We start from the raw sequence: 144179 nt of genomic DNA on the forward strand, positions 1-144179 counted from the left end.
CCTACCCACCCTCCCTCCCTTCCTTCCTTCCTTGCTTCCTTCCTTCCTTGCTTCCTTCGTATTGTATTTTGTTTGGATTGTTTATGTACATTTTCTATGTGACAGGTCTCAAAGTCAACCTAGGGAATTGTTCATTGCAATTCAGTATATAAGTTGTTACAGGATCAGATTTAGTCAAGCAACATGTAACAAAGGAGCACAGCTGAGTTAATTGAGGCAGCTGTGGAACAACCAATTTGATTGGTTTACCCAAGAATAAAACTAGCCAAGCTTACAGAGACAAACTGTTGGGTAGTTTGGGAGTTTGGGTAGTGGTTGGAGTGTTGTGTTGCTGGTGATCTTGTTGCTGAGAACTGTATTTACTGCATCGTTGGATGAAGACTTGCTGTACTGCAAGGAGAAGGTCCTGGAAGAAGGCTATCTCTGTGGTGAGAGGAGAAGACTTCGTGGATGCTGGACTATTTATATTGGTAACAATCTTTGGTTACTGAAACTGTAAATTTACCATTGCTAACTGAAGAACTACTGTGAATGACCAGGACTGTATAAAGACCAAGAGAAGCTGTATTTATCCCTGTATATATGGACTTTAATGTAAATAATATTTTCAACACTACAACAGTGTCTGTTTGGTTTCATCTCTGGGCAGTTCACTTCACCATTACGCCCCCTGGCGTAGTCTGGTAACGCAGCACCTCTGTCAATTGGTTATGGGCCCAGACAGCGCACCAGACTGCATCCAGGTATAAATTTAAGAAGTTATTGAAGAAAACTGCTGAACAGAGAGAGCCAGAATAGTGGGCTACAGTCTGTGGTAAAAATGGCCAACGAAATGTCAATGGCTGGACTGTGCATAAAAAAGTTGAATGGGGAGAATTATGCAACTTGGCAGCAGAAGGTTCAGTTGCTATTGCAAAAGGAAGCATTATGGGACATAGTAGAAAATCCCCCAGCAGTCCTAGATGAAGAAAAAAGAGTACTAAATTTTAAAGCTCTGGCTATTATTGGGTTAACTCTAGAAGACCGTCTTCTTATCCACCTGAGAGGCCAAAACTCAGCAAAGCAGGCATGGGAGGATTTAAGGAGACTCTTCGTAAGAGATAACGTTGGAAGCCAGATTCAAATTGCTAGAAAATTTTTCCGAATGAGACTGAAAGCTGAAGGGTGTATGCTTCAACATTTGGAGGTATTGAAGTCAATGTTGATGGACTTACGAGAAAAGAACATCACATTTACAGAAATACAAGAAGCATTTATTATCCTGTCTTCATTAGATGAGTCATATGATCAGCTGGTGACCAATTTAGAAATTCTTCCTCAAGCAGAGCTAACAGTAATTAATATAACTAGCAAACTGTTGGAAGAAGAACAAAAGAGAAAAGATAACAAACAGCTCCGAGACTCCAAACTCACTAATCACCGTGATAAGCTGAAAGAAAGTGAGGAGGAGGGGGACACAGCTGCAAGCATTCATTCTGGAAAACGCTGTTTTTCCTGTGGCTCAAGAAAACATCTGATGAAAGACTGTAAATTTAAGAAAAGAAAAGAAAAACAAACCAGACGCAAGAGAGAAACACTAAGCCTGACTGAGGAAATTTATAACTCTGAACAGGGAGAAGAGTGGATTGTCGACTCTGGAGCAACTGCCAGCATGTGTAAGAGTAAACAGCTAATATTTAACTACCAACCTGTATCCAACCAACAAGTATGCTTAGCAAATGGTGTTAGTGCTAAGGTACTGGGAAAAGGTAAAGTGAAATTGCCTTATATTGCTAGACCAATAGATGTTTTACATGTTCCAAATTTGAAGCATAATTTACTTTCTGTGAGTTCATTAGCAAAGAATGGGTTTGTTAGCACTTTCTATGAGGAGAAATGTGTAATAACTAGCAAGAACAATGAAAAAGTGAATTGCTATGCTAGAAACAATTTATATAGACTAAACTGTACTAGGGCTAACAATGTCTATGAAAACAAATGTATACACAAAGATTGTATTCATTTATGGCATCAAAGGCTAGGACATGCAAACTACAAAACACTTAGAAAAACAATTGAAAACTCAGTAGGAGTTAATTTAAAGCAATGCAATGAATATGTGAATTGTCAAGCTTGCCAATTAGCCAAGAGTAAGAAAGCTCCTATAATGAAACATAGTGATGTACAAGTGAAAAATATATTAGATTTGGTGTCAGTTGATGTAATTGGACCAAAAAGTGCATCATTAGGAGGAGCTAGATACATTCTTTCTATCCAAGACCAAAAGTCCAGGTTTGGATACTGTTATCTCATGAAAGATAAAAGTGCTGTACATGTAGAGTTTGAGAAATGGCTCAAATTTGTAGAGCGCAAAACAGGGAAAAAGGTTAAGGTGGTGCAAACTGACAATGGAACAGAGTTTACCAATGCCAAATTTCAAGCAATATTAAAGAAAAATGGTATTACTCACAGGAGAGCCGCTCCCTATACACCTACTCAGAATGCCTTTATTGAAAGAAGGGGCCAAACTCTGCAGAATATGGCTGAGGCAATGATTAGGGGGAGTAATCTATCAGAGAAATATTGGGGTGAAGCTACACTTTGTGCGAATTTTTATATTAATATTCTTTGGCACAGTGGGATAAACAACATACCCTACACAGTTTGGACTGGGAGAAAACCAAATTTAAAATTTTTACATGTATTTGGATCTCCTGCTTGGGTTCACATCCCAAAAGAAATAAGGAGAAAAGGAGAGAAGAAAGCCAGGTTGATGTATTTCCTTGGATACCAACAAAATAGGAGAGCATTTAGGTTTGGGTTGCCAAATACCAACAAACTTGTAATAAGTAGCAGTGCTTCTTTTAATGAGCACAGTAACTGGGACAAAATATGTAAACCCCCAGAAACAATAATTAAAATGCCTGAAAGGAATGAGAGTAGTGAAGATAGTGCAGATGAAAGTGACTCTCAACCAGAGCAAGAAATTAAAAGAGAGGTAGAACCTGAGGAAATGCAAACTGATAAAGAAATTCCATCCAACTCAGAAAGGAGGGAAACTCTCGAGGAGGACAGAGAATTACCTAGGAGGTCTAGCAGAGAGAGAAAAACTCCTGACAGGTACAAGCCTGAGACCTATTATTGTCTCAATGTGGCTGAACCAGAGACATATGATGACATATGTAATATGCCTGAGAAAGAACAAATAAAATGGAAAGAGGCAATGGATAAGGAGTTAAATTCATTAAAACAACTGAAAGTTTATGAGGAGGTAAAACTGCCTGAAAAATCAAAAGTAATTGGTTCCAGATGGGTATTTAAAAGAAAGGTGGATGCCGATGGTAATGTGAGGTATAGAGCAAGGTTAGTGGCAAAAGGGTATGCACAAACTTCAAACGACTATGATCAAGTTTTTGCACCGGCTCTAAGACCAGAGACATTGAGATTTGCTTTAACTTATGCAGCCAAGCATAATCTCATGACCAGGCATGTTGATATAGAAACAGCTTATTTATATGCTGACCTGAAACACATGATTTATATGGAAATACCACCAGGAATAGAAAGTGAAGGTAAATGTTGGATATTAAAAAAAAGTCTATATGGTCTCAGACAAAGTGGCCATGAATGGAACCAACATTTAACCAAAACTTTAAAGGATAATGGTTTTGTGCAAGGAAAGGCTGACCCTTGTTTATTTATAAATGAGAGAACACAAGCTATAATATTAGTATTTGTGGATGATTTAGCCATATTCACTAAAGATAAGAAAGAGGCTGAAGTAACAATCCAAATGTTAAAGAAACATTACAAATTGAGAGATTTGGGAGAAATAAGTAACTACTTGGGAGTAGAAATAGAAAGAAGTAAGAAAGGATTTAAAATAGCCCAAAAGAGCAAAATATTAAAACTCCTAAAACAATATAAGATGGAGGATTGTAAAGGTGCAGCAACTCCTATGAACATAGAGTTCGAGAAAGAAGATATGAATGGCCCGGAATGTGATATTGACGTATATAGATCACTGATAGGCAGCTTACTATATTTGAGTAGATGGTCAAGGCCAGACATCTCTATAGCTGTAAATCTGCTATCTAGGAATGTAAGCAAGCCGAATGAAAGGCACATGCAATCAGCAAAAAGAGTACTTAGGTATTTAAAGGAGGCACAAAATAAAAAGCTAAATTTAGAACCAGTGGGAGAACTGGCTATTACTGCTTATGCCGATGCTAATTATGGTAATGATTTAACAACCCGACGATCAACATCAGGCATGACTGTACATTTGGGAGAAAGTTTGATAAGCTGGAAGACAGCAAGACAGAAATTTATATCATTGTCTTCTGCCGAATCTGAGTATGCAGCATTATCTGAATTGTGTACAGATCTAGTATTCTATAAACAATTAGCACAAGATCTGGGATTGAATATAAAATCTCAAATAAAAGTTTTTGAAGATAATCAAGCTGCCATACAGATGGCAAACTCACCAAATGTAAGAAGCAGATCTAAACACACAGATATCAGATACCAAAATGTAAAGCAAAGCATAGAGAATGGGTTAATTGAACTGATATACTGTGGAACAGAAAATAATAAAGCTGATTGTTTAACAAAAGTATTGGGGCCAACCAAACATAACAAAGCATGTGAAATGTTGGGAATGATATAATGTATATGTGAATGTAAAAAAAGAACTCTGTATATGTTCAAAGCAATGTACAATGTATGTAACAGAATTGCTATAAACAATTGGAGGAGATTGACAGGTCTCAAAGTCAACCTAGGGAATTGTTCATTGCAATTCAGTATATAAGTTGTTACAGGATCAGATTTAGTCAAGCAACATGTAACAAAGGAGCACAGCTGAGTTAATTGAGGCAGCTGTGGAACAACCAATTTGATTGGTTTACCCAAGAATAAAACTAGCCAAGCTTACAGAGACAAACTGTTGGGTAGTTTGGGAGTTTGGGTAGTGGTTGGAGTGTTGTGTTGCTGGTGATCTTGTTGCTGAGAACTGTATTTACTGCATCGTTGGATGAAGACTTGCTGTACTGCAAGGAGAAGGTCCTGGAAGAAGGCTATCTCTGTGGTGAGAGGAGAAGACTTCGTGGATGCTGGACTATTTATATTGGTAACAATCTTTGGTTACTGAAACTGTAAATTTACCATTGCTAACTGAAGAACTACTGTGAATGACCAGGACTGTATAAAGACCAAGAGAAGCTGTATTTATCCCTGTATATATGGACTTTAATGTAAATAATATTTTCAACACTACAACAGTGTCTGTTTGGTTTCATCTCTGGGCAGTTCACTTCACCATTACGCCCCCTGGCGTAGTCTGGTAACGCAGCACCTCTGTCACTATGTTTTATTGTATATCTGTTCACTGAAAGCCGCCCAGAGTGGTCGAATAGACCAGATGGGCAGGATATAAATCAAACAGACAAACAAACAAACAGATGTACTAATGCAGCAGATACGAATATCAGATAAAATTAAAGGTCTCAAATTATGAGGAGAAATATTCAAGGTTCAGGCCTCTCCAGAAGCTCTAATGGTCGGATTAAAAGAATTTGGTGAAATGGCAGGGTTAAAAATAAACCACAAGAAAACAAAAATTATGACCAAAAACATTCAAAAACAGAAGATTGATGAACTATTACAAATTGCAAACTTCCAGGAAGGAAGGAAAGTAAAATACTCCAGCATATTTTTTACAAAGAAAACAAGTACTCTCTTGAAAGATAATTATTTGAAACTGATAGAGGAAATTAGGAAAGACCTTTCTAGCTGGACACATTTACAATTGTCAATGATGGGCAGAATTGCTACTGTCAAAATGAATATTCTACCAAAACTCATATTCCTTTTTTAAACAATTCCGATTGTTTTAAAACAAACAATATTCAAGGAGATTGAAAAATGCATTTCTAAATTCATCTGGCAGGGGAAAAACCCCAGAATTAAAATTGACCACTTACAAGACCTAAAAATAAGAGGAGGAACGGGGCTCCTGAATTGGCTTCTCTACTATAAGGCATCTATCTGCATTGGTATGGATTAAGGAGTGGACAACACTGGAAAAATATGAGGCTCTTGAAATTAGAAGGATATAATTTGAAATGGGGCTGGCATGCATTCTTATGGTATAACAGGACTGAGGATTTTAAACAATTTAACAATTTAGCCGCCTAGAGTGGTCCTGAGTTGACTAGATAGGCGGGATATAAATAAATAAATAAATAAATAAATAAATAAATCAACCAACCAACCAACCAACCAACCAACCAACCAACCAACCAACCAACCATGTACTAAGGAAGGCACTTCTGTCGATGTGGAATAAAGTGAAAAACCAAAAGTATATCAAAATACCACACTGGATGATGCCAATTGAAGCATTCGCTCTACCATATCTGAGAGAAAACAAGAAAATAGTAAGATATAGTGAGGTTTTAAATCTTGATGGTTCTATCAAAACTCAACAAGAGTTAGTAGATCAAGGCATAGAAATGGATTGATGGGTGCGATGACAATTATTTTCAAGGTTTGCTAAAGATAATCAACAAGGCTTTTATTTAGAAAATACCCCCTTTGATAGAATTCTTCTAGAATTAGAGGGAAAATGTATTAAGTTATTATATAATTTTCTGTTAGATTTCAAAACACAAAATGAAGTGGTAAAGGCATATATGATTAAATGATCACAGAATGTAGGACATAATATTGAACTGGATCAATCGGAACGAATTTGGAAAACAAACATAAAATTAACTAAATCTGTTGTAGTTAAAGAGAATATATGCAAAATGCACTGGTTCTTAACCTTGGGTTACTCAGGAATTTTGGACTGCAACTCCCAGAAGTCTTCACCACCAGCTGTCCTGACTGGGGTTTCTGGGAGTTGCAGTTCAAAAGCATCCGAGTAACAAAGGTTAAGAACCACTGCAAAATGTTCTACAGATGGTACATGACCTCCAGAACACTAGCTAAAATAAGTACCTAGATTTCAGATATATGTTGGAAATGTAAACAGAAAGAAGGAACATTTTATCACATGTGGTGGATGTGCAAAGATGCCCAAAGATACTGGAGTAAAGTGAATCAGATGCTACAAGAGATATTAGAAACTTCAATACCGATGGTACCAGAACTATTCCTATTAAATATCTTACCAGATATACTAGACTCTGAAAAATAATATTTAACTATTCATATTATAACAGCAGCAAGAATGGTTTTTGCAAAATACTGGAAGGAACCTAGAACACCGCAAACAGATGAAGTGATAGATAAAATCCTTGAAACCACAGAAATGGACATACTATCAGATTGGCTACATGCAAAAAAGAAAAAAGACCATTGGAAAATTTGGTCACAATTATATACATGGTTACAAGGTACACAGAATACTTGACTAATGCATAGTTATCTGTATGGCTACAGAAGAGACAGAATAAATGATGGATACAGATTATCAGCAACATAATCAATAATAAGAATAACAATATATTTGGTTGTTGTGGGTTTTTCGGGCTCTTGGCTGTGTTCTGAAGGTTGTTCTTCCTAACGTTTCGCTAGTCAAGAGATAAAAGGAACAACAGGAAAGTTTGGCCTGGGAGTTCAAAATGAAGCAGAGCAACGGCTAATAGAGTTTTGTCAAGAGAACAAGCTGGTCATCACAAACACTCTTTTCCAACAACACAAGAGGAGACTCTATACATGGAAATCACCAGATGGGCAATACCGAAATCAGATTGATTATATTCTCTGCAGCCAAAGATGGAGAAGTTCGATACAGTCAGTAAAAACAAGACCTGGAGCTGATTGTGGCTCTGATCATCAGCTTCTCATAGCAAAATCCAAGCTTAAACTGAAGAGAGTAGGAAAAACCACTGGCTAGTCAGGTATAATCTAAACCACATCCCTTATGAATACACAGTGGAAGTGAAGAACAGATTTAAGGAACTAGATTTGGTGGACAAAGTGCCTGAAGAACTTTGGATAGGGGCTCATTACATAGTACAGGAGGCAGCAACAAAAGCCATCCCAAAGAAAAGGAAATGCAAGAAAGCAAAATGGCTGTCCAACGAGGCCTTCGAAATAGCAGAGAACAGAAGGGAAACAAAATGCAAGGGAGATAGGGAAAGTTACAGAAAACTGAATGCAGACTTCCAAAGAATAGCAAGGAGAGACAAGAGGGCCTTCTTAAATGAACAATGCAAAGAAATAGAGGAAAAGAATAGAAAAGGAAAAACCAGAGATCTGTTCAGGAAAATTGGAGATATTAGAGGAACAATTTGTGCAAAGATGGACATGATAAAGGACAAAAATGGTAGGAACCTAACAGAAGCAGAAGACATCAAGAAGAGGTGGCAAGAATACACAGAGGAATTATACCAGAAAGATTTGGATATCCCGGACAACCCAGACAATGTAGTTGCTGACCTAGAGCCAGACATCCTGGAGAGTGAAGTCAAGTGGGCCTTAGAAAGCTTAGCTAACAACAAGGCCAGTGGAGGTGATGGCATTCCAGTTGAACTATTTAAAATCTTGAAAGATGATGCTGTTAAGGTGCTACATTCAATATGCCAGCAAGTTTGGAAAACTCAGCAGTGGCCAGAGGACTGGAAAAGATCAGTTTACATCTCAATCCCTAAGAAGGGCAGTGCCAAAGAATGCTCCAACTACCGTACAATTGCACTCATTTCACACGCTAGCAAGGTTATGCTCAAAATCCTGCAAGGTAGGCTTCAGCAGTATGTGGACCGAGAACTCCCAGAAGTACAAGCTGGATTCCGAAGGGGCAGAGGAATCAGAGAACAAATTGCTAACATGCACTGGATTATAGAGAAAGTCAGAGAGTTCTATAAAATCATCTACTTCTGCTTCATTGAGTATGCAAAAGCCTTTGACTGTGTCGACCACAACAAACTATGGCAAGTCCTTAAAGAAATGGGAGTGCCTGACCACCTTATCTATCTCCTGAGAAACCTATACGTGGGACAGCAAGCAACAGTTAGAACTGGATATGGTAGAACTGACTGGTTCAAAATTGGGAAAGGAGTACGACAAGGCTGTATATTGTCTCCCTGCTTATTTAACTTATATGCAGAATACATCATGCGAAAGGTTGGACTGGAGGAATCCCAAGCCGGAATTAAGATTGCCGGAAGAAATATCAACAATCTCCGATATGCAGATGATACCACTCTGATGGCAGAAAGTGAGGAGGAATTAAGGGACCTTGTAATGAGGGTGAAAGAGGAGAGTGCAAAAAATGGTCTGAAGCTCAACATCAAGAAAACTAAATCATGGCTACTGTTCCTATCAATTCCTGTCAAATAGAAGGGGAAGATATGAAGCCAGTGACAGATTTTAACTTCTTGGGCTCCATGATCACTGTAGATGGAGACAGCAGCCACAAAATTAAAAAACACCTGCTTCTTGGGAGGAAAGCGATGACAAACCTCAACAGCATCTTAAAAAGCAGAGACATCACCTTGCCGACAAAGGTCCGCATAGTCAAAGCTATGGTTTTTCCTGTAATGACGTATGGAAGTGAGAGCTGGACCATAAAGAAAGCTGACCACCAAAGAATTGATGCTTTTGAATTGTGTTGCTGGAGGAGGCTCTTGAGAGTCCACTGGACTGCAAGGAGAACAAACCTATCCATTTTGAAGGAAATCAACCCTGAGTGTTCACTGGAAGGACAGATCCTGAAGCTGAGGCTTCAATACTTTGGCCATCTCATGAGAAGACAAGACTCCCTGGAAAAGATCCTGATGTTAGGAAAGCGTGAAAGAAAGAGGAGAAGGGGACGACAGAGGACGAGATGGCTGGACAGTGTCACCGAAGCAACCAACATGAATTTGACCTAACTCCGGTAGGCAGTGGAAGACAGGAGGGCCTGGCGTGCGCTGGTCCATGGGGTCACGAAGAGTCGGACACGACTTAATGACTAGACGACGATGAGTAGCAACTTGATGCTTGCATTCCGCGTGGTTGTTTCTTTTCAGCGAATGCATTTGCACTATAAACAAGACGCCTATGCTCCGTACTAAATCTTGTAACAGAGTATTTCGGCTGCAGGAGAGAACTCCGGGCACACACAAACACGCTCCTCTCGCACCTCTTCCGTCTCCTGAAACGAAGCGACAGCTGGAGCGCCAACGAAGTGCCCAGCTTTGCCTAAGCCAGGAGAGGCGCTGGCGCAGGGACTCGCTGGGAAATGCAGTCTCTCTTTAACGTTTCTCTCCGATTGGTCGAAGAGGTTCGTTCCTCAGCCCGGCTCCCAGAGGATTGGGACACCTCTCAGCCAATCGGCGAACGAGCTGGGCCGGCGAGCGTCCATGGATTGGCTGGCTATGAATCCCTTCCCCTCGTCGTCGTCGGAGGAGGGAGAGGGGCGGGGCGGCGGCCCGTCTTCCGTGCAGGTGCGCTCCCGACCAAGGCGTCACCCTCCCCCACCTGGAGGGGCTTCTGCTCTGGCCCTCGGCGGAGATGCGGCTGCGCTCGGGCGTCTTCGCCTCTTCGTGCCTCCTGGTGCAGGCGCTCGGGGTCGGGCTCTTCCTCCGAGGGTTCTTCCCGGTGCCCGTGAGGTCGCTGTCTCGGCACGGGGCTTTCGCCGACCCGCCCCCGGAGCCGCCTCCCGCAGGTACCCGCTTCCTTGCCTGGGCTTGGAGAGAAAGCCCGAGAGGGCCCTTTCTTCTCTCCCCCCCCCCCTCCGCGTCTTCCGCTCGCCCAGACTGGAGGGGTTGGGGAGGGTGGTGGCTGGCAGGCCCCTGCTTTAAAGGTTAGGCGGAATCGTGCTTCCTGTCCCTCTTTGGAGCGAAGGTGATCCCAGCCCCATCCTCTTACTCCTCGCCCCCACTCCTGGGGGCCCCATTACTCCCTATGCCTCCAGATGTTCTTGGACTTCCAACTCCCAGAAATCCTGGCCAACAGAGGTGGTGGTGGTGGAGGAGGCTTCTGGGAGTTGTAGTCCAAGAACATCTGGAGGCCCCGAGGTTGGGGACCACTGCCCTATGACATGGGAGGGAGACTGAGAGGTAACTGGCAGGGTGCACTTTGTCTGAACATTATGCAGGGAGAATCGGGCCCCATGGCCCAGAGAGAGAGAGATCTAACGGTCACCACCACCTACTTATTTGACTTCTTTCTCTTTGGGCAATGGAGGATTGGACCCCCTGGTCCCAGTCTTCCAAACCCATAGCAGGGTGTGTGTGCAGTGAAAGGCAATAAATAGAGCTTTTTGCTTTTATTTAAATTAGACCTGATATCCTGCTTCCTCAAGCTTGGTTTCTGGGAGCCACAGCCCAAGTTGTCCCCGCAAAATGAGTCGATAGTATTCGCCATCTCTGTTTCCGCAACATGTCAGGGAAGGCTGGCAAGGGATGGTTCTGTTGTCAGCAGGTTCCTTTCCTCTTCCCTCTGGAAGGCTGGGGCTAGTTTGTTTGTGCTCTCTTTTGGGGCAGTTGTGGGACCCATGGGATAGTGGAGCCTCCTGAAGCAGTGGTTAAACTGCAGTACTGCAGTTAGGACTCTGGTCACAGGCTGAGTTCAATGCTTGAGGGGCTCAGGCCACTGGCTCAAGACTGACTCAGCCGTTTATCCTTCCAATGCTGGTAAACTGGGTACCCAGTTCAGTCGTGGGACAGTGTGTACCCTGCATAATTGCTAAAACCGCCCAGAGAGAGAGCTTTAAACACACTGAGGCAGTATATAAGCAGCTTTGTTTTTTCTTTCTTTAAAGCAGTGGTTCTTAACCTTGGGTTACTCAGGTATTTTTGGACTACAACTCCCAGTAGCCTTCACCACCAGCTGTGCTGGCTCAGGTTTCTGGGAGTTGCAGTTCAAAAGCACCTGAGTAACCCAAGGTTAAGAACCACTGCTTTAAAGTGAGCAAGGGGAGGGTGGTCTCTGGGCCCCATTTCCATAGTTCTGCCAGATAGAGGGGATGAAGTAGTTCCCTTTGCACAAGCAGTGACTTCTGTGTGATGGTTCTCTCCATTTGGAACCTGGGCAGTATGGATGCTCAACGTTGTGTGCTGCACGGGATGAGCTCAGTCTGTTGTGCTGCCCAGAGAGAGAGCGGCTGCCTCTGCCCAGGTAGTAGCTGTACCTGTCTTGTATGCTTTGGGCTTCCCTCCTGGCCCCAGTTCCATTTGGAGGCAGGTGGAGCAACCTTCTCTTCTTTTGTACCTGCTCACTCTTCCTCTGGGTGGTAAGACACACCTGTTCCTGCATCATTTGTTTGCTTGCCTGTTTTCGTGGTGATACACACGTGCTGCTTTGCAATGTTGAAGAATTCAGGCACTTCCTTTTTATTTCAGCTTTGCAACACTCAATCAGAACTTAGTCCTGTATTGATATCACATTAAGCAAGTCAAGTGTATAACACTTTAGAGAAACAAAATGTCCTCATCTCAGAAAGCTTAATACATATTGGATTTGTTGTTGAGTAACTACAGTCTTCAGTTTTTGAATAATTAAATCACATCCCTAGTTCTGTACATGTTTACTCCTAATTAATTCCTACTATGTGAAGTGAGAAATATTTCTAAATAAGTTTGTGTACAGCTTGTACACTCTTCTTCACTGTCATAGGATCCATAATTGAGCTGTGCTTAGTAGTCAGTTCCTATTTCATGTAGTCTTTGAAATTGTGATAGAAGTGCCTCTGGGTATGTAGTACCTCCCCCCTGCCCCAGCTATACTGTACACATAAATAAGGGAAGAGTTTTGCCAAACAAATGATATGGCTTTTTCATGAATAATCTATTAGTGATGAAATACCACTCCAAAAACATTACCAGTGTACTGTGTGCAAAAATAAAATGTAAGCTTTTCTTCTCATCCCCCAGCCCTACTCTGCTGATAGTGTGGCTTAAAATTCTAACACAACCAACACAAAACTCTACCATCATTGCTGACTGCCAGTATTAAATTGAGGGTTAGTTGTATTACTCTGCTTGTTGATCCTTGTCAGAGACACTATCATAGGCTAGTATGTTGACTAAACCTCAGTCATCAGCTTGGATCATCACCTCATGTTTCTTGTGTTTTTTAGGATTGTCCTCCAACTGGACCAAGATTCCATCCCCTCTCTTCAAAAAGGCCGTCATAGTGTTAATTGATGCCTTGAGGGATGACTTTGTTTTCAGTTCAAAAGGCAAGCAGTTTATGCCCTATACAACACAGCTGGTGGAAAGAGGAACATCTCATAGTTTTATAGCAGAAGCAAAGCCACCTACAGTCACTATGCCTCGTATAAAAGTAAGTGCTGACATTGAGTGTATGATAATAGTGCTTGTTTGATTTCTCTTTATCACTTAAAAATGTTTTAGAGTGAGTATTTCATTGAGATGACATTCTGCTTTGGATGTTAGGCCAGAAAGAATTTTGTTCACTTGTCTTCTCCTCAGAAATTCCTACTTTTGAATAAGCTTGACTTTTTTTTAGCAGCAGTAACTGCTTAGAAGAAAACTAGCAAATATTTTCATGTTTACTTGGCCTTGTCTTATTCATTGATGTTCATCTATAGGATCCTTGCTGTGGTGTAATGATTAATTGGTGGTGCAATGATTTTGTGCACATCTGTTTTGTTGTACTGTAAACTGAATGCTTTATAGTGTCTTCTGCAAAAGAGAGGAAAGTTGATCAGAACTACTGAAACTTCTGCTGAATATAAGCAAGTACTATTTATGCAAGCTAAGCCATAACTTTATTTAGCAGCACCTTTGTTTTTAGAAATTATACTGACTCACACGCTTAGAGACATATTTTAGTAACTATGCAGACAAATGTGCACTTAAGACATGCACAGAGGCTCCTGAATTTCTCACTGTGCTGCATCATGTGACTTCTCTAGACACTGCCTTTCTCTGTTTCTGTGCTGTTGCATTTTTAAGGTACTGCATGTTTAACAGGTACTACGAAAATGATTTCTTTTACCCATATGTTGCAGGGAATATGATGGTGGCTCTCCTTCTACACTTGAACTAATTGCATGCGAAAAGAATGACGCCAAAAATTGGCTTAATCTTAATGAGAAAAAGCTACTCATAATGGATTAAAATGTATATCAGATCAGATATTGCATGTGTGTTCATTAAGGTCTGGTGATTGATGAAAGCCGTTGACTAAGATTTCTGGGTGTACTCTTATAAACAGAAGGAGTTTGTGAGATTTAGCCGCTGTGGATTTCAAAAGATAAACTAATGTCCAAAATAAGGCATTAAAAGATGGGCTCCCACTCATGTTATGAGCATGGCCATGTGGACTGTTTTAGCTGAGTGATGTTGTACACAGCATGAAAGAGACACAAAGCTATTCAAATAATTCTTATTCATACACACTGCCTGTGCTATTTTAAAATGTGTTTCTGATTCCAAAATGCTTTGGGGGCAATGTGGGCGTTCTGTGGGAGTGTGGAAGGAGAAGAATGAAGTGTCTGTTGTTGGTTATCTTCTGCTTCTTTTCCCTGCCTCTGATTTGGCAAATCAGTCCTGGAAGAGCTGGTAATCTTGCACCATCTGTTCACTGATGGCATGTGCATTGGATACACCCACAAGCTGCTGGGTGTCCGTATGTGTTTTCATTCTCCCTTCCCTACTTGCCTGCAGTCATTCAGAACTATTCAGGTTTAGATGTGAGATCATTATCAGTGCCTAAATTTAGAAGAGCAATGTTGTGGAGCAATGTCATCTATAGCCTTCCCTGACTTAGTGCCCCTTGTTTCTTTGGACTGTAGCTCCTATCTGCTCCAGCTAGCATCACCACTGGCAGGATTTAAGAAGTAATGTTAAGCAGAACAAAAGCATCACAAGCATGTTTGAAACTCAAGAAAGGAGCTTATCTAATCTTCCTAGTGCTCTATGGTTTAATGTTGTTTGTGCTGTTACAGACAAGACCCTGTCCCATGTTGCTGAACAGGCTGCCTTGATGGTGGAGTATGCTTGAGGATCTCTGGAACAGATTGTCAACTCCAGATGTGGGGGTCTGTCCCCAAACCAGGCCTAAATTCAAAGCAAAAATAACAATGTGGAAACCTTGTTTTCAGGTTCCAGGATTTTAGTTGTACCAATTTCCTGTTTTAATTGTTGTATTACTTTAGTTGGATTTTGTTGTTAAAAGCTATCGCATCAGCAGTGAGCGTAGTGGAAGGGCGGGTTACAATTCTCCCCCTCCCCAGAAAAGTAGTAAAGAAATAAATACACACTACGCATATGAAATTTAGCTCCTAACAGAGGTCAGCATTCCAGCGCAAATGGAATGATATGCTGCCTACTCAGCTTGGATTCAGTTTCGCTGGACGATGATTAAAAACAGCTGATCAGTGGTTTGCAAAATGGCTCCCTGCTGTTTTCCAGACCGATTGTTTGCAAGACAGCGATTGAAAATGGCTTTCCGTATGGAGGATCTTCACTGGATTATGATCCCCCATTGGAACGCATTAACCGGTTTTCAGTGCATTCCAGTGGGTTTTTTTTTTCACTTGATGATGATTTCGCTTAGCAGCTATTTTCCTGGAACAAATTACAGTGGTGCCTCACACAACGATGTTAATTGGTTCCAAAAAAATCAACGTTGTGTGAAACATCGTTCTGTGAAACACCATTTCACATAGGAATGCATTGAAAACCGGTTAATCCGTTCCAATTGGAACAGATTGCCATCGCTGAGTGAAAATCCCCATAGGAAACATCGTTGAGTGAAACAATGTTTCCTATATTGGAATGTATTGAAGCCGACTCAATACATTTCAATGCCTTTGCGAAGTCCTTTTTCGCTCCTGTAAAAGTGTCTTACAATGTTTGGAAGCTGTTTTAAATGATTGCAATGGTTAGTCCACCTCCTGAAACCTATGCAAACTGATTTTGGTGTTGTTCTGACACTTTGTTAATTTATGATGATTTTTTGTTTTTTCCATTGGAAACCATTAGACAGACCATCCAATGGTTTCCTATGGAGAAAAAACAAAAAATCATCATAAATTAACGAAGTGTCAGAACAACACCAAAATCAGTTTGCATAGGTTTCAGGAGGTGGACTAACCATTGCAATCATTTAAAACAGCGTCCAAACATTCTAAGACACTTTTACAGGCGCGAAAAGGGAGATCGTTGTGTGAAAATCCCCCATAGGAAACATCGCCATGTGAGGCAGCAAATTTAACAGAAAAAGGCATCGTTGTGTGAATTCATCGTTGTGTGAGGCACTCGTTGTGCGAGGCACCACTGTATCGTCGTCAAGCGGGGCACTACTGTATTGTGAGCTGTGCTCCAAAATAGACTAATTTTTATTAGTTTCAAAAAGAACTGATTGCAATGACAACTTAAGTTCTTACCTTTTTAATTTTGCTGAAAGAATTACTTGTTTTCGGGCCAAGTGGGCAGAATATACCATATATTGATGATATTCTGTTTTTAAGTGACAATTACAGCAGATGATCCGAAAAGGCTACACAGTAAAACCCATAACATTAGTGATGAAAATAGACTAAAATGTTAATAAGTTCACAGTGATGAGTAAAAAGCAAGTAGCTGAAAATATGGAGTTAGATGATGTTGGTAAATAAGTATTTGGCTGAGTAAACAGTGGGATCATGGCTGCACAGTGAAAGTCAGAGCAGAGTAGAGACAGCCTGGAGCAGCTTTTTAGAGATGAAGAATGTAATGTGCAACAGAAAGTCCTTGAAAATGCAGAATCTATAGAATGCTATGTATTCTTGATTGTATTGCATGGTATGAAACGGTGAGCTTTAACATACACAAACACTGTAAAAAAAGAGATAAAAGTACTTGAAATATGATGGTATGAGTCTAAGTACTTCTTGGATCCAGAAGATGACCAATGTAGAAGTAGTAAAATGAATGAATAAATGCTCAGAAATCCAGAAACACTTAAAATGCAGACATTTGTACAGTTACATAGTATAAATAAAAAGAAAATGCAGATTATTAGCGGCTGATTGTCGAAGGTAAAATAAATGGGCAGATTAGTACAGGAAGGAAAATAGGTTATTGGATGAATAACCTGGAGGGAGCATTGAATGCTGCCATGTTTGACATCAGAATTCTCAAAGTCCTGTCCGTCCTCCGGTGGGAGAGAAACAACAAGGGCATGTTTTTGAGACAGTGGTTGAATTTTGAGATAGTGACCGAGATTAGCAGAGTAATTTGCAGATATAACAGACTCATTTGAACCAACTGTACTTATCCCCATGGATGAGGGAGTCAATGGAACTTCCCCACCACCACCAATTCAGTGGATCTACACTAGTGTGAATTACTACACTAAGCAATAGGATTTCAGCCAGTGTCTTGGGTGATGTCACAAAATGGCAACTACAACTTGCTACAACTGTGCATTTTTTACTGCAGGGCGCACTAGTGGGAATGAAAGACAAATACATTGCCCCAGAACCTGAATAGTTGGCTGAAATGAGTCCCCATGCACAAGCCCATTCCTCTGAAGCACCAATATGTTGCTTTCTCTGTTATATTCAGACTCTTACTACTGCTATTTAAGGTTTTTCTATCCTACCTTTCTATCCCCAAGGGGACCCAAGGCAGCTTACATAATTAAAACAGCATTTAAAACCTAAAAATAATAAGTGTGCAAATATTTAAAAAAGAATTAAGCAAGTATTATATTAAAATGGCAACTAAGATCAATATTAAAACATTCAAAGCAACAGAGCACAACGGTCCATTTAAAAAACCCTCTCAGACCACCAGTCATTAAGGGAAAGCCCGCCTGCAGAGAAAGGTTGTTGCCTGCCTGTGGAAGGGCGGCAAAGATGGGGCCAGCCTGGCTTCCCGTGGAAGGGAGTTCCACAGTCTGGGAGTAGCAACAAAGCCCTCTCCCATGACCCCACCAAGTGCACCTGTGAGGGTGGTGGAACCGAGAGAAAGGCCTCCTCCCGGTGGTCCCAAGCCGTTTAGGGCTTTATAGGTTAAAGCCAGCACTTTGAATTGTGCCCACAAGCAGATCAGCAGCCGGTGGAGCTGTTGTAACATAGTGGGTCATGTGATCACTGTAACCAGCCTGAGTTAACAATCAGGCTGCGGTATTTCGGACCCTTTGGAGTTTCTGAATACTTTCCAAAGGCAGCCCCACGTAGAGCACGTTACAGTAATCCAGCCAGGATGTGACTTGGGCATGTGTCGCCGTGGCCCGATCAGAGACCTCTCAAGAAGCTACGTACTGCATGTGCCCACACTCTTTTCATTCATTTCTTCTTCTCGTGTCCTACCAGTTCTGCCCAGATCAGAATGCCAACCTTGTCACCTTGCTATACTTCACAGTCTGCTCACCTGACAGGTGGGAAGCTGCAGCATAGTTTCTTTCTCTTCCCTCCTGCAGACACCATTTTTGTAGTTGATGTCACTTGACATGCAGGGTGCCCGGCCTGTACCTATTTGCCCCCTTTCATGTCCTAGGAATATCTCCGGGCCCAATGATGTTTTGGGGAAATGTGACAAAGATGGGAGCCGGCTGCAGGTGAACTTCTCCACTTTTCAGTTGCCCGAAATAAGTTATTAAATGATTAGGGCTCAGAGGACCTTGACAGGCATGAGAGGGAAATGTTGATGAGTGCGGTGGTGCCCTTGTGAAACTTGTGCTGAAATCTGTTAAATTTGTGTTGAAAAGGCTTTATGGTCTTAATGTCTTTTGAAAGCTTGCATTGCTTTTGCAGTTTACTTTCCAAGTTGCATGTCTGGCACCTAAAGCAGATCCACAACTAATAATGTATCTATTAAGACCAACCTGAATGCTGCAGAAATGAATCCTCCAGAACTCTTCATCGGCTGTAGGTGGTGGAAAAATGGGAGGATGAGGGGAAGAAGCAGAAATAGCTAAGAAATTGCACAGACGCTGTGGCCAGGAAGTTCAGAAGTGGGACTCACCGAGGCCAGTAGTTGGGGATGATAGGGATTTTAGTCCAATGATATCTGGAGAGCTGGCGGTTCCCCTACATCATCTTAGTAAAGCTTGGAGAGAGATGTGTGGGCAGAACCTGTTCAGCTGTGTCTTTATGAATCTGCTGCCTGTTCTTACCTTTATAGGCTAGATTCATCAGCCATGAGCAAGTACGTGCATGTATCTGTCGACATGCCTCCTACTCCAAAAGCAGGTTTCTCTCTTTTTCACATCTAGTCGTTCATCTCCTTTTCCCCCCTGGTTAACAGGCATTGACAACTGGCAGCATCCCAGGTTTCATTGATGTCATCATGAACCTCAATTCTCCCGCCTTGCTAGAGGACAACTTGATCTGGCGGGCCAAAGCCGCTGGGAAACGGATCATCTTCTATGGCGACGACACTTGGGTGAGGCTCTTCCCAAAGCAGTTTGTGGAGTATGATGGAACGACGTCCTTTTTTGTCTCGGACTACACGGAGGTGAGAAGCTGCTGAAGTGGAAGAAAGTACTTAATTGAACCAGGGTGTGAATAATTGCTTAGATGAAAACCTGATTTCATATGCCTGTCTTGAAAAATGGTGTGTGGTCTCCAGATTGAAAACAGGACCGATCACTTGCGTCCAAAACCAACAATCATGACTTTTTCTCTCATCAGAGTTGTTTTTCTGGGGGCTGGGGGCTTTTGTTTTATTTTGCTTGCTATTATGTAACTGGCAGCCTGTGTCTCCCCATCTGTATGCCATTTTTTTTCAAAATCTTAGGACAGCCTAGGCAGAATTTTTAGGGCTTTGACATGACTGTAGTAAGTACCTGTGGTCCATCTTCTGAGACTGGCAGAAGGTCTCAAGGGATTTGGACTGGAGTCTTTTTCAGCCGTTACTTCTCTTATTTTTAGATCACCATTCTGTCAAATAAGATCTGTGTGGTGCAGAGCACTCTTTCCCATTGCTGTGTTACCAACAGAACCTAATTGAGGTAGCTCCTCTTCCATATTATTCCACAGGGACTAAGTGAAAAGGTTATTTTGGTCATAAGTTATCATATTGCTTCTGATGTAGTGTCACCCTGTGAAGTAATGACCTCTGAAATATCTGATCAATAGCAGCCCTGCTCAGGTCTTGTGAACATAAGGTTCATGGCTTCCTTTATTGAGTTAGTCCATTGCATGTTTGGTTTTTCCTCTTTTTGTACTGCCTTCACGGTTTCCTAGCATTGTTGTCCTTTCCAGTGAGATTAAGAGATTACTAGAGGGAGTACTTCTGGGATGGGTGGAACAAAATGGCACTTGATCCTAGCTGAGCCAATGCAGAGGGCGTGTTTTTTTGGATTCATTCATTCATTCATTCTTTCATTCTTTCTTTCTTTCGTTCTTTCGTTCGTTCGTTCTTTCTTTCTTTCGTTCGTTCGTTCTTTCTTTCGTTCGTTCGTTCTTTCTTTCTTTCTTTCTTTCTTTCTTTCTTTCTTTCTTTCTTTCTTTCTTTCTTTCTTTCTTTCTTTCTTTCTTTCTTTCTTTCTTTCTTTCTTTCTTTCTTTCTTTCTTTCTACTTATATCCCGCCTATCTGGTCTTGCAACCACTCTAGGTAGCTTACAGACATATAAAATAACAAGTAAATCTAACACCTGCACATCTCAGGGTCCTTTTAACTGGAGATGTCAGGGTTTACACCTTTTGATTATCATACAATGTGTGTAATTGATTCTTTCATTATATTTTATATTTCCATGCATCGCGACCCAAAGCAGCCAACAAGATGAAATGCAACACGGAAATATAAAACATAAAATACAGAACTGTGTTTAAAATAAGCAGATGAAAGAGAGATTTTAAAAATAGCTAATTAAAACAATACTAGCGGAAAACATGAGACCCATGCCCCTCTTTGACTTTAGCTCTCGACTGCCCCTGAGCTGATGGTAGTGGTGGTCGTTCCTGTTTTCCTCTTTCACTAGGCCCACCCCAACAGCAGTCCCCTGTAAACAGCTTCTGGGGCAAATCCCAGACTCCAGGCAGACAGCCCCCCATTGCTTTCTGAAGAGCCAAGACGTATCCTGATCAAAGCAGGGCTCAGCAACATGCATCCCCTGCCTATTTCCCCCCCCAGAGTGTCTTGTACTTCCAGGTTCCATTTGATCCTCCAGATTTGCTGCTGTGATGTTGTCAGGGACAAAACTAGCAGTTCTTCCTGTTTAAAAAAAAAAAGAGAGAAAAAGTGCATCTCTCTTTTATATTCCCAGCTCCGTTTGTAAGTAAATTGTAAGACAAAGAGTCTCTCACACACACCCCCCCCCTCAACTTGAGGAATGCTAACTGTACTCTTCACAAACACCACCTCAGAAGGAATGGTCGGGCCATAGCCAGTGGTGTCTGTCCCTTCCCCAGTTGATGGACTAGACTTTTAACAATGCTGAAATATTCTTTGTATAATATATTTTCCAGTAATATTTTGTGGTTTAAAATTCTTAGTTCTGTTATGCTATGCATACCCTGATTCATCAAACTATGTCTAGACTCATATGACCCTCAAATTCTTAACATACTGGCTCCCCACCCTCAACATTGTGCGGTGTATACTTTCCGTCAGAGGTTTTACTGAGAAAAGCATTTCTCTTTGATTCTGCTGATGGCATAAATTGGAAGTATAAATGGTACTCCTTAGAGTGAACGTAGGTTTCAACTCACCTTGCCTTTTTTCATTCCCTTCTAGGTTGATGACAATGTCACTAGACACCTTGATAATGTGCTGAAAAGGGAAGACTGGGATCTACTCATCCTTCACTATTTGGGGCTGGACCATATTGGTCACTTGAGTGGACCCCACAGCCCTTTGGTAGGGCCAAAGCTTTCTGAAATGGATAATGTCATCAAGAAGATTCATACTTCTCTCCTCTCCAAGGTGACAGGTTCATTTTTGGAATGTGGATCCAATCCAATTGTGTGAATAGGAAGTGTGTGTGGAGCCTTGGACTTGGATGCCAACTTGATCCAGTTCATGTTTACTTGAAAGAATGTCCTGTTTCATTCAAAGGCTTATTTCCAGATGAATATGCATAAGAGTTGCAGATTTAAGTCTGCAGATTTGATAGGCATTAGTATTGCCTTGAGTATTTTGGCAGGTTGAGTGACATTCCTCAATATATTATGGCCAATATAATATGAAGATGAGTAATAGATGATGCTGTTAATAAACATAACGTATCAGGGCAGAGGAACATTGAGGGTTGCTTCTCACAGATGCATTCAAGAGGGAGCAGCATATACTTGGAGCTCTATGACAAGTGGGGCCATATGTGAGACAAATGTTTGCTGTGCATAGGCTTCACTTTTTTTAAAAAATTGTATAATGAGTGATTCGTACTGCTAAGCAAAAAAAAAAAAGACAATAAATCACCACCTCAAAGGGAGTGCGGTGGAATCTTTCAGTGGGAGAAGGGACAGGAGGCAAGATCAACAAGGATCAAGTATGACGGATGTATGTTTTGGTCCCTAGAAAAAATGCTAAATCTGTAACAAGTTAGCATGTTAGAGAGAAGTTCAGACTAAGCATTTTTTTTGGCAGTATGCTTCACAAAGCCTAGGTCATGTTGTATGTAAAAGCAGTTGAGGAATGCAGCTGCTCTTGTGCATCTGAGGAAAGTGTGTGGCAACCATTCCTGAAACTATATAATTTATATTTTATAATGCCAGATTTTGATTGAATATCAGGAAAGACTTCCTGTTAGAGCAGTAAGACAGTGGAGCCAATTACAGTACCTCGAAAGGTGGTGAATGCTCCAACACTGGAGGCATTCAAGAGAAACTTGTACAACCACCTGGCAGTTACCTTTTGATTTGTATTTCTGCAGCAAGCAGGGGGCTGGACTTGATGGCCTTATGGGCCCCTTCCAACTTCACTACTCTATGATTATGCCCTGGAATCTGTGAGGCAAGGAATAAGAATGGCTGGTAGTATATGCCAATGTAGCCTCCTAAGATCTTGGATTTTTCATTCCATTCAGGAGGAGGGAGAAGGGGCTTTGCCATGTTTACTGGTTGTGTGTGGTGACCACGGAATGTCTGAAACAGGAAGTCATGGTGGTTCCTCAGATGGTGAAGTGCACACACCCCTGCTTTTGATCAGCTCCGGGTTTGACAAGATAAGTGGTAAGAACTTGCCAGTACTGTACATTTCATAATGAGATTATGTTGCTCTGTTAAAAATTCTACAGTAGATGTCTGGGCCTGGGTTGTGCTAGTGAAAATTGCAAGTATGGTCTTGTATGTCTGTATACTGACCTGTTGTGAAAGAAAAAGAAGTTCTCTCCATATAGAACTCTAGATTTCAGATGGAAGGCTCAAATAGCACACTTCTTACAACATAGTTTTGCACAGATATTTTTAAAATAGTGACACATTCCACTGGGTGAATAGCTGCTTATATTCTGAAGTGGTATAGCCCAGCTGGAGGTTTATAGCTGCAGGGCAAAGTCGGCCTTGGGAACCCTTTGATTTAGAAAAGTCACTGTTAGGTAGCTACATTTGATACAGCTGGCACTTACCTACAAAACCCTTCTCCGTTAGCCTTTTTATGTGTCATGCATGATGTGTGTGCATGATGTTGCAACACCTAAAGCAGCTCTGCCTCAGGAATGCAGATTGCTTTGGGCTTCTTTAAGGAGATGTAGGCAAGGAATACAAACTAGGACCTTAAAAGCAAGAGCTTCACAAGCAAGGGGCCTTGTGTTTCCCTTACGAAAGGTTTCTCTTTCCATGGAGAGCCAGTGTGGTGGTCAGTGTGTTGGAAGCAACCTGGGGAAATCAAGGTCAAATCTCAAGTTGGCCCTGCAACCCATTTGGTGGCCTTGGGCCTCTTGATGTCTCTCAGCCTGAGATAAATGGGGAGAAGACCAATACTGTATGTCTTTAATCTCATGTTCTAACTACGGAAGGAGTTGAAATAGATGCTTTGCAATCAAATGTAATCAAACAAATGTAATCTGCCACTTGGGCTGCTACGATCTCTTTGTAGGAAAAGTGAGACAATAAAGACTACAACTGTAACCAGCATATAAAAACAAAATAGCTCAATGCAGCATGTGGCTTTTGCAACTAATACAGTTCTTGACTACAGTTCTGTGCAGGTTATGGTAGGGGTGGGAGAGGGCATCTTTCATCCAAAGAAAGTTGAACATTTCAGAGGCTTAGAGGATTTTGGCAAAGTCATAGATGGAGAACAGCTGCAGGACTTTGCTAACTGTACCAAACAAGCAGGGAACAAGCTCACTCTAAACTGCAGGATCTAAAGAGCGAAAATCGTGGGCCATTTCTCTTCAGCATATAGTTTGGGGATGATGATTGAATACAATCATAACTCGCATTTTTCTCTTTTTTTCTCAGGTTCTGCCAAACCTCCAGAACGTGTTCAGCAAACTGATTTAGCTGTCACCCTGGCAATTGGGCTTGGCTTGCCAATTTCAAGGAACAGTGTTGGGAAGCTGTTACTCCCTGTTGTGCAGCGAAAGACAATGCGGGAACAGCTACGATACTTGCATTTAAATGGCTTCCAGCTCAGCAGACTTCTCCAAGAGAATATGCCCACATATGAAAAAGGCAAGTAAGTTGGTTATTGTGCTGGTTGCTAGCATAGGTTCTTCACACTTAGAAAATCCACTTCTGAGGGGAAAAGGAACAATGTAAGATTCTGACCACTGGGGAATAGATATAGGGTTTGCAAAGCAAATTTAAGGGATAGAAAACTCAAAGTAACTATTAGCTTTATAGTAGATTCAGATGCAGATGTCTAGCCAGAATAAAACTGCGAACATTAGTTATTGCTTCTAGAGTAATGGACGTTGAAGGTACAAAAGAAGCTCAGCTGATTGAGGAGGATGTGCTTGCTTCTGATAGTTTGCAAGTGTTGGCTTCTGGGCCAGTGTTCATGTAATTCTGGCACCTTGCATATTTTCATGTTTGGGGTGAGCTCCCCTTCCTTCCAGTGTCAAAATTAGCCATGGTTTAGAGCCAACATTGCACAAATACTTTCACATCTTTATAAACAGAGTATTCCATTCTGGTGGGAGCCCATGTATACAAAGGGAATGATTGCCATTAGTCACAGCGAGATGAATCCTTTCAGTAGAGGCCTTGGATAACTTTCTGATTTGCATTAATGTCTCTTATTACTAGATCCTGGATTTGAACAGTTTAAGATGGCAGAAAAATCTCATGGAAATTGGATCAAGCTTTATTTGGAGGGGAATACTTCAGAAATTCTCATGAATCTTGGCAAAAAAGTCCTTAAGCAATATTTGGAGGCTCTCAAGATCCTGAGCTCTTCTTTAAGCGAGCAAGTGGCACAGTATGACATGTATTCAATGATAGTGGGAACAGTGATTGTTTTGGAGGTATGAACTGGTATATTAAGGTAATTGAGTATCTTAAAAGGTTCCCCTTGACAATTTTTGTCCAGTCATGTTCGACTCTAGGGGGCGGTGCTCATCCCCATTTCCAAGCCATAGAGCCAGCGTTTTTCCGAAGACAATCTTCCGTGGTCACATGGCTAGTGCGACTTAGACACGGAACGCTGTTACCTTCCCACCAAAGTGGTCCCTATTGATCTACGTGCATTTGCATGCTTTCGAACCGCTAGGTTGGCGGGAGCTGGGACAAGCGACGGGAGCTCACTCCGTTGCATGGATTTGATCTTACGACTGCTTGGTCTTCTGACCCTGCAGCACAGCCTTCTGCAGTTTAGCCCGCAGCGCCACCACGTCCCTTAATTGAGTATCTTAGTCCAGTTTAATTTGGCATGACCTGGTCCTTGTCAGCTGGCTTGCAAGGCATTATTTGAACCTACACAGCACCAGAGTGTCTGGATGTCTTTTCAATTTCAAGTGTTCTTGGTTTTAGGAAAACATAGGAAGCTATCTTACACAGAGTAGGTCCATCTTGCTCACTTTTTTTCTTGACTGAAATTAGGGCTTATCCTAGAGATCCTCACTATTACTTTTCACTTTGTTCCTGGAAATCAACTGTGGTGTTGTGGTAGGAGTATTGGACTGCAACATAGGAGACCTGAGTTTAAATCTTTGCTCACCCATGAAACTCACTTGAGTGATGCTGGGCCAGGCATACTTTACTTACCTGACCTACCTCACAAGGTTTTTGGGAGGGTAAAATTTAAGGAAGAGAACCATATGCAATGCCTTCTCACAGAAGGGAAAGGTTGGATATAAATGCAACACATAAATTTTAAAAATCTACCTAGTGGTCTCTCCTCTAAGTACTATGTAGGCCCAATGCTTATTAATTTTTAAGATCAGTTGAGATTTGTGTGTTCAGGGTTATATGGTGAGCAGGACAGGTTTTCTACTGGTATAAAGTGCCTGTCTTCCTGACACAAAAAATTGCATTTGTGATGCTAGATCCAATTTCTAGGAAGAAATTTGCTAGAAAATGTCAAGGTACAGAGTTGGATGACAGTTCAATAACAGGAAGGACTCAGTTGCAGAAGGGATACTGGAAAGATGTGAATGCACAGAAGGAATATGTGGAACAGGGAGGCTGCTGGAGATGTAAGAGTTTTGCTCAGAAGACCTTTATTTTTAACCTTCAGGTTAAAATGTCTGTCTCTGTATTTGGGTTTTTGCGTCTTGAACATGTACGTTGTGTTGACTACTAAAAAGGATAGTGGAACTTTCCTTGTGTAGTAATTATAGTGAGCCCAGTGTGACTTTTTGGAGGCGAAGCTGTGCTCATCAGAAAAAGGGGAAGAAATACTAGGAAAATAATGCTGGGGCCATTGAAAATAGTGTGGTCTCTTAAATGCAGAGGCACTGTAAAAGAATATTGTTCTTTGTGGTGGAGGGGGTTCCTGCTGATAGTAATAAGAATACCAAAGTAGAAGTAATTCCAACAACCTGAATTCTCTAAGTAGAAGTGATAGTTTGAGTTTTCATCCTAGCTGGACTATTCCTTCAAGCTGAAATTGTTTGTGTAAAACCCATTTTACTCTGGGCCTGTTGGAAGCACAGGGAACTGTCCAGGGTACTGATCAGTGGAAGCATTGACTATTCTCACAACATAAGTTGTGTGATGCAAGAATGTATTTGTGTTTTAATGCAAACTGTGATTTTTAAGACTGAAAATAGCAAGATTCAAATATGCAATGTGAATCTGTTGATCTGCAGAACTTAGAAGGTCCCATCTTTCATGGAAGGTAATATGGAGGTCAATACACTGCTGTTCCTGCTCCCAACATCAAGACCGTTCCTTGGCCCTTTCCATCTACATTGACATATAGAACTTGGATATTTTGGGAAGAGAACTTGGTGCACATAGAGCTCTGTACAGTCTGTATGTTTACAATAGGACTCCTTAAGATTTTAGAGCAATGGACTCCCACTCTTCACACCTCCACTTATCATCTGTAACAGTTGGAAGTCTGGCTGAGGATGTGTACAATATGCGTGAGCCCAGCTGCATGGCTGTGTTTCTGTTTAATTGCATTGGGTTGCCCTTATTCAGGTAGCTTATGGAGGGGGCTAAAGCAGCATGAGGAGGAGCAGGAATTGATCTCTGGGAAGCTTCGCTGAATGTTTTGCAGACTTGTTAGTATGTAACATTTTGCTGGCTTTATTTGCTGCTTTGTTCTGAGTAGCAGAAGCTTAACATATCTGATTTGGCTTAGAACCAAGCTACTCTAGATGGATTTAAAAGGCTTGGATTTGCACTGTAAGGTACTTGGTCCTTCTTGTCTCTCTCCCTTTTCCCAAACAACATACCCCTAGGTTGCATTGGAAAGACCACACTTTCAAGGGTGGTTCACCCTGTGGTTAGGGGAGGAGGCTGTTGTTTGAGAAATATTGGCCAGGAACTCTTAGAGTTAGGTGGCACATGTTGCACTTGTCTTTCAGTTCTTGGCTGTTTCAGACAGAATCTGCAATTAGAAGCAATATAGTACTATAAAGCAGTGGTTCTTAACCTTGGGATACTCAGGTGTTTTTGAACTGCAACTCTCAGAAACCCCAGCCAGCACAGCTGGTGGTGAAGGCTTCTGGGAGTTGCAGTCCAAAAACACCTGAGTAACCCAAGGTTAAGAACCACTGCTATAAAGAATGATAAGCAGTCCCAAAGCGTGCACAATAATAATGTGCAGGAGCGGCAGCTATAGAGTGTCACTGTGAGCCACTATCAGTTCTGACAGCTCTTTTAGGCCAATAATTGAAACTTGTACCAGATGTTCTTGGCCCAGGGCTTCTGGAAGTTATAGCTCAAGAATATGTGAGTCTCCAAGTTTGGGAATCACTGTGCTAGGTATACCGAACATACTGAAAACTAGATTTATCTGGCCTGTAATTACTGAGATCCTGTTGGTTAGTGTAATAGAGTGAGAGAATGTAAGTCAAAAGCTGTTTCCTCCTTGCTTGGCTTTGATTGCTGGACCCTCCATTTAAAACCCTTTCTCCCTGCTCCCCCCACAGGTGCTGCTTTTACTCCTCCTGAGCATCCCAAAAGCCCTGAGCAGCCGGGCAGAACTTGAACTGCCTCTTTCGCCGTTGTGTTCTCTGCTCTTCTATTTGATGTGCCTGCTGCTCTGCGCAGTTCATGTGGTTGTGTGCACCTCAACAGAGAGCTTGTGTTATTTCTGCAGCATCTCGTGGCTAACAGCCATTGGAGTGATTGTGCTGATGTCTGGCCTTCTGTGTGTCCTCCTTTCTGCTGTGGAAAAGGTGTTTGGGAATCCTAGACACTCCACCAAGGTAAGATGTTGTAGGGATCTAATTTGACCCCGTTTTGCCTGTTGCTCTGTACTCCCCCATCGTTGAAAGAGAAGGCCCCATATGTTAGTCCTTCTTCCCCCATACAGAAGCCCTTCTCATTTTGAAAACCGCCATGCCTGCCCCACATTGTTTTCATGGGAAAGGGTTGAGAACCTCTTTCATTCCACTACAGCAAGGGGGACCAATATGTGGCCCTCCAGTATTGTCCGCCTGCAGCACTAGCCAGTGCAGCCAGTACTGAGGAATGCTGGGAGTTGTAGTCCAGCAACATCTAGTCAGCTACAGATTACCTACCCTTCTCCTGTAAGGATCAAAATAGCTGGGATTTGAAGAAAAAATGGGAAAGAGAAGAGTCATTGCTTTCTCTCTGCATTGTTCTCCTGTTTCAAATGGAAGCTCTGTCAATTTGCTTTGGATGCAGGTGTACGTTAAAGCCAAGAAAAAAAGTGTTGCGAAATTTCACAGTGCAGGTCCCCCTGAATTTACCAAAATAGCAACAGAAGAGGTTATTTAACCAGCCGTGATAAATTGATTGTAGATCCAGTTTGCTAGTGTCACAGTCCGGATCAGAGAAGCACTTTTAAAAAAATTGTATATCATATTTGTATTCGGTATTCTTCTGAGGTGTTTGTGGTACCTAACATTGGAGCTGTTCTTATTTATCAACAGGCTTTGTCACTTTGAATTCTGTACATCATATATGAAGTAGTCGTTTTGTTTTATCCAGGAGTGTTTCCCATCTGTTTCCTTGAATCACCAGAATCTCTGAACACGAGTATTTAATACCTCTGACAGATAATAGGGTTATGTGAAGTATTTTCATTCTCATTTTTCTGCAGTAGGTACTCGACTAGAGTAAGCATGATAGCAATCATAGGATGGTCAATGAATGTGGAAAGTCACAGAGTTCTGCCATCTCTCTCTGTAATGTGAAGCTGGAAATGTGTGTATGTCCAGATGTTATTAAGATCTTAACTTCCACATATTTGTTAGCCTTGGCTGCACTGGTTGGGGCAGATGTGTCCTGCTCTAATGTGTACTTAAGGAAACATGAGACTGTTGTGATCTTGAGAATTTTCTTGCCCCAACTTTGTGGGCATTTCATGAAATCATCTCCTTCGTTAATTACATGTACAGTACATATTTGGTGGCAGCAGCTCTGGGACGCTCTCATGTCTAGTCCCAGTTATGAGGATGTGCCAGCTCTAAGATAGTTTACAGTGTTCTAGTACAGTGGTTCCCAGCCTTGGCTCCCCAGAACATAGTAGGTACTTTTTGATTGCTACCTGTTTCATCTACAACAGTGAGAACTGGAACTGGGATTCCTAAGCCAGTTACAGTGCATGATCCTCGGATCCTTGAGTCTTAAGTCCTGTCCAGCTTTGGGTTCCTAGATGTTCTTGGACTACAACTCCCAGAAATCCTGGCTAGCAGAGGTAGCAGTGAAGGCTTCTGGGAATTTCAGTCCAAGAACATCTGGAGACCCAAGGTTGGGAACAACTGTTCTAGAAGGTTGCGAGTAGGATTCTTCTCTACTTGATGGCCTCACCCACCCTTGGCGATTTTTGAATATCAGGAGAATACCTCCTTTGTTTGCTTGTATCCATCAAAAAGCATGAGTAAGCCCACAACGATGGCTTGGGGTGGTCTGGCAGTTAGATACAGTTGGAATTGATGTGAGCATATCAGATTGTGAAGACATTTTTTTAAAAGTTGTGGATATTGCAGCCTAAAAGGTGATATGTGCTCAGTTCCAATATCTAAATTATTGCAGTTTGACAGCATCATTCAGGGAGATTAGTGCCAGAGAGCATCTGGCTAGACTGTTCCACAGTGCTTCGATAGGCGTCTGTTAGTCTTTTGAAAATCACTGCATGGAAGCAGCTTTGCCCTCCCCAATCTGTATTATCTGATTTTATAATGGAGCAATAATAAAAGTCTGGTTTGAAGTGGCATTTTCAGATTCATAATCATTGGAAAAAAAATATGCTGCTTTAGCTGGAGGCTCATTGCAAACTGCATTTGAGAATGATCACATGCAAGAACGGCATAAAATTTTACTTTTAAAAAAGTGGAATAGAATAAATGGATACTGAGTAAAGGAAATCAAGTTCTCAGCTTTAACTTGAACTTGACCACCAGTCTCAGATTTTTAGTTGTGCAGGCAGAAGTGCGCATACTAGCTAGCTGCCACTGTTGATTGGTACTGTAGGTGAATTAAAGAGAGCAAAAAAAAAGGGGGGGCTACAGATTCAAAGCAAACTGTTGTTAAAGACAGATCTGATTCTGGTGCATCTCTGCATTAAAGAATAAAAAAACTCCATACACTAAATATGATATTTTTCTTCTAGAAGTGAAAGCCTTCACTGCCATGTCATATACAGTATTGAGATTTTGGTGGTATGAAAAGTTAAATGGCTGCTCAGTATTCATTGTTTGCTTTATCCTAAAGACAGTCTGAAAGATCACGTTTCAGACTTCTCTGGAAATGGCAACCAAGGAAACCAAAACATCTCATTTTTTCCTTATCCACCACTTATAAGTCTCCTGCATCGTGACTGTGAAGGATGTGCTCTTGTGTTCATGAAATGGGATGTTTATGAGCCTTGAAGTGGAAGGCATGAATCTTTTGTGATTTTCTGTTGCCCCTTTACAAGAACAGTGAAATGAATTGATTTGTCTATCTGTTTGTGTGCTGATGATTAGATTTCTAATAATAACACAGGCTACAGCACTAGGCAGGCCTTCGGTTTGATCTAACAGTGCTGCTGTTATGTTTCTGAGGATCAGTTTGCAGAAGCGTGTGCTGAAAACATTGGAGTAGATTTTACCACAAGGAGTGAAACGGTGTGTTAAAGGAAACAGTTCACATGAAATTTTATATAACTGGTGTGCAGGTTTAGCTCTAGATGCCTTCGTGTTGAGCAGTGCCATATTCAGCTCAGTTGAGGTATATTTATAATGGTAAAATCTGCAAGTTGAGCTTCATCAAAATATTATACAGTGGTGCCCCGCTTGACGACGATAATGCATTCCAGGAAAATCACTGTCCAGTGAAATAGTCGTCAAGCGAAAAAAAACCCATTGAAATGCATTGAAAACGGGTCAATGCGTTCCAATGGGGGAAATACCTGCTCATCCAGCAAAGATCCTCCATAGGGGAAGCCATTTTGCATCGCTGTCTTCTGGAAATAGGTCAGGAAAACAATGGGGAGCCATTGTGAAAACCCGATGATCAGCTGTTTTTAATCGTTGCGAAGCGAAAATTCGGTTCCCGAAGTAGGGAACTGATCGTCGTAAAATGAAAAAAAAACCCATTGGAATCAGCCCCCCCCAAACTCATCATCAAGCAATTTCATCGTCTAACGGGGTAATCGTCAAGTGGGACACCACTGTACTTATAGTATATCAGTATTTGTAATTCTTATTCTTTTACGCTCTGAGATCTTACATTTACTGGTTTGCCTTCATTTTCTGGATCGCACTCACAGCAAAACCTCAGTAAAAAGAATGTAACAATTGAGAGGAAATTGTGAGAGTCAGTTCTTTACGTTGATTATATATGGGAAATTATTTGTACCTCTTTTTATATTTCAGAGTTCCAACAGAAAGTGCTGAATACTATTGTAGTTCATGTAAAATACATATAACTTGCCATTGCTTAATAAGTGTTGGGATGTGTTAAACGTTGCTAGTGGATCTTCTGTAGCTACTTGGTTCTCCATGTTGTATGACATTATTATTGTTGATGCTATCCTTTTGCCTTTCTTGATGGTATTTTTGGTGTATGGTCATGTTTTATATACATTCAGCTGAGCTCCAGTTTACTGAAATTTGTGTACCATGGCTATTTTTTAGGACTTAATTTTCCTTAAATCAGTAGGTTATTAACATACTAAGTGTCTCTTTCTAAGGTAATCTTGCATGGCAATTTCGTACGGAATAAATAGTTTTAGAACATGCAATATCAATACCAGAATATCAATATTCTAGTTATAGCAGCTGTTAAATTACATGAATGAATATACCTTTTCTCCCTCTGCACTGCAACATCCTGGGAAGTGGGAAGATTGAGATGAAAAAATGACTCCCTCCTTACCTCTTTTTGAATGTTCTGATTGCTGAAAGATTTCTATTTTTAGTTCCACATAAGCCACTTCCTATTCTGTTGCAAAACTCATAACAGAATGAACTTTAAATGTTACACTGGTTATTCAAAGGGAAGCTATGTGCGGTTCTTGAAGGAGAACGAGCCACCATTTCAATGGCACAATTAGCTTAATGTTGACAGCAATTCTGAATTACACTGAAATTAACCTTGTTTCAGACAAGGAGTATAGAAGAATTACATAAAATATAACAAAAATACAGTTGTCATTGAAGAACCAACTGTAAGCAATTTTGCATGCCGACAATTCTAATGATATGTTGGATTCTTCCAAATTATGTCGTCAACACATTTTTGTCTTCACAGAATCCAGCTGCCTCTGCTTCCAGCTGGTCTGAGTTGGATGTACTCATCCTGGCGGGCACTATTGGCCACGTGTCAAGTCTGAGCGCTAGTAGCTTTATTGAAGAAGAGCACCAAACGTGGTACTTCCTCATCAACACCCTTTGCCTTGCCCTGTGTCAGGAGATCTGCAGGCACTATTTCTTGGCAAAAGAATGTGATTTTCAGCTTCCCTCTGCAGCCAGACCGATTTCAGAAGAAGGGAAGGGAACATCTTCCCAGCATCGGAACGACGTAAGCCTATTGCAGGATGATTTGAAAACGGGCAAGGCCACCTCCCCGGAAAACATAAGCAGCTCAGAGAAGTGGATGGCATTGGTCACTCCGTGGATCATTCTTGTTTGCTGCCGGTTGCTTCGCTCCTTAAATCAGACTGGCGTTCAGTGGGCTCATAGGCCAGACTTTGGACACTGGTTGACAAGGTATGCATTTGATTTGTTCTGTAATTGGAAGACGTAAGACTTGTAAATAGCCGATTGTCTCTTGTGAAGGGTGGTCCCTCTTCAAGGCAACTAGGGAGGGAAGCATGATAAAATATGTTCCTGTAGGGTAGGAGTAGGTAACTGTGACCCAATTTGTATTCTTAGATTGTAATTCCCATATGCCATGACTTTACACAGCCAATGGTGAGCGGTTGTAGCTGTTGCTGTGCAGCAACATCTAGAGGGCCAGAGTTGCTAACCCTTCCTCTTAAATTTATAAATACAGTCAGGAAGGCCAGAAATTATGTTTGTATTTATTTGCATGTATTTGTAATATTGAGGCTAAAATCTTATTGTCATTTTCTCCACTTGTAATGGCAATTCAAAGAAGAGTTTTTAAATGTGATCTGGTTGCTCAGTTGATGGCACAACTACGAAAGACTGGTCAACCAACAGACAGCCTAGGAAATAAATTTGATCGATTGCCTTTGCATAGCCATACAGAGTAACAGGATTCTAGCCTTAGTGAGCTTTAATGTTTATGTGGTGCTTTGGAATATTCCTTCTTGCTGTTGTGTTTTCAATAACCCTCCAAACAATGTAACACAGAATACTTCGGTCATGTTTACAGTGGTGCCCTGCTTGACGACGATAATCCGTTCCAGCAAAATCGCTGTAGAATGAAATCAAGGGAAAGGAAAAAGCCCATTAGAATGCATTAGAAACCGGTTAATGCGTTCTAATGGGTGAAATACCTGATTGTCCAGCGAAGATCCTCCATAGGGCAGCCATTTTCTGGTGCCTGTAAAGCGAAAAAGCAGTCCTGAAAACAGCGGGGAGCCATTTTGCACAGCAGGCAGCCATTTTGAAACCCAACGATCAGCTGTTTTTAGATCGTCGTAAAGCGAAAAATCGGTTCCCGAAGCAGGGAACCGATCATCATCAAGTGATTTTTTCTTATTAAAACATTTTGTGATCACAAAAACATCGTCGTGGAGCGGATTCGTCATGGAGCGGGGTAATCGTTAAGCGGGGCACCACTGTATTTGTTAATTCATCCTTCTATTTTGCTTTATCTCAAATATAGTAGTTATGCAAACATGTTTGTTTAAATTAGAATATTTTTCTCTGCTCCTTTCTGCCTCCCACTTCATTTGTTTTAGGTTATGGAGAATGGAAAGGGGGAGCTTATATTAGAACTGAGCACCTTCCAGCTCAATAAAACAAATGGTAACTTTTCTTGTTCTGAAGCTATAGGGCAATTGATGGTTGCTCTCAAGATTATTATTATTTTAATTTGGAAGAGTCAAGCTCTGTGTTATGACTGATAGCTGAGTCCATGCCTGTCTTCTGCTTACAATTCTTACTGTCACCATTTTCACCAATTAAATCCTAAAACAGAGTAGTGGTGTTTTGCCTCAGGCTGCCAGATGAGTTCATGACAAAGACTGTATTTGATCTGAAGGCTTCTTGCTTCACTGCTGTATCTTGTCGCTACACTAGATCTATGTACGTTTTTACTTGGGCATTGTGTCTGATACCTTTTTTTACAGATGTCCATAATCATTTGAAGGTGTTATATGCCTTCAGTGGATAAGCTACATATTATGACATAAAGTGTGAATTCTGATTGCAAAAGCCAAGGAAAGTATGCTGCTTATATACCACCCCATAGCACTTAAAGCACTCTCTGTGCAGTTTATGATTTAATAATGCAGGCTAAGCATTGCCCCCACATGAACTGGCTACTCAGTTTACTGACCTCAGAAGAATGGGAGGTTGAGTGAACCTCAACTCGGCTACCTGAGACTGAACCCAGTTCATGAGCTTGACAATCCTGTATTTCTGAACTGTCTGGGGGCACAAAAATGTTTATGTGAATATGTATCTGTGGCCAAAATCTTGCATAGCTATGCAAGTCGTGTAACCTTTGTAGGCAAATTGCCTCACGTTAAAAAAAACCACCATAGATGTTATCAGTTGCACGCTGAGTTACACAACTCAGTATGCAACTGGTAATGTGTATGACAGTTTGTTAGCTTGAGGCAATTCAGCTCCAAAAATTCGATTGTTTGTGTAATGGTGCATAACTATGCAAGAGGATTTGGGCCTGCATCTTTGTGTGGATGTGATAGCTGCTACAATATTCAGAGCTGTATGCACTCAGTGCTAAAAATAAAATGAAAACCATGACCAAGGTGACCTACATTCTGTGATATGAAAAGGTAAAATATGCTGCTTATACTAATTGAGTAAATTGGGGAGTGTTTTCATGTGTGAGGTATTTCCACAGTTGTTCTTGCATTGTTTGCTCTGCTTAGCTATTTTAGAAGATAGTGAAACTCTGACTGCTGAGATTTTCCCAGACATTCGATCCACCTATCCAAATACATCTAGAAACATGCTGTTTCAGAAGAGAAAAAGAGGTAGAAGAATGATGATATTCTCTCGAAGTGCAGAGAAATGCCAGTTGGGTGAATCTTTTGACTGCCTGATGAATGGCGAGTGATCAATTTTGTCTTTTCTGCTGAGAAGCGGGTGGCTACCTAATCTCCTATCGCCATGCATAATCTTGACTTCACTTCATTAAGAAGGGCTGCCATATATCTTTGCTGCTTCAGGCGATAATGGACTTTCCGAGAGAGAGTCATTGAATTTTATTAGCACAAGAGATGCCAAGCTAGCTACGAAAGGGAACCTTTTTGGGAGGAATGAATAGGTGTCAAGGAATAGGTGAAATCCAGTTTCTCCAGATAGGAGGAAAAATACATTTCAGCAAAACTGTTGGGCGTCAGGTAATATTTGCATTATGTTCTTAAGGAAGAACAGTGTAACTGCTCTGCAGTGAGGGAAGTGGTTTTCTCCCCTTATGGGGTTGTCAGGAATTCATTAGGCAGAATTGCTATACCTACTTTATAACCTTTTTAAAAAACTCTGGGAAGGTAGAATCTTGTTACACAATTTTGTATGGGCAGTCACTCAAGTGGGTGTAGCTGTTTCCTGTGCCATTTCTTATGGAACTGGAGAAAATGGGAGGATAATCTGTAGTTTGATGAAGGTTGCAGACAATTTACAGAGGCAATTACAGTAGTACCATGGTGTCTGTGGGATCAGTACCTGCAGTTTCGCTTATTGGCTGCCTGAAAAATATACCCCCCCCCCCCCCCAAGAATGTGTTTCTACCATGTATTACCAGAACTGGCCACTACAGACAATGCATCTCCATACCTACATTTTTTAGCATCCACAGATGGGGGCTTGGAACCAATCCCTTGCAGATACCGTGGTCCTATGATAAAAGACAACATATGGGGTTTGTATATGGATTATGGTATAGTCCCCACACCTCAGCCCTTTAGCACTGTGCAAAGGTTATTAAAAGGTAATCCTAAAAAGGAAGTTAGAGCATGCCACTTTGCAGTGGTGTGAATAGTCACTTGAAAGCAAAGACAGATCTAAATTCTGGCAACTTCTTTCAACATCATGGTGTACTGGTGAGTCCTCTGCTGAGCATTCATTTCCTACACATGAATGGGAACTACACTATCATTCCCCCTTTTATGACGGGATGGCTTGTATGCTACCTTGGTGAATGCCACCTTGCTGGTCCTAAACAAAAATATTTTTTAAAAAAAAAATCTAAAAAAGGGAAAGGCATTTCCACGAATGCATCCTGCCTGATATTTTGTTTGTCTGCCTTGGTGGATCACCATACTAGCTGCTTTATTTGCATCTGCTGGGAGATTCCCTTCAGATTGGGCAATGGCTACTATCATAGTCCCTATTGACAAGAAAGTGGTGTAATCAGATTCTAGGAACTTCTGCCCTGCAAGCTTCTTCAAGGATTGTGTGAGATAGTGTATTGTGTAAGAGTCATCTGGGACCAGGATGATTCTGATCCTATCCCTGTGAATGAGGGAGTGCAACATGGATGCATGCTAGCACCATTGGAGATTAATATGGATTTATATGCCATCCTTTCCTTTTTTATATTCTTCTGTCACACATCCAGATGGAGATGTGAATGTGAAAGGCTTTAGGCTTGTCTTTTGCCTAAATTAGCTTTTCCAGGCTAAGTACACTAAAATGAAATAAGACACATATATGGCAACTGGACAGCTAGCTGCTGCAACGAATAAATAATATACTGAGGAGCCCTAATGCAGTCAGCAAGAGGTTGGAAGATGGTAGTAGGTTTTATAGAGTTTTGTAAAGACAGGCAGCTCTCCCAGAGATTTTATGGAGCCCCAGCATGGGTCTTTTTGAATGCTATGGTTGTGGAGTACCATGGTTAGCAGAAATTGCTAACTACTGTATAATACTAGGGATGTCCTCACTTTCACTCAGGCTGGGTTAGTCATACTCTTGGGTAGGGGTTCTGATAACACCTGAGAGGAGATTACAATGACATATACAACTTCCAACATCCAGACCACAATTACACTTAATTCTGGGTACTGCTTCAATAAGATACGTAATGATTTAAACATCTCTTTTAAGACGTTGCCTCCGTATGTGCTCTTTACTGATCCACACAAATGAGATCACTTTCCATTAAATGCAGATGAAATTCTCTGCAGTTGAAAGAGATTCAGAGATGTTATGTGGCCCAACATGTGGGTTGTTCTAAGGTGGAGTATCCATACTTTTAAAGAACCCATACTGGCAGCTGTGGGATGGGAAGAAGTCTTTAATTTCTGTAAAATCACTGCTGGTGATAAAATTATCCCAGTGGTGATGATTTTCTGGAATTAAAGGCTTCCCCCACAAGAAAAAGAATCCCAAGGGACTTTTGAGACCCTTTTGGGGGGGAAAGGATCAGAAAATCTTAATTTCCAGAAATTACCATGGCTGATAAAATTATGAACTTTGCATGACATAAGTTAAAGCAACAGGATTTCAGCAAAGGTTGGCTTTAATCTCTTGTTTATGGTTTTTATGACTCTGCTCCATACCTTGTTAGTCTTATGAGTTCTGTTTTCCATGTTGTGTGTTTGAGTAATGCCTCGCTGGTGACTCAATAATAAATAGACTATAATTTTTAGTATTTTTTTTTTTGTCGGAATGTTTTAATTTACACTTTCAGTAAATACTGTTTTAATATTGTAAACTGTTTAATTATGTTTTATCATTACTGCTTTTGTGTGTGTGTGTAAAACTTGCAAATTTGTTTAGGGGAGGAGCAGGATACAAGGAGGATGAATGAGACGAAGATTGCCAGACTTGCTTTTCTGAAGTTACATAGCATTGCTAGTTTATCCCTGCCGAGTGGAGCTGTAGGGCCATCTCAAGATATGCTGCAGGTTGTCTGATTCAACTCTGGGCATTCCAAATATTTTAGAAACAAACTCCGGGAAGTCTGGACTATTGGGGCTTCTGAGAGTTGAAGTCCAAAACATCTGCAAGGCCAGAAATTAGGAGTAACTCTTCTATGGACATTCTCGGATTCTAATGGTGATGGCCAGGGCTCAACAGACCTAGCCATTGACCATCATGGAATATGCCCCAGACGTTTTGCACTATGCAGCTGTGATATTTGTTTTAAAAAAAGTCTATACTATTGAACTTAATTTTTTCTTAGGTTGGCTTTACAAGAATGTATAAGGTATCAGAATTTCAGAATTTCCCTTCATAGATTGCTGCCTTGTCGTGGCAAAGGGGCTTGAGTAATTCAGAGAAGCTATGGGCTATGCCGTGCAGGGACACCCAAGACAAACAGGTCATAGTGGAAAGTTCTGACTAAACGCGATTCACCTGGAACAGGAACTGGCAAGCCACTCCAGGATCTTTGCCAAGAAAACTCCATGGACAGAAACAAAAGGCTAGAAGATATGATGCTGGAAGATGAGCCCCTCATGTCAGAAGGCATCCAAAATGCTACTGAGGTAGAGCGGAGGACAAATACAAGTAGCTCCAGAGCTAATGAAGTGGTTGGGCCCAAGCCGAAAGGATGCTCAGCTGTGGACGTGTCTGGAAGTGAAAGGAAAGTCCAATGCTGCAAAGAAAAATACTGCATAGGAACCTGGAATGTAAGATCTATGAACCTTGGTGAGCTGGATGTGGTCAAACAGGAGATGGCAAAAATAAACATCGACATCCTGGGCATCAGTGAACTAAAATGGACGGGATTGGGTGAAATCAATTCAGATGATTATCATATCTACTATTGTGGGCAAGAATCCTGTAGAAGAAATGGAGTAGCCCTCATAGTCAACAAAAGAGTGAGAAAAACTGTACTGGGATACAGTCTCAAAATGATAGAATGATTTCAATATGAATCCAAGGCAGACCTTTCAACATCACAGCAATCCAAGTTTATGCACCAACCACCATTGCTGAGGAGACTGAAATTGACCGCTTCTATGAAGATTTACAAAACCTTCTAGAACTGACACTAGAGAAAGTTGTTCTTCTGATTATGGTGGACTGGAATGCCAAAGTAGGGAGTCAAGAGATAAAAGGAACAACAGGTGAGTTTGGCCATGGAGTTCAAAACGAAGCAGGGCAAAGGCTAATAGAGTTTTGTCAAGAGAACAAGCTGGTCATCACAAACATACTTTTCCAACAACACAAGAGGTGACTCTAAACATGGACATCACCAGGTGGGCAATACCGAAATCAGATTGATTATGTTTTCTGCAGCCAAAGATGGAGAAGTTCTATATACAGTCAGCAAAAACAAGACCTAGAGCAGATTGTGGCTCTGATCATCAGCTTCTCATAGCAAAATTCAAGCTTAAACTGAAGAGAGTAGGAAAAACCACTGGGCTAGTCAGGTATAATCTAAACCAAATCCCTTATGAATACACAGTGGAAGTGAAGAACAGATTAAAGGAACTAGATTTGGTGGACAGAGTGCCTAAAGAACTATGGATAGAGGCTTGTAACATTGTACAGGAGGCAGCAACAAAAACCATCCCAAAGAAAAGGAAATGCAAGAAAGCAAAATGGCTGTCCAACGAGGCCTTACAAATAGTAGGGAAGAGAAGAAAAACGGAATCCAAGGGAGATAGGGAAAGTTACAGAAAATGGAATGCAAACTTCTAAAGAATAGCAAGAGGGCCTTCTTAAATGAACAGTGCAAAGAAATAGAGGAAAAGAATAGAAAGGGAAAAACCAGAGATCTGTTCAAGAACATTTGAGATATTAAAGGAACATTTTGTGCAAAGATGGACATGATAAAGGACAAAAATGGTAGGGGCCTCCCAGAAGCAGAAGACATCAAAAAGAGGCGGCAAGAATACACAGAGGAATTATACCAGAAAGATCTGGACATCACGGACAACCCAGATAGTGTGGTTGCTGAGCTTGAGCCAAACATCCTGGAGAGTGAAGTCAAGTGAGCCTTAGAAAGCCTGGCTAACAACAAGGCCAGTGGAGGTGATGACATTCCAGTAGAACTATTTAAAATCTTAAAAGATGACACTGTTAAGGTGCTACACTCAATATGCCAGCAAGTTTGGAAAACTCAGCAGTGGCCAGAGGGTTGGAAAAGATCAGTCTACATCCCAATCCCAAAGAATGGCAGTGCCAAAGAATGCTCCAACTACTGTACAATTGCACTCATTTCACACGCTAGCAAGGTTATGCTCAAAATCCTCCAAGGTAGGCTTCAGCAGTATGTGGACTGAGAACTCCCAGAAGTACAAGCTGGATTTTGAAGGGGCAGAGGAACTAGAGACCAAATTGCTAACATGTGTTGGATTCTGGAGAAAGCCAGAGAGTTCTAGAAAAACATCTACTGCTGCTTCATTGACTACACAAAATCCTTTGACTGTGTGGACCACAACAAACTATGGCAGGGGTCTCAAACATGCGGCCCGGGAGCCATTTGCGGCCTGCTGGATGATAGTTTGTGGCCCCCGCCTTGCCTCCCCCCCGAAGCACCCATGCATCCTCTGCTGTCAAGGGTCAAAAAAATCATCACCTCACTCGCCGGCTCTCTCCCAAGACAGTGCCTCTTGCACCCTCCATCCGGAACTGCAGCCTGCCAGCCAGCCCGCCTGTCTGCTGGCTGGCAGCCTGCAGTTCTGGATGGAAGGTGCAAGAGGCACTGTCTTGGGGGAGAGCTGGTGAGTGAGGCGTGCTGCCGGCCCTTTTCCCCGAGCCACCGCCAAGCGATGCCTGAGAGCAGAGCTTGCTTCCGGCCCGTCCTCAAAGAGCGCCGCCAACAGCAGTTGCCACTACCGCCTCTTCCAGGGAAGCGGTTCTCTGGCTCTCTTTCTCTCTTGGCACCCCCAGCACCAGCCCTGCCAGCAGCCACCTCAGCACCCAGCAATGCTTCCTCCTCCTCGTCCTGCTTCAGCTGCCTTGGCTCTGGAGGCTGCCTGGGCTCACCTCGCAAAGTTTGCTCCTCTGTCGTGGTGGAGGTAGCTGCTGCTTCTGAGTGCGCCTTTTTTTGAGGGGGGCCCTCAGAGGAAGGTTGCCAGACCTCGTGTGTGTGTGTGTGTGTGTGTGTGTGTGTGGCCATGAGGACTCACCCCCCCTCCTCCTCGGAGCCCCAGCCAGGCTAAGGAAACTCCTGGGTGGCTTCCTCGGGCTCTTGACGGAAAATCTGATGTGGCCCAGCCTCACCCAGACTCTGTCTCCAGCGGCCCCCAGGTAAATTGAGTTTGAGACCCCTGAACTATGGCAAGTTCTTAAAGAAATGCGAGTGCCTGACCACCTTATCTATCCCCTGAGAAATCTATATAAGGGACAGGAAGCAACATTTAGACCTGAATATGGAACAACTGATTGGTTCAAAAGAAGGCTGACCATTGAAGAATTGATGCTTTTGAATTGTGGCACTGGAGGAGACTCTCCTGGACTGCAAGGAGATCAAACCTATCTGTTCTGAAGGAAATCAACCCTGAGTGATCACTGGAAGGACAGATCCTGAAGCTGAGGCTCCAATACTTTGGCCATCTCTCATGAGAAGAGAAGACTCCCTGGAAAAGACCCCGATGTTGGGAAAGTGTGAAGGCAAGAGGGGAAGGGGATGACAGAGGATGAGATGGCTGGACAGTGTCATTGAAGCGACCAACATGAATTTGACCCAACTCCGGGAGGCAGTGGAAGACAGGAGGACCTGGTGTGCTCTGGTCCATGGGGTCACGAAGAGTCGGACATGACTAAACGAGTAAACAAATAATTAAAGATGATAGCAACACATCTAACAGAAACACATAAAAAGTATCTAATTTAAAAGTTATGGGGAAGGGGAAAATAAAGAAATGTGCAGCAACTACAGGATAGAAGCATAGGTTCCAGGTGGGTCTCCCATAGGACAAAATTCCATAGATGGGATACCAGAACATAGTAGGTACTTTGTGGTTACTACCTGTTTCAACTACAATGGGGAGAACTGAAGTCTCCTGTCCTGATTTTAAGGTAGTAGTTTCCAATGTTGGGTTCCTAGATGTTTTTGGACTACAACTCCCAGAAATCCTGGCCAGCAAAGGTAGTGGGAACGCTTCTAGGAGTTTTAATTGAAGAACATCTGGAGATCCAAGGTTGGAAACCCACTTGTTTCACGGTAAACAGCTACCCATTAAATCAAACACCTCAAGCTTCCTGATAAGATGAAATACTGTTGGGTGTGCTCAGTGAAGACATGAAGCTTGACAACTAGTGTTAATGTGATCTGTTAGACTTGAGGTTCATTGAGAAACCAGTGTTTCTCAAAGCAAACAAATAAACGTTTAGTGCATTTTCTTCAGATTTGGTATTATCACACTATTCACATGAATGTTATTTGTGAAAAGTTTTTGTTGAGTCAATGATTGTTAAATGCTTTCCTGTGTCTCAGTCTTCCCCATCCTGTTGCCCTCCAGAAATGTTTGGCTTACAGTCACCATTATCCACAGCTGGTATAGTTAGTCATGGTAGCTTGGAATGATCAGAGTTGGAATTGCACATCTGGAAGGCTGCATCCGACAATGAAAAGTGTTTGATACTTTGTGACAACATATTATAATTTTCTGCATTAGATACTCTTCAGAAGTAATAATTTATTACTTGTAACATGATGGATTGTCATGATTTATGTATATATATGTATATATTTTAAAAAGATGCTCTTCAGAAGCCTATGGAATGATACATGAGGATCACTTTTCCTGCTGGTGGCTGGATTGAAACTTCCTAACTTTTCTGCCCATACTGCCATCTAGTAACCCACCTCGCTAGTCTTGACAACCAGTAATTGCAAAAAGATAAATGAACTTGCAATAGATGAATCTTGTAAAAAAAAGAAAAAGAAAGGTCTGTATTGAAATAATTATTGTTGTGTTTTACAGTTCTGAACATAAAGCTGAACTTTCACTTCTGGCATCTGTATCCCTTGTTGCGATCTTTATCCTTGTTCAGTGGAGATGTTCTCTGGTTTCTAAAATAGCGATGGCACTTGGACTCTTGGGAGTGTACAGTTACCGGGCAGCCATTGGAAATGTGGAATTTCCATGGCAACAAGACAGCAAAGATATTTCAAAGTAAGTTCATTAGCAACTATGCAAATGTCCTTAACATTGCGAGGGCTAAAAGAAATATAATGAGAAAGAGCTGTACTAGTTTAACCATGTGCTTTAAAATGGGTGGGCAGGATACAGGCTTGTCGGTTGTTTTGGGGTTTTTTTCTCCCCAACCCTGATGTCGACCAGCTGGAGGAATTGAAGAATTTCATGCTGACGAATTTCTTAGGAGTACTGAGATTGTAAGCAAGCTACAGTTCTTCCACCACGAAAGCAGCTCCTGGTTTCCCCAAGCTTTACTCATTTTAGCACCATTGTTACTGCTGTGGCAAAATAATAGAGAATCAGAAATTCTTGTTGATCATCTGCAGATCACCCTGAGAATCACCAGCATAGCTCTCTTGGAAATGATGGCTTGGAAGATTGTGGTGTTTGGTGTCCTAGACTCCCCAGGTATAGGTGCAAATCCCCTGAAATTGCTAACAAGTATATGGTTCTTTATATTTACCGTATTTTTCTGTGTACAAAACAACATTTTTTCCTAAAATAATTAGAGGAAAAATTGAGAGTTGTTTTATAGATGGAAGTAACGGCGGGGGGGGGGAGGGAGGGATCAAAGCGCTATGATCCCTGCTTTCCCCCTCCACTTTCTTGCAAGGAAAGTGCTTTCCCGCTCCACTTTCTTTGCCAAAACCTGCTTCCCCCCTCCACTTTTTGCAAAGAAAGTGGAGGCGGAAAGCACATTCCTCACAAGAAAGTGGAGCAGGAAAGTGGTTTTTATTTGCAAAAAGTGGAAGGGGAAAGCAGCTTTTTGCAAAGAAAGTGGAGGGTAAAACCATTTTCCTGGCAAGGAAGTGGAGGGGGAAAGCAGGAATCAAAGTGCTTTGCTCCCTGCCTTCCCCGTCCACCTTCTTTCAAAGAAAGAAATTTTGGGTTAGAAAAGGGGGGTGTCTTATATATGAGGGTATCTTATACATGGAAAAAATGGTACTCGTGTAGCTGAATGAAAAGGGTGGTCTCTACAACTACTAAAGTACAGGGAAGGCCCTGTATTCTGTCTCCAGCTTTGGCCGGTCAAGTGTTTCTGAAGACGTTGAAGTGGGACATTAAGAAAGCAGCCACCCCCTTTTGTCTGTCTACAGCACTGGGTATTCAAAGGTAGTTTTCTACTCGTGAAAGAGTTCTGTTTAGGTTTTGAGGCTGCATACGTGTGGCTTACTCATTCTTCATTCCAGCCTATGCCAAAAGCTTAAAAGAGAAAGGTGTGTTTTTATAATGCAGAGCTCTATATCCCATGACAAGGGAAGCACACCTAATCACCTGCAGGCGATAGTTGTTAGTCATAGGTGACCAGTCAAGTGTTAAATTACAATGCTGTGAATAGTTAAGAATCAGTTTGGGAACAAAGTTGCATAAACCTCTCAATTTTTCTAGTTAACGGCTAACTGCTCTGTGACAAATGACACTGGGGAATGCTAAGCTTGAAGGATAATCTGCTGAAGTTTCAAAGCTGCAGTTCAGATTGTTGCTCACTCATCTTCATAGCTGCTGGCTCAATATTACAATCTGAAGAGCGGTTCACAAAGATTTACGCCATTGGAGGTTTTAAAGTTTCTTGCCACCTGACAAAGCTGAATCCAAAAGCCCACTGGAGCACTCCTTTTGACATCTAGAGTCTAAAGCCATGAGCAGCTGCAAGGGAACAATGTCTGTGAAGTATAACATCAGGATGAATTCCTGTAGCATCGTGGCAAAGGGGATAGAACAAATGCTTTCGGTTTGATATATGATGCAAGTAGGATAAATCTTTGCTCAGAGGGCATTTTGCCAAGAGCCGCGTTCCCAGTGAGACAAAACCTGCATTTCCTTTAAATCATTTTGCACCACATGAATACATAGCAGTCTTACACATTTGTGTGCTGTTCTTCTTTTCCATGATCGTGTTTCTGCTTGATTTAGGAAACTGGCATAATTACATTCGTATCACTGCTGGCAAGATGGAGCTGTCTGTGTTGGTTAAGAATGCTGTTAAATTTGAAGTGTATTCCTGTAACAGATGTATTCAATCCTCAGCAGAAAGTGGAATTTTTTTTCTTCGTAGTTTTTGTTGATACATTAGTGGCCATACAGCTAGTTCACAAATCAGTATTACAGCAGTTAAGAGGAAGGGGAAGAGTTATGTTTACTTGACTCTCAGGGAAGCACTGTTGCCGTTTCAGTTGGGGAGAAAGTGTGGAAGCCCTTTCTTCTTCTTGGCAAGCTGCCCTTTGCTTGACTGGCTCACGAGTACCTGATTTCTCAACTGTTACACCACCAGCCCCATGAATGACAGAGTGCTAGGGGGAGCAGCCGCTTGTGAGATTGCCCTTCTACCTGTCATTTCCTCAGCAGTCCATTGTGTTTTAAACATGGCGCCAGCTCACGCAGGAGCCAGTGAGGAGCACCTGGAGGCTAGCCATTCGAACAGATGAGCACCTAATGTTTCATGCTGCCACTGACCGCTTAAGTAGAACCAAGGCCGTTGAGGGCAGTTAGTAGAAACTTGTTACTTAAGGAATGCAGTGGTTCATTTAAATTCTTAGTTTTTCATTATACAGTGATTTTCAAGTATGGGGAAAATCGTCATTTTGCCACCCACTCTAGCCAGAAGATCTTTGAATTGAGGATGACTAAAAGGGAGTGGCCATTCGGATATAGTTGGGCTCGAGTTTGCATTGCCCCTCGCTATTGGTTGTGCTGGCTAGGGTTGATGAGATTTGCAACTCAGCAAGTTCTGGTTGGTCACATACAATATTTCCCATCCTGCCATAGTCGGTGTGCATTAGGATTTAAACATGGACACAAAAGCATCTGATTAATCAGCCTTTTGTCTGAGTGGAACTCAGTGGAGCTTCTGTGTTGTTCATCTACACTGACCCAAACCAAGACCTGCTTTATCGTTATCAATGTAACAGCGCCAGATACCCATAGATTATAACAAGATGTAGGCCTACAGTGCAGGGCTAGGCATGTTAACTCTTGCCAAGGCAAGTGTTACCTACATTTAAAGTGCCTGTAAAAAGCAGTGGCATAGAATAATTTACTGCCCTTGATAGCCCTCTGAAAGGTTGCCCATGTATCTCATGGGTTTTTTTCAGTCCCTGCACTACTTCTGGATGGACTCTGAGCGACACTTCATGGGAAGACCACATTCTGGAAGGTCAGCTAAGAAATGCCTTAAATAAAAAGAATGTAAAAAAAATCTCTGTTATCAATAATAGTACTACAAATATGCTTGCCTTCTTTGATAGGAACATCTTACTGGGAAATCTCAGTCTTTCAACGATAGGTGTACTGATGTGTTTCAGCAAAATCCGACAAAGGCACTGAATTCATTCCATTCTATTTCTGTCTTTGTTTTCAGGGGCATCATCGAAGCACGTTTTGTTTATGTCTTTGTTCTTGGCATTATTTTCTCGGGCACCAAAGACTTGCTCAAATCTCAGGTTCTCTTGGCAGACACTAAAACTAAGTATACTGGCTTATGGGAAATATACAGCGGACTGGTGCTGCTTGCTGCCCTCCTGTTCAGGCCTCATAACTTGCCAGTGTTGGTCTTTTGCTTGCTCATCCAAGCCATGATGTCAAAGTATGTCTGGAAGCCACTGGATTGTGATGCTGCTCAAGTTACTATAATGCATTACTGGTTTGGTCAAGCATTCTTCTTTTTTCAGGTAAGCTGAGAACCTGCCACTATTTGTTTTTTTGATAACTAATTCCTTGTCTTCCTTTAGAGGGTTAATGGTTGCCCCTTAGACCCTAGGCCCTTTGGCCAGCATGTTGCCAATGCCCAGGCTTTGAGAAGGTACAAAGGGACACAAGTTGGCAGGTCTTATTGACTGTGGTTGACGTTCCTTCTGTACTCCCTTCTATTTGACATTGCAAGACAGAATTTATTCCAACTACCTCCAGTTACTGATCCCTATTCTTAACTGCTCTGAATCTGGGATACTTTGTGGGGTTCTTTTTCTTATCAGGATGATACGTGCAATTTAATGCACCTTGAATTGGGGTGGTTTCTAGATTCCATGAGTTTATGAGGTTTCCTTAAGAGTAATGAAAAGCATTGCCATACGTATCCAGGTCTAGAATAATTTAAGCACTCCACACTACATGAGAAGGAAGATCCATGGAAGTGTTTATTGGACCCACTCCATCCACTATGGTCCCAGACATCTGGCCATGCTATGTTGTATAGGCACTTTCCATACATTATAGCAGTGTGTACAGTGGGAAATCTAGAATACTTAGTAATATAGGTTTCTCACTACAGACTTTCAACTCTAAAATTTGGAGGATGGCATGGCTGTTTAGCAAGGCCTTGGGAGCAGCATGATGACATAGGAGATAGGGCAAGCCAACATGTCTTCCTCTTCCTCTCTACAGTTTTCTGACGGTGTGATGGGGGGATGAGTGACTCAGTTTATGGATTGTCTTTAAGACCTAAGCCTCCCAGGAAGGTATAAAACTTTTAAAATAGTACATATCAAACCAGCTGATTAGAAGCACAGCAGAACTATATTTGAAAGTAGACAGGAAACAAGATTTTAAGCAATGCCAAGAACTAAGTGGAATCTAAGAGATATCCACTTAAAACTACCAGAGGTGGAACCAATCTATCCTCCTTTGGGTTGGATTTAAACTAGTAATCTTACTGTTATTAGAGTTTAATTCGTTTAATTTCATAACTTTGTACTTAGTTGTGTCTGTTTTTTAAAAAAATCATTTGTGAATTGCCTTTGGTTCCTACATTGGCACAGAAACGAGATGAAACACCAGAGAGATGTTTCCAAGCCGGGGCACTGCTGTCCCATGTACCTAACAGCCCAGTCTTTTGTGGCACGAGGCCATACATTTCCAGCAAGCTCACAGAAATCCTTCATATACCTTGATCCCAAACCATTCAGGCCTATGTAGATTAAAGGAAAACTGCACCTTGGGGTTAGGAATCAACTGGAAAGGACCCTAGCTGGTATAAGATCTAGGTTTTATGGGAGGTTTTTGTTTTGAAATTTACAGCAGACTGGAGGTCTCATGTTGCACTAGTGGTAGTTTCCAGATGCTCTTTAACGAAGGCACCTATGGAGTGCTTTCAGTAATTTAATCAAGAGATGATTAAAGTGTGGTTTACTGTGAGCAGATTCACTTTTCCAAGAAAGAGTCACAGCTAATGCAGTTGGGCAAAGGCACTTTTGGTGCTGCTACCACCACCTGCCTTTACAGGTCCATCCCAGAGTATTCCTGTGCAGTGGATCTTATTTTTCATACAGAACACAGCTATACAGGAAAACACCCTTATCCATGGGATCAGGACCTACTGATTCACTTTCCCACGGTTTAATATTAAAATATATTTTTTAAAAATCTAGGAAAAAAGCTGTTTTCACATGTATTACCAGAACCAGCCACAAGATGGAGCTAAAGACCATACTATGAATAGTTGATGAAGTATACATAACATTGTCTCTGTTGCCCTCTAGTTGCCAGTTCTGGTAATGCATGTGAATTTCTTTCTGTCGCCCCCCCCCCTTACCATCCTACATATATGTTTACTGTTCTCCATTTTCAGTATCCACAGGTGGGCTTAGAACCAATCCCCAGTGAATATGGGGGTTCTACTGTATCTCAAATCCCAGCTTCGTTTGTGTCTTAAAAGAAGCTCCTTTGGTATTTGGGTTCTACCCCCCCAAGAAGGCATATGAACCCTTTCTCTTTTTCTAAAAGGCATTTGACTGGGTTAGTTAAAATGTCTATTGCTTTTTAAAGCTGGTTGTGAGATTTTCCTTTTATTTGTGTGTGTGGGTTTTTTTTGCCTATCATATTTTTCTAAATTAAATTACTTTTAAACTGGTGCTATCAGAGATGAAGAGCAGCCTGCAGAATTAAATCACAGGATAAGCGGTGTAGCATTGTGATAGCTTTAGATTTTTAGGCAAGGTCTGTTCTAATTAAATCATTTAGAAAAGGCTTACATCTGAAGGATTTTAAGATCATGTTCCTGGAAATCTTAACATTTTATTTAAGATAAGAAAAAAAAACTGGATTGAGTCGTTTTCAAAGATTAGTTGTAGTGCTGGTAGAATGTGTCATCATTTGCAAGGGAGAAAAATGGTATGAATTTTTGACTGCAATTTTACCTTTTTCTTCTAGAAATATTTGTATCTGGAGAACACTGATTTCTTTTGAATAATTGAAAAATACCCATATGCAGAAAATCCCTATTGTATGTAGTGTACCATGTGTTATTACTAGACATGGGGATGAATATAAAAATGAGTCAGTCTATTCAACAAATATCCCTGGTTCGTCAGATATTTGTTGCTTCGTATTCTTGCAGGCCAGAGACCCTGACAAATACAAAGCAATTAATATAATCCTTTTCTGTTTGTCCTTTCGTTCCCTCTCTGCTTATGCCCCTGCAGATCAGTTGATCCCTTTCCCCCTCTTCCTATGCCGCAGTGGCATAGGAAAGCTGTGGGGTCTGGGACTTTTTATTATTATAATTTTAGATAGCTCCAGGGCTGTCTAAAAAAAAAATTAAATGAACCAATGAATTGCTACGTGGTTCATGGGGCCACTGGGGGGCAGTTTGTGGTTCACGAACCAAGACGAACTGCCATTTTGGCACTTTGTCCCCATCTCTAGGATCCAGTAACGAACTGCTTGTCTACAGTTTCTCTGCGTAATGGTTCTTTAAACAATAACACATACGTATTATGTATCTTATGCCTGGCTGGATAGCTAAGTGAGGTACATTTTGTAGCAAAGTCAGAGCTTGTGCAAGCTACATAGTCAGTCCCAGAGCCACCCCCAGAAGAAAAGGTTGGTAAACCAGTGCTGAGTTCCTTGTTATCTACGATTAGCGATTCTGGCAAAAGAAAATAAGTTTTATTTGTGTATATATCAATGACTTGTGGTTTAAAGCCTGCCCAAGTTCCCACAACATGCTGCAAGGTATAAGTTCTTCTGGTGTTTCTCCACTATTAATGGAAGTGCACACATCGCAGCCCATCCCCTTGGAAGTAATTAAACTTTCTTCCCCTATGTTTGCATTAAAAGAAGCTTGAGGGATTAGCTGCAATCTGTTTTAGAAAGATCACTCATGTGATTTAGTCGTATCGTCTTAATTTGAAACTTGGAAAAGCCTTGGGAATACTATTTTTGGAATACTATTAAATTAAACTCTGTCTCATTTTCTTGTATTGCTTTTATCTTGAACTGCTAGGAACTGAGCAGGGTTGGCATATGTGTGTGTTGTGCCTTTATTTCAAAACATGAAAGCTCTTTTTTCCTTTTGTGTGTGTGTATTCCTGGTCTCTGTGAATCAAGCAAGCAAACAAAAGAAGTTGATTGCGTGGCACACAGGCCATTGCAACATACATCAGATAAAACAATAGCAAACTATATAAACAATAAATATAGTCCATTATAATATAGTACAATAAAATATTAAAAGCCATTTGGAATCAAATGAGGTTGATTCCTATTAAGGCACAAATTCTCTGGGAATCACTTATGGGGACATCAGGGCTGAACATAAGACAAGACCCTCAACTACAATGATGGTCTTACGAGTCAGTTTTGCCCCAGTATAGAAGGAACCAGATGGGCCTTGCTGTTGGACAGGAGAGACTGCCCACCTTGAGTTGCAGATTTTGGAAAGTCTCCAATGGTTGAAATCCTTTTGTGAAATTTTATTTTATTTTATTTTATTGTGATTGATTGATTGATTGATTGATTGATTGATTGATTGATTGATTGATTGATTGATTGATTGATTGATTGATTGATTGATTGATTGATTGGATTTTTATCCTGCCCTTCTAGACTATGTCTACTCAGAGCGGCTCGCAATAAAATCATTCATAAAACAATTAAAACCATGAATTAAATCGACAATGTTAGTATTGATCAAGATGGAAAATAGAACAAAAGACTAAATAAAAGTAAGAGTCAAGTATTGACAGGAGGGAAGGCCTGCCTAAAGAGCCAAGTCTTTAATTGGCTCTTTAAAACACCCAGCGAGGGTGCAAGGCAGATCTCTGATGGCAAGCTGTTCCAGAGCCTAGGGGCCACTGCCGAGAAGGCCCGGTTTCTTGTTCTTTCTTTCCGGGCCTCTCTCAGCATTACGCTGTGCAAATAGGGTGACATCATCATCTGATGACCAGGAGATTTTCTTTAAATTAATTGGAAGCTTCCAATCCCTCCCCTTCTGGTTCTAGGGCTCCTTCTGGACCTGGGAAGCCTTTGGGAGTCTTAGGACAGCAAAGGGAGCTCTTAATAGCTGGAAATCACTGCCAGATTGCCCCCGTCCTGAGACATCAGTCTGGTGACAATTTTGGCTAGTAAATGCCCTCTCCAAATCAGACATATATATCTAATTGCATTTTAAATACTGTAATTTATTGAATTTTTGCCTGCATCTGTCTTTGAAATATTTTAAGTCTCACTGAGTTCTTTTATTGGGAGAAAGGCAAGATAATGATAAGAGAAATTAATGTGTGCCTTGTCTGCACAATGAAGAAGTTTGCCCTCACACCTGGTTGTACGTAAACCATATCCACCAGAGTGGTTTGTGAACTGGTTCTCAGAGTAATATGACAGATGTTGAATATTGTTACTGAACAATGCAATCTGCTATGCTTTTGATCTGTTTCAGTCTACCTCTTGAAATAGAACCTAGTTCTCATGAATGTTCTATTTATTTTGCGTCTAATGCATGTTCAAACATTTATCACGAACAAAAGAAAGCATTAGTCTGCCCAGCTAAAACCTGCTGTTGTAGCAGATAGACATTGTGTCACAGCCGCCTCAACAGTACTCCCATCTTTCAGTTTTGGTTCTTCGTTCAAGGCGATATTTGTGTATGTTCTTGAGTTTCTTGGACAATGGTTTCTGTGCAGCTGTCACATTCCTGGAAACGGAATTTGTCTGGCACAGCTTAAATATTTAAAATGTAATAACTGAATGGTACATTACTTCAAGGTATTTAATGTTCCAAATTACAAAATCAACTGAGGAACAGGAAGCAAATTCACTTAATATGAGGGCTACTGTACATACATAACTTACAAAAAATGACAAGTCAGGCCTTACATTTTGTGTTTTTGAGAGAATCTTTAAAAACTACGTGTCTTTTTTTAAAACCAAGAGTAGCTAATATAGTCCTCTCCCTTTATTGCCAACCAATTTTCCATTTGGGCTTGTTTCAAATTGATCCAGGGGCTTGAGGGCTTGTGGTCCTACGTGGGCTTCTCCCAGTGCCTGACGTGTTTTAATCCCATAGTCCTTCGGTGTTGACCATAATAGTGATTTCTCCCATTTACCTCAGCTCCTCACTTCCATGTTTGAACAACGAAGACCTTGGCAATTAGATGTAAGAAACAGCAGGAACATCCTTGAAGGCTACATGAGGGGCAGTATCAGGAGGAATTGGACCCAAACTGTGATCTCCTATAGCAGGAGGTTGAACCTGATGATCCTTCAGCTGTCTTCCAGCTCTGTGATTCCTCTAGAAATATTAATGTCTTGTGCAATACATTTATTTTCCATTTGAGGAAACAAAGCATTGTGTGGTAGCCAGTGAGGAGGTGAGGTTGAGAAAATAATACACTTCCTACAGTGCTATGGCACTGAGCAGTTGTCGCCTCCTCTCTCATACACACCTACCCACAAGTGTATGTCGTGTTTTAAAAATTGTTACTGGCTTTCCTTAATGTCACACCAGAGCCTTTGTTCCTTTTCATGCTGGAGACCAGAGATGAAAGAGTCCTTTGCTTGTGAGTCAGCTTCAGAAGGCAAAATAAATGGAGGATTTTTCAGGACTGGGTCTGACTGAATCCTCTAATTGCCACTTGTCTGTTCTGATTATTAAATGATCATAGAGACTCCCTCCTTTGCATGCTTGTCTATTTTTTCTGTGCTTTCTTTTTCTTCCAGGGTAATTCAAACAGCATTGCCTCTGTGGATATTTCTGCTGGTTTTGTTGGACTGGACAACTATGTAGAGATCCCAGCCATCATCCTAACTGGATTTGCCACGTACTCAGGACCTTTATTGTGGGCCATTCATTTGCTGTGCTATTTAAGTTCAGAAGTTAACAGGTAATTTTACATTGGTCATGGCTTAGAAGAATCCAACATGGATATATTTCATTTTGCATTCTGCATGTGCTGAACATTATGGTGAATGCTCCAGTGAACTAGGAAGCCCAGAGGCAATAAAGATATTTTGGTAAGGGCATGGTCTTCACCTTACTTTGGCTGAAAGAATGAACATTTGTTGGTGAGGACTGACGGGAGAGAAGAAAAAACCTGTCCCTGATTTGGCTTGTAGGACCTAGGTGGGAGCAGCCTTTAAATACAATGCTGGTTGTATGATGGTAAGCTGTAATTTCATGGAGGGGAGTACTAGTGGTTAGTGGAAGGGGTAACATGTCTCTGTGTTGATACAGTTCCTGCAAATGCCCACCTCATCCCTTATACCAGCTTTACAAAAGGTTTATAGCAGGGACGGGGAACCTTTTCCCCTTTGGGTATGTGCAATCCATTGTGAGAAGATGGATAGAGCCAAAATATACATCCACATTCAAGTCAGAATGTGACTTCATCTAGTGCAGAGAATCAGTGTGAGTTGTTCATGGAGGAAGATGTGATTTAACCCTCCACATGCCATGTGCTACAATTTGGAGGAAAAAAGCTAGAGGGAGTATGGCTTGGTGGGGAGAGAGGGATTGCCGCCTACAGGGAATGCAGCTTAGACTGAGGTGGTGCTGGGAAGTCTGGTGGGGGACCTCTGAAAGCAGCACTGGCCTCCCGGGGCTTGTCCAGCACGTAAAAAGGCAGGGGGAAAGCACCATTTTTGAATTTCCCACTTTTTCCCCCTGCCTTTTTTTGTGCTAGGCAAGCCTCAGGAAGCCTCTTAGACGCAGTGCTGATCAGCTGAGAGGCGGAGAGAGGGGGGCTCAGGAGCGGAGACACCACAAAATAGCTGCTGCCTCCCTGTTGGTTGCTGACTCTCAATTGTTTGGTGCTCTGTCTGGCTGTTCTGGGGCTACAAAGGCACTGTGAGGAGCGGGGCTCAGTCTACTGTACCTGGCTTTTTGCTGACTTTTTTTGGGTTTCTGACTCCCCCCCCCATAGGAATGCATTAAATTTCAATGCATTCCTATGGGAAAACGCGCTTCGCAAGACGAAATGTTCGCTAGATGGCATTAACCATGGAACGGATTAATTTTGCCTTGTGAGACACCACTGTACTTTAATTGTGACTTATTACTGGACTTCAGCCACTGTATTTTGCCGCCCAGGCCTTCCATGTTCACTCTTCCCAGTACTTTGTTTTAGGGCTCCAGTAAGTTAGTCACTTAACATCTACTAAAATTTTTGAATGTAGCGATTCTCACTAGACCACATATGATTGTTTGGTTTTTTGAAATAAATACTTAGTGTTTAGTATTTTACACATCTGTAGGCTCAGTGGATTGCTGCATGTTTCAGTTATATGATATACTAGCCTGTTGGCTCTAAATGAAGGTGGTCATGATGTGCCAGATGAAATGAAATGAGCCATCCTGAAAACAGAATTTGTAGGAGCTTCCAAGTAAGAGTCAACCACATTTCCCTGGTATTCTAGTTTCCTATGTGAATGGGAGTTATGTGTAAATCCTGCCTGTCATATTCTTGGCATCAAAAAGCAGAAACATCAATGCTTGCAAAAGAAAGCTATCCTGTAGCTAAGTACTATGCTGTCTTGGGCATCTCAAGGAACTCACTTGGGAAATGCAGCAAGTGGCTGGCTCTGGTCACTTGGGGGGGGGGGCACATGAAAAATCTGAACTGTGTTTGTGGGCCGAACCAACTTTACTTAAAAATAAAATGAAGCAGTGATGTTATGACTGTTTTTATTTTAAACTTGTTAATCTTCACAAATACTAAAGAGTATTTTTTGTGGTATGTTAAAGATAAGCAACTGATCAACTTTAGACAAAAAGCTATAAATGGTTTTGATGTTCAAAACTGTCCGCGGGCCGTTATGTGGCCCTCGGGCCGCGGTTTGGCCAGGTCTGGTTTAAGAGAAGAGAGTGGCAGGCCCCTGACAGAGGACTCTCTCCGAGATGGCCCTACTGCTGTTATATCTGAGTTTAATGACAACTAGCATAGCTTTTCCGTTTCCCCCAAAACTTGTGGAATCGGTTCATGCCATTTTCAAGTGTACTTCTAAAGGAAAAGGAAGTGTAGGCTCCCTGGCAGTTTTTATCATCCCCAGCCAAATTTTCATTTGGTATTTTTAAAAAATCGAATTTCTACAACTGGGAAGCTTCCAGTCATGGCTGTTCACCTTTTAAATAGGCTGCAAGCTCCCCAAATGCCCATTTAATTGCCTGTCTGTAAAATAGTGCCAAATGGCTTTGTTTGTTGAGGTTATTTGCTGTCCTTGCCGCATTTGTAGAGACTTGTGTTGGGAAATGTTTGTGCCATTTTTATGTGCATCCTCTAGGATGCCTTGGCACATAGTGGAATATTTCCTGCATGGCAAGCCTGGTCAGTCCATGTTCCAGGCTGCTCCTCTTGGGGAGTTCCTCGAAAGCTTGCCAGGGTTGCTCAGTGAGAAGATCAGTGAATGACAGACAGCGTGCCTGCGACCATGTCGCCAGTCCTGGAATGCACACCGTCAGCAAAGTGTTGGCTGCCTTCTTGGAACAGTTTATTTAGCGTGACAAGAGATGCCTAAGCCTTTGTGGGTTCTTCTTTCTCCAACTTTCAGAGAAAGAGAAAGTGGGATGGCAACTCATCCCTCTGTCAGGAGCACATCTGCCAATTGCAGACATGCTGATGGCCCTCTGGGCCTAATTCAATTTCAGTTTCAGAACCTTTACTGGCATACAGTACAAGAGAGTGAGATACAGTAAAATGTTAAAAAGCATATATGCCACTTATGCCGGGGGATACCCAGATTACATCGCTAGGGCTCAGTGGTGTGTGATAGCATAATGCGATGCCTCAGCATGGTGGAATGGAGATATCTGGCTGTTGTCTGGGTGAGTTCCTTATTACTGCCCCTCAACAGGTGCCGGATTTTATCTGGGTCGTCCCAGCCAGAATGGGAGAAAAGGAAATGGCTCAAGTATTGCAGGTGGATCTTCTGATACCACATACAGTAAAACAGCATGTGCTGCAATGATTCAACAGCTTCCTGGCCACAAGGGCACACTCTCAGCTCTGTGGGTAATCCCCTAAATCTGCCCTGCACCAAGTTGGAAGGTACAACATTGCACCTAGCAAGAGTGAATACCCAGCGGTCCTGGGGTGATCTAAACAATAAAGATAATCCGTTCTCCTAACATGGGAGAGGGGAAGCTGGAAGTATAGTGGAGAGCAGATTTTTAGTGCAGCAGTATACAGGGTTTGCCCCTCAATATCATAGAATCATAGGAAAGTGAAGTTGGAAGGGGCCTACAAGGACATCAAGTCCAACCCTCTGCTCAACGCAGGAATACAATCAAAGCATATCCGCCAGGTGATTATCCAAGTTTTTCTTGAATGGCTCCAGTGTTGGAGCACTCACCAACTCCTGAGGTAACTGGTTCCACTGCCATACTGCTCTAATATCCAAAACTCTATTTTTGATTATGTGGAATACCTAGGATGGGGGTATTGAGTCCAACAGATCTGATGACAACCTGAGAGTCTTGATTTTCTTGATGAATAGGCCAAACCCTTTGGAAATACATTGTCAGAGAGCAGTGCCTGAAACATAATGTCCTGGACCGAGAAAAAAACATCCTGACTCAGTAATTCAAGGTGTTGCTTTTAATCTTTAAAGCCCTGTTAATTAAAAAGCCCCTGGGTTGGGTTCTGGGTCATATGTGAGGCCACCCAACTTTGGGGCAGTGAGAAACCATTGGAAGACTCACAGGGTCTGCCCCTGTAGTGATATTATTTCCACCATACCTGCGTGTTGTGCCAGAGGATTTCAGCCAATAGATTGGATTGCATTATGTGAAATATAAAATAGTGGTTCTGAGCTGGTGGAGCGTGCCTCTCAGAGGGGTTGTATCGGAATTTCAGGGGAGGCATGCATAATTTAAACGGAAACATACAGGTCAGAATCCTGCAAACAAAAATCAGAGAATCATGCAACTTCACCCCTCTCCCATCCTGTGATCAGTTGCATGCAAAGTTTGCAACCAGAATTTTATTTAAAAAAAAAAGACTTCAGCACAGACAAATCTAAAAGATCCCACACTAGAAATAAAAACTGAATCTGTAAAATCCGAGAGAAAGTTGACTAAGCTGTAAGAAGAAACTGGGATTTATAATACATCAGTTGTAATGAGCTAGTTGTGTACATACACACCCTGTTCATCCATTGCTCATCTAGGAAGTAACAGCTAGGAACAGATGGCCAGCTGCTGAACATTTTCTAAAGCCATGAAGTTCTGCTTGTGAGTAAGGTTATGCCTTTTCAGGAAGGTCTTTTTCAACAACAACATCAACATCAACAATGTTGCAGATCTCAGAAATGACACCATCAGAGCTACAAAAAACCCCACCATATATACTGCCCCGATATTTAATAGACACATAGGTTTTTAGTTAAAACTGCTTTGGGAACAATATCAAGAGGTTTCACACAGTGGTATAAATAGTTGCAGATCTCAGAAATGACACCATCAGAGCTACAAAAAAAAAACAGCATACATACTATACCAATATTTAACAGATACTTAGGTTTTTGGTTAAAACTTGTATCTGTTATATAATACCAGTCAATGTTTTTATAATTTTGATTGATTGTGTCTGGTATGTTAGAATAATAATAGAAAAACCTTAAATCAACTACAGTCCTTAGCATAATTTGTTTCTTAGCGCAGTGGTTTGCAAATGATGAGTTGGAATTCCCCACCTGTTTCCCAAAAGCTTTATTGGTGTTGGAAAGTGGCTGAAGAGCTAAGGGCTGAATCCTTCAAAGCAGTGGTCCCCAACCTTGGGCCTCCAGATGTTCTTGGACTCCAACTCCCAGAAGCCTTCACCATCACCTCTGCTAGCCAGGATTTCTGGGAGTTGAAGTCCAAGAACATCTGGAGGCCCATGGTTGGGGACCACTGCTTCAAAGGTATTGCTATGTCAGAGGTAGTTTTCAGATTGGTATTGGGTGAATGGATGAATCATGATGATATGAATCGGCTGGTAGGCTCTTTAGGAAGAAGCATGTTGAAATGTTAGACCGAGACATGTTGTCACCTTTCTTCTTTTAAAGTATGTTTCTTTGTTTGAGAAATCTGGCTGCCTGTAATTTTTTCTTTACAAGGACTCAGATGCAACATGATGCAAATATCAAATACAGCACAAAACAAAATCCTTAATGAAATCAGAAAGCCAATAAGATAAGCATTAAAATATTAGCAAACAGCATCAGAATGACAACATGAAAAGCAGTTTCATAACACTGTCTCTAAACAGTCAGGGAATTATTGTAATTACATTACCATGCAGTTTTAATTTATTGCAAATCATTTGACAAAGGAATGGATTTTCTGCAGCTTTCAAAGCCAACTAACACCAAGCAACTTGCAAGTTATCTTGGGTTGTTGGTTTTTTTTGGAGGGGGGGGAGCAAGTCAGCAATGGCTTTTTAACAGTGTGAACCCCACTGACCCTAGCTGCATCTGCAGGGGCTTCTTCTACCCTTCCTGAATCCATAGGTGACACAAAACGTCGTTCAATGCAGAGGAGGATGGGGGGAAACAAACCACTTGTTGCTGCCTTCAGGACTTTTCCCTGCATTTCCCTCAGTCTTAAGTCCAAGTCCGAGGACCTTCCAGTTAATGTCCCAAGTGCTTTTTCCCCTAGTAAGATTCTTTCATGCCAGCAGGAACCTCAAAGCCCGCAACAGGGAGGGTTTATATTCCCTCACCGTGGGCAGCAATGATAGTCCCAGCTTCTCTGATGGGGTCATCCCTTTGAGGTCTGGGGCTGGGGCTCCTCTTGCCTTTGTCTTCTCCAGCATCTTAGCTGAATGGTGATTGCTTCTCCCAGCCCTTATTCTCAGGGATGAGCTCTCTCTGCCTGGTGCTTCCATTTCCACCAGTAAGGGCCAGGGATAGGGCCAAGGGTTAAGGCATCTCTCTACTTTGGCACCCTGATCTGTACCAGGAACCTGAGCCAGGGTCTTCCCAGTTGCCTGGGTGTTCAGTTACTTTAAGAGGGTCTTTTTCAACATAGAAACACTCACTGGGGTCCTCTAGGGCTTCTTACCAGGTTCCCTCCCCCTCTTCCTCCTCTACTATCACAACTGGTAGCAGGTCTCCTTTCTGGACCCCCCTGCTGCACTCTCTCTCCTGGAGGCTTCTCCTTCCTCTCAGCCTCTAATGTCTCCCTTGTATCTTGCAGCTCCCACTGGCTGGCTGTCCCTCTCTCCTCTGGGGGGGGCATTCTCAACTGCTGCCTCTTCTATCTCCATCCCCTGCTTTAGCACCCCAGATTCTCCCAGCACCCAGTCAACCCAGAAGGAATCGTCTAGGTCTACTGGGAAGCTCATTGTCTAGAATTCCCTATTGCTAGGGCAAAGAGGAGGCGTCTGTGCCACTGACATCTTCCTCACTCGCACACTCATACAGCCACCTCACTAGCTCCAAAGACTTGATTCTGAAGTCACACAGAGACGCAGAAGGGACACCAGTGGTAGATCTATGCCTATTGCAGCATCTGGGATAGAAGTACAGTAGGTCTGCCCCAAAGGGGTATTATCACCTGGTTCTAAGCTACCCACACCAGGAGATATAGGGGATAAGGATCGCTCTGGGGAAAAAAAGAAACCTAAAACAAGTAATAAAAATAAGATAAATTTATTTACAAGATTTTAAATTAAAGGAATTATGTTGAAATCTACTAGTATCAGCTCTTGAAATAAACATTGGACAAATCTTTGATTTTAATTTTAAACTATGTTAAAAAAAGAGAAGGCAACATTTTCTACTATTTTATTTATTTATTTATTTATTTATTTATTTATTTATTTATTTATTTATTTATTTATTTATCTATTCATTCATTCATTCATTCATTCATTCTATTTATACCCCGCCTATCCGGTCATTGTGACCACTCTAGGCAGCTACTACAAACGGAAAGCACAGAACAGCCATTTATGAATAAAATGTAAACCTGAATTTTATTACATCAGAATGGCAATATTCTTACCTGAGCAGCTGGGTTAAATCTCCTGCTCCACTAATTGTTTGACAGCAAATAGTGTTCAGCTTCTTGAAGTAGATTGTTGGTTTAATGTATTCGCAAAGGCTTTCACGGCCGGGATCTAATGGTTGTTGGGGGTTTTTCGGGCTCTTTGGCCATGTTCTGAAGGTTGTTCTTCTCCTTAGCACAACAATACACCAACAACAAGACACACTAATCACCCATCTACAGAAAAAGACAAAAGCCTATCTCAGAGCCATAAATACTGCACTCCCAAGCCAACTACACCAGAGCACACAGTGCTTTCCTCTGAAGATGCCGGCCACAGGGACTCGCGAAATGTTAGGAAGAACAACCTTCAGAACACGGCCAAAGAGCCTGAAAAACCCACAACAACCATTAGATTCTTGGTTTAATTGTTCAAACCTTCTCTCTGCCTTCTGAAACATAACCACATGGTAAAATTTAGTCCCCTTGTTTAAAGAGCATCCTTTTGAGGGCTCTTTCACAGTCTTTCAGAGTAGCTAGTTCTGTTTCTGTGGAGAGCATAAAATTAACATGAATTTCTTGAATGTTTTTATTTTAAAACCTTCAGATAGTGAACAAGATAAAGGTATGAATAAATAACATTTGTGTCCACACTCTAGAAATGCAAAAATTAAAAGCACCTAAAAAGCAATGTAAGTGGATCTTAGAAGGACAGTGTGAAGTGCCACGTTATTGTATATAATAATTAGCAAATGGCCAGACTGTGTTTAATACTGCTGAGCTAAACGTTTGGGTTTTTGCCTCCCTTGAATAACACAGTTGGGATTTCAAGTGAATGCTGGAGCCAAAGTGACAGCTTTACTTCTCCCACCCCGAGTGTCGTAAAACTGTCACTTTCACTTCTGAGTATTCCTTTGAAATCCCGACTCTGTTAACGAAGAGGAAGGCAGAAGCCAAATGTTTAACTGAACAGTGTTAAACTAGTGTCTGGCCATGTGCTTCTTTCCATATCTAAATGTACAGGTGTGCAGTTTTTCTTTGGATACATACCGACTCCAAAGTCTTTTCACCCTTTTATTTTTTTAAATCCTTTCCCCACCCACTCAACTGAAAAATAGGTGGTAATCCATTGCAAAGCAACATTCGGGCAGTTTTAGTGCCAACAAAATTTTCATTCCTGTATGCTGTTTCCTTCCATTCTATCTAGAACAAGGCTTAAAACAGCAGATGGCTCAGTTTAAGCCTGCATTTATCCAAATTTAGAACCTATAAGAAACCTCCTCATTTTAAAAGTCTGGGTCTTAAGGATGCTTGGTAGGTGTATTGGGAGGTGGGGATCAATATGGGAAAGACAGGGTAAGAACAAACCCCTTCTCTCACTAAGAAATCCTGGGAGTCTGAGGAAAACAAAGGAGACAATGTGCAGTCGAAATTGGAATACGAAGAAACCTTATTATATTCTCAAAGGCTTTCACAGCCAGGATCCGATGGTTGTTGTAGGTTTTTTGGGCTGTCTGGCTGTGTTCCAGAACACAGCCAAACAGCCTGAAAAACCTACAACAACCAAACCTTACTAAATTACTCGTTCTTAGTGAAACAGGATTCCTCAATATAATAAGAGAGGTTCTTTAACCCGTGTGAGATTTGCCACAAGTAGTGCCAGGATAAGACAGTTGATGTTTTGGATCAAAGTTTTAGCAACTTGTGTGAAATGACTTTGTGCAGAATTAGGATCCTTGTGAAGCCATGCATGGGCGTACATATAATGCAAGCACTGAAGGACTGGCCAGTTGATTAGAAAGGAGAGACAACCCAGGTGATGCTTCCCCTCTTGGAAAGTTTAGCCCCTTGCAACAAAGCAGGTATCATAGTTTAGTTCTGCAATTTGCGCAATTCATGCAAAAGTTTGAAAACGAATTGAAACCAGCCCCCCAAAAATAAATAAATAAACCCTCAGATGACAGCAGAACTTTTTTTTTGCAGTCTCCTGTTCACTCAAGAAAGAGACAAGGAAGTCTTTACTTCCCTAGCTCTAACATGATATAAGGAGACACCAAGAGAGAGAGAGAGCAGCATGTAGATTTAGCAGGCTAGTAGCATTTCAGAGAGTTGGCTGCTTGCTCTATGGCATGGATTTCTGCCTTTTTGAAAGCCTTTCCCAAAGATGGATACAAGCCTGGTCAATTCATCTCTTCTGGGGGCCTTCCAGGCAAGCTTCCTCTGTAATGTTCTTTGCAGGGCTCCTCAACTCTAAAATCAGTTCAGTGAGAGAGGGAGCAAGAGTGAGAGGTGCTCCCTGATAAGGGTGAAGTTTCGGAATGGAGCGAATGTATTAAGAATTGCTGAATTAACCTTGGAATCGGAGGTACAAGGAAGGGTTGGGCAACTAGTCAGTAATCCTAGTCCATTGTGCCCGTTCTGTGCCTCTACTTTAAAGGACACCAACCTGTTTTCTTAGAGTCCAGTGACCTGCTCAGCTGAAGAATGTTGGGAATTTTAAAAATGTCTTTCCTAAATAGGAAGAGCAAATGTATGTCTTCATCCTATTCCATTTCTGGGGGGTTGTATTGTCTTTGTTCTTCAGTGTCCTGTTCTGAGTAGCCACAGCCTCAGAAACTTAAAATGACCCAACAGAATCTTCCCACAGGCATTATATATATATGGTATTTTGATGCTGTTTAGAGTATACAGTATGATTAATTAACATGCCTTATTTGTAGGTAGATCCCGTTTATCACAGTGATACTTAGAATAGTCTGTTAGGTTGCTCACAATTATTTCCATGTCTCAGGCCCTGTGCGTGGGTGGCTTAAGGGACCTTGTGGGAGATAGGAAGGTTGAACTGGGGACTCGTTAGCCTCTCTGGACGTGCTCATGAGTTGGCAGGAACCTAGATGTAACTGCTTTATTCTCCACTTCCAAGAGTTAAGGGACTAAGATCTGTCTTTTAACTACTGCAGCACACACTGACTTCCTTTCCCCCTCCAGCACCTGATTGAAAAGAAGAACTGGACTCTTCATTTCATCGTATGATTAAAAAAAATATCTATTTTTAGGCCAAAGGGAACCTGTGCTCTCTTTGTACTTTTCTCATTAAATTCAGTGACTAGTCTCTTCCTTGCTGCATCATTTAGTTTACCAAACACTTTGGTATTTCATCTGTGCAGAGACCTATCAGGCCCCTACTGTGCATCAGAGAGATTGCCTGGCCATGTGTAATGCTACTTTGCATTACAAAATCTCCCGTATATACTCCTCCCCACTCTGGTCCTTTATTAAGCTTAATAAGCTGTTCTTCGTGCAGAACACAATTCCAGCTTGGGTTGCGAAGCCTGCATAAATATTTTCTCCCTGCATGCAGAGGCTACGTTGTTAGGTTTCCATAACAGCCGCCAAAAAAATGCAAGTCTTATTGATCACAGTGTGAATGGTTCTTGGGTAGACTAGCACAGCTTTGGGGTTGACTTTGGTTCATCAGCAGGTTAACTTTGGAAGACATGGGAACCATAGGAAAGCATGGTACTAGGGAGGTCTCACTTCAGGTCACAAATAGGAATGTTTCCTTATATCTTTCCTCCCCTAACCCCTCCCACCAATAAGATGCAGGGGACTAGCAGTTGCTAGTTAAATCAATGAAATTTGTAAGAGCAGTGTGTGTCTTCAGTTTCAATCCAAAATTAAATCCTTCTGGCCTTAATCTTATTGTCAGTGCTGCGAAAACACCCATCCAGTCTGGCATGTCATAAGCAACTGTATGAATGAATTCTGTGTCCCTTTTCATTCAGGCACTCTTGTGCACACTGGTTTATCTGAACTAGTTCCTAGCACACATGCTCAGATGCTTTTATGCCAGTTGGCATACATCTTATTTATAATGTAGCCTAAGGAGTCCCCCATGTGTCTTACAGCTGATAATCAGTGATGAGCTCCAGAAGTGCGCATAAAAATCACAGTTCACTGTTCCCGTAAAGCTATCATCTTCAGCTTCTCAGTGCCAGGGGGCAGCACAGTGTTGCACAAAAAGAGAGAATTGCCTCTTTTCGCTTGGCTGTGGAAGAGCCAGTTGGCAAAGGACCAGTGAAAACGACAGCCAAATGGCTCAAGCTCAGTACGGTAGATCTTCTGCCAGCTTAGGTGGCTATGATCTTGACCGTTCCATCTTTATTAATGAATTAGGATTGGCCTGTCACCTTTTGGCACTTAAAATCTCTGCCTCTGTGCAATGTAGTGGGCTGTTTAAGTCGTTTGCCAAAAACCATAAAGTGCCTTTGGGCTCTTCCTCTTTGGCCTTTAATATCAAACTGAATATCCTACCCAATAATCTTGTATGAGATCTCCCTGACAGTCCAAATGGAATGGCACTCTGCCATATTCTAGTATCCTCCAGTTTTTAATTCCACCTTAAACAAAGGGAGCTAGCTGGATGCCCTCACTCATTCAAGAGGATTTGGATCTGCAGTACCAAGCATGATTTTTTTTCAAAAAAAATGGGTATAATGACCAAGAATGCTTAACTGAGCAGCCAGTTTTTAATTCGAGTTTGTAACCAGCATATTGAGCCAAGAGGAATACCGAGGTAGGGCTAAATCAAGTGATACTTTTCCATCTTGATGTTGAAAGGAAGGTCAAAGAGAAAATGTCCTATAGTATAAGAAGTCAGTGTATGCTGCAGTAGTTAAAAGACAGATCTTAGTCGATTGCAGGACCCCCAAAATAGCTCCGTGAAGTCATGTCTTTGGCCCTTCTCCTAGACATGGCTTGTTTGCAATTGCAAGCTAATAGAACAGAAGTGGGGAGAGCCTGAACATTTCTAGCTCAGAGTTGTATCGCAGGCATCATCAAGATATAAAAAGACAACTGGAAGTAAGGGAGCAGAAAGCCCCAACATTTCCCCTTCACCATTTTAAAAATAAAATTGGTTAATTTCTTAGCAAATGTAGCTGAAGTCCAAGTAAAAATTGTGCCACTTGACATTTGACTCAGTAACTTCCACTTGAGTTGACCAGGTTGTGGGGTTACCAAAATCTTTTGCTTGGAGAAAGAGCCTCCTTAGTTATTCTCCTCAGGAACTATGACATTGCTTCCATACAAGCTTGACTAGGGAGAGTCTCCACCTAAAAAAATCTCTTTGCACAGAAAGTAATGGCTGCCTCGGGGGTTTCTGCATCTTTGGGCTGGCCATCGCCATTTCCTTAGGCTGTGTGCTGCTGGAGCACCACTGGTCATGGAAGGTCTTTTTCTCATTCCCACGGGCCACAGCAACATGGAACCCAGTGTTAAGTACAAACGACCTGCCTGCATAATTGTCTAATTCACTGCAAAGTTGCTGCAAGTGTCATGGCGTCACTATCTCAGCCTAGTATACCTTTCAGGTTTGCTGCAGTCATAGTAAATAGTCCCACGTGTACTGCTGAGAGCTCCATAGAGGGAGGACAAAACTAGACATGTGGTAGATTATGTTACCTGGGTCATTGTAGCAGCCATTGTGACACTTGTGGTTCTCTGTACTTTTCCGTGAAACTGAAAAGTTAATATCAGAATGGTTTCAGGCAGCAGCAAATCAGTTCAGGGAGTAAATATAAAAAGTGGCCTGCATAGTACTGTTATCTCAAAATACATTCAGGACTGACAGTTAGTACTTGTAATTGATGTACTCCGTCGGCATCATGCGTTATGTGGGCCCCAATGTATAGTTCAACCACACTGCTTCTGTGGCTTCTCTGCATGCATGCATTGTGATGTTGGTGGGAAATGCCTGTTTCTTTGCCGCAGCCGGCCTCCATTTTCCTTGGTGATTCTGTGGCACTTTCTAGGCTACAAAGAGTTTGTGCAAAACTCTGTACAGGCTTCTTTCTCATGGTCCTGTGGGAACTGACATTAGTGCCAAAGTAACACTTGGTGCTTTGCACCTCTGTTACAAGGCAATACCTGTCTTGCTGAGCAAAATGGTATTTTAGGGAAACTTGCCCAATATAATTGATTTATTCCATAAGGAAGCCTTGGCATTCTTTCAAGGAAACCCAAGGAAACCAAAGATTAGGATAGTTACCTTTTTTGAACTACAATGCCTATAAATCTACTGATCAGCCTACAGCCATGCTGGCTGGGAATTCTGAGAGCTGTTATCCAAAAGAAGTACCTTTTGCAAGCATTGATCCTGGGACAACCTTGGGGAACCCATTGTTCATGACATTACTGTTCCTTCACTAGTGCTTAGCAACAAAGAGCTCTCTGAGCCGTTTGCATTCTGGTTCTGACCCATTTCCCCCTCGCTTGAGAGTCATCTTCATGGGGGTGCGAACAGGCTATGAGATGTTTTTATTACCTGACTCATCCTGCCGTGATGGTAATGGCTTTATTTATTTTTTTTCATCACTAGAGTTAAAAGGGTAATGTGTGTATATCTGTACTATGAGGGATGTACAGCTTGAGAGTACCAGCGTTTGGGGATTGGGATGGGATGAGGAGTTGCGGCACTGCTCTGCTTCAGTCACTGCCATATGTTGCTTGCCAAATGATATCCTCAAACTGTTAAGTAGACATCTGGCTTCTTGTCTGGCATTTGGATAGTTCCCATCACTCTAGACAACACAGCAGTAGCACATCAATGAAAACATCTGTGAAGATTCTCAGTCATCCAGGTGTGGTTCTCTGGAAATTGAGTCATGGCAACTGGACTTCTTCCTTCTTAGGTTGAAATGTTTCGCTACTTATCCAAGCACCCAGGTGACTGAAGAAGCTACTGTACTTGGATGAGTAGCAAAATGTTACAACCTAGCAAGAAAGAGCTCCACTTGCCATGACTCAGCTTCCAGATCAATGAAAATACATTGTTTATTTATTTATTCAATTTTTCTACCACCTGAGACTATGCCCTGAAAAGCTTCTGTAAAGAGCATAATCAACAGTTTCTGAACGGTTGGGAGGGAGGGGTCAGGCGCATCTCAACTGGAAGCCCATTCTAAAGGGCCCGTGCCACAACTAAGAAGACACAATGTCTGGTGGAAGTCTTTCTGGCCTCACTTAGTGTGGCACTCTGTAGGAGCATGGTCTGTGAGGAGCTGGTGGCACAGGTGGATGTTCTCAAGGAAAGGCACTCCAATAGGTAACGAGGTCCCAAACCGTGGGAGAGAAGTGAAGACTTCTGTGTCCTTCCAGAGTGGCAACATTTTCCATCTAAAGCATGGTGAAGCATAGTAGCTCTCAATCAGTAGAAATGCGTAAGAAGTCATTTTCTTGTGTCCTGTGCATTACTTGTGAACTCAGCTTTTAAATGTGGATCCTTCTGTAGCTAAAAGGGCATAAGACACAGACAGAAGAGGACAGTAGTAGCAGGTATAAGGAAACCTCAGAAGGACAAAATGTTTTTAAAATATTCCTCAACCCTCCCCCAAAAGTCCAGAAAACACAGCAGAACTGGGGACATTATGATTAAAAGGACCTTGTAGCATTACCTAATTAAAAAACAAACAAAGCTTTTGTAACAAATTAACTGAAATTGCCTAAAGGTATGTACACCAAAAAAAACCTGATGATGCCATTGTGGTTATTCGGGAATTAAAAATCTCCACCACCACCCCAAAATCCCTGAGGCTGTGGGGATCCCTTTCTTAGTGGGGAAGCCATTGGGGGCTATTGGATGGGAATGGGGGGAGCCTTTCATTTAAAAAAATCACTACCATCAGGATAATTTCACCAGCAGAATGATTTTCAGATATTAAAGACTTCCACCCCGTCTCATGACCCCCAGCTGCTTTTCTATGATGAAAGGGATCCCAAAGGAGCTTCAAGATCTGTGGAGGAGAGAGTTGGAAATTCTTAATTTCAGAAAAACTGCTATGGCAGATGTACTCGGTCGTACGTGACAACAGCTCTACTGTTGGATTTTAGCCTTCATGTTGTAACTGCTTGTTGAATGGCTTTGGCTGTAACTCTATAATTGTTGCAAGGCTTGTCTCCCCAAATGTAACTAGTTACAGATAGTTTCATTACCTGTAACTAGTTACCTCCAAGCCGCCAGAGCGGAGAACTAAGGAGAATGTGAATGTATCAAGGTGTTCTGGTAAAAGTGTTGCCTCTCTGCTGACACTCAACAAGACCACTCCACGGTGTAAAATTTTGTGGCAGGTTCCATTTGCAGTCTTGTCATGGGGCCGAGGTGGGTGGACACCTTGATGTATTAAGGGGATCTATTTGTTGTAGGTGCCTTTGGGGATTTCCCTGTATTCACCTCCCTGCAGTCCCTCTGTTGCAAGCCATGATTTGCCCTTCTTTTACGTTAGGGGTGGGTAGGCGGGCAGGCAGGCACCTTGTTGTCCTCCAGATGTTGTTAGACCACAGATCTCCTTAGCATAGCTCACAGTGACTCATAGCTGTAGGCTCATAGCTGTACCTTCTTATCAGTGGAAAGCGATATCTGTGTGGCCAATGCTCGTCCCAAGTAAAGGAGACCAATGGAATCAATTGCTGAATGAGAAGGAAACACTTTTGTCTTTCTTTTTGAATCAGTGGGTTGACTCTGTTTGGGACTAGCAATAGCATAGTGACCTGTGTGGGAATTTTTAGAACAGCATTTTGTCTTTCATTTCTCAGAGAGCCCCCCCCCCATGTTTCTGAACAGATATGAATAGACTGATCTAGACATGACAAATTGAACATACTGTGTTTTGTGTGTGTGTTTTTTTTAACCCCTTTACTAGGAATCCTGGCGCAGTGGGCCATGGCTGTTTCTGTTATGCTCTGCTACGTTCCATCCCAGTTACAGTCTACATCATCTTAGTTACTGGTTTCCGGTACCATCTCTTCATCTGGAGCGTCTTTTCACCAAAGCTTCTCTACGAAGGAGTGCATGTGTTCATCACAGCAGGCGTTTGTGCATTCTTCACGGCGATGGATCAGAACCATCTGCGTAAAGTCCAAGACCATTAGACAGAAGGTGGCGTCATTTCCAGCAATGGACTGAATTCCTCTAGTGTGGAATGTGGATTTTTGCCTTTTGGATTGCCCAGTGAACTTTAAAGATCAGTCTATTTTTAGCAAACATGTTTTATAGATCAGCTGTGTTGCAAAGAGGCCATCCTGAAGTACTGTTGCAGAGATAACAGGGGCGATCTCTCAATTAGAAGTCTGAGAACAGATTGTGAGAGCACAAACCCCTTTACTTTCCCAGCACCAGTTCTCATGATCCACCTTAAGCTTGGTCCAGCATTAGATCTCTGTTGAGCTTAACTGTAGTGAAGACTTCTTTCTTAGTTAGATTCTTGATCAGCATCAGAAGCTACTTAAAGTCTAGGCCAAGGTGTGGCTTGGCTACCCTTACTTAAAACACATATCCACATGGACCATCTAACTATAGTTAAGGTAAACAGTGAAATTAGCTCTGGGAGGCAAAGAGAGAGCATCCCGCATCTGATTGCAATTGAGAGATCACCTCTCTTGCATCTGCAGCAGCCCCAGCTGGATCTGGCTCTGAATATTGGAATGGCAGAAGTCCTGAAGCCTCTTTGCTTTTTTTTTTTTTACTCCTTCGTGTAATTTGTTATTCCACATCCAATAGAAATTTGACAGCCTCTAATTGATTTGGGATGGCGGGCATGTCTCTCTGTCACCAGGGTTGTATCTCATGACGTTTTATTTCACTGTGGTTCCTCATTTCTCATTTCCTAAATGTGGTGGTCTCTTTAGTGACTGAAACGTTACATCACCAGCAAATCTTTTGGAAGACAAATTTGTGGTCCTTCCTCAAAAGGCGAGAGTTGTGACTTAGCACCCCTTGGTTTTTCTTTACTTTTCATGGTACAACAGGAGGGGAAAAATCAGAAGAGGAACAGTAAGTCCACATACAGAACCAACATGTTGGTTTAACCTTTTAAAAAGTATTCTGAGCATGTGAGGCAGCAGCGTTCCCACAGTATCTATTTGAACTGATTCATATAAAATAGAGAAGTGCTATTTTCTCATGTGGAGAAAGGGTGTTATTTTCAGTCCTACCCCTGTCAACACCTCTGCTCCCTGTATTGTTCCCTTCAAAGCCACTTTACGTTGCAGTGCTTTCCGAAGCCTGCGGTTTAGCTTGGGGAAAGGCGTAGGGCAAGAACAATACCCCTCATGGTTCCAGAAGCAGAGGCTAGTTTTGGTGAGATCGTGTCTCCAAAACAATTCCTTGTTCTGAGAATTAAATAGGAAGAACTAATTAGAAATGCACCCTCTCTTCCCATCGCAAAACCAAGGCCCCTCAGGGTTAGGGTGAGTGAACAGTGCATTTGTAAGAAGCCAGTCCCAAAACAATTCAGTTTATTTATTTATTTATTATATTTTAAAAACTGCCCTATAAAGAACAGGTACTCTCAGGGTGGTGTACAAATAGCCAGGATATTATATAACAACAACAAAATTGACAGATAAATGTATTAATAATCAACAAATAACAACAAAACATAATAATAAAAACATCTGGCATATCTTCTGTTAAAGGAAGACAGTTAAATTAAAATTAACCTCAAACTAGCCCTAGCCTCCTAAACTTGACTAACACAGCTCTGTACAACCAGATCGTGTCTACATCTGAAAGGCAATATAATCCTGCTATAATCCAGATAATGGATAGCCAGGCTTGTGAGACTTTTCAGATTATTAGTATTTTCCAGCCGGTTTATCCAACTGAAGAGCCTTTAACCCAAAGGTGGAATGGCCACAGCAATATACTAGTACAGGACCCAATTTAAGACTTAACTATCCTGTCTCATCTTGGTACATTTCCACCCTCCATTTCTTTTGAGACACTGTGAACATAGTCTAACTAGATGTTGTCAGTGGGAGGTTATGGACACATATGAATGTAACTTACAGAGTTTCCTGTAGCTTGATTTGATTATTTTGTTTCTGCAAATAGCAGTCAAAACATATTAAAGCTCTGGCAGAAATAAGCATTTGTCACATCTGAAAAAGTAGATGGGATTCCTTATGAGCATTCATGGAATGCTTTGGAAGTAAAAAGCCTCTAATTCCACTATTTTTGACAGCTGAATCTTGGCATAGGAATGTTATGTATTACATATGTAATTATATAAATTACCTTCCTGTTGGAGAATGTCAGTACACTTGCAACTGACAACAAGCTTTGTGTAAAATAAGAAATACAGCGTCTATGTTTTTTAAAAAGGATTATATTTGTATGCTCTTTCTGGTAACTGGTATTCTCCTGAGTGAGATCTTATTTTCCTCTATGGACCCGGTGAGGTGCCATTTTTCCCTGTGACTCCCTTCAGTGAGGGGCAAGTGGGAGCTGGCAAAGAGTGCTCCCTTGAGGAATCATAACTCCTACTGTATTCATTGGTCTGTCTCATCTGGGAATGGACAGGAAGAGACAGCTGGTACCTAAACACAAGACCCTGGCTCACACTTCATGTCCTGTGTTGTGCTGTCCATGAAGTTGATGGGGAGAAGAATCAAAACTAGTTAACTCGTTAACTGGATTTATTTGCATGTAGTGTTGAAGCACATCTGATATAATTTGGGCTTTGTTTATGTTGTACAAAAATGTGTCATTTGTACATGCCTTGTTGCAAGGGTGGCTACGTAAAGCTTTCCAGATGTTGTCGGGCTCCCAATTTCCACAGGACCTTATCATCAGCCATCTGGGTTCAGAGTTCTGGGAATTGAAATCCAGAACATCTGGAGTGCCAGAGGTTCCCCACCCCTGTCTTATTGGGATACACTTGTTTCTCCTGAGTAGTTGAAGGCAAATGCATTCAGCACTTGTGATTTACAGGGCCTTTTCATCTATAAAGATATGAACAAGGAATCCAAAAAAGGCTAACAGTGGCATTTCCAGCCATACAACTTATATTTTTAAAGGACTCCGTTTGGGCAGAAATCCTGTTGCTTAGCATAGGTAAAGGTAGAGTTTGCCCTTAACATTTAGTCCAGTCGTGTCCGACTCTAGGGCACGGTGCTCATCCCCGTTTCCAAGCCATAGAGCGAGCGCTTTTGTCCAAAGATAGTTTCCATGGTCACGTGGCCAGCACGAACTAGACATGGAACACCGTTACCTTCCCACCAAGGTGGTACCTATTTATCTACTCGTATTTACATGCTTTCGAACTGCTAGGTCGGCGGGAGCTGGGACAAGCGACGGGAGCTCACTCATTGCGTGGATTCGATCTTACGACTGCTTGATCTTCTGACCTTGCAGCACAGAGGCTTCTGCAGTTTAACCTGCAGCGCCACCACATCCCTGATCTTTGCTTAGCATAATAGGTCACAACTAGAGTAGACCCATTACAACAGGGTGGATTTGGTGAGTCAGCTCCTTCCTAAATTGCATTGATTCAGTGAGCCTGCCGTAGTTGTGACTCATCCTGTTAAGCACCAGGATTTTAGCTTTTGATTAATTATTTGCCTGTTATTAAAAGCGAATAGAATTCTATGTAGCAGCTTTAGTTTTGGAGTTTGTTTTTTAAACTAAGATTGTTGAGACTGTGGCATAAAATGTGAGACATTTTACTCCAATTGCTTCTAAAAAGCCCCCTTAGAAATAGCAAGAAAAGGCCATTAGAAACCACTGCTTCTACACAAGTTTTTAAAAAATGTTATTTCGGCTTGTTGTGTAGTGTAGTGATCCCCTTGTTTTCCACCCTACATATGCATATGTTACTTTTACCTCTTTACTTCCAAATTTAAGTAGGGAGGCAGTCATGTTTGTTTCTAAGTTTCCATGTAGAGATTTAGTGAGTACAACCACAAGGCCCATGTGGCTTTCCCCTGACTTTTATTCCTCTATATGTTGCTGCACATCAGTGTGCACAACATTTTGGAATTAGTGCTCTTGAGTAAATGACTGTTTGACTCTTGTTTTAAGAAGCAGAAAATATATTTAGGAAAAACATTGAATTGTGCCCATTGCAAGTAACTCCTGGGTTTATTCACATAATCTTTCTCCATTGTATATATGTTAATATTTTGCATAGCACATCAGGGTTTGTGTGTGTTTGTGTGTTTCTAAAGGCTTTTTTGATAGATGGACATCTTTGTATTTTTGCAGTTTTTGTTTGAGTTGTTTGAAGAGTCTCTTGAAGCCAAGCTAGATAAGGTGTGGGAGGTACAATCATGAATCTCCTTCCATTTCTCCCTTTTCCTTCATTATAATGTTGTTGCTCTTGAATTAGACTGGAGCCATGCATCCATAACCATATTTTTATGTGATGTAAATCAGGAAAATGACTCAGGCATGGGGAGGGTTAAATTCCTTATCCCTTGTGCCAAAGCCCATTCTAGTCATTGGAGTCTAACCCCAGAGCTCCTATATCAGATCTAGCTTGGCTTCTAATGTTTTAGAAAATGTTGAATCAAATATAAATTCTGTTTACACTTGCCCTTCATAATCTCATTTTAAAATGAATCTGTGATCAACCATCAGAAATGATGACCCACTTGATGATGGCACATTGTGTCCAATGGGAAACTACTTTCTACAGATCAGAACAATCAATTGTTTGCAGCATTGGCTTGTAGAAAGAGCAAAACTGGGTTTCCTGTTTCGGATGTCATGAGAAACTGTGGTTTGACAAATCAGGAATTCTTACATTAAGCTGGCGAAATGAAGGAAGGAAGAGACTCAGGAGCACATCACACATCCTCAGTCCCAACTAGGAATGGGATGTGTCATCTAGGACACTGAGTTAAAGCCTGCCTTTCTGTTCGAAAGAATGAAACAGGAGCAATAATATCTGCATGTTGAGTTCATGCATTTATATGCATGGAGCAAGAAGTCATGTATTGCAGTCGTGTAGCTATAAGTCAACCAAAGAATGCATCTCTTTTTGATTTCCATGAAGAATTCTTGGTCCATAACTCTCAGCCTTCACTCCTGCAAGTTTTGAGTATACTGATATTTTAGGTGCGCCAAACGTAATTCCTTCCTTTCTTCGTTGCACTTCTTTAAACCACCGTGAGGTCAGTGGTGCCAATGGAATGTGTGTTGGATTGAGCTCCTAGGTTCTATGCAGGCTCTGTTAGTTGCAAATCAGTATGTTTTTATTCTTACAGAAACCAATTCGTTTCCCTCCTTGTTCTGGAAAGGCATGAGTTTAAAAATTGGAAGTGTGATTTTCTGTTTGTGGTTTTAAATTGTCTACCTGTCCCCTCCAACTCATTCACCACCACTAACTGCCTTTTAAATCATTTGGCTTAAAACCACTTACTTCTCTATTCCTCCCAATCTGGAAGAGTCACCCTAAGACGCCTTTGCAGTATTTCCTTCATGTTGCTGCCTGGAGGAAAAGAACTTCTTGGGCCTGAAATACTATTTTTCTTTAGTGTTTGGAGTTACCTCCGCGTCTTTTCCTCTTTCCACGTGTAGTCCTCCCATGTTTTTTTATCCAGCATAGGGGGAAGATTTCTGTGACATGCCATATTTTCCCTGCAACTTACATTTAAGTTTATGGGTGGGTTTGAACATGTTTATAAGTAATCTGGTGAGAAAGGCCAGATTGGTTGTTATGGGTTTTTCGGGCTCTTTGGCCATGTTCTGAAGGTTGTTCTTCCTAACATTTCACCAGTCTCTGTCGCTGGCATCTTCAGAGGACAGGAATAGGCCAGATTACTCATAAACATGTTTGAACCTGCTTATGGGTTCAAATGTAAGTTGCAGAGAAAATGTGAAATGTCATAGAAATCCTCTCCCTGCCTTTTCAGCAGAACAAAGAGAGACAAATTCCTTCTTCCTCATCCAACTCCTCTGTTCCCTCAGCTTCTGCTCCAAATATTTGGAGATCCCTTCAAAGCAAAACCCTGGGTATTATGGAGAAATTTAGGGAAAGGAGAAACACCTGCTGAAGGAGGGGAGGAAACCTGGGCCTCCCCAAGTTCACAGGGACTCATGTTTTGCAGCCTAGCGGCAAGAGCATGGCCAATGAAGTCCCTCTCTTCCTCTACATGGTCAGGTCTTACCATTCTTTGTGGCTGCATCAGCTCTTGGCTAGCCCATGCTTTAGCTGGCCACTTGGCAGCTTGTTAGGCTGGCTGGAGGTAAACACTTTCTTACTAGGTATAAATTCCCTCACCCATCGCTTTAAGAACTTGGTTGATGATGGGCCAGCCTCCTTCGGGTGCTACACAGCATAGAGACTAAAGGGCTGAAGGTGCAGACTCTGTGCATTTGATTGATAATTTACTACCTTGTCACAATCCTGGGAACAGTACATGGAAGTGGACTGTTGTATAGATAGGAACACATCCAGTTTTGGAGATGGGGCAGGCTGGCCCACTCATATTGGGTCAGGAGTCCCAGAAGGGATCTTGTGGCTGAATGCAAGCAGAAAGACTCTAATTCAGGAGGGGTGATCTGGACTTCACCAACAGATAACAGTGGGACCTACGTCATGGTCTTGCATTCAGAGGGAACCCGTTTCCTTGCCGTTCTGTCACATACCCAGCAGAAGGGCTGGGTACACACATCAGTCAGTGTGGCACTGATGCTGTTGTCTGCTGTAACCAATAAAAGCTGTGGCCATTGATTATTTGTTTTTTCAACAAAGTTTGTGTGCTGTGTCTTCATTTAGGGGGGTTGGAGGCTGAGCCCCTCAGCATGCTGGCTAGATCAACAGTTGCCCTTCTTGGCTCCTTTAATGTAACAGTTGCCTGTCATTGGATGGTACCCGGTTTTGTCTAGGCCACTGTTTTCTGATAGACATTGCTAGAAAACCCTCCATTGAGGTGCATCTTTGCCACTTTGCCAACCAAAGAGGCAGATTTCAACTGAAAGGCAATTTCTGTAGCTTTCAAACTTTCCATTTACCAGAAATGGCTTGGCCTCCAAAGCTGGAAATGAGATAAGATACAGGACAGCATAGTTCTTCTCTTTCAAATGAACGCATAACAGGCTCTTTCTCTGCACCTACAAAAATGCCTTTGGCATAGAGATACAAATACATGCGTGCAAAAAATGTAAGGTCACATTCAAGTCATGGAGAAAGGCTGTACCAAGACTTAGGAAAAGTTGCATTTTTGGATTACTATGGCCAGAATTTCTTAACCAACACGGCTGCTGAAGAGACAGTCCAAAAATCCTGGGATTAAAAGAGGTCATAGTTAAAAAGTAGCATTTCCAAACTGGCTTGAACACTTGATTCCTTTTGGTCTCCAAATAAGCCCAGTGCAGAGATAATCAGTTAGCATTAAGTATGCTAGCATTGCTTCATATTAATTGTAGGTCTGATACAGGCCTGAAATGTGCTGGGAGACCATCTTTAGTGTCTCAAACTAATCTTTTGACCCTAAAGGTGTTGACAGCTGCTTCTCACATTTCAAAATAGGTGGGCAGGGAAATGGCCATAATCATGGTTTGTCAGGCTGCGACATTCAGAGGTCCATTCCTGACCACCGCCATTATGTTTGTTTTGCAGAAATTAAATTTTTAAAAGAAATTAAACCCATGAACTTTTTGTGACCATAGGGAGCAGTTTTGATTTGTATTTTAGTTGCGTCTTAAGTGAATTTCAGTTTTGAAAAAGCCCACGCCATCTAAATCAATCAGTTTCCACCACCTGCTGGGAGGCCAGAAATGCCCACATGCTACATAGAGAGCATGAGGACACTTGAAATTAGGGAGAGGCTCATGGGACCCCTGAACCATCCTTTGCCCACCCCTGGTATAGAAGCACTACTTGGACCATACCTTGGCAACACGCTTTCATATTGTCCTTGATGCCCGTGTTTTAACCATGGTTAAGACATTCAGGCATAGGCATAACAATAGCAGTTACGGTATGAACAGTGAGAACATTTCCAGATGATTTTGTTCCCCATTCCAATTCTAGACTCTTCAGCACCCTAACCGATGACTAACCCTCTGAAATAGAAAGCAATGTGCTATATATGTAGATGCATCTGGCGTGCGGATGTGATTTTTAGAATGAACATAAGCAGTTTTCCTGCAACAGAAGTGCCATTTAAGCAGCCTTGTACTATTGAGAGCTGCTGCTCCCAAGAGGTTTGTAATGCAACCGTCAGGCTTTTGGTCTCAGAAGGAAACGCTGTTGGGAAGCAGGAGAACGGTCCCTTTGAATTTCCTGAGCGCAGTAGATTGGCATGATTTCAATGCAAAATTGTATCAATTGTAGGAACTCTATTTGCAAGGCACAGTCTCTCCCTCCCACCCCCTTTGACATTTAGGTGAACACCTGTGTGGTGTGTGTTCCTTGAGTCATAGCAGAAAGTTCCAAGTGAATGGTGAGACTTGCGGCTGCTTTAGGAGCTGACCTTTCCTTAGCACCTATTTTCCTTAATGAGGTAACGCATCAGAGCTCAAATAATCCTCCTGGGTTTGCAATGATTCATTGCCACAGGAAAAGCAGCTTATATGAGGAACAAACACGGGCCATTTATTTAAAGGCAGTTTCCACTGTTTGTTGAATCAAACGGCAAAGCTTTTCCTGGACGGTGTCTCTTCAGGGTGCAATTGATTGCAAGTTGTGTCAGGGAATGGCTATCTATTTCCCGCCTTCTCCAGGAAAAAGAAAAAGAAATGCACTGAAAATAGAAACTCTACCACATGCAAGCAGTTCAAAATCTCAGTGACGCAACTGATCTGCGGGAAGTGTTTTCCCTTTTTTTGTTTCTTAGAGGAACCTTCTAACCTAAAGCAAATAAAACCAATGGATGTGCTGCTGCAAGAGCAGCTGGAAATTAAAATGGAAACACCATGGTGGGAAACACACGCTTGGACTTCAGTACTTATGCCCTTGGACTTGATATATCTATCATTACACATTTGTTCTCTCTCTCTCTCTCTCTCAATCACACACACACACACACACACATACACACACATGGTTTTCTTAGTAGTATTTCACTATTTCTGTTCTGGGATTGGAGGATGCTGACAGACAGCATCTCTTGGACTCCAGATGTCTATCATTATGAAGGATTTATTACTTGTGGGAAGTCAACCATGAAAGCAAAAAGTCAAGCGTGAATGACAGACGGAGGTGGGGAAGGAGTAGCTTAAGTAGAATAGAGGAAAAAAATGGGTTCTCCAAATGCTGAAGAACTGAGCATATGTTCAGGTATTTTTCAGGCTGAAGTGTCAGGAGAAGGGACTAACAGGAATTGAATAATGAACTGAATTTACTTTTAATACTATGAGGAGGGTATACATTAACAGTTGCACTGCTGAAGGCTCCAGTTCAAGACTCTAGATACGTTGTTCGGTTTATCTCTCTTGCTCTACCTTTCACACACATTTTTTTCCATTCCTACCCTAGTACTCAGCATTCTTTGCCACTGAGCATGCACTGAGTCCTCGCTGAGACTTTGTGTGTGTGTGTGTGTGTGTGTGTGTATGATGGTGGTGGTGGTGATGGTGGTGATGGGTGCTTTCCTTGAGGGTTTTCCTCCCAATGATTTTGTTTATTTCTACAGTCTATTGAGTTCCACCAGATCTCCTGGTATCTGCAGTGCATGTAGCATATGTGTTTGTCTGCAAAAGGACTCAGGTAAGCTAGTAAACACTGATTTAACACTGTCCTCCCTGGAGAATTTGTGCTGATCGTTTGATTGACTTAACAGCACAGCCCTATGCATGTTTACGCAGGAGGTGCAGTATTTAATGAGGTTGACTTCCACATAAATGTACATAGGATCGTACCCTTAGAATGAGAAAGATGGGAAGAATCGTCTGGTTAGAAAGTTAGGAAACCTATTTCAACAGTCCTAGTATAAAAAAGGTTTTTATCAGGATTATGGAGGGCAATTGTAAAGTATATAGAACACCAATTAGGAGCACTGAAATCCTGGGAATAAACTAAATGTGCTGCAGGAGTCAATACAATGAACACTAGATAATGAACAAAGCCATTATTTCCAGTATACAGCTCATGGTGGGGAAGTGGAGAGGTTTGTCTGTCTGTCTGTCTGTCTGTCTGTCTGTCTGTCTGTCTGTCTGTCTGTCTGTCTATGTATCTATCTATTTATTTAACTTAACTTACATGCTGCCCACACTACCCAAAGGTCTCTGGATGGCTTACATTTAAAATACAATAAAAAGATAAAACAATTAAAATGCAATTAAAATATATACTCTAAAAATTGCAATCAGGACCCACAGCTCTGATATTATTTCAATTAAAAGCCTTCTGGAACAGGAAGGTTTTGACCTGGTGCCGAAATGTCATCAGCGTCAGCACCAGACGACTCTCAGTCGGGAGGGCGTTCCACAGTCTGGGGGCAGCGGCCGAAAAGGCCCTTTGTCTACAAGCCATCACTCTTACCTCCCCGAGGGACGGTTCTTTCAGGAGGACCCCCTGGCTAGATCTTAACTGCTGGGTAGGTTCATATGGAAGGAGGCAGTCCTTCAGGTATCCAGGGCCCAAGCCGTTTAGGGCTTTATATGTCAAAACAAGCACTTTGAATTGGGCCCGAACAGCAACTGGTAACCAGTGTAAATTGTACAGAATCGGCTTGATGTGCTCTCTGGCGGCCCCACCACTCACCAGCCGCGCAGCTCGATTCTGGACCAGTTGCAGTCGCTGGACCGTCTTCAAAGGCAGCCCCACGTAAAGCTCATTGCAGTAATCTATCCAAGATGTTACCAGTGCGTGTGTAACTGTCATGAGACTCCGCTCGTCCAGGTAGGGCCATAGCTGGTATAATTTCCGCAGCTGAAGGAAGGCGCCCCTGGCTACCGAGTCCACCTGGGCTTCCAGTGTTAGACTGGGGTCCAGTAGCATGCCCAAGCTGCAGACCCTGTCCCTTAGGGGGAGTGTAACCCCATTCAGGGCAGGGAAATGGCCCTCCAGCCTGTCTGGTGAAGCACCCACAACAGCACTTCCGTCTTTTCTGGATTGAGTTTCAATTTATTAACCCTCATCCAGTCCATTATCAGGTCCAGACACGAGTTCAGCACAGAAACTGCCTCACCTGGATCAAGTGATTAAGTATTCCTAATGGAAACATCAAGTTGTGATAAACAGAAGTTTGTGACTTCAATCCATCAAAGAACCTCAGGGTGCCAAGCACCCTTTTCTTTATTTTATTTTATATTTTGCAATGTCACCATGCCATGTCATCAATAACTTTTGATTCAATTCTTCAAAAAACCTCCAGTTTATGAACATAGAATATTGTGCTTCTGTATTGTTACACACCTTGATGCCCTTGTGGTGAGCAGGGAAAAGGATGCCAAACTTTACATAGCAATGCGGAGCCTGAATGTTCACAATACCCATGTCAGCCATCTAGATGGTCTACTAGATACCCTCTTGCGCTCACTACCATTCACAAAGAGACACTAGGCAGGGGGAAATCCCAGAACTTGACTCCGTTTTCAGCACTTAACCACTTCTCACCAAAAGACAAAGCAATGGTGAGGGCTGTGTATCTAATGTTTGGAGACTCAAAGTATCAAACTTACTAGAAGAAATGTGTTTTTCAGATTAACTGTGCACACTCAAGTACATGAATGCGCAGTTAAACAGTACAGTGGTGCTGTACAGTACAGTGGTGCCCCGCATAGCAACGTTAATCCGTTCCAGGATTAACGTCGCTAATCGGATTCATCGCTATGCGGGGGGGAACCCATAGGAATGCATTAAACTCCGTTTAATGCGTTCCTATGGGGTGAAAACTCACCGCTATGTGAAGATTCCCCCATCCGGCCGCCATTTTCGTCGCCCAGTAAGCGAGGGCAGGACGCGAAAATGGAGCGGGCGGCCATTTTTTTCTTCTGGTGGCCATTTTGGAACAGCCAATCAGCTGTTTTTAGAACATCGCAATGCGAAGATCGGTAAGCGAAACGCTTACCAATCATCACAGTGCGATGTTTTGCCATTCAAAATGTCGCAATGCGATCGCATTAGCGATTGCAAAAGAGTGTCGCTATGCGGATTCTTCGTTAAACGGTGTGCTCGTTAAGCGAGGCACCACTGTATTGGTTTGTTAATCCCTAAAGATTTTACAGGAATTTGGAGTGCTTCTGCCCCCTGCAACCAGGTGCACAGTACACCTAGACATCCTTGTCCCCTATGTCTGGGGGATATAGAAAGAGTTTTCTCATAGTATGAGAGGATTGTGAACACATTCAGTGTCCCCTGGGTAAGGACAGCACCATGTTGATTGTTCCTTCCACTCTGGAAGCACCATTAGATTGCGTTCATCACAAAGAAAGAAATCCCCCATATTACGGTTCAAACTGAGCACTTAGTTCCTAGAGTGGCATGATTATATAGCCTTTGCCTGACTCATGCAGGTAACTCACACAGGCTGAATCATGCAGATACAGTGGGGTCTTGACTTGAGAACTTAATCTGTATTGGAAGGCGGTTCTCAAGTCAAAATGTTCTCAAGTCAAATCTGCATTTCCCATAGGAATGCATTAAAAACCATTTGATCCGTATCTGCTCTTTTCCGTCCATAGAAACTAATGGGAAGCTGCTATTCTGCCTTCGACCACTAGAGGAGGATATTTTGTTTCTTTTTTTTCTTAGGTCAAGAAAGGTTCCGGGAAGGCAGGGAAAATACAGTCCAGGCAGTACAGTACCAGGCAGTCCGAAGACTGTCTCCCGATCCACTCTCTAAACGCTGGGAGGAGTGAGGAAGCAGACAGGCACCCTCTTCACTGGCCAACAGTTAACTGAAAGTTCAAATTTTGCACTCTCCCTGCCTGCCATGTGGTTTTTTTTCAGTTCTTAACTCAAATCTAAGTACTTAAGTCAAGTCAATATTTTCCTATGAGAGCGGTTCTTAAGTCAAAATGTTCTTAACTCAAGCCGTTCTTAAGTCAAGACCCCACTGTACATGTGAAAAGCCAACTTAAGCTGTATAGTAATGTAGATGTTGACGCCTGTGGATGTCTATCTACATCTGGGCATCTTCTTTATTCACTATAGCTTTAGAAAAGGGAGGAAGGAATGTTGGACTCGTTCCAGAAGCAGACACTAGCAAATGAGTTTTAGGTTGTTAAATATGGAAATAAAAAGGAACATAAAAGAAAACTGCAACAGAAACAATTGTGAACACAAGAAACAGACTTTTTAACAAGACCTTTACAGTGCTAGAATGGATTGAATACAATGGATGTTACAGACACAGAATCTCAGTTGTGTAATTTTCTTGTCATGTGTTGATATTGTTGATAGTGTTAAAATGAAATTACTCCCAAAATTTTCTTTGGGAGTAATAACTGCAACAAGCAGACAGGACTTGTTCAAATGAAAGAGGCAGCCAAAGAAAATGTATGCAAACAAGACATAGAAACACAAATCCAAAGTTGATCAAGCAGAAAAGGACTTGAGGCACATAAAATGCTTGTAAAGAATTAGCTGAAACTGAAGAGGGAAAGTAATGAGGGAATCATGGGATGGTTAATGGCTTTTAATAGGCCTATGCTCTATGGATTTGTCTAATCCCTTTTTAAACTAGAGGTGCAAGAAAATCCATTCCAAATAAGTATATGCAAGGGAACAAAGAGATCCTGATTCCTGAACCACAAACCAAACCAAAACAGTATTGGAACAAAGACTACAACAAATATCTGCAACACAAGTAACAGTTCCAAAGGCCTGGAACTGCAACAGAAGATGTCTATCTCCAGACTAGATCAGATGGAAAGCTCTTTAATCTCTCTAGATTGAGAGCAAAGAACGAAGTCCAGCTGAAATGTATGCGGGACTTCCTCTTTGCCGATGATGCAGCCATTGTTGCCCACTCTGCCGAAGACCTCCAACAACTCATGAATGGTTTTAGCAAGGCCTGCCAAGACTTCGGACTAACAATCAGCCTGAAAAAAACACAAGTCATGGGCCAGGGTGTGGACTCACCTCCCTCTATTACTATCTCCACGCAAGAATTGGCGGTTGTTCATGACTTTGTGTACCTTGGCTCAACGATCTCTGACACTCTCTCCCTAGATGTCGAGCTGGATAAATGCATTGGGAAAGCAGCTACTGTGTTCTCTAGACTCACAAAGAGAGAATGGCTTAATAAGAAGCTGACGGCATACACCAAAGCCCAGGTCTATAGAGCCTGTGTCCTGAGCACACTCCTGTACTGTACCGAGTTCTGGACCTTTTGTGCACGGCAGGAGAGGAAGCTGAACACCTTCCATATGCGTTGTCTTTGATGCATTTTTGGTATCACCTGGCAGGACAAAGTTCCAAATAGAGTAGTCCTAGAATGAGCTGGAATTTTTAGCATGTATACATTACTGAAACAGCAACGTCTATGTTGGCTTGGGCACGTCGTGAGAATGGCTGATGGTCGGATTCCAAAGGATCTCCTGTATGGAGAATTAGTGCAGGGAAATCGCCCCAGAGGGAGACCACAGCTGCGATAAAAGGACATCTGGAAGCGAGATCTGAAGGCCTTAGGAATAGACCTCGACAGATGGGAAATCTTGACATCTGAGCGTTCAGCCTGGAGGCAGGCACTGCATCACGGCCTCTCCCAATTTGAAGAGACACTTGCCCAGCAGGCTGAGGCAAAGAGGAAGTCACAAAAGCAGCAAAGCCAGGGAGCTGGACAGGGGACAGATTGGATTTGTCTTCAGTGTGGAAGGGATTGTCACTCTCGAATTGGCCTGCTCAACCACACTAGACGCTGTTCCAAGTCCTCCACACAGAGCACGTTACCATAGTCTTTCGAGACTGAAGGATGCCTAACTAAAAATTTTGTGAAAACTCCGTCCTCCCACTGAAGTTCAGTGCTAGTGCATGCAAGATTGTTACCACGTCAACACAAAACTGAACACAGTACTCAAAATAAAGCCTAACCAGTGCTGAATAGAGGGGAACTAGTGCCTCACAGGATTTGGAAACTATAAATCTGTTAATGCAGCCTTTCTTGCAGCTACATCACACTGTTGGCATGTCATCTACAGCTTGTCATCTACAACACTTCCATGATCCTTCTTGCATGTAGTATTACTGAGCCAAATATCTCCCATCTTGTAACTATGTGTTTGTTTCCCCCTTCCCCCAGGTGTAGAACTTAGCACTTACTCCTGTATCTACCTGAGAGTTGTTCTATCAAGCACACTCCTACTTAGCATGCTAGTCAGAATATACATGGGGTACTTTATCAAAGGCTTTGCTGAAGTCAAGATATACTATGTCTACAGCATTCCCACCTTCTACCATGGAGTTTACCTGATCAAAAAATTAGATAGGATTTGTTTGGCAGGATTTGTTCTTGACAAATCCATGTTGGCTTCTAGTTATTACTGCATTGTTTTCAAGATGCTTGCAGAGTGACCACTTTATAATCTATTCCAGAATGTTCCCTGCAATTGATGTCAGGCTGACTGGTCTGGAGTTTCCAGGTTCTTCCTTTTTACTTTTTTCGACGACAGAAACAACATTAGCCCTCCCAATTACATCCAGCAGTTTACCTGTTTTTCATGGTTTCTAGAAAAATAGTGGATGGTGGGAGAACATTCACATGTGAAATGAGCCATTACACATGCTGTGAAAAGAAACTGGATTTTGTTTGGCAACTGAGTGGTCTAGTGATAGATTAAATAACAACATTGCTCAAGGGAAAAAAGTCAAGTTGAGGTCTCAATAGTATGATTTAGTCCTGAGGAATGGTTGGTACACTTATCAACATAGCAAAGTTAGCAACAGTGGGAAGAAAACTATATGGTGAGTAAGTGGACATTCATTGTTACTTCAAAGTTCTGTTCATGATAAACGTCTCTTGATGTCTTACAAGATTCATAATGCATGCTAGCTATCTCAAATGCCTGTTGCTTGAACTGTAAGGTCAAAGAGTCTGTAACAATTAATCATCTTTCCCCTTCCCCAAGCTGCATTTCAACTATGTCTTAGATCATGAAGTGTTATTTCCTTCAGTACAATGGCCACCCATTGGTTTTTAATTGGCTGCTGACAGTGATGTCCGGATCCCTTGCTCTGCAGAATTTTGTAGCTTCACACCATAAACAATTAATCACTAGTAGTACATTGCCAATGGTTTACCAAGGGATATTTAATTTCCTGCTGCTGTCTTTCCCATGAATAAGGAATGTTGGAAAATAATCAGTAGACCAGTCTCCCTTTGAGATTTGTCGACAGCACTGAAAGATCTCTGTGCAAGTGGACTTCCAATTGATACACGTGGACTGTTATTTCTGAAAACGAGTATGTCAACAGTAGTTATTCCCTTTGATATTTCACAGAATTTAATAGCATATCAGCATTGCTGTTACCGATTAGTGTACTAAAGCATTGGTTCTTAATTAGTTTGTCAAACCTTTACAAATATAAGGCGGCCTCAAAAAACCTACTATAAAATAACTCTTAGAAGTGAGATTTTAAGAATGATGGGTAAATATTATTTGTTGCATCACTCAGCAACAATAACAGAGATATGACATCTTGACACTAAAACATGAAAAAATATGTTACTACCAGTAATGTGCTATAGTTCATTTTGATACTTCCAAACTATATCTGAATTCCACACTTCACTATTTCTAATAACACTGTATAGTGTACATATTTCTGATGTTTGTGTTCTCAGTAATTGTGTGTTCTTTCTACCTGCATTATAGATTTGTATCATCAAAGTCCTTAAATATTTTCCCGTTTTATGTGATCAATACAATTTCAATATTTTCGTACTATAAATTTATGCTGAAGCACATCCAATTTTCTCCCTGTGCTTGAACCCATACCCATTCCACCTGCTTGCTGTTTTTACCTGAAGGCTTTTTAAAATGCTTCTTTATGCTACTGTCCGCTAATTACATAAGTTGACCCTGTATTCATACAGTGTAAGCTGTATGAAGTACTCCTGTCACCCATAAACATCCCTATACCCTAAGCTTAGGGGGGGAAAACAATGAGCAGGTACAGTTTTGACTGAGAAAAGATATTTCCTGTCATACCTCTCATGATGACACACTGGCCAGAATCCTATTGCTAATTGACACATATGCTAGAAAAATCCCATTATGAATTGGCAACAATTTACCACTCAATGACAAGGTGTTGGTTTCATTCCTGGATGTGCACACAATTATATGATCGTGCACATGCCCAGTGATGCAATCTGCATTTTGTTAATAAGTGCCAATTTGCTGTTCAAACTTAGGCAGATTCTCTTACATAAAGATGGCTCAAATCCTCTTATCTAGATATGATTGCACAGCACAAACAGCGTAACCTTTGAGAGCAAATTGCCCCAAGTTAAGAAATCATCAGACATTTTTAGCTGCAGGCTGAGTTGTATGGTAATTTCTTAAAGGAGTGGGCTTCCAAATGTTATGCCATTTGCATAGCTGGGGCTTCTGATTTTCACCAATAAATTAGCAGTAGGATTCTGCCTACAGATTGGAAATTTGATCTTAAAATTGAAAGCAATTTTGTAGCATTTCTAGACCCAAGCCCAGTATTGGGGACAGTGACCATAACAATGGATCTCCAAAATTTTAGGCTGGAATCTTTCCTTCCCTTGCTTAGGTATGTCGAGAACTGAACCTCAGCCATTCTGCCACTGAGCGACAGCTGTTCTGCTTTTTAATGCCAAGGCAGACCTCAGGGTCCTCTTGTTAATGTTAAAGTTTGCTAATAATGGCTCAGTCACACCTTGCCAATGGTAATAGTTAAAACAAGGCTGCATCGTTAGGGTCTCTTGAGCTTTCTGAAAAGGCATGTTTTACAGTCTTAATGAATGCCATGAACTGATATGGAAATTGCCAAATTGCTCTTAATGAAACCTCCTCTAACTTCATACTGTAATGTAATTGCTTTTAATTGCTAATTTTCTTCCATGCCTCCTGCAATCAGGAAGTCTTTGTATGTGTGTGTTTTTCTGTCCTCCTTTGCCTGCTTGAAAAAAAGGAGGGGATTAAACATGCTTGTTCTGAGGTTTTCAGAGCACAGAGACCTGGGCTTTGAACCATATTTGACTTCTGTCTCTGCCAAAAGGATGGATGAGTTTATTTTATTCTTGTGTGCAATGTTTCTAATTGCCTGTGGATGAGATTGCTGTATAATCTAGCCTAAGAATCTGAGTTTGAGGTTTTCACTGCCCGGCTGACAAGCATGGCTTTCTCTTCTGCTGAGTCGTCAGAGCAGTATTGATAAGCAGGGGTGGGCAACTCAATGCTCCTCCAGATTTTAAGAATTGGAGAATCAATTATCCATTGGTCTATCTAGATGAGGACTGTTAAATCAGATTGGCTGTGGCTCTTTGGAATTTCAGCAAGATTCTTTCTTAGCCCTACCTTAAATGACAACCAGCAATCCCAGCTGGTCTCCCATCGAACCACTCACTCACTGGGCCCTAGTCTGCTTCATTTTCATAAGACAAGATCATGTGTGTTCAAGGTGATGTGGACTGAGTGATATGCGTGCTGATGGACTTCAGTTACTATCAGTCCTATTTGACACACCCAATGGTGAAGGCTGATGGGAGTTGAAGGCCAATGCCTGAAGAGCAAGAAGTTGCTCACTCTCTTCTATAGCTGGGCTTTGTTCTATGGTTGAGCCTCAAAGCCCAATTGTTTTGAACCAGCTGTGATTCAAGCCATATCTTCTCTGTGAGTAACTCAGTGTAGACTTAGCAGAAGCAGGGCAAAGCCATTCCACTACTCCTCTATTCTCTAGAGCAGTGATCCCCAACCTTGGGCCTCTAGATGTTCTTGGACTACAACTCCCAGAAGCTTTCACCACCACCTCTGCTGGCCAGGATTTCTTGGAGTTGAAGTCCAAGGACATCTGGAGGCCCAAAGTTGGGGGCCACTGCTCTAGAGGATCTGGCTGTAAATCATGAGTGGGCAATCCATAGTCCTCCAGATGTACTTGAACAGCAATTCTCATAATCCTTATTAACCAGTGGGGAGGGATGATGGTCTCTGCAGCCAAAGAACATCTGGAGGACTACAAAATTGCCTGTCTTTGGTTTAGAGTAAAGTCTTTCTTCACAGCTGTGCATTCACCCATATTCGTGAGGGGAGGGAAATGTATCAGGTGAGAATATCATTGCAGTGAGGCTGATGCCTGCTCCTCCATTTTGATATTGACTGCCATGGTGTCCAATCAAATTGATCCCTGTTGGGGATATGAACTCTTTCCCTGAAAGGGTCCCCACACAATATACAGTTTCTTTCCCCTGAGATGCTGCACATGACTAATGAACAGGAACTTGACCCGTGAAGAAATTTAAAAAGCTATTTCTCCTGGAAGCAGCAGCTCTTTAACGTACAAATGGTAACGTTTCCTCAAATACACGGCACCCCAATGCAAGGTGGTTAAAAATGGAGCATTACCGTGCGCATCATTTGCCAGTGAAAAGGAGGTTTCGAATGCTGTGAATCAACCGATTGCTGTGAATATATGACAGGGAAGTTTAATACAGTTTTGGAAGAAAAGGAGAATAAAGAGAGGGGCCTGAATGGAGAACCGAATGAAAGAGAAAGGGGGAGGAGATTGGCGCAAGAGGTCCTGATTGAAAAGGAACTCCATTCCCCCCCCAGTCCCGGCAGTTCTGCTCAGGCTGCCAATTGCTTCCTCTGAGTCAGCGCTGAGTCACTCCTCATTATGGAGCCCTCGCTGGGCTGTCGCTTTTGTTTAGCAGCTCGCTCTCCTCAGCAATGGCTCTCTGATGCCCAGCGCTTGCCACCAGCTTTGCAACATCTTGGGACGGGGGAAGAATACTTCTAGCCTTCTTCTGAGGAATCTGCAGTTCACCACCCTGGCAAGAATAAAGCAAGGAGGGCTCTGTCGCTGAGGCAGTTTGAGACATCTGCCACCTGAGGCAAAGAACAAGACGGGGCTTCTCCTCTCTGATTCCACGGACAAAAATTGACAGGACTAGCAGTTAAATCCAGTGCTGATGAGAAGGACAACATCCTCCATGTGAAAACAGCCAGATAGCTGAAGCAGTACAGACTGTGTTATGATGTTATGTGCTGTCAGGTCACATCTGGCTTACACTGACCCTAATAGATATTAAGGGAGTGGCTTTACCATTGGCACGCCCTGTCAAGGTGAGTTGCTGTGGCTGAGCAGGGATTTGAACCTATGTCCACTGGGTCCTATGTCACTCCGTCTGTTACACTACCCTGGTTCTTGCGGGATATGGTAGACTTCAATACATTACTACTGCCTCCCAGCCTCTGCTATCAAATGGCAGCCAATGTGTTGTAGTGGCTACAGCGCTGAATTGCATCAGCTTGCCTAAAGGTAGGGCCGGCCCTGCTGTGAAAACTTTTTTTTTCAATTAAGGAGGCCTTTGGTAACATCTTCTCCCTTTGATACACATATTTTGATTTTGAGTTTGTTTGCCGTTGCCTTAGGTGTTCATTTGCTAGTTTTTAATTATTTGTGGGTTAATGTTTTGGGTGGGTTATTATTTTTTTCCCTCCTTATTGTTAGCCCCACAGGACCCTTTTACTATATGGGTGGGATACAAACGTAACAAACCAACCAATTTTGCCATGGTGTAGCTCTGTAGGTACACAAAAAAATCATGGGAGATAGGTCTACGTGGAATAATGTCATCCTATCCTGAGCACATATGCCGAAAGTGGTGTGGGTATAGCAAACGATGGTGCTTCTTCCCTCAGCATACTCACATCCCTAAAATAATGTGGGATGGCACCATGAGAAAGTGATTCCCGCCTCAGACCTATCAGGTGACCTTCTGGGAGTTGTAGTTCAAAAACACCTGAGTAACCCAAGGTTAAGAACCACTGGTCTAGAGGAGTGTTTTTCAGTGTATAAAACAGCAGCTTTGTACTTTATATCATCATTGTTATGTGATCTCAAGTCCCTTCCAAGTTACAGTTATCCTAAAAGTTTTTGAGGTATGAGAGGTTCAAGGAGTGGCTTACAGTGGTCAAACTCCAAGTACGTTTCAGTAGCTGAGATGAACTCAGATCTCCTGAGTTCATGTTTCAAACTCTATCTACTACATCACATTGGCTCTTATTTGATGCAAACTGTTCTAAACTATTTAGGCTAGTCCTATACAAAACGGCAGGAACAGACAGGCTGTGTAGTTTTAGTAAAGACATGTCACCCATATTCATTGTTGAGCTTACAATACTAGTTTCCAATCTTGGTTTCTCAGAGGTTTTTAGACTTCAGCTCCTAGAAGCCTCAACTGGCATAGCAAATGCTTAGCAATGCTAGAATTCTCAGTCCAACAACATTTGGGGAGTCAACTGGGAACCTCTGGCTTAAACTGCTGGTAGAAAGCAATGAGTTCTGGAGCATTGTTTCCTTGCTTTAGCAATCCCAGCTCTCTTGACTCTTTTGAAGAAAGCCAGTGACTCACCGTACAACTTGTAGCATATGCAAGGCATGTGCCCTACATTTGAACTGGGGTTAGGGTTGTGTGTACTTTGTGCCTAAAATAAAATAAAATAAAATAAAATAAAATGCTTTTAAAAACTCCAAACCATCCAACAAGGTAAGAAACCTATCTCTAAGCAAAGAGGTTCAAAATCCCCAATGCCTTTGCTGGGACCAAACTACAGTGTCACAAAATGGTGGACTCACTTTTAATGCCCCAAGGACTCTTGCCCGATGAAGACTTATAGATACTCAAACGCTTGCTTATTGTAACCATCTATCAGAACTATGTGTGTTCATTTTTAATTAATTATCATACAGACAAATAAATAATTCATTAATAATCACTTACTGGTGATTTTAAACTTTAGGGACCCAGAGTTTTTAGATGTGTGAGGGAATTGTGCTTATTTTGTATGACTTTTCGGCTGAGAGCTCCTAAGACATATGTGTGTTTTCTTCCTGCTATTTAGCGAAGGTCCAGAAGACAGCCCCGTATTAATCTTAATATGCTCTTGGAGTAGGATGTAAGCCTTTTCTTCTCCTCTAATATCAACTCTATAAAAAAAATCCCTCTTGACACCATCTGGTAAGATGCCAGTTGTTCCCCTGGTTGGAAAGGAAAGGAGGCTCTGCAGGAAATAGAGATTACACAGTCTTCCTGGATAGGGTTAGGGTTACAAGAAATGCTGTTCTCTGAGAGGTCCCTTTCCACTCCATTTAATGCAGTGCCCATTATCATATGATCAATGCAAATGTAAGGTCAGAGGCCCAGAGTTGGCAAAAAGGAATATGCACCATTTTGTATCTATCAATCTGACATGTCATAACATTCTCAATGGAAATTCTATGGTGTTTCTTTTTTAATGTATTCCGTTTGCATTAAAATGTGTTATAAAAACTGCCCATTAAGAGGAGTAATAAAATGATTTTCCATTTACATAAGCTTCTTCTGATTTGTCTGCTTTACTTACCCAGACACAAAAATATCCCGTTACATTACAAGCCTGAGAAAAAGGAGAGGTGGGACAGAAAACCTCTTCTGTGGCATCTGATACAATGAGAACAATCTCTCTTTAGTTTAATAGGTAAAGATGCTTTATAAAAGAAACACTAAAAGTTAGAAAATGGCTGCTCAGTGGCTATGGACCATTGAGGTATCTATCCTAATTTCTGTGCAAAAGTGGCTGAGCAATCAAATAAACTTCAGTTGTGTTGGGGTTTTATATCTCTGTCTGTCTGTCTGTCTGTCTGTCTCTCTCTCTCTCTCTCTCTCTCTCTTTATTTAACTTCTGTGCCGCCCACACTACCCAAAGGTCTATTTGCAGCCTTGCATGCTGTCTGTGATTCGTGTGACTGAGAGAAACTCTTTTAGGCTGGGGTGATTATCTGTTTCTTTCAGCACTAGCCAGTCGTTCCCTCCAGCCTTTGAATTCAAAGAGAACACTGACTCTCTGCTAAGTGTTCTCTATCCCATCTTTTCCATCTTTTGGAGTTAGTTGTTTGTTTGCTGTTGATCTGTTTACAACTGTAAGTAATGAAACATTTTTATTATTTCTTCCACAAATGAATTATTAAGACCCTGTGTCTATTAATGAGAAAGGGGTGGACTATCTGGGGAACTTGTAGCTAGTTTATTCTTTGAGTTGTTGTGCTTCTATTGCATAGCAAAGGAAATATTGTCAGAAATTCAAAACTCTGCAACTGTTTGCTTGTTTCAAACAATTTCTCAAAGGCAATGTAAGTTTCCTTGGCAAGCACTGACTCTCTTTTCAAGAGAAAAAGATTTGAACTGCTGGATAGCACCTCAGAGGGTGAAAGTTTGATTCCTCACTGCGTCTCCCTGAAAGGGACTGGACATGACGATCCACAGGGTCCCTTCCAGCTCTGCAGTTCTAAGATTGTTGTTCTTGTGAGCAAATACAAAGGCAGCTCCATACTCAGGGACCCTTATTAAGTTTGTAGCCTTTATGGCAGACATTTATTTTAAAACAATTCCTTCATCTGTTTAAACTTTTTTTTAAATTGTACATTTGGGGAGGAAATAAAAGAGATCGGTGAATTGCTTGTATATTGTGTTTCATTTCATACAAAAATTCAGTGTACTCCTATATTGTTTGTTATTTAAAGGTATGGTATGTTTTCTGTAAAATTATCTCCAGTCACTGAACTGGATCTAGATGAACGTAATGTAAGTTCCATTTAGAATCAGCGAGATGAGTCCATCATGACTTCCCACAAATTTCAGTGCAAACTAAGGCTACAACTATGGTCAAATATTGCAGAAGTATTTTTTCCAGAACACGTGACACAAAGACTGATTGGATTCAGTCCAGCCCTTTTTGCTACCAAAGCAGAATTTTCTCTACCACAGGTGTTGGGGACTTCTACTTTTTAAAGCCAGAACAATTTGAATGATTTTTTTCCCCTATGTGGTTACTTGTGATACATTATTGTAAAGATTGGGGGGGCATATCTGTAGGTGGTGTTTTCGTAATGTATGCAAGTGGAGTGTGACATTCAGGATTGGGAGAACATGCCCTCACATTCTTTCCTCTATCCTGATTGTCCTCCAATTTTTTAAAAAAACGTCTTACATATATAAGATTAGCACTAGATCCAACAGTGTAACATTGGGTAATTATTATTATTTATGCTCCTGTTTGTTCCCCATCACATCAGCAGAGGAAGGAAGGAAGGAAGGAAGGAAGGAAGGAAGGAAGGAAGGAAGGAAGGAAGGAAGGAAGGAAGGAAGGAAGGAAGGAAGGAAGGAAGGAAAGGGGAGAAAAGATGGAACTGTGTGTGGGCTGGAATGCAAAGCACATTTCACCCAGTACAAACAGTGAACACCTGAATCAATCTGCAGCCCCATGTGAGTGCTGATTGTGATTTCAGACATAATACAGGGTGCAAATCAAATTGCAGTTTTGTTGCATTCTAAGTCTGGATCTTCCAATCCACTGAAAATATTATCACTCTCCAGTCCTAAGAAATGGCTTTTAAAACTTTATGATATTTAAAGAAACAAATGTATGACTTTTGTACATCTATATGCACATACTTTATTACAGCCTCATATATCTTATTCGCAAACATATTATTTCCAAATATTAATATGAATATATTATGTTTAATTTAGATGATTATGATAATTGTTTATCATAATTGTTTATGATAATTGTTTATCCATTTCCTCAGGAAGTTTTGTCTAGGAAGGAAGCAGAGGTACTGGTTGTTATGGGCTTTTCTGGCTTATTCTCTCTGTCTCCCCCCCCACCGCATGGTTAAATTGGGACCTCCCACGAGCTTTTCTCCATTTCCTCAGGAAGTTTTGTCTAGGAAGGAAGCAGAGGTACTGGTTGTTATGGGCTTTTCTGGCTTATTCTCTCTGTCTCCCCCCCCCACCGCATGGTTAAATTGGGACCTCCCACGAGCTTTTCTCCATTTCCTCAGGAAGTTTTGTCTAGGAAGGAAGCAGAGGTACTGGTTGTTATGGGCTTTTCTGGCTTATTCTCTCTGTCTCCCCCCCCCACCGCATGGTTAAATTGGGACCTCCCACGAGCTTTTCTCCATTTCCTCAGGAAGTTTTGTCTAGGAAGGAAGCAGAGGTACTGGTTGTTATGGGCTTTTCTGGCTTATTCTCTCTGTCTCCCCCCCCCCACCGCATGGTTAAATTGGGACCTCCCACGAGCTTTTCTCCATTTCCTCAGGAAGTTTTGTCTAGGAAGGAAGCAGAGGTACTGGTTGTTATGGGCTTTTCTGGCTTATTCTCTCTGTCTCCCCCCCCACCGCATGGTTAAATTGGGACCTCCCACGAGCTTTTCTCCATTTCCTCAGGAAGTTTTGTCTAGGAAGGAAGCAGAGGTACTGGTTGTTATGGGCTTTTCTGGCTTATTCTCTCTGTCTCCCCCCCCACCGCATGGTTAAATTGGGACCTCCCACGAGCTTTTCTCCATTTCCTCAGGAAGTTTTGTCTAGGAAGGAAGCAGAGGTACTGGTTGTTATGGGCTTTTCTGGCTTATTCTCTCTGTCTCCCCCCCCACCGCATGGTTAAATTGGGACCTCCCACGAGCTTTTCTCCATTTCCTCAGGAAGTTTTGTCTAGGAAGGAAGCAGAGGTACTGGTTGTTATGGGCTTTTCTGGCTTATTCTCTCTGTCTCCCCCCCCACCGCATGGTTAAATTGGGACCTCCCACGAGCTTTTCTCCATTTCCCCAGGAAGTTTTGTCTAGGAAGGAAGCAGAGGTACTGGTTGTTATGGGCTTTTCTGGCTTATTCTCTCTGTCTCCCCCCCCCACCTATCTCCATCCTTAACATGGTAGATATGCATGGCCTGCGGGAAGGTAGAGTTTTAGCTTTGAAGGAGGCTGAGCAGGAGAGCGTGTCAAATGGCCTGCTAAATCTTCAAATCCTATCTTTACCGAAATTTGATAAATTGGAATGACAACTAACATAGAACACTCCCACACTATTAGAGAGGAGGCCGGGTAGGTGGGGCTCGTCAGCCCTGGAAGGCAGCCCATCTAGGAGAAGGAAAACTCCGACTTCAAACCTCCACTGCCTTGTGGCTATATCCACTTATGGAAAGGGCTTCAGGAGATAACCTCGAGGCAAAATCCGGAGCCGGAGTCCCGGAGGCAGTTTATATCATTCCGCCAACTCCTGCGACGTCACTGGAACCAATTGTACTGGCTCTTGCCTTTCCACTGGACTATTTCAGTGATGTGGAGAGGGGGGATTTGCTGCTTGGGTAACAGCCTATCCTCCATATTATTTTACCCAGGCTTTGTGCTCTGGAGAGGACACTCCAGCTTCGCATACAGCGTCGAAACAACACGGGAAGTAGCAGTTACCGGTTATAAGTCCTTGCTCAATTGGCGTAGAGCATGACGCCAGGGGCTACTTCTGACGGTGGGAGAGGTCATTACACCTCACCAGGTAGATACCGCCCGCCTTAAGCTGGGCAGCCCCCAGCCAGTAAGGTGCTACCTCGCCACGGTCTGTTAACTTCACGGGGTGCGTGGGGTTTAGGGTCAAACCCGACAAGCAGATCGATAACTGTGCACCATGCAACAATCGTAAGAAAATGCCTGCCCTAAAGCTGGGCACCTGGAATGTACGGACAATGACCCCTGGCTTTCCCGACTACGGCTTTCCTAACGACCTGCAAGAAATAGACGATGTGCGCAAGACAGCTGTCATTGACATGGAGCTGAGCAGACTGCAGATGGACATTGTTGCCCTGCAAGAGACAAGATTGCCAGACTCAGGATCTGTCAAAGAAAAAAAACTTCTCATTCTTCTGGCAGGGAAAACCATCGATTGAGACCAGGGAATATGGTGTTGGCTTTGCAGTCAGAAATACTCTTCTGAGATGCATTGTTCCACCTACTGTGGGGAGTGAAAGAATCCTGTCTCTGCAGCTCCACTCATCAGCAGGACCAGTAACCCTCATTAGTGCATATGCACCAACACTGTCATCCATTACAGAAGTGAAAGACAAATTCTATGACGATCTGGCAGCTACTATCCAAAAAGTCCCTGAAAGAGAGGCACTGTTCATTCTTGGAGACTTTAACGCTAGAGTTGGTGCTGATCACAATTCTTGGCCCACTTGTCTAGGCCGTTTTGGCATTGGAAAGATGAATGAAAATGGCCAACGCGTGCTGGAGCTTTGCTGCCATTATGGTCTTTGCGTCAGCAACACATTCTTTAACACGAAGCTGCAACACAGAGTTTCCTGGAGACATCCAAGATCCAAGCATTGGCATCAGCTCGATCTAATCCTCACTAGACGTTCCAGCCTTCCTAGTATTACGATCACACGCAGTTACCAGAGTGCTGATTGTGATACTGATCACTCCCTGGTGTGTAGTAGAGTGAAACTGCGAACAAAGAGAGTATATCACACGAAAAAGGAAGGAAGACCACGTATTGACATCAGCAAGACTCGCGATCAAAGAAAAGTGAAAGAATTTGCCCAAGCACTTGAGGAAGCCCTTCCAGGTCCGGCTAATGCAAATGCACCTGAACGATGGGAACACTTCAAGAACACTGTCTATAACACCGCCTTGTCCACCTTTGGCAAGAAGACCCAAAAGATGGCTGACTGGTTCGAAGCCCATTCAGAGGAGTTAATGCCAGCCATCGAGGTTAAGAGAAGAGCTCTAGCAGCATATAAAGCCTGTCCTAGCGAGTACAACTTGCAAGCTCTTCGAGCTGCTCGCAGCCAAGTCCAACAGGCTGCCAGGAGATGCTCCAACGATTATTGGCTCCAGCTCTGCTCTCATATACAGTTAGCAGCGGACACAGGTAACATTAAAGGAATGTATGACGGTATCAAGCAGGCCTTAGGTCCAATACAGAAGAAATCTGCTCCCTTGAAGTCTGCTACAGGTGTGCTCATCCAGGACCGAGCACAGCAGATGGAACGCTGGGTACAGCACTACTCTGAGCTGTATTCCAGAGAGAATGTAGTAACCGAAGAAGCATTAAATAACATTGAGTGCCTACCTGTCTTGGAAGAGCTGGACAGCGAACCAACCCTAGCAGAAATAAAAGCGGCCTTGGACTCCCTCGCCTCCGGCAAGGCACCTGGAAAGGATAACATCCCTGCTGAAGTGCTGAAATGCTGTAAGGAGATCATCACCACCGAACTGTATGAAGTCTTTTGTCTCTGCTGGAGGGAAGGTGGAGTACCACAGGACATGAAGGATGCAAACATCGTCACATTGTACAAGAACAAAGGAGACAGGGGTGACTGCAATAACTACCGTGGCATCTCTCTTCTTAGCGTTGTAGGGAAGCTGCTTGCCCGTGTTGTTCTGAAGAGGCTCCAAGTGCTTGCAGACAGAGTGTATCCAGAATCACAGTGCGGATTTCGAGCTAACAGATCCACCACTGACACGGTATTCTCCCTCCGACAGCTGCAAGAGAAATGCAGGGAACAACAACAGCCACTCTTAGTGGCCTTCATAGACCTTACAAAAGCATTTGATCTGGTTAGCAGGGATGGCCTTTTTAAAATACTTCCCAAGATTGGATGTCCACCTCGTCTCCTTAACATCATCAGATCTTTCCATGAGGGAATGAAAGGCACTGTAGTTTTTGACGGCACAACATCAGACCCCTTTGACATCCGAAGCGGAGTGAAACAGGGCTGTGTCCTCGCACCAACACTTTTTGGGATCTTTTTTGCTGTCATGCTGAAGCATGCCTTTGGAACTGCAACCGAGGGTGTCTATCTCCGGACTGGATCAGACGGAAAGCTCTTTAATCTCTCTAGATTGAGAGCGAAGACCAAAGTCCAACTGAAATGCATGCGGGACTTCCTCTTCGCAGATGACGCAGCCATCGTTGCCCACTCTGCTGAAGACCTCCAACAACTCATGAATCGTTTCAGCAAGGCCTGCCAAGACTTTGGACTAACGATCAGCCTGAAGAAAACACAAGTCATGGGCCAGGGCGTGGACTCACCTCCTTCCATTACCATCTCTACACAAGAATTGGAGGTTGTTCATGACTTTGTGTACCTTGGCTCAACCATCTCTGACACCCTCTCTCTGGATGTCGAGCTGGATGAACGCATTGGCAAAGCAGCCACCATGTTCTCTAGACTCACAAAGAGAGTATGGCTCAATAAGAAGCTGACGACACATACAAAGATCCAAGTCTATAGAGCCTGTGTCCTAAGCACACTCCTGTACTGCAGCGAGTCCTGGACCCTTTGTGCACGGCAGGAGAGGAAGCTGAACACGTTCCATATGCGTTGCCTCCGACGGATTTTTGGTATCACCTGGCAGGACAAAGTCCCAAACAGAGTAGTCCTAGAACGAGCTGGAATTTTCAGCATGAATACATTACTGAAACAGCGACGTCTACGTTGGCTTGGGCACGTCGTGAGAATGGCTGATGGTCGGATTCCAAAGGATCTCCTGTATGGAGAATTAGTGCAGGGAAATCGCCCCAGAGGGAGACCACAGCTGCGATACAAGGACGTCTGCAAGCGAGACCTGAAGGCCTTAGGAATAGACCTCAACAGATGGGAAACCCTGACATCTGAGCGTTCAGCCTGGAGGCAGGCACTGCATCGCGGGCTCTCCCAATTTGAAGCGACCCTTGCCCAGCAGGCCGAGGCAAAGAGGAAGTCACTAAAGCAGCAAAACCAGGGAGCTGGACAGGGGACAGATTGGATTTGTCTTCAGTGTGGAAGGGATTGTCACTCTCGAATTGGCCTCCTCAGCCACACTAGACGCTGTTCCAAGTCCTCCATACAGAGCACGCTACCATAGTCTTTCGAGACTGAAGGATGCCTAACTAATGATAATTGTTTTATATATCTTAAAAGTACAGTATTTATTTATTTATTTATTTATTTATTTATTTATTTATTTATTTATTTATTTATTTATTTATTTATTTATTTATTTATTTATGTATTTATGTATGTATGTATGTATGTATTTATTTATACATACATACATACATACATACATACATACATACATACATACATACATACATACATACATACATACATACCCCACCTATCTGGACTACCAGACTACTGTAGCAATTAAACAGTATGAATTTTAATTCTTCTGACAAGGAAGGAACAATGAAAGGAATTAGGAAACAAGGAGCCCATTCTGGATTTTTTACCTCAAAGCATGGCATGGGCCCTTCTTTGGACTTTAAATTACATACCTCAAAAATGCATGTGAAAGCACAACTGGCATTTAAAGCTTAGGAATGTGTTCTAGACTTACAGAACTATGTGTCTGAAGTACTGCTGGAAGATGCTGTAGAGATGATAATGCAAAGTGGGGACTCCATGAGGTAAACTGGAAACAAGGCCAGGTTGATGGGCTCCACCCTTGAAGTTGCATGGCTTCCTTGATCTGCCTCACTCAAGAGTTCATATTCCATAGGTGGATAACTGCAGAAGGGATGCTTCTATGCATACACAATGATCTGGGTTTTCTAAAACAATGTGACATTCTGGAAAATTTTCCATTGCACTCCATGATGGTCTGGTGCAGAAACATTGAAAGACCTATGAGGCAGTAACCTAGGCGCCTGACTGTTGAGGTGGCCTCATCCTGACCCTTTATTAAACTTCATAACTCCCAGTCTACCCGCTTTCTGTGGCCCTGACCTGAGCCTTCCCATGTTGTCTATGGAAGGCCTGGAAGTTCACCCTCCCTGGACGGTGCTCAACCCTTGTTTTATCTGGCTTGTTCCTGCTCAGTTGACATGCTTCATCCCAGTTACCCACATGGTGTTAGTTCTCAGTTCTCTTCCTGCCAGAACTGCCCAGCCTGGTGCTTGCAACGCCACCGTGTCTTCGGCGTTGGAGTGGGCTGGTTATCATCTCACCCAAACTGGGCCAATATATAGTTTGGAATAATCTGTGGGGCCGGTCCATGAAGGTGCAGTCTACTTCCCACAGGGGCTTGATCAGGTCCACCTCCCAGACTCCTCACTATCCATCTCATTTGCTATTTTCCTTTTTTATATATATAAGACTCCTCCCTGTCACCCAACCCTTTCACATCTCCCTCCTTTTGGGTCCCGTGGCCCTGCTTCCCCTGGCAGTTCAATCAGGCCTTCCTTTTGCGGCATCACAACCTGGGTGGCCTCTTTTGTTTTGACCGGCAACAGTAGCGCTAGTAACTGGGTGCCAGTGACCTAAATGGTGGCCCCGACCCGAGCAGCTTCACCAGCTCCATCGTAGTACAGTGGTGCCTCGCTAGACAGTTACCCTGCATGACAGTTTTTTTGCTAGACATTGACTTTTTGCAGTTGCTATAGTGATTCGCAAAACAGTGATTCCTATGGGGGAATTTCGCCGGACAATGTTTGGTCCCTGCTTTACAAACCAATTTTTGCTAGGTGACGATTTTGACAGCTCCCTCCACGCTCGCAAAATGGGTGTTTTCGGGACCTAAGCTTTGCAAGACAGCAATTTAAACAGCTGATCGGCGGTTCGCAAAGCAGCTTTCCTATGGCCGATCTTCGCTAGACAAATACGATTCTTCCCCATTGGAATGCATTAAACAGGTTTCAATGCATTCCAATGGGGAAATGCTTTTCGCTAGACAATGATTTCGCTGGACAGCAATTTCAGTGGAATGGATTATCATCGTCTAGCGAGGCACCACTGTAACAGAATTCTGGCCATAGGCTGTAGAATTACTACCACCAATTAGTTCTGTATCAGATCGAGTCAATTTGGCAAACAACCATTGGTTGCTAAAGAATTTTATTAATTGCTAGATGTTTTCCCATGGGGTTTTTGTTTTTGAGGAAATATTTTGCTTTGCACCACTGTGTGTAGCCCTCTGAAAACTGCTGTTTTTCTTTTCTTTCTTTTTGCTTGCAGTAGTTCAGTTTGAGGTCCAAAAGGAGTTACAGAAGGTGGTTGGTGCAGGATGGGTAAGACGACACCATCACTAATCAGAAGCCCTGCTTAAATATCCATCCCTGGGCTGTCGTGCTGTGTGTCTTGCCCCCAATCTGTACTGCACTGTGTTGACACTTCCAGTCTCTGCCTTCAAGCTGGGCCAGTGTGCCCTTTCCTGCTCCTTCCAATTGACTGTTCTGTGCCTTGCTTTTGTGCTAATAGGCAAGGTCACATTTCCTCCTTGACTTGTGAGATTGCACAAGATGCTGATCAAGGAGAAATGCATTTATTAGATGGCGTTTTATGAAGCTAAAAAACCCTTCGACCTCCTAACCTCTTGAATGAACAGTGCTAACACCATCTATTCCCAAGGTCACCCGTTGCTCATTCTTTCATTCTCTCCACAATATTATCAACCTAGAGTTAGACCCTGTCTTTTAAAAACTTGATAACAAGATTGTGGTTTTCAAGGATGGGGTAGAAAATAGATCCTTTAGCATTTATAGCTGCATGATGGGGAAAACTTGAGTATCATGAAGAGTCTCTCATCCATCAGGAATAAGTCACATCCAGCATTTCCCAATGGAGGGCTCGTCGGGCTAGTAACCAAGACAGTATTGTGCAGATATTCACTGGATGAAATCCTGCTGTGCAATGAAATTCTTTTGTACAATAATTGCTGCTGATTAAAGACTTCCTTTTGCAATTTCAGGGTCTGCAGGGCTGGCACACAATGCGGTGAAGTTGTGTTCACCTGGCATTTCAAAAGGAAGCTTTCAGCCAGTAGTAACGTGCCACGCTGATTATATCATTCTCATTATACAGACAGAGCCCACCCAACAGGATTTTGGTCTTAAACCCACTCACTAAACCCACCCACCCTCCCACCAATACCTATTTGTGCCTATGCTGCCTTAGTGGATAGGATTTCCCCAGAAAGACAGAAAGGAGGAAGAGGAGATATAAAAATAAGTTATGAATGGATGATGCAATGTATGAATGTCTACCTTGTAAAGGTCAATAAATGAGGTAGGTCAAATGTGTGGGGAAAAAAACTTATATGGAATTGCGCAATGGCCCAGATCCTCTTACCAAGCTACACTGGTGTAGCAAAAATGGCATAACTTTGGGTGGCAAATTCCACAAGTTAAGACATCTTGGTAGACACATCAGTTTCATACTGAGTTGCTTGATTCAATATAGCCAGACAAAAGTAAAAACAAAAATGTTGTGGCAACTTAGAGACTGACTCACCGGTATTTTTCATTGTCCATTTTTGTGGATACATCCGCTTCTTCGGACATGTTAGAATGAAGCAAAACTGCAGTTGCATAATATGGTTAAGCATGGAACTGATGATGTCTACAGTGATTTCTTAAACTGGAAAAAGTTGCCTTCAATAGTTACACCATTTGCATAGCTATGCATGAGGATGTTGGCCTTTGTGTTATACATGCAGAGTTGATTGGAATTCCACTTAGTAAGATTTAAAAAATGGGAAACTTATGCACATTCAGGTAATTGCCTTGGATGTTCTACCCGTACTTGCCTACTGACAACCCCCCAACCTCAAGCAAATACTTACTGTACATATAATGGATCAAAGACAGGGGGACTATATCCTGCTCGGCCCACGTATCTATTCTGGCAACACAATCATGGGACCTAACAATGCCACACACAATATCAAAGGCAGCTTCACTTGTTCCTCAGCTAATGTGATCTACACCAATTTTTTTGCCAGCAATGCCAATCTGCACTCTACGACATAGGGACAAACAGGGCAGTCTCTACAGAAATGGATCAATGGCCACAAATCTGGCATAGAAACCTCAATACACAGAAACCTGTCTCCATCCATCTCAGTCTACCAGGTCACTCTGTGGAAGATTTAAAAGTCACTACAGTATTTTAGAACAGAATCATTACAAATCATGGATACTGAGGGAAAGAGCTGAAATAAAATTTATACACATGATGTACACCCATAGAAACGGATTGAATATAAATCTAAGTTTCTTAAGCCATTACCAAAAGTAACACTTCTCCTGCTATCCACTGCCACTGTTATTTTCTTCACTACTGCCGTGCCCATCTCTCATCACAAGGCTCTAAGGTAAAAACTGTCTGTATTTCCCTACACTGACACGCGTGATTCCTCTGCTAACTTCTTTCATTCTTTCTTTCTCCTCTTGAGGTTCACTGCATCTCCAGCCTCTTCTCTCCCTCTCCTTCCCCACCAGCTCTCATCTCTGCTCAGACCTGGTGTCTGTTTTCTGTCTTCCTGAAGTATTTTTACAACAGGGCCGTAAAACAAACATAGGCCTAACTACTGCATGTAACCAATGAACCTTTAGAATGTAAAATCAATATTTCATCTACATTTCATTCCATTTCATCCTTTCTCTTCATGTCTGATGAAGTGGATGTGTCCATGAAAACTCACATTAAAATATAATGGTTAGTCGTTAAGGTGACACATGTTTCTGTCCTCTTTTTTTTGTATTGTATTGTTTTGCTTTTTTGGATTTTGCCTGATATACTAGTGCAGCAGTTTCCACACTTTCAGTCATCATGAACATTTGTTGGTTTCTGAAAACCCCTCATGCTTCCAGCCTGCAATGCCCCAGGGTGTCCCCAGAAGAAGGGGCCACTCCTAAGTATTCTCTAGCGGGAAATTCTGAAAAAGGGTCTCTGTAAGTCAGAACTGACTTGATGGTATGCACGCACACATACATACCTCCACACCTCCTTTCATGAAAAATAAAATAAAATTTATAATTAAAATTAAACAGAAAAAATAAGGGACATTGTTTTAAATTAAAAATAATCACAATTTTTTTTTCTTATCACAAACATTGAATTTACATTAAGATATAGCATAAACAAAAGAAATTAAATGTAAAGGATGATGATACATACATTGTAGAACCTCAAATCCCCTCTGAATCTCTTCATGCTCTATTATGACAATTTGGGAACCAATGCCCTGGTGGGAGGAAGGTAGCATTTATATGTTTAGAACATATACCATATTTTTCCGTGTATAAAATGACACTTTTTACTTCAATAATTAGACAAAAAATTTGAGGGTCGTTTTATGTACGGCAGGCAGTCGCTTTCCCTGCCTTTTGTGAAGCTACACGAAAAGGCTTCAGGGGCTTAGGAAGTGGGTAATGCAGCCTTGAAAGGGTGGCAGGATCGCAACCCTTTGATCCTGAAACAGCCATGAAAGGGCTTCAGAACCAAAGGGGTGCGATCATGCAATTTTTCAAATTTGGGTTTTAGAAAAGGGAGGGTCGTCTTATACATTGGGTCATCTTATAAACAGAAAAATACAGTACATGTATCATATGAAACAAGAAGTTTAGGTAACTTTGCAAAGTTAGGTAACTTTGCTAGCATTCATAGCCACAAACATAGGTTGAAAACACAATGCAAAATTGAACTTAAATTTTAGGAATCAATGTATGCAACTGGATGCAGATCCTTGCTCAACTCATCCTTGTATATGAGAATGTGAAAATGCTGCATTTTCCCCTGTAGCTGTGAAACAATGGGATATTTATCTCACATTTGTTAGTCTTAAAGGTGGCACAATACACTTGTTTTCATTTTTGGTTTGTTGTTGATAATGATGATGACAATGAAACAGACTGACAAGACTACCATTGTGAAAAAACAAACTTCTGTATTTGCGAAGGCTTTCACGGCCAACATCTAATGGTTGTTGTGGGTTTTTCAGGCTCTTTGGCCGTGTTCTGAAGGTTGTTCTTCCTAACATTTCGCCAGTCTCTGAGGCCGGCATCTTCAGAGGACAGCACTCTGTGCTCTGGTGTAGTTGGCTTGGGAGTGGAGTATTTATGGCTGTGAGATGGGCTTTTGTCTTTTTCTGTAGATGGGTGATTAGTGTGTCTCGTTGTGGGTGTATTGTTGTGATAAGAAGGAGAGATTATCTGTCACTGTGGTTGATGGGTGTCATTAGCTGGTCTTTTGTGTGTAGTGATCCCCAATCCTTGTGGCTGGGTAGAGTTCTCTGACCTTTTGCACACTGTATTTTTGAGAGCTGGGAGCTACGTTTTGTTGAGTTTCAAACTTCCCTCTTTTTTATTGAAGTTCTGCTGGTGGTTGTGGATTTCAATGGCTTCCCTGTGCAGTCTGACGTAATGATTGATGGTGTTGTCCAGTATTTCGGCATTTTGAAATAGAATTTCATGTCCAGTTTGTTTTAGGGCATGTTCAGCTACTGCAGATATTTCTGGTTGTTTTAGTCTGCAGTGCCTCTCATGTTCTTTGATTCTGGTGTGGATGCTTTGTTTTGTGGTTCCAATATATACCTGGCCACAACTGCAAGGTATCCGGTTTACTCCTGCACTGGTGAGGGTGTTTCTTCTGTCCTTTGCTGACCGTAACATTTGTTGTATTTTTGTGGTGGGCTTGAATACTGTTTGTAGGTTTGTTTTTTCAAAAGTTTCCCCATGTAGTCTGTGACCCCTTTGATGTATGGCAGAAATGCTTTATTTGTGGGTGGCTGTTTTTCTTCTTCAATTCGGTGTTGTTTTCTTGGTTTGATGGCTCTTGTGATTTCATTTTTGGAGTAGCCGTTTGCCTGTAGGGCCCAATTTAGATGGTTGAGTTCAGTACTGAGAAACTGAGCTTCACAGTTCCGATTTGCATGGTCTACCAGTGTTTTGATTATGCCTCTCTTTTGCTGTGGGTGGTGGTTGGAGTTTTTGTGAAGGTACCGGTCTGTGTGCATGGTTTTCTGTAGACCTTGTGTCCCAGTCGGAGGTCAGTTTTGCGTAGGACCATGACATCTAAGAAGGCCAAGAATATTACAATGAATGAAAAATTTCATTCAAACCAACAGTTGAGTTGTCTCTCAATCTTAGATGCTGCTTTATCAACTGTTTCCCCCCCCCCCAATAACTCTTTCCAACAAACCTTTTTGCGAGGGACTCACCCTGGACTACATAACTTATTTATACCCAACATGTATCAAACACTCATTGAATTTTCATGCTTCCACTGAAGAATATGCTAGTCTGTATTTTAGAAAAAAGACCACACCATGACTTGAAAATCCATGGAATAATATATTGTGTGTTGCTGTAGTTTAGGACTTTGTTGTTTTTTGGGAAGAAAAAAAAGGCTACTGAAGAATGTGCTAGTCTGTATTTTAGAGAAAAGGCCACGCCGTGACTTCAAAATCCACTGAATAATATATTGTGTGTTGCTGCAGTTTAGGACTTTTCTTTGTTGCTTTTTGGGAAGGAAGGTTGGTAATAACTAAGTACCTATTATTATTATTATTATTATTATTATTATTATTATTATTATTATTATTATTATTATTATTATTATTATTATTATTATTATTATTATTATTATTGTTGTTGTTGTTGTTGTTGTTGTTGTTGTTGTTGTTGTTGTTGTTGTTGTTGTTGTTGTTGTTGTTGTTACAGTGGTGCCTCACTTAACGATAGCCTTGTTAAACGACAAAACTGCTTTACAATGAAGTTTTTGCGATCGCTTTTGCGATCACAAAACGATGTTCCTATGGGGAAAATTTGCTTAACGATGATCAGTTCCCTGCTTCAGGAACTGATTTTTCGCTAAACAATGATTCAGAAACAGCTAATCAGTGGTTCTAAAATGGACGCCCTCTGTGCAAAATGGCTCCCCACTGTGTTTTCAGGAGGGATTCCCTGCTTTACAGGCAGCGAAAATGGCTGCCCCTATGGAGGATCTTCCCTGGACGGTGAGTTTCCAGCCCATTGGAATGCATTGAACCGGTTTCAGTGCATTTCATTGGGCTTTTCATTTCGCAATACGATGTTTTCGTAAGACAGCGATTTCAACGGAATGAATTAATATCGTCTTGCGAGGCACCACTGTATTGATGATGATGACGACAACAACAACAACAATAACAAAAACAACAAGGGGATCAGGGATGAAGAAGCACTGGACAACTTGGTTGTAAATTTTGCAAATCCTCAGCATAGTTGCACTTACCATCACGTACTTTTTGAAAAACCAATTCAGCAACCTGAACAATAACAAATCCTTCCCCAAAGGAACTCTGAGATCACCTCACAGAGACCCTTCTGGTGCTGCCTTTAGAAGTAGCACAACCACAACACTGTGTGCTTTCCATCATTCTCCGACTATGGTCTTATCCTTTGCCCTGGAGAGTTAATACGTGAGATGGTGTTCTTTTAGTATTAATGCTTCTGAGCGCTTCAAGAACCTGATGAGTCTTCTGTGCTAAAAATATTAGATCTTTGCGTTTCATATCAAAAAGACTGTGCCTTTCTGTGAATCCTTATCGCATGTATCTTTTTCCTGGAATAATTTCACTGTCCTTAACCAACTCCTTGAAGAAAAGAGATCTTGCTCTCAACGGAAAATTCAACACAGAATTCTTGTGTAAAAATGGAAGTGGGGGCAGACCTAGCAAAAACAGAAGTTTAAAGGAAAGAGGATGATTCCTTTTCAATTGGATTTGTGGGCCATATATCCCAATTATACAAATATCAGTTTCAGGTTATTGTGGCAAGAATATGTTGCTTTAAGGTGGAACATCTCGGCAGGGACTGCTGAGGGAATTTGTAGGCAATGTCTTGTGTTGCAGAATGCAATCTATACATGGAATTATCTACTTCTCAAACTTTTGTATACAGGTCTTGGGTTTTTCTTCTTGTGATTAGCCATGCCCCTTCAGATGGCTGTTCTGGTGGGGAGATTCTGAACACTGTAGTAAAAAACTAATTTTTCTCAGTTCTGTCTGTATACTGTAGTTTACTTTCTACAGATACAGTCTCAAAGGCCATGATGTCCGGAGGTGGCATACACCACATTTGCTTGGTTAAGTGTTCAACAGAAGGAAGCCATTTTGCAGTTGTGAAACAGTCAGCAAAAGAAACTGACTCCTGAAAAGTTTCGGTGGATAGGCAACAAGGTCCTGGGAGGCAAAGAAGTATCCCAGAGAAATTGGCCCATCCTATCTGAGTGCTTGCCTGCGTAATCCATAGGGGTTGTTTGGTTTAGCTCACTGGGTGGAGAAATCTTTAAAAGGAGCTATCCTTTTGAATTCCTGTTTAGGATGTGACTACAGTATACTGGAAAGCTGGATTAGAATGATGGCTTTGCTGTGATTGATTCACAGCCTGTAGTATGTTTGAAATTGCAGTCATTGCTCACATTGTTACAGAGTTTTGAATTGATAAAATTCTCTTTTGTGCTACATAAATCCACTGAGGAAAGTTCCCCAGAGTTTGCCCCTTTCTCATTACATGATAGTTAAACTTTCAGTAATTCACCCTAAGACATTTGTAGGAGAAAGAACAAATAAACACTTTTGCACTTACATTTGCTTGAAATCAAAGGCTTGTATATACAGTACTGCTTTCTTTATTGTACACAGACTAGCAACCAAACAGATCAACAATAGCAACAGCTGCCACCATACAAAAGAGAGGAATAGAACACTTAGCAGAGAAGCAGGGCTCTCTTTGAATTTTAAATCTGTAAGGAATGATTGGTTAGTACTGGAAAAAGTAGACAATCATCCCAGTCTAGAAAAGTCCCTCTCAGTCCCTCAAACTATAGACAGCATGTCCCAGCACACAGAGGGGCTGCAGATTGATTTGGATGCTCACCTTTCATAGTGGATGCAATGTGAGTTACATTATAGCCTTTCCTTCTTCCTTTCCTTCCTCTGGTCCCACCTCTACTGATCCTTTTCTAGTTTGCTATGAAGCTGCTTTTTCATTTAAACCTTCAGACCTCTACATTTCTTAAAAATCTTTCTATAAAAAAATAACATGGAAAGATACTTAACAGTCTAGAGTACAGTAATTTTGCTGAACAGTAATTTTGCAAATGCATCATAATTTCCATGTTAGCATGATTCCATAATTTGGAACACTACCTTCCCATCCATGACTTCTCCCCGTTACTTTCAAGTAACACATGCAAGAATTACCTCCTATCTCATCATAGTTCATCATGTAAATAATTTAAAACCATATATGACCACAGAAGAGGTGGCCATGTGTTACTTAAAAGTAAGCAAAAAGAGTAATGGATGGGAAGGGGAGTTGAATGACAAATTCAGACCTGTCAAGTAGGTAATTAACAGCATGAAGCTTTTGCTTCACAAGAAAAGAGCCTTCCTACACAATCCAACAGGATTCCAGATTAGCACCCAATCCCTCAGAATAAAATCACAGTACTTTGCTTTTGCAAGTCCCCCACCCCACCCCAACTTAAATATCATGCCCCAACTGCCTACATCACCAAAATACCACCTACAAACACACACACCACCTTTCTAAGAATGTATCACAACTACTGCATGGGGAAAAGCCCATTCGAATAGTTCTGGCTTGAAAATGTAGAAGCCCTCCAGTGGCAGAGGGGAAAAAAAACTTTGTGAGCAAAAAAGGGCTGGACTAATTCAGCTGTTTCATCATGCAGTCAGTAAAAAAAAAAATACTTTGGAATTCACCTGTTTTATAAGCAGAGCAAATCCTAAGGTATTTTACCATGTAGTTGCACTATTAGAAAGAAAAAGGGCGAGCTGGAGAGGACAGGAGTGGCTGTTCTCCTGGAGGAGGATGTAGGTCCTTCTCACCTTCTTTTAGAGCAGTAATTCCCAACCTTGGGTCCCCGGTTATTCTTGGACTAAAACTCCCAGAAGCCTTCTCTACTAGCTGTGCTGGCCAGGATTTCTAGGAGTTGTATTCCAAGAGCATTTGGGGACCCATAGTTGGGAACCACTGGTTTAGAGCCTTAAAGAGCATACATGTGGGGCTGGTTTCTTTGTGCTGTGGATCTTCTGCCTCAGGCAATAACGGTATCTTTACCTTTATAAAAATGCAAAAACTTCATTTTTCCCAGAAACAGCAGCTTCGGCACAGTGTCGGTGAAGGGAACTGAGGAGGTATATATTTTGTAGCATCCCACTGAGGCTGTGTTTTTATTATTTGATTTTTTTAAAAAAATGACTAGATATTGTTCATTGTGTTTGCAAGACTGGTGTAAAGAACACAACACCGAGAAAGTGGTGCCTCTGCACTCATCCCATGCTGAAAAAAACAGGCTGGAAAACTGGAAAACAGATATTACCAAAATTCCATATACGTCCTTCATGCTCTTCTTGTGGGGAAATTTACCCTGAACATTCCTATTACTTGGGGTAAGACTGTTAAGAGTTTTTCTGTGGTGAAGCCAAGGAGGAAACACTTCCTGGGCTTCCCCGTGTGCCTCCCAGGGCATCGCATGCACAAGTCCTTCCGCCTGAGTACTGGCACCCGGGGGTCACTAGTGAGAAAGGAGGGGCTAGATCAGTATGCGACACCAACATGTCCTTACCCATGGAAGACCAGGAAGCACACACATCTTGTGAGTATATATGTGTGTATCAGAGAGAAAAACAAGATTACATATTTTAGTATTGCAACGTTTATTATTCATTGGCATGTACATTATTACTTGCAAGTTTTCTTCTGCTGTTTCTTACAGGCATATAGAAGCTGTGTTTGGACCTGATAATTCAGAAATGATTGAAGCCTAATACCAGTCCCCTTATCTCTGCTCCAGGAGGCTTTTCTTCTGATCTGAGCCCTGCACTGAGGCAGGAGCTGCTGGGATTTTATAGCAGACAGTGGCAAAGGGTAAGCTTTCTGGGATCAGTTCAGCGTTTAATAATATTTAATAAACTGTTAATGAAAATGATGTTAAAGGAGTTTTTAAAAAGACACACCAGAGGTTCACATAAAAAGCCAAACAGAAACACACAGTAGGACTGAATGAAATGTTGGGTTGTTAAAAGCCTTCCTAGAACCAGAGGGGTCTCTGCCTGCTGTCAGAAGGACACGAGGGAGACCCAGCTGGTCTCCTCAGGGAGGGCGTTCCACAACCTGGGAGCAGCCACCAGAAAGGCCCTTGCTTCCCTCAGAAGATCCGATTTGAACTGTACAGGAGATGATGTAGAGATTTAATGCCTAAATCAGAGTAGAAGGCAACTTGTGGCCCTCCAGACGATGTTGGACTGGATCATCGCTCACCATGCGCTCGGCTGACAAGGTAACGACGTTGATGACATTTCGGCGCCAGGTCAAAACCTTCCTGTTCCAGAAGGCTTTTAATTGAAATAACAACTGTGGGTCCTGATGATGGTAATTTTAATTGTATTTTAATTGTATTTTAATTGTATTTTAATCATTTTATTGTATTGAATTTTAATTATTGTAAGCCGCCCAGAGACCTCTGGGTAGAGTGGGCGGCATATAAATTAAATAAATAAATAAATAAATAAAATAAGGGCTGGTGGGAGTGGCAGGTCAATCATGTCGCGAGCACCAGACAGTTTTCACTCTTGCCTTCGATGATATTCTGATAATGAGATGTCCCTTTCTACCCAAATACAGAAGTCTCACTGAATCCAGCCTGGTTTGAAAATTTCATTTACAACAAAGCAACAACAATAAAAGATGGAGCACGAGAAATGCAATCTGTGTGCATGAGTACAGCAGTCCCTGAGCTATTAAGGCGAGATTTTGGCAGCTGCTCTGACAGGCTTGTGGGCTCTAGTAAATTTCAGGTACAATAAGAAACAATCAGTTTCAATAATTTCTCACCTCCCGAGTCCTCAGAGGTTTGAGGTACTAAATCTCATCTCTCTGTTCCCTTTTTTAATGCTTTACCTGTTAGCCTTTGCATTCTCTCTGGAGCCCATTGCTTTCTCTGACGGCTCCACTGATAAGTCCACAGCCTTGGAGGCCCGGAATGAGCAGCCAGCCAGTGAGTGGCTTGAGCAGAGTGATTCCCCAGCGCCAGCTTATATTGATTTTATAGGAAGTGTGCCAAAACTAAAAGCTATTCTCTCACACACATGCTCCTGAGAGGATGGGGAAATGTTGCTGTAAAATTGAATGAAAAGGGAGTTGTTTACTTCCACGTGCTGCAGTACTTTTGATTTGAGATGCTGTTTAGAACATAGTTTTCATATACCTTTCTCCCATCCACCCTTATCCCTTCTGGATCTCTATCTGAGGATGAGAATCTTTGGGTGTTGTATTAAACTGTGCATTTTTTCTTTCTTTTTCTCTCTCTCTTTCTGGCAGCATCCAGTGAGGAAACAATGGCTGACAGATTGATGTTCTACAGCAAAGAGTATTTCCCATTGTGTTCCAGGAAATTAAACTGGGGCTCTTTGGGAATTTATCAGGGGTTCTCAGCGAGAAGATCAGTTATGGCTCGATAGGCTTTCTTGCCCTAAAAGAACATTTTCTGCACCCGCCCGCCTCTGCAATCTGCTGAACCTACCCAGGCAGACGTGTGGGGTGAGAAGGGGGCGGAGGTGGTGGGAGGGACTGCGTCACTGATGGCAGCAGATGGATGATCGTGTGTTTCGAATGTTCCTTGCATTTAAAATCTCCAAGCAAAGAGAAAACCAGCACAGCTGGCCAAAAAGTGGGATATAATCTCCCCCCCCCCCCCCATCAGTGTTCTATGTATAGCAGAGATTGTTCTGGTTGGATGTGGAGAAGCTTTCCATAAAGTGGCCCAACTACACTTGGCAAGCCAGTAGCCGTCCAGTAGCAACTGCTTCTGATTGTGGAAATGGACACAAAGGGGGACCCAGGCCGATGGACATGTTTGTTTGTACTGTCAAGTAGCATTTGACTTACAGTGATCCTAACAGGGGTTTCAAGGCATGTGAAATATTTAAGGAGTTCTTTTGCTGGTTCTACCTCCCACCCCATGAGTTCCCGTAGCCAGGAGGAAATTTGGAACCAGGTCTCCAGAGTCCCAGTATGCCCTTGCATCCACTGGACCACACTGACTCTCTAAATCAGTGGTCCCCAACCTTGGGCCTCCAGATGTTCTTGGACTTCAGCTCCCAGAAATCCTGGCCAGCAGAGGTGGTGGTGAAGGCTTCTGGGAGTTGTAGTCCAAGAATATCTGGAGGCCCAAAGTTGGGGACCACTGCTCTAAATGGACAGAGGACCTAGTTAATGCTGGCTAACCATGTAATCTAATAATTACAGAGTCAGAGGGAACAAAGCCCACCTCTTGGCATCAAGGAGGCTGCTAAATGCAGCTAAAGCAGCTATTGCTGTTCCGGCTAGGACTTGTGTCCTACAAAACTACACAGCACACATGGCATGTGAAGGGTTTTTTGCTGGCCCTACAGAACAGGGCTGGGTCCCAGGCAGGCTGCTCCAGGTTTCCTCAAACAACCGCATTCTCCCAACCAAAGCCCAGTTCTGCCAACCAGATGGAGGTGCAGAATTGTGGCCTCAGTGTCTGAGAAATTGTTTTACATGGATTAGTAAATAAGTATCAGTAAGCAACTGCAATGAATTCATTTTCCTTGTAACCACAAATCCATTCTTGGAGGCTGTCCCCAGTGTTTCAACAGTTTAAATTAAATAATAAATAATCATGTGTCATCAAGTCATTTCCGATTTATGGCAATCCTTTTCAGGATTTTCAAGTTGGTGAATATTCACAAGTGTTTTACCCTTCCCTTCTACAGGGGACACCCTGCGACTCTGCAGCTTGCTCAAGGCCACACAGGCTGGCTCTTGAAATTCAAACTGTTAGAGTGGCCACATTCTCTAACATTTTGTAATTTGGGGGAAATCCCACTCCAGAAAAGATATCTTTAATGCATGAGATTTATCTTTCCAGAGTTATAAAAATGGCGTTCCAGCCTTTAAATGTTTGATATTCTTAATGTGTTCTCCTTATCTAAATTTAAGCTACCTTGGGCTTTTGTCTGTACAGAATTTATTATAAGAGCAATCTACGTCAAACAGCAAAAAATTATTGGAACAAACACATTTTGTTAATTTTGTTATTGTCACTCAAGATACATTATAATGATTGGGTAACAGTAGAATTTATTAGATACTAGTGCTCTTGCCCCTTCAGGGATTGCTGCCTTGTCGTGGCGAAAGGGTTTGAGTAATTCAGAGAAGCTATGGGCTATGCCGTGCAGGGACACCCAAGACGGACAGCTCATAGTGGAGAGTTCTGACTAAACGTGATCCACCTGGAACAGGAACTGGCAAGCCACTCCAGTATCTTGGCCAAGAAAACCCCATGGACAGAAACAAAAGGCTAAAAGATATGATGCTAGCATTTAAAATCACAGCAGAAGATTTTCTCCTTATGAAGGTTTGGACCAGAAGCTCCAGCATAGTAAGGCATACAGGAAGACTCCAGGAATAAGTGTAGAGAATATTTACTTGCTGTACATATTTACATAGTGCTCACAGGAACATAAACATAGGCATTCAGCAGTCAAACGGACAGAATGTAAGCATGACAGTCAAAATAGAACTGTGAAGGGCACATTAACCAGCCTCTTAATTTATACTACCTCCAACCACTCAAATTAGTGGTTCACCTCATGGTAGTTAATTCCACATGGCTGTGTCCTTCTTGTCACATAGGCAGTGACTCAGTAACTCCACTTGCACTAACCAATTGTTAATTACATTTCTTCTTCTTAAAGACCTAACAGTCCCCTCCTTAATTAACAATTGCGTTAGCATACTTTTATTTTATTACATTCATTTCTTTAACACCAAGTGCTTCTACTGCTTCTTTATGATTTTGGAATGTAAGAGGCTTCGTGAAAACATCAGCTTGGTTTTGTGATGATGGACAATATTACAATTTTATTTGTTTTGCTTTTACAGTCTCTCTGACATAGCAAAATCTGATGTCAATATGCTTTGACCTGCCTTTTACTTTCTCCAATGTAGCTATCTTAATACAGACTGTATTGTCCTCCATTACAGCTATAGGCCCATTGTGACGATCACCCCACATCACTCATGTCATTCATAGTCATAAGCTAATTTGCATGAGCCTATGAGAGGACTGGAGAGGTGGAGTCAGCAGATATATGAAGGCTTGGCAGGTGGAGGAGGAGTCAGATAGAGATAAGGATGAGATCCAGATAGAGATTGGGATGAGATCCAGATAGAGATAAGGGCTGGTTAGTCAGAGAGAGAGAGGGAACAGATACTGAGTGATAAGGCTGGTTAAGAAAATAGGTAGAGAAGGTGGTAAGGATATTGCAAGAAAAAAGTATGTACTGAGAGAACTGTTAATGATTTGCTTGTGTACAATGTTTATCTGAAGAACTTCTGTTATTATTAAATCTGCCTCACTTCAATAAATAAGTTCTGTTTGTATTCACAAGACAAGTGTTCTGACAAATGTCATTTAAATTGTGGATTGAGGTAATCCACTGGTGCCAGCGAGAGGAGAACATGACGTGAGCCTTTGTGAGGGCAAAACACACAGGTGTCACAAGGGTGAATGCCACAATTGATGTCCAGCGGCAGGATACGAAACAATTCAGTAAAGCCAGAGCTTGAAATTGAATTTTTTTTGAGTTGTGGGTATCTTTTTAGTCAGAGGTCTGTGGTGAAGAAGTAGGTGACCTGCTAGAGCTTTTGTGGAAAAGCTTAGTGGCAAGGTTTCTGATCCCAGATCTGGGGGGACTACAGATAGGGAATGACTCTAAGGGAAAATTCCTGTTTATTTACCTTGAGAGACCCAGTGGCTAGCTTAAAACCCAAGGCTCTGAGAGAAGGGAGCGCTAGTGGATAAAAAGTAGAAGCCAGGGTCAGAGCAGATCTGAGGTGATAGGAAAATAAAAAGCAGAGGCTTGAAAATAGAATTTGTTTTGTGTCTGGAGGCAAGAAGGTTGTCTCAGACCAAGAAACATTGTGGCTGGTGTGGTGCCAGAAAAAGTTCAGCCATCTTTAGCTGCTGATTGAGAGCTACATAGTACCCCAGAAAAATACTGGAAAAAGAAAACAGCAGCAAAAAAGTGTTTTAAAAAGAGGCCTGACTAACTCAGCAATAGAAACCAGCTCTTATCCAGGAATTACATACATATGCCACCCAAAAGAACTAAAAAGCCAGTAATGGAGATAATTGATCCTCAAGAGGCACAAAGTTTACCTCAGGAAGTTGAGGAAAATGGAGACCCTCTAGTTCCAGTGGAACAGGAGGAGACTGATGAGGGTGCCTCAGAGAGACAAAGGGATCTAGGCTCCCAGGATTTTGAAAAATGGAGGTTACATCAGGAATTCAAGCTTAAAGAATTGGAGATCAAATAAAGAACCAGGGAATTAGAAATTGGAGAAAAAGCCAGAGCTGAGGAGCTAGCTATGAAAAACCAATTAGAATTGGAAAAAGCTAGAGCTGAAGAGAAAGCTCAGGAACTACAAAGTTGAGCAATAGGCCAGACAAATGGCATATGAGCAAGAAAAAAAAACAAAACAAAAGGAAATAGATTTTGAAATGGAGAAAGAAAGGGCCAGAGAAAAGGAGAGCTGAAGCCAGACAAATAGAATTAAGACAAAGAGAAATGGAATTTAAAATACAGATGAAACAATTAGAATTAGCTTCTCAAAAATAACAACAATAACAACTCTAGTGAGGGAAATCTCTCAAAGATTGATCTAAAGAAATTTCCCCAATATAGGAAAGGAGATTGCCCTGAATCTTTCCTGATATCATTTGAGAGGGCATGCTGGAACTTTGAAATTAAGGATGATGAAGGGATGATAGCTTTGAGATCACAAATAAGTGGAGATTTAGCTGATTTGTATTCTGAGATGCCTCTGGAGCAGGCTAGAGATTTTGAGGCCTATAGAAAATTGGTTTGAGTACATCATTGTTCTTTACTTTTTGGAGTTCCCATTTTGTTGGCTTTTAAAATACTTTAAAAAAGAGAGGAGGGACCTTGAAATTGCCTTTTAACAGCTAGTACCTGAGCAGTAAATTAAGAAGATAAGCAGTTTGCCTAGTCCCAGCCTCCCCTACAACAGGTTCTATATAAATTATACTCACCATTCACAAATATGCATCTCAACGTGCCCCAGCAACATGATCTTTTTTACCTATGTATCTGAAGTTAAGACATGGAAAGGAAGCTGTAGTTTACCTGCCATTGATGATTCCAAAGACACTCATTCTTTTTCTTTTTACTTGTTTTCAGAATCATATATTTTTTACCACCTGAGGTAGCACTGTTTCTAGGTATGGAATTGGTGTCTTCATCTCATGAAGGTATCAGACTTCAGAAGGCTGTGAAGTTCTGGCAACTTTTAATACATGGCTGGTAACCTGCCTTTAGGCTAGTGTGTCATAATTTGTGCAAGTCAGCTTAGTATAATGAAGACATTCTCCAGGCTCTTGCTCTTCATATTTTCCCTTCCAGGTACTTGCCATCCCCAAATGTGTAGTTCTTGTAAGAGTCCATGTTCTGATCACTAACATACTGTATGTGGCTCCTATGCTCTTGCTACCATTTTGTTCTGAAAGCAGGTCAACATTTGTCTGCCATAATTGGCTCTATGGCAATTTAATAGGACTGTGATCCTAAACATAGCCCCATAAGTTCTATTCATTATGGGAAATCTAGACTGCTTGTCATGGACTGGGACTATGGTGAATATCTCTCATTGAGATAGTGAAGGAACAGGCAGAAGAACAAGATTTATAAACGTGTTTTGAATGAACACCACCTAATAAAATGTAACCTCTCAGTGGCACTCCCTCCCTGCAGGGAGCATGGACCTATTTCAATGGTCCGCCCTTGAAGGTTACTGGATCCATTGCGATTCCAGGATACCATGAGAGGGATTCCAGCTGATCTGTCTGGTGCCCCTGTTGAAGCTCTGGTGGACAGCTGGCTTGCCGCCGCCACTAGGGCTGTAAACATGATCACTCCTAAATGCCCTCTCCAGCGCAGAGCTTGGCCAGGGGACTGGTATGATCAGGAACTACGAGCTATGAAGCAAAATAGGAGATGGCTAGAGTGCAAAATACTGTGAAAATCTGTGCCATTCTGTGCATTCATGAAGGGGGAAGGAAGACCTTGTTCTCCTCATTGAGATAGTAAACCTGAGTCTTGAGCTGTGCTCCTTTACTCTGCAGAAGGATGCTGGCATGACTGAATGATTCTTACTGTCTGAAAATTGCCTCTTCCCTTAGAAAAGTAACCATTGGAGAAAAGGAACCTGTTTGCTTAGCCTTGTCCATGACATGTTTCTTTTCAACTTGTGGAACTTGGTTTTTCTTTTTTTTTTCTACAGAGGAGCATTCAAGCATGTGGCCAGCCACAAGCCATCTGAAGCAGCTGAGCCCTAGACACCCTCCAGGCTTAGCACCTCAGCGAGAACTAAGTTTTAATAACAAAACAAAACAAAAAGTTTGGTTTGCTCTTTGAGAGTACTTCATGGCATGGGAGAATTTTCTCCATGAGTCCCATGTCAGCTAGCGGTCTTCTCATCATGTTCCCTCAATACAGTAAGTGGAGATCAGACGTGAAATGTTTAGAGTCTCAGATCTCAGGCGAATTCCTGAGGAACTCTCAAAGGTGCTGTCTCTTCAGGATTTTTGGTAAAGGGATAATCTACACATTTCATGAAATTCTGTTGTTCTGCCTAACATTGACTTTTTTCTAGAACAAAGCTGGAGCGTGGAAAAATGTGGGGACTTTACCTTTCCGTAGACCCTGTAAGAAGGAGACCCAGCAGTAATTCACCTTAAACAAGGATAAATTATTGCCATGTATTCTATGAATAATTTTTTTTTTAAAAAAAGACATTCTTTACATTAATTGGATCCATCAAGATTTATTTTCTCTTGGAGCATCTTGTTATTATATTCCTGCTTAAAACATTTCAACACATTCCTGAGTAGAGCTTTTCATGTCAGAAATAAATGGGAAGATCTTCTAACACTTGACACAACCGAATGACTTCTGGACATGCTTGGGTAGCTGACATATGCTCCTGCTTGAAGAGATGAGAATGCTGCTGTGTCTTCGTTTTGTGCTTGTCCAGCTTAATTGGCCCACCTCCACAGAACAACCTGCCCCCCTTCGCCAACTAACTTGTGATTCATGGTGTCATTGGCTCAGCTACTTACATAGTCGGCCTCTACGTAAGCCACTAGTTTGCGAATGTCTGTAGCTTTCAGTCTTCGCTTTAGAAGTGCATTGCCTTCTACTTATAAATATTGGCTACCCTCTTCCTGCTCTCCAGTCTCTCTTGCTCATGGAATCAGTTTCTCAACACAGGACTCCAGCTTTAGCTATGACTAATATGTTAGTCGTCAGGTACTGCAACCTTCCTACAGCAGCTCTGCAAGTGTTGGCTCTGACATGGCTGAAGCCCCTGCATATGTATCTTTGTGATTAAGTACTCTGCCATTACATTAGTCCTCTGAGTTTGACTGAGAAGAGAAATTTCCATCTTCCTCTCTTTAATTTTAGATTCCAAGGAAATGTCTCCTAGGCTTTTCATTTCAATTTTTCATTTAAACCAACGCAAGAGCTTCTCCGAATCAGCTTCATATACATAGCCGGGGTGGTAGGATGTGGGTGGTGTTGCAGATCTTACAGCCTCCGTCTATAGATCTTCAGCTGTAAGATCGAATCCACATGACAGAGTGAGCGCCCGTCGCTTTGACCCAGCTCCCGCCAACCTAGTGGTTCGAAAGCATGCAAATGCGAGTAGATAAATAGGGACCACCTCGGCGGGAACGTAACAGCATTCCGTGTCTAAGTCGCACTGGCCATGTGACCACGGAAGATTGTCTTCGGACAAAACGCTGGCTCTATGGCTTGGAAATGGGGATGAGCACCGCCCCCTAGAGTCGAACACGACTGTACAAAAATAGTCAAGGGGAACCTTTGCCTTTAACCCAGGGGTGGGCAGTTAATTTCTATAGGGGGCCACATGAAAAATCTGAACTGTGTTCGGGGGTGGGTAGTAATAGGCCCCCATTGGGTGAGGCCCTGTCGTGAACGAACTACAAGGCTGACATAGTTAACTCCCTAAACTTCTTAGGCAGTTAACTATGTGAGTGTTGTAATTAGTTCACCGCAGGAGGGCTAAGAAATAAAAACCCTTGATACTGAGCTAACTCACCTGTCCTCCATTCCCTCATGGCCTTCCTCTCGGATAATCTTCTATCCTGTGCAGGCAACGTGATGCGTCATCACATTGCTTGCACAAGGATGGCTTCCGGCCTTTTGAGCCACAGGCTCCACAGCCTGTGGCTCAAGAGTAACAGTCAAAACTCACGAGATCCCAGTGTCGGATCGCGTGAGTTTTGCTTACTGCTGCGGCTCACTCAGTGGCGACAGGTGGGCTGGACAGGAGTGATAACTGGCGGGCCGGACAGGAGCGGCTCTCAGGCCCTATGTGGCCCGCGGGCTGCACTTTGCCCAGGTCTGGTCTAGTCAGTGTAGTGTGGTGGACAGAATGTCAGACCAGGACTCAGGAGAGCTGAAATCCCCACTCAGCCAGGGAAATTCATGGGAGGTGGCAATAGTAAAACCACTCCTAAAGTAGCTCACAGACCATGGAAACCCTACGGGGGGTGCCATAAGTCAGAATCATCTTGATGGCACCTGACACACACAATCAGCTCATCACCCTATGTCAGCATACAGGTCCATTTGACACTTCTGTATCATGTATACTGATATATGTCACCTGGCTTTGCATGAAGCTTGTCTGATGAGCAACAAGTTCAGCCTCTCATTCCATGTTCTTGGTGCCTGCTTCTCACATCCTTGCATCCTTCTATACAGTTCTACAGTATTCTGTTTCCATCTTTTATTTTATCCTGGTCAGATAATATACAGTATTCCTTGATAATCTTTCTGCATCACATCTCTAGGGTTAACATTCTCTTCAATTGCTTGGAATTTAGGGCAGAGATATATTGTTTTCTCTCTGTTGTTGTCTTCTTCCGTGTCTTTGCAGTGAATATGCTAATAGCTCTCCTTGTCTCTTCATTCCAGTTGCTGGAAAGGTGCATTTAGCGTTCTGTCTCTGTTTCTGCCTCCTTTTCCTTTTTCTCCTCATCTGTCATTGTTAATATCAAGAGTTTCATTGGCCATTCACCTAGGTTTTTCTGTTATTTTCATTATGGAAATTCTGTTTTTGTTTCCTTCCCTAATAAGACCCCTGGTTTCAATCTACAGTTCTTTTGGCTCTCAGTCAATTAAGTTTAGTAATGCAAATCTGTTCTATATATGGACCTTAAATTAATCAGATATGTTATTTAAATTATGTTTTGGCACTGTGACATTTCCTGGTGTTCTTCAGCTTTAATTTTTGATCTTAATGATTTATGGAGGAGATATCTGGCTTATTTATATGGAAGAGATATTTACGGTGAGTACCACAAGCTGCTCCCGGTCTTGTTTTGACAGAGAGAATACAGCTTCCCCATCCACTAGAATAAGTTATGTACTCCATTTGATTTACATATTCGCCAACTGGTGATGTATGTTTAGGAATTTGCTCATTCATAGAGCTTCTAATGTAGATTTCTGTGGCTAATGTGTGCTATAAATGTGTTACAGACAGTTTGTAGAAAGTAGAACAAATATGAATGTTGACAGTTGGAAAGAAATCCAGTTAGCTAAGAATGTGAAAGTCGCTAATGCACAGGGTCACTGTAAATCAGAAATAACTTGATGGTGCATAGCAGTAACAAGAACTGAAGTTAAAAATTATGGGGAGTCAAATGAACTCTACAGTATAGTCATTGTCGTGAGTATCTATCTATCTATAACTTAAAATAATTATTAATTCTGGGTAGAATCCAACCAAGTCTAAGCATTTTGAATCCCACCAAATTAAGGGGATCTTCTGAAATCAATAGAATTTAAAAATGCTTGTGATTGCAGGATTGTACCTTTTGTTTTCAACAAGAAGCTGAAACATTTATAATTTAAATGCCTTTTAACTCATGAGTCATCTTCAACCTTGCCCAACCACATTGTGCAATTTCTTATGTAATGCAGGGTGTATATATAAAAATCTGTTATAAAAGTGTATATAGAATTTTTAAAAAATAATTTCTTTTATATATTACTGGGAACAAGACTGAATAATAAATGGAGACAATTAATTGGATAGTTTATAAGCCCCTTCCAATTCCATTATTCTATGATTTCATCACAGAATGATCTCAATCTGACATTTTCAAACTCATTTAAATGTTCTGCTATCTCATTGTAGAAGATGTTTTTAGTAGTCTGTTCTATTGTCAGACAATGTAACATCTGCATTGCAAATAAATATCCAGAAGCGGAAATAACAAAACGGTCTCCTGTGTGAAACAGACAAATACATTCAGCAGTGTTCAAAAATTCTGCCCATAAATGCATGAGACCAGCTTTGGAAATAGACTAAGGATAACAAATTGCTTTCTTATTTGAATTCTCTTGTTTGAGCCTATGAGTTTTTCTGTTTTGGATGGAAATATTCTTTTCCTCTCATTTTTTTTTATGGTGGGAGAAGGCCATTTTGTGTCAAATTTTGAAAATACAACATTATATGTTGCTTTGTTTTTCTTTTCCTTTCAGTTTGCCTTTTCCCCCCTCGGGGAATACTACATGAAAATGTATGTGTGGTGACAGTAAATTTCAGTGTTCAACTATCCTGGAGACCACTGTTCAAAACACTGTTTCTAATGAGGCAAACACAGATTGGCTACCCATTGTATGATGAGTAGGGGGTGCTGATAAGTATTGAACCTCTCCCAGAAAAAATTCAATTAGGAAGCTATAAATTGCAGAGTGTATTGGCCAATTTGTCTGTATTCAATGATCAACTACCTATGTAGTTGACCATAGGTAGTTGAGCAAAAATCAGCTACCTATTGTTTTAACTTATCTTTCATGTTCAGGTCCAAACTGAACATGGCAGCATCTCCAGAAAAGTCCAATGTAGAAGAGCATAGGACCATAATCAAGTTCCTGTTTCTCCAAGGGAAAGATGCAAAGCAGATCCATGATGAAATGTCACAAACTATGGGTGACAGTGGCCCTTCATATGCAACAGTTAAACGTTGGGTTGTCAATTTTAAAACTGGCCATTTCGATGTTGAAAGTGAGAAGCCCAGTGGAAGGCCTGTTTCTGTTTCTGTGCCTGCAAATGTGAAAGCAATCCATGACATGATCATGGAGGACTGCCGAATATCAGCCAAAAGTATTGCTATATATCTGAGAATATCATGTGAGAGAGTTGGTGCCATTATCCACAACGACTTGGAAATGAGAAAGCTGGCAGCAAAGTGGATCCCCAAACTTTTGACAACCGAACAAAAGAGGAAACGTGTGGAGTCATCGGTGGCTGTTTTGGAACATTTTGTAAGAAATGAGTCAGATTTCCTGGACAAGCTGGTAACTGGTGATGAGACATGGATCTACTGTTATGATCCTGAGACAAAGGAACAGCCTAAGGAATGACGGTACAGTGGTTCCCCCAGGCCAAAGAAGTTCTGAGTGCAAAGGTTGCTGCAGAAGCAAATGGCAACAGTTTTTTGGGATAAGAAGGGAGTTCTGCTGGTGGACTACCTCCAACAAGGTTCAGTCATCAATGCAAAATATTACTGTGCTTTATTGACAAAGTTGAGGCAAAACATCAAGGAAAAACATCGAGGAAAGCTCTCCAAAGGTGTGATACTATTGCATGACGCCTCGTCACACACTGCAGGTGAAACAATGGAAAAACTGACCTCCTTAGGCTTTCAAGTGATGCCCCATCCACCCTATTCTCCAGACCTGGCTCCTTCTGACTATTATCTGTTCCCCAAACTCAAAAAACACCTAAAGGGACAACGATTTGGGAGTGTTCTAGAGGCAACTAATGCTGCAAATGAATGGTTACACCAGCAGTCGGGAGAATATTGTTTGCAGGGACTTAAGAAGCGGCAGGACAGATGTCGCAAGTGCATTGACTTCCTGGGGGAATATGTAGAATAGTGTGGCAGTTACAGTTTCCTAGCTCAATTTTTTTCTGGGAAAGGCTCAATACTTATCAGCATCCCCTCGTAGCAGTGGTTCCCAACCCTGAGTCCCCAGATGTTATTGAACTGCAACTCCCAGAAGCCCTTGCCAGCACAGCTAGCAGTGAAGGCTTTTTGTAGACTGTTGGGCACAACTGCACGGCATATTGTATCTGCCTGTCAAATACACCTGTAGGAGATGAGGGTTTGCAAACACACTTGGAGCATTTACATGTTGTTTGAGAGGTGTGTATAAAATACTGTACATAAAAATGCAGGCTATATAGAGTTGTAGTAAAACAAAAGTCATTTTATGACAGAACAAGTAATAATATTACAATAACAAATAAATTGATATATTTCTTTGTGGGTATGTATTGAAGTAATTCTACAAATATTGAAAATTTGGGTGAGAATGTATTTGCATGTGTATGTATGTGTTGACTGGCATGACATCCCCACTTCCTGTCAATCAAAATACACATTCAATCAGAATCAGACCATAGACATGTATTTTTATTATTTATTTAACAGCTTTAATACCTCACCCTTTAAGGTGCCTGCCATCAAATAGTGGCATAGTACCCACAAACACTGGTCAAAAACCTGTTGCTTAAATTATGCTAGTGTAAAGGAGATGATGTCATTGGCAGAGAAGGTTGCTGGGAAATAAAGAGGTCTTGCTTCCATCTTAAGGCTTGGAGGACTCACCTGAAATGAGACTGATTATGCAAATTGTACAGGCAGGAATTCTTTGATTATCAGCAATTTCCTCTTGCTATTAATGCTATCTCCCTTATGCCAGCTTAATGTATGCAACAGGATTCTGGCCACTAAAGCAATCAAATAGAAAACATACAGCCATATAGAACAACACTATCTGATCAGAATTTTTTTTAAAAAAAAACTACTTGGGATTCTCCTAAAAAATAACAGAGAGGAAACCATTCATAAGAAGAGAGCTCCAGACTGAAAGGTCCACCATAGAAAAATCCCTGTGCTTGTTATTCACTAGCTAAATGCCTCTTGCTGAAGTACCAGAGGACATGGCTTCAAAAGCTGATTATAAAGTTGTTATGAACATCTGTTTTTCCTAACTATTTATTAGATACCCAGCGTGGTGTAGTGGACAGAGTGATGGACTAGGCCTTAGGACACTTCAGTTCAAATCTCCCCTTAACTATGGAGCCTTAGTTGGGGGAACTGGTAAAACCAGTCCTTAAATATCTCACTTTCTTTGAATGCCCTATTAGGGTAACTATAAGTCAGTCCCAGCTTGACAGCACATGACATAACTGCTTGAGGAGATCCGAATGCAATATATACTGTATATACGCACTAGGGAACTTCTTCACTTGCATATGCTTTAAGTTTTTACTTTTAGAGAACATAAAACTACCTTACCTCAGAGGAATTCAACTCCTGTTTTTGCCAAGCTTTTCTTCTGAAGGTGTCTCCTAACTGAAAGGAAGCAAGAGGTGAAGAGTTACTTTTTCGTGAGGAGAAATTGTGCTGTATGACTGGACTGACCAGATGTTTCATCCACATCCAAGGCAGAATTGGGAGGAAACTGCTCACTTGCAAAAGAGGCCTTCTGGAAGGAAACAAATTAGAGCAGTGAATTGTGCAGGGATGCAGAAGGCCACCTTCTTTATAGATAACTTCCTTTAGCTTCACAGGAAGCTTCATCGGTTCAGTGCCTTTCTTTCTACTGTCTTTGACAAAAGAGAATTGATGTGTTATGGATCCAGGAACGGTAACAGTAGGGATGGAATTTGTGGACTTCTTGGACTATATATCCCACCATTCTCCATTCTATAAGTTCTACCTGACAGTTAGAGACCTTACATAGACCTAAATGTGGCTCATGCAGGAGAAAGGCCTCAGCTGAAAGGCTTTGAAACTCAGCTAAGCCTAGCTTCACCCATTCTTTGTTCAGAAAGAAAGCTCCCAGCGGGCCCTGGGCCAGGAACAGGAAGCTTAGGCAGAGTTAGACCTAGCTAAGCTTCAAAACGTTCCAATTGAGGCCTTTATCCCAGATGAGCCATACTGAGGTAAAGTGTCTGTCTGGCAGGTAAAACTCCTAGAATGGAGAATTATGGGATGTGTAGTCCAACAAATAAAAATTCTATTCCTAGTATGTGGCACTAACCTATGGCAACTGTAAGGACTGGGCCCTCTGAAAGGGTCCTTCTTTAATGGTGGCAGAAATGAAATGAAAAAAACTACAGTGGTGCCTCGCTTAATGACATTAATTCATTCCAGCTAAATCGCTGTAGAGCGAAAACGTCATAAAGCGAAATTAAAAAAAACATTGAAACACATTAAAACCCAGTTGATGCATTCCAATGGGCTAAAAACTCACCATCCAGTGAAGATCCTCCATACGGCGGCCTTTTTCGGTGCCTGTATAGCGAGGAATCCGTCCCTAAGCACAGTGGGGAACCATTTTGAGCACCCGGTGGCCATTTTGAAAACCCGACAATCAGCTGTTTTGATCCTCGTAATGCAAAGAATTGGTTCCCAAAGCAGGGAACTGAACTTCGCAAAGCGAAAAAAACCCATTTAAAATATCGTTTTGCAATCGCAATTGCAAAAACATTGTCGTGAAGCGGATTCGTCGTAATGTGGGGTAATCGTTAAGTGGGGCACAACTGTAGTTTGCTCATGTGTAAGGACAAGTGTTCTTGTCCTTGAAGAAAAAGAGTGCATGTACACCAGCAATGGGGGGTGGTGGTGTTTGATGTTGCGAGGAAAAGGCTGAGGGCTGTGAATGCTCATCTCTCATCTCTGTGTCTCTCGGGCTGGGCAAAGGGATGGCAACCCCAAACACAAGGTGGCTGAAAGAAGCTCCACAAGGCTGGCTCGCTCCTCAGCTTGTGCAGCTCTCAGGTGAATTCTCCATTTGTGGTTTGAGGGAGATCTCTGCTCCATCACATTCCATTTGCTTCTAAATTGCTCTTGCTCACTCGGTAGTGAGAGGGGTCGTGGAGAAAATGGAAAAAGGCTGACCTGCCTGCCTCCTGGGGAACTCAACTTTTGCAAATGCCCGTTGCTTTCTTGATGGAAAAGTTTTGGCTGGCAGGCAGGAAAAAAACCAAACCAAACTCCCCAAAATAAAACAAAACCCAGTGAAACACAATGCAACTTTTCAATGACAAGCTAATCATAGGCACCAAAGGCCCTGACTCTTTTACTGAAGGTCTCCCTGGGATCAACAGACCGAGGTTCTGACTTCTCAAATAGCAGCCAGCTGACTCTACACTGGAGTTATACCTTGCCATCTTGCAATGCAATAATTAATTTTATTCCCCCTTTTTTTTGCATCTGCGTTTGTAGGTTCATGTGTGCCTTGTTAATGCTAAACCACATTCCCTTGGGATCCAAGATGCACTGACAGGAACAGCGCTAGCTGAGAACCGTGTTCTTCATTAACATTTTTGGCCGTGCTGAAAATCTGCTGTCCTCCTCTTTTTCCCCTTAGGTGACTTCTTTCGTTTCCTCCCTCCAATGTTGAAATGCCCATCTATTTAAGAATCACTGGCCTCACTCTGAATAGCATTCTTTGCCCTCAGTGATATCCACACTTTGCCAAATATGATTAGCTGTGTCATTCCGTTAGCCAAGATCACCGATATGATGGATCCAAGGAAGTGCTGCTGTCACTTTGTGGAATGAGCTTTGCTTGCCTTCAGGGATTTCATCATGTTTCCAAACCTAATTGTTTACACAATATTTTGATCCAGCTCAGTATCACCATCCAGCATCCTTGGACACCTGCCATGGCCTGCTACCCATGGTGACACCCACAAAGAGCACGGACATTGATTTCTCAAAAGTAACGAATTATAATTATGGTCCTGAGGACCATTGCATATCAAGCTAGTACTGTATTATTTGTTCTTGTGTGCCAACAAGTTGCATCCAGATTACAGTGACTCTAATAGGGTTTATGCCTATGGAAGATATTTAAGAAGTGCTTTTACCAGTTCTGCCTCAGTAAGCTTCTGCTCCAGACTCTGCTGCCATGGCAACTCATCTGGTGTGTTTCATGTGTCATGGTCATGTCCACTCGTAGATTCTTTATGCATGGTTATCAGTTGAATCAATTCTGCATTGGGCCATTCTTTGACTTTTATCAACACTTCAGTGCTTGGAATGCATTTGTCTTTTTACTGGAGATTTACCACTGGTCAGTGAAAATGAATGCTCCCTGCCCTAACTATGGCCAAAAAATGTATACTCAAAATTTGGGAGGATTAATGTTCACTTCCTGTCATTCAATGGTCCAAGGACCTAACAATGCTATCTACCTCTGAATACATAGCATATGGGAAGAACTTTGCATGGATATATTTTTAGGCACATAGAAGTCTTTTATAGAGACGTGTATACAGTTCTTTTATTATTATTATTATTATTATTATTATTATTATTATTATTATTATTATTATTATTATTATTATTATTATTATTATTATTATTATTATTATTATTATTATTATTATTATTATTATTATTATTATTATTGTTGTTGTTGTTGTTGTTGTTGTTGTTGTTGTTGTTGTTGTTGTTGTTATTGTTATTGTTGTTATTGTTATTGTTACTGTTACTGTTATTGTTGTTATTGTTATTGTTATTGTTATGGTTATTGTTGTTATTGTTGTCGTTGTCGTCGTCGTCATTGTCGTCGTTGCATCTCTACTTCTATTGTGTCATATTTGTAATAAATATGACTCTGAGTTTAGGTATAGTTTAAATGTGAGATGGTTAATACGATCAATGCTTGTTTCAGGATGGTTCGTGATGCCTTCTTCCACAAGACAAGGAAATTGCTGAGTGAAGAATCTGACTGGACCCTCACTGGTTTTGTACAGGTTTGGTGTAACTGGGAACAGCTAATTGCGTCTCATTGATGAGGTACCAGGGTGCATCTCAACTGCATGCTGGGTCATATGTCCAATCTACCCTGGCACCTCATCAATGAGCCACAACTGATCACAGCAAGTTCTGCAAACCATTGTTTGAGCACCAACAGGACTCTGTTCATTATTTTAAAAAGTTTGCTGAGGCAACATCATGTGCCTGTTTGGCATTGCTGCAGTTCCTCTCTCTAATAGCTGGTTATTTTTTATTTTTTACTTTTTTGCAGTACATCATAAGGCTAGAATGCTGTACTGTTGATGGAGGAATGACATTAATCTCTTTGCCGTTATGCAATATATTTTTTAAAAAGGTTTTGCTGGAAATTATTCTGTTGGCAGCACAGGGATAGGGTGTTTTTTTTTCCAGATAGGGTTCACAGACCTGTTGAATGTATTCATGAATCAACTGTAAGAAAGCATATTTCAAGAAAATGTTGTGTTATTTTCTTGTGCTTCATAATCACCGTAAATTTAGGTAATCCTGAGGAATAATCACCCGTAGTCTGAAAAACACACAAGAGGTAGCCACAGTGCCCCCCCTCAAATCATACCATAATTCTTTTAAATATAAATGAAAGAAATACAAGTGGAAAGTTTTAAATTGGAAGATGTTGAAACAGAGAATTGCAAGCACCTGTAGTCATATGTATTTAATGTCTGCATGTATTTCATAAATTGCACTTTCTGCCTACCAGGCAGCTTGTATGAAGTAAAATTAAAGGTATTTTTAAGAAAGCAAATTAGCTCTTTTAATTAAAACTTTTTAAAAATTAAAGTTTTGCAAAAACAAACGTGAACAAAAGGAGGAAGTAAGAAAAGACAAATATGTAACAAAATGTCAGCATAGTATTAAAACTGAAAAGTGGTAGAATTAAGAAAGCAAGCAAGCTAAAGCAACCTTTGCCTAAAGCAGAAGGGGGCAACTCCAGAGGCCCTGAGGACATTATCAGTCCACTTTTGCAGATCCTTCAGGTAGAATATAAGGTACTATGCCTTTGAGAACATTTTAAACATTTTGCATATTTCTCTCAACATATTTTAAAAACCTGTTTTTATACAGAAATGCCATTTCAGGAATATAGCTGCTACTTTTCTCTCTGTGTCTATGGGCCTTTCCAGATTAGCTGTTCTAGTGAAAGCTGGATTCGGTTAAGGTCAGGGGAGGAGTGATGTGCCATTTGGCACACTCCTTCTGTCTGAATGGCATATCAACCTTCGTGTCAATTAAACACTTCCCTGGCTCAACCATGGAGGGTGAGCGAAAGTGAAATAATTTTTTCAGGCAGATCATTGCTGATGTGATTAATCACTTTAACTAAGTTTTAAGGAATGTTTTTCTTTGCCTCTTCGTATATTGTCGACCAAGAAACTATCTGCAGCCATGATATTGATTGGCAATAAAAAGGCATGCCAAGAAATTATTAATTTAATTGAAATGATTCATTGCATCAGCGATGATCTTGCACAGTGGTTTCCAACTCTGGGTAACCCCAACATCCTTGCACTGCTAGAAACCCCAGGCAGCACAACTGGTGGTGAAGGCTTCTGAGAATTGCAGTCCAAGAACACGTGGACTACACTGATCTGCAGGTGCAATAAAGAATAATCCTGAAGTGGATATTAAGCTGATTCAGGATACTGGAAACTGCCGCTGGAATTAGCTGCAAGACTCTAGTTTAGTCCATTTCAAGGAACAACATTTGCTGAGGATTGACAACACTGGAGCCCTCAAGCTGCACCAAAATAGGAGAACCCCCTGACAGGGGTTCAAAAAGGTGCAAGTCAGGGCCAATTGGTCTGTTCCATTGATGTCCACATAGGGGCACTAGAAAAAAAAAAGTGGACAAATCCAACGTGTCAGAGCACTAAACGAGTGTCATTAAACCAGAAATGAAATCTATTTTCTGAGCTAACTTGCAAACTAATCCTTGAGGTGCATAAACACTTTAACTCTCTCTGTTAAAATGTTAGACATAAGTTTTCGAAGTGTTATGGTATTTAAATAGAAACTATTAAAATCTCAGCAGCAATTTATTTGATATCCGCCTGCCTAAAAAGAAAGATCTTTACTTTCTGGTGGAAAGGCAGCAGAGAAGTGGCTAACCTGATCTCTCATGGAAGGGACTCCCATAGTCTGGGAACAACCGCTAAAAAGCCCTGTCTTCGTGCTAATGAGGAACTAAGGAAAATGTCTCCCTCCAAGATGCAAAAACACTCCAAGAGGCTCATATGGGGAAATACAGTCCCACAGACAGCCTGGACCCACGTTATTCAGGGCTTTACTGGTTAAAACCAGCACTTTGAATTTTGCCCGGAAATGAACCACAAGCCGGTGGAGCTGTCGTTAACAAGAAATCTTTATTCTGCTTGTAACAATTGCAACCAGGAGTCTAGCTGACGCATCGTGGACCTGCTGAAGTTTCCAAACACATTCCAAAGGCAGCTCCATTTAAAGCATATTACAGTAATGCAGCTTTCGGAAACGTTAAAGGCTTCCGATAAAGGGGCACCACTGTGATATGCCCCTTTCATACAGAATTTGTCCTAGCTCACGGGGGTGGGTGGGGAAGTAAATCAGCCTTCCCCCTTCAAACGTTTCCCTTCTACATTTCCTTTCTCTGCTTCAGAAACTTGGCCAGTCTCTTTGCTAGGCAATACTATATGTGATTTTGAAAAAGAATTCTGCCCACAAAACATAAAGAGGTAAGTGGCTCCTTTTGGGAGACGGGCAATAATGAACCCTGCGACTGTATAGAACCCCCTGCCCCTCTTCTGCTGAAGTGTGGCAGGTTTAATGTTTTTAGAGGGAGCAACTATTCTTAGAAACGTTACCCAACTTTGACCAGGAATAAAAACATTGGTAGAAATTCCCCTTTTAAAAAAAAACGCAGGGGAAAATAGTATGTAGCCTTCCCAAAGGAGTTGTTGAAATCTGACAGCCATAATCACCTCCTTGATTCCGTTCTGGTTCTTACCAGATCTGCACCAAGGATATACCTTGAGGCTGCTGTGTGTGCATACTATAAATGCACAAGAACAACCACTTTCATATGGGTTCTCGTGCTGTTAGGGTGGGCACTGGTAGACTGCCTCAGATAACTGGATCAGCGGATGTTCCAATGTTCTCACTGCCTCTTTGTTTTTTTCCCCCTAGTCTGGTCATTTCATGATTTCCATTTCCATTTCAGTGGCCCACCACCTCCTGCCCTCACTGCCCCTGCCAACCAATCAATGTTTAAAATGGTTGTGCCTACCCATGGATACACAGCGAGATTAAGAAAAACAAATCAAAACCACACCCTGCTCCCATATAGACCAACAACCTCTAGCGGGTAGTGGTATTAGCAAGGATCTCATCCACTAACCACTGCCCAGGAACTACCACCATGGCCTGTATTTGATCCAGGTTTGGGGTAGATCACTGCTGTAGATCATGGCCACTTATCATTCATGTTATCTCCTTGGGAAAAAAAGTCTCATCAGCATGTGATGTGTGCTTAGAATTGTCATTGTGAAAGCAATGTGATCAGCATCATGCATGAGTTAATGTTGAATGCAGATGCTGCAAAATGATTTTTTAACTAATAAATAGCCATTTTTGTTGACTTTCAAGGATAATCAATGGGAAAATTCTGCCTTGACATTGGGACCCATGACCTGGGTAGCCTCTGAATCAATCTGAATGAAATTGGACTATTTTCCAGCCTGAGGAATTGGGTTCTGACCAGTGTTTGTGTTTGGGGCCAGCCTGAGCTGACCTTAAGCCTCACGGCCAACGTTGAACAGCCACGTATCCCAACCATAGGCTGATTTGTGCTGTCAACATGTTTTGTACATTTGACTTTCAGAAGGTTTTTTTTTTGACAAAGCTGCTCACCAAAGGCTCTAAGCAAATTTAGCTGTCAAGGGATAAGAGGATCTCTTACTCATTGTGAACAGGTAGAGAACGGGAAGCAAAAAAGGAGAAATAAATGGATTGTTCTCACGGTGGTGGGGGGAGGCATGAAAACCATGGAGGTCCTTTAGAAATTGTATCCAGAATGATAGTTTTTAATGTGTAGTGCTTCAAAGGAAGGCTCATAGGAACAGCAATCAAAAGACATTGTGCAGTTATTCTTTCTCTCCCTCTTCCCCTTCATGGATTTTCAGAAGTGACAACAGAGGCAAAAGTGGTGGCCAAATACAGGAAAAGTTACAGATGGAAGACACCCCTATCTGGGACCCCTGTCAGATTCTATAGATGAGGCAGTGTGATTATGCAAGTAAAGCTTCATCTGGAAACACCCCTTTTTCATTTTGTGGAGTGAGACATGAGGTGACTAACGTTGGCGATAAAAACAAATTAATCCAGGGTGGGGAAGATTTTTTTAAAAGACTGTAAACGTTTCAAAAAGACGTGCTCTGAACTTAATTCATCCATACTAATAAAGGTAGGTCTCTCTCTCTCTCTCTCTCTCTCTCTCTCTCTCTCTGTGTGTGTGTGTGTGTGTGTGTGTGCGAGAGAGAGAGAGAGAGAGAGAGAGAGATTGCCTGTTTCTGATTGGAAGGAATCCTATCGATGATTTACATGTGCATTAAGGTAAATTGTGTAACTTTCCATGGTGAATTGCCATTAATTCTTAAGGCAATCATGTTATGGGGCACACACTCAATTGGGCATCAAAAACACACCTAGTAACATGGCCAGCACCTCATTAGTTGCCACAGTAAATTATATACAGTAATTTAATTTACATACATATAAGTCCTGAACAGGATTCTGGCCAATGTGTCCAAAACAGTAGAACCTGGAAATCTGGAACTTGGCATGCCTAGTAAGAGATCCCCAGGGGTGTCCCCTCTGTCTTATTTTTTTTTTCAAATAAACACAGTGCTTTATAAAGACATTCTTTATTTTTAAAAGTTAATTTAACCTATATCTGACTCTAGTGTGCAATGTCATACACAGTCACTAGGGGACAGACTTCTGTAATCAGCAGAAAGGAAGGTACAGTCAAACCTAACATGTTCATTTCTCCAGATGACCTCTAGGTAGCTTAATTTAGACCAGGGATACAATGTGGAAAACGGTGTGATGTGTACAACAGCTGTTTCTTTTTGAAGGGCCCCATTGAGCCCAGTGGGAAAGAAAGAACGCCAAGGTAGGCGAGTGGGTGAGAAGCCAGAAAAACTAGCACTGAGGTAGGTAGAGATTTGAAGAGTACTAACCACAAGCTCACTACTCCTTACAATGGACAATAAGTGGCAAATGCAAGTTATCCCAATGTAAAGTGATAGAAATTGAGGCAAAATGAGATCTGAGATGACAGTGAGAGGGGGAAAAAAACCTTTAGGATTATGGTGGATAGTTAGGTGAAAATATTGATGCAGCAGCCTGCAGAAACTGAGTGGAAAAGACAAATTACACAGGATATACATCGTTTGCAACAGGTGCGGCGACCAAACTGCTAATATCATATCGTTGTACAAATCTATGATGTGGCCACACTTAGAATACTGTGTGCAGTTTGGTCGCCGCACCTCAAAAAATGATATATAAATGTCCAAGGCTCTTGTACAACTTTTCCTCTGAAGGAAAGTTACAATACTTGGGACTCTTCAGCATGGGGGGGAAGGAGGGAAAAGGCAATTAAGGAAAGGGGATATTATGGAAATGTATCATATTATATGCAGGTTGAAAAAAATTGTTGGGGAGAAGGAAGTCTCCTTCGTAATATTAAAACCTGGGATCATCGGCTGAAGCTGAAAGTTAGTGGATTTAGGATGGGCAAAAGCGGCATTTCTTTACACAGGGCACCATTAAAATAAAAGTGGCTACTACAGGATGTAGTGTTGGTTACTAGCCTATTGTTTTTGAATAGGATTAGATCAACGGTTCCCAACCAGATGTTCTGGGACTGCAATTCCCAGCAGGTGGTGAAGGCTTCTTGGAATTGCAGTCGAAGAACACCTGGGTTGCCCAAGGCTGGGAACCACTGGGTTAGCTAAACCCATGGAGGATAGTGGTTACTAACCAAGATGGTTGTTTCTTCCAGCATCAGAACCACAATGCCTCTCTATGCCAGTTGCTAGGAAACAGCCCTTGGGAGCAAGCTATTGTCCTCATGTGTTGCCTGTGGTCTTCTCGTAGGAATCTGCTTGGTAACTGCCAAAAACTAAAGGAGATCTGCTCAACCAAGCATTATGTCTGGAAAATGGATAGGGCTTGATCTGGTGGTGACATGGGAATGCAAGTAAATCCTGCCTCCTGTTTCCAACACATTCAGAAGTCACACAGAGATCGGATAAGGCAGAGATCCTGTTCATGGAATCACCACAAGCAAGTTCATCTTCACGCCCTCATGGCGAACACATGAAAAGCAAACTGCTGCTCTTAAAGCACTTCTGGGTGGTTTAATTTTTTTAAAAAAAATTCTGCAGGGTAAACATTGCCCCCCAGCAGGCAGGGTACTCAGTTTATTGACCTCAGAACAATGGAAGGCTGAGTCAGCCTTGAGCTGGCTACCTGAGCACATTGTGATCAAACTCAGGTCATGAGCAGTTTTGACTGCAATACTTCAGTTTAACCATTGCATCACAAAGCGTAAAGGTCTGCCTGAGATCTGGATGAGGTGAGGATATGGAGGGTGGGACTTACGTGTGTACATTCCTTTGAAGTCCTACCTAGGTTCAGTTGTCCCTTCCTGTACGGCTTTGGCCTAATCCAACAGGACTTTTGTTAAGTTCTTATAGTGGCAGCAAAAGAGTAACAGTATGTTCAACTCAAAATCTCTGCTGGTTTGCTGAGGCTTAAAGCAAGATTTTTAAAGAAAAAAAACAGCAGAATTTGGCTTTAATTTCACCCTTCCCATAATGCTTTTCTTTTCCTCAGTGGACATGGGGCGCATATTGTACAATGATGTCTAGAGGTGTCCAGATTTGTGTTTTTGGACTACAACTCCCAGAAATTCCGGGATCTGTATTCCAAAACCACTAATCTACAGTCATCTAGTGACAGAAAAGCGACAACAAAGTATTGCCCTGCATCACTACTCCACAAAAAGGAAGGCTGCTATTGAAAATCCCTGTTCACCTGGAACAGGTTGCAGGAACTCAGCTCAAAGGTTGTGTGTTTACTGTTGATACTGTATTGATGTAGGGCAAATTCTAATTTTGAACAATTTTAGTAGAAACATACATGGTGCACTAATAATAGGTTATATACTATTCATACCAACATGCTTGGTTTCCAAGCATCCATTAATTTTGTTCACGTCCTTTCAGCATAAAGTTTGCTGTCAGATGAATGGCTTTCACAAGAAGATCACGCTGTTCTCAAATCAACATTGTATCTACAGGAAAGAAAACTAACCCTGTCAATCAAGACTGCAATGATAATAAGGTTCCGGTGATGTGGACGCTGGATATGATCTGCTAAAAGAAAAAATAAAATAAAAACTGAAATAAACTGACGGACACAGGCTGTGCATGTCACTCAACATGTGCCATGATTTGTGTGTTGTTATTTTCATTAAGTTCTAATGGCTGTGGTGGAGGAACTAATATAAATTTCCCATCACATTCAGCTCATTGGCAATGAAAAGAAAACCATGTCATGATTTCAGCTACATTAGGAACTTTCTAGGACAGAAGAGGAGAGTGCAAAAAACAGTCTGAAGCTCAACATCAAAAAAACTAAGATCATGGCCACTGGTCCCATCACCTCCTGGCAAATAGAAGGGGAAGATATGGAGGCAGTGATAGATTTTACTTTCTTGGGCTCCATGATCACTGCAGATGGGGACAGCAGCCACAAAATTAAAAGACACCTGCTTCTTGGGAGGAAAGCGATGACAAACCTCAACAGCATCTTAAAAAGCAGAGACATCACCTTGCCAACAAAAGCCTGAATAGTCAAAGCTATGGTTTTTCCTGTAGTGATGTATGGAAGTGAGAGCCAGACCCTAAAGAAAGCTGACCGCCGAATAATTGATGCTTTTGAATTGTGGTGCTCGAGGACATTCTTGAGAGTCCCCTGGACTGCAAGGAGAACAAAGCTATCCATTCTGAAGGATACCAACCCTGAGTGCTCACTGGAAGGACAGATCCTGAAGCTGAGGCTCCAATACTTTGGTCATCTGATGAGAAGAGAAGACTCCCTGGAAAAGACCCTGGGATGTTAGGAAAGTGTAAAGGCAAGAGGAGAAAGGGACGATAGAGGACGAGATGGTTGGACGGTGTCATCGAAGCTACCAACATGAATTTGACCCAACTCCTGGAGGCAGTGGAAGACAGGAGGGCCTGGCGTGCTCTGGTCCATGGGGTCACAAAGAGTCGGACACGACTTAACAACTAAACAACAACAACAGGACAGAATAGGGAATAGTTAAACCTACCAGTGTGCTCTATTGAAAATCAAAGGTGGGATAAAATGATTTAAATAAATTAATAAATAAGTTGGAAGGGGCCTATAAGGATATCGAATCCAGCCCCCTGCTCAGTGCAGGAACTCAAATCAAAGTATATCTGACAGATGGTGTCCAAAAGAAGCGAGCTGATTCTCTCTTCTGTAATAGAAGTGAGGGAAGACAATGTAATCTAACAAGGCTCAATTAAACTATGAATAGTTAAAGTCTGGAGACCTCCTTGATCCACGTATCTTGTGTGCCTCTAGCCTCCATCATGGAAAGGTGTGGTAAAAATCCCTTGATTTTGGAGGTCCCATTCCATGCCGGAAGGTCTGCCATGCAGCAAGCATTGTATCAAAACACTCCTACTCATTACATTAGAAATCTTTAGTATTTATGCTAAGGATCTAGTACCAATCCAAAAACCAACGTAACTATTTAATTCACATGTGCTTGGAATGAATTGGGGGAGACATTTCAGTGTTGGAATCCACTCTGCCATTTTGGTGGCCTGTTCTACTAAATCACTTTACCAGTTGCATGGCAGAGCCAGGGCTTAGAAGATCAAGGGACTATGACTTCTGTTAATTAGAAGGAACAATCACATCATTTGCTTTTCCCTTCAGGGGTTCTCTTTTCCCTCTTAGCTGTAGTTCATACAGCCTCTGGGAATTGGAATATATTTTCCCCGCAGCAATATATTGTTCCTTGCTGTCTAATTTGCAATTTTTAGACAAAATGTTCAGTCTTGAATGAGTGCTTAACAAATCAGCCAGTTCTTGGTGGTAACAAAATCTCCTATAACTGATTTGTTGATATGGAACAGTGCATGATCCAAACTTGGAAAGCTCTTTTCATTTTTGGACTTAGGGGGTTGAATCCGCTGGGATAATTTTGTCCTTCTAAATCTACCACTACCCAACTCTTGTTCTACTTACCCCTAATTCAGCAAAGAACATAGAATTCACCTGAAAGAGTTACAGTGCTGACACCAGAAAGGGACTAAAGAGAATACATCTAAAATCACATGATTCTGGTCATTCTGGGTTTCAGGACTCAATCGCAAGAATAGGTGGTGCTTCCAATGTAAGATAACAAAGGGAAATAATCAGAACCTTTTGCATACACGATTTTGACACTGTGGCACTATATTACCCTCTTCCACCACCCCACTGGCCCCTGGTACTAGAGTGGGCTGGTGACTTCACTTTTTCAGGAGCCATGAATCCTTTCTGGGTTTTAGTCTGATCTTTAAAGTAATTTAGTCAGGGTGCTGAACCTATTTGGGAGTAGGGTTCAGCACCCTGCATAGCTCCTGTAAAATTCAGACTAAACCCCAACACAAAAATTGTACTCATCAACACTCTCCAGCATAATACTCTTCAGATGCCTAGGTCTACCATGCCCATAACCTTTCAGCCAGTGTGAGCATTAGGGAGCGTATAGTCCATCCCATCCAAAAGGCACCAGTTAGGGAAGTCTGCATCACATTTTTCAGTAGCAGCTGGGATGGTGGAACATGTTGTTTTTGAGAATTCTTCCCAGTGGTTCCTTCCTGCCTAAACATAAACCACAGGATTTTGCAAGATCAAGACATCACTGGATTTTCAGCATTCACCAACTACAGGCGCTAGTGATAGAAAATCTATCTAGCCATGAAGGTTCACACCTTCCAAAACTAGACACCAACTGATTACCACCTTGTTGTTACCTAAATCTGCATATTTGTTTGTGATCAGAGCCAAGACAGATTTGGCTGCATTGTACTCAGCCATCATCATGTTTACAGCATGTCCTCTGACTAGCTATGATTGTGAAATAACATTTGATAAGTTTTTTTTTAATGGTACACAAACAACAGCAAATCAGGGAAGTGAAGGCAGTGAACGTAAGGAAAGAAGTGGAACCTAAAAGAACTTTCCCCCAGAAAGACTCCAAATAATATCTGCATCAAAAGCTGAGCCTCAAAAAGCATCACTCTGCTACTGCCTATCCTACAGATAGCAAGGTTCATAACGTACAAAGAGCTTGCCATTTCCACTGCTTGCCATTTTGACACAAATACAGTGGTCCCATGCATGGTTAAAGAAGTGCAGTTAAGAGGAATGCTCCACACCACAGGATGTTTCAATAATTCTTAGTGATGAGACTTGTAACGACACATTACAGTTTGAGGTCTCTGTTTAGGATTCTAGCCACAGCATTCCAGTAAGCATTCCTGGGCTCAGCTCCCTTCCCTGGTTTCTTTTCTTTGGGGCTTCCTTGTATTTCTCAACATTTCTAGATTCTCCCAAATCTGCCGATACCTTTGTGCACCTTTCAGGAGTTACTCTCCATTTTTTTTTCATTTAATTAGCCAACCCATTTAGCAAATGACAATCTGGCCTTCAAACCCAAATCTTTAGCACAATAACTACACAAAAGCCTTAAGTGCCAACAGCAATATCCAACGTTTTGCCAAAAATGCCGTCAATGCAGTTATCACTAGGCATGGAATGTTCTGATTTTTTTCCCTCACTACATCTACTAGAATTAATCAGGAATGTCCTTACCTAGAATTCTGATAGCTTTAGCCAAAAATTCCAAGTTTTCAGAGGAGTTTCAGGATGCACTAAGAGAAATACATGGCTGGAACTTTCTAAGCTTCATGGCAACTATAAAGCTTTAGGGGGCAACATCCGTAGAGTCTAAAGAACAGAAAGACTCCTGTCTCCTAATGCTTTGGAATTGCCATGGAACTTAGAAAGCTCCACTCATGTCCTTCTCCATGCTTCATGGTCATCACTGTAAAGAACTTCAGCAAGCAGGAGGTGTGTATTCTGAAACTCCACAGGGAACTTGAGATTGATTGATTGATTGATTGATTTGTAAAAGCCACCAGAATTCTAGTTCACAAAATTTCTGCTGAATTCTATTAGCTGTAGTGAAAATATATATATCTGGGAACTCCATGGCTGGGAACTCTCACTGGCTCCTCCTTGTGGTGCCAATTTGGCTACATAAGCAATGTCACTTTCAGCTTCAGCACTGGAAATAGAGGGGAAAGTTAGGTCAATATCATATCCACCCTCACTTATCCATCATGAACATTTCTATGGGAAAAAATGGTGGTCAGGTGAAAAGGAAAAAAAATATCCTTATCTATGTTCGCATCATACTGCCAGAAAAGTTGCTGAGGCCCAAATACAGCTCCTCTTTTACTACCAAAATTGGTTGCGATGCTCCATACTCATCTGCCAGAAAGGGGAATCCCATAGCATGGGACAAGTCGTTTCATGAATAGCTTGATTCAGGCAACAGGGGAAAATTACCTTATACTCTGCAAAACCAGCTCAAACGCCGAATAGATATCAGTGAATAAAAACAGAGGCACTGTATTCTCCAGGTGAATTGTCTACATCAGTGGTCCCCAACCTTGAGTAACCCAGGGTTTTCTTGGACTGCAACTGCCAGAAAACCCAGCCAGCACAGTTGGTGGTGAAAGTTTCTGGGATCTGCAGCCTAAGAACACCTGGGCTACCCAATGTTGGGAACCATTGGTCTACATCGATAGCACAATATAGGGTGAAAACCATACATCGTATTGGTGTCCTGCAGATGGAATCTGATCTAGAATCTTTTTCTGTTCAAAGAATGAACTGGAAGGTACACATTTGTACTTGTATACATATCAATCACACTGATGCAATTATGATATATACCCTATAGTTCGCTCAGGAAACCTTCACAAATCTGTGCTTTCCATGATATCATAGCACAGCTGTTAAATCTGATGCTTTGTTGTAAGCCGCCTAGAGTGGTCTATCGACTAGATAGGCGGGATATAAATAAAATAAATAAATAAATAATAAAAAATATGTGCCATGAAGTTGATTCCAATTTATGATGAGTTTTTGAGGTGTGTGAGATATTCAAGTAGTTTATCACGCCCATCCTCAGTGTCTGAGGAGGGATTTGAACACGTATCTCTTAAATCCTTAAGTGACAGTCTATCCACTACACCACACTGAGTCATGAAGTCTGGATAGTAGGTAGATTTTGAATATTTTCAAATAGATATCCTCTGTCATTTTGCAAAATGGCCAGCCAGCACTCTCAAAGCTTGAATTTGTATTTGTCTTATATCCTATTTTGAATGTCAGTAAGACTGCACTTGAGAATCATTACATACTTTAACTATTGTGAGCAAGTCTTGTCAAAGATGACCATGCATGTTGTAATAATCAGATTTTCTGCACCATGATTTTATATCAGTTGAATAAACTAAGGTATCATTACCATTGTGATTTTCTCTCTGGGATATGCAAAATACATGGTCATCTCTACGCTGAAGTTTAGATTTATCTTCCTGAAATTGAAAGGCTTTATGACCCTTGATTAAAAAGACTATCAAGCATTGAGCCTAAATAATTGCAAATCATCATGTACTTCTACAAGCCTTTAGCCTCAAAGTCTGTTGGTTTCCACTGCATGGAATCCACTTGTGTGAAATAGTTTTATGAACTAGAGGTAGACTCCATTCCAAAGCAGAAAGTTCAGAAAATATGAAACACCAACCATTTTCCTTGAATTCACACAAGTTACCTATTCACATGAGCAATCTTTTGGCACACCATAAAAGGATACACATACATCAAGGATCACAGTAGACAAGATGGCACTGGCTTTGTTTGTTCTTCTTACAAGTCTCTTCTCTTCATATATGTGTGTGGGTAATTTTTATGTCTAAGGGAGCATATGGCATCTGAATGGCTCCTGCCAGAAACAGAATGTTGAATCAGGGCACAAATAAAGAGAAGTAGCCCATAATTACTGTGAAAGCATACAACCATTGGAAAGTCCTGATTAAGAAATTAAGACTTCAAAGGAATTCCTGAAGACATATCCACACGTGAGAAAAGTCTCTGCTGTGCACTCAGATAAAGGCATTTCTTTTGAAAATTACAGATTACCTGTAATATTTCATGGGTTACGTAAGGATTGGTTGGTCTGATCCAGCAGGACTCTTCCTATATTATTAAGAAGTGTAGAGGAAGTGTCTTTATAGTTTCCCTGCCAGCCTCTTTTGGTCCCTTCAAAAATTTCCCCTGTGCTTTATTCATAGAGATCCAGACATGATTTTGAAGCCCAGTATTAATCTGGAGCTTCCTAGACAGAAAGAAGCTGAGTGGAGGAAGAATTAAGCAGCCAGAACCAAACATTACAGCTTCTCAAAATGGATTTTCTTTTTAAAATCCCATGCATTTTAAAATGGAACAATGTATCTGTTATTCTTTAATTGATTACTGCAAGCCTTTTTTTGTAAATGTACACTGGGAGCTGCCTTGGTTGAGCTGTTATATTTCTGAACATTCCAAAAGTGTATGCAAATCCAAACCTTACAAAACCTGCCAGTATGGAAGACCTAAAGAGAGATGGGGCTGCTAGTAAGGAGCAGACCTGAGAAAAGACAAAAGCTCATTCTTCATTGCTCACCTCCAGACATAGTACGCGGAATGGGTCTGTGTGTAAGAGAGAATACAAGATGCATGCTATTGAGAAGTAATGGCCAAAATCCCAGTGGTTAGTTATGAAACCCGAAGTGCAATGAACAGTAGTGGTGAATTGATGATTAACAAGTCCCAGCTTCTACTTCTCATTCTGTGCCAGTTATGTGAATTGATAAGTAGCAACTTGTTAACAAGTGGAAATTTGCCACCATAATTTACGCCACTAGGTTTAACACTGACGTTATTAATCAATAAGATTCTTGCCACTGTCAACTGATGAGGGGTTCATTTTTAACAGGAGGAGTGTGTGAAGAGAGAAAGATAGGAACTGTGAATAAGGTACTCATGATAAAATGTCAGGGGCATCCCGAAGGGGTCACAAGCCATCTTCTAAGGTACTTCACAACAACATTTCAAAAAATAAGCCTGCACATTTCCATAGGTCTACATAAAGATAAATGGATTCTCCATTTACAGAGGTAATATCAGATGGTAGAAGCAAAGGGTGGCCATTGCCATCATTGGCTGC

The 144179-nt window shown here is 41.8% G+C and overlaps 1 protein-coding gene and 2 long non-coding RNA genes across 4 annotated transcripts; 2 read left to right on the forward strand and 1 right to left on the reverse strand.

Annotated features, from left to right (window-relative positions):
- Positions 1-10378: 10378 nt before the first annotated feature.
- PIGG (phosphatidylinositol glycan anchor biosynthesis class G (EMM blood group)) lies at positions 10379-74712 on the forward strand. 2 transcript variants are annotated; one of them, XM_020814909.3, is made up of 13 exons: positions 10382-10642; positions 13058-13263; positions 19185-19394; positions 21622-21810; positions 22913-23057; positions 24291-24503; positions 25080-25297; positions 28376-28654; positions 33150-33607; positions 43888-44079; positions 47462-47771; positions 54037-54200; positions 69982-74712. In XM_020814909.3, exons 1-13 carry the CDS (start codon positions 10489-10491, stop codon positions 70208-70210), a joined length of 2967 nt encoding a protein of 988 aa, XP_020670568.3. In that variant the 5' UTR covers positions 10382-10488; the 3' UTR covers positions 70211-74712. The 2 variants fall into 2 exon arrangements, 1 of the variants encoding a protein (XP_020670568.3); XR_013541366.1 differs by lacking the exons at positions 54037-54200; positions 69982-74712 and having other exon boundaries at positions 10379-10642; positions 24291-24507; positions 47462-47565.
- A 25403-nt stretch (positions 74713-100115) lies between these two features.
- On the reverse strand, positions 100116-109772 carry LOC144586508 (uncharacterized). Its single transcript, XR_013541367.1, has 2 exons — positions 109648-109772; positions 100116-104972 (listed from the first exon to the last, which is right to left on the reverse strand). It is a non-coding gene; the product is annotated as an uncharacterized LOC144586508 (long non-coding RNA).
- Positions 109773-111576: 1804 nt separating this feature from the next.
- Positions 111577-120822, forward strand: LOC144586509 (uncharacterized). The gene is made up of 2 exons (XR_013541368.1): positions 111577-111666; positions 113119-120822. It is a non-coding gene; the product is annotated as an uncharacterized LOC144586509 (long non-coding RNA).
- Positions 120823-144179: the final 23357 nt, after the last annotated feature.

Source organism: Pogona vitticeps, chromosome 2, assembly GCF_051106095.1.
Source record: "Pogona vitticeps strain Pit_001003342236 chromosome 2, PviZW2.1, whole genome shotgun sequence".
Classification (NCBI taxonomy): Eukaryota; Metazoa; Chordata; class Lepidosauria; order Squamata; family Agamidae; genus Pogona; species Pogona vitticeps.

Excerpts from the sequence above, each read along its gene's own strand:
- PIGG (XM_020814909.3), top strand. The coding sequence starts at position 10,489 with ATGCGGCTGCGCTCGGGCGTCTTCGCCTCTTCGTGCCTCCTGGTGCAG. Across the intron at positions 44,080-47,461 it reads GACAGCAAAGATATTTCAAA|GGGCATCATCGAAGCACGTT; the intron begins GTAAGTTCATTA and ends CTTTGTTTTCAG. Across the intron at positions 47,772-54,036 it reads AAGCATTCTTCTTTTTTCAG|GGTAATTCAAACAGCATTGC; the intron begins GTAAGCTGAGAA and ends TTTTTCTTCCAG.